The 144,179-nt window shown below is 39.8% G+C and overlaps 2 protein-coding genes across 8 annotated transcripts; both read left to right on the top strand.

Moving 5' to 3' along the window:
- The first annotated feature begins 79,372 nt into the window (after nt 1–79,372).
- ZNF286A (zinc finger protein 286A) lies at nt 79,373–114,764 on the top strand. 7 transcript variants are annotated; one of them, XR_014792952.1, is made up of 7 exons: nt 79,376–79,520; nt 79,783–80,061; nt 80,963–81,051; nt 86,007–86,121; nt 88,217–88,309; nt 110,991–111,103; nt 114,689–114,764. XR_014792952.1 is itself a non-coding variant. In XM_084861539.1 (6 exons), exons 2-6 carry the CDS (start codon nt 80,022–80,024, stop codon nt 93,262–93,264), a joined length of 1,569 nt encoding a protein of 522 aa, XP_084717665.1. In that variant the 5' UTR covers nt 79,373–79,520; nt 79,783–80,021; the 3' UTR covers nt 93,265–96,094. The 7 variants fall into 7 exon arrangements, 6 of the variants coding, with proteins under 6 accessions (XP_084717665.1, XP_084717668.1, XP_084717670.1 ...); XM_084861539.1 differs by lacking the exons at nt 110,991–111,103; nt 114,689–114,764 and adding an exon at nt 92,033–96,094 and having other exon boundaries at nt 79,373–79,520; XM_084861542.1 differs by lacking the exons at nt 110,991–111,103; nt 114,689–114,764 and adding an exon at nt 100,085–100,646 and having other exon boundaries at nt 79,374–79,520.
- A 1,936-nt stretch (nt 114,765–116,700) lies between these two features.
- On the top strand, nt 116,701–137,445 carry LOC311610385 (uncharacterized protein). Its single transcript, XM_084861582.1, has 3 exons — nt 116,701–116,765; nt 128,365–128,491; nt 132,909–137,445. The coding sequence occupies exon 3, from the start codon at nt 133,575–133,577 to the stop codon at nt 134,565–134,567; it is 993 nt and encodes a 330-aa protein (XP_084717708.1). The 5' UTR covers nt 116,701–116,765; nt 128,365–128,491; nt 132,909–133,574; the 3' UTR covers nt 134,568–137,445.
- Nucleotides 137,446–144,179: the final 6,734 nt, after the last annotated feature.

The raw sequence follows: 144,179 nt of genomic DNA, 5'->3' as shown, positions 1-144,179 counted from the left end.
AGATGAGAATTCGTTTAGAACAGCTGAAGGAGATTCTCCAAGTCAGTTCTTAGTGTAGAAAAGCTAGCTAAGATCCGGAAAATCCTTAATTCGAGTTAAGATCAAATGAAAGACTCTATGAATCCTATATTCTTTACTTAAAGGAGACTAGAGTGGTAAATGTGTGTTATACAAGGCAGAATACGATTTAAATAGAGAAAGAAACATGTTTGGCAGCTTTAGAAAGCCTTACACTTCACTGAAATATAGTACTACACTCTATAACACAGTTGAGAGTCAATGTTCCCGTGATGCCTCAGTTCATAACAGTGTGTAGGAAGTTGTTTGATAAAGTGGGCAAAACTTATACTGGGAAAGGAAGGCAGAATGTTGGAAAATACATGAAAACATGACTAAGGCAGAGAAAATTACTGTAAACAGATGAGAACTCGTTTAGAACAGCTGAAGGCAATTCTCCAAGTCAGTTCTTATTGTAGAAAAGGTACCTAAGATCCGGGAAATCCTTAATTCGAGTTAAGATCACATGAAACACTGTATGAATCCTATATTTTTACTTAAAGCAGACTACAGTGGTAAATGTGTTATACAAGGCAGAATACCATTGAAATAGAGAAAGAAACACGTTCTGCAGCTTTGGAAAGCCTTACACTTCACTGAAATGGAGTACTACACTCTATAACACAGTTGAGAGACAATGTTCCCGAGCTGCCTCAGTTCATAACAGTGTGTAGGAAGTTGTTTGATAAAGTGGGCAAAGTTTATACTTGTACCAGAAGGCAGAATAGAGGAAACTACATGAAAACATGGATAATTCAGAGAAAATGACTGTAAACAGATGAGAACTCGTTCAGAACAGCTGAAAGAGATTCTCCAAGTCAGTTCTTAGTGTAAAAAAGGTAGCTAAGATCTGGGAAATCCTTAATTCGAGTTAAGATCACATGAAACACTGTATGAATCCTATATTCTTTACTTAAAGGGGACTAGAGTGGTAAATGTGTGTTATACAAGGCAGAATACCATTGAAATAGAGAAAGAAACACGTTCGGCAGCTTTGGAAAGCCTTACACTTCACTGAAATGTAGTACTACACTCTATAATAGGGGTGTCGTACTCAATCAGAGAAGGGGCCAAAATCTAAAATCCAGCCTAAATCACGGGCCGAATGGTTTACTGAACAGTCATAAACTGATAATGTCATAAACTGACAGCAGAGTGCAGTGATGACAGCGCGGTGCGGGCCACATTGCAAGGCCTGGCGGGCCTTGTGTTTGACACATGTGCTCTCTAACATAGTTGAGAGACAATGTTCCCCAGCTGCCTCTGTTCATAACAGTGTGTAGGAAGTTGTTTGTATATGTGGGCAAAGCTTATACATGGACTAGAAGGCAGAATGTAGGAAACTGCATGAAAACATGAATAATTCAGAGAAAATGACTGTAAACAGATGAGAACTCGTTTGGAACACCTGAAGGAGATTCTCCAAGTCAGTTCTTAGTGTAGAAAAGCTAGCTAAGATCCGGGATATCCTTAATTCTAGTTAAGATAACATGAAAAACTGTATGAATCCTATATTCTTTACCTAAAGGACACTAGAGTGGTAAATGTTTGTTATACAAGGAAGAATACCATTGAAATAGAGAAAGAAACACGTTCAGCAGCTTTGGAAAGCCTTACACTTCACTGAAATGTAGTACTACACTCCATAACACAGTTGAGAGACCATGTTCCCGAGCTGCCTCAGTTCATAACAGTGTGTAGGAAGTTGTTTGATAAAGTGGGCAAAGCTTATGCTTGGCCCAGAAGGCAGAATATAGGAAACTACATGAAAACATGAACAGTTCAGAGAAAATGACTGTAAACCTATGAGAACTCGTTTAGAACAGCTGAAGGAGATTGTCCAAGTCAGTTCTTAGTGTAGAAAAGGTAGCTAAGATCCGGGAAATCCTTAATTCGAGTTAAGATCACATGAAACACTGTATGAATCCTATATTCTTAACTAAAAGGAGACTAGAGTGGTAAATGTGTGTCACACAAGGCAGAATACCATTGAAATAAAGAAAGAAACACGTTCGGCAGCTTTGGAAACATTACACTTCACTGAAATGTAGTACTACACTCTATAACACAGTTGAGAGACAATGTTCCCGAGCTGCCTCTGTTCATTACAGTGTGTAGGAAGTTGTTTGATAGAGTGGGCAAAGATTATACTTGTACCAGAAGGCAGAATATAGGAAACTACATGAAAGCATGTATAATTCAGAGAAAATGACTGTAAAAAGATGAGATCTCGTTTAGAGCAGCTGAGAGAGATTCTCCCAGTCAGTTCTTAGTGTAGAAAAGGTAGCTACAATAAGATCCGGGAAATCCTAAATTCGAGTTAAGATCCCATGAAACACTGTATGAATCCTATATTGTTTACTTAAAGGAGATTAGCGTGGTAAATGTCTGTTATACAAGGCAGAATACCATTGAAATAGAGAAAGAATCACGTTCGGCAGTTTTGGAAAGCCTTACACTTCACTGAAATGTAGTACTGCACTCTGCATTATAGTTGAGAGACAATGTTCCCGAGCTGCCTCTGTTCATAACAGTGTGTAGGAAGTTGTTTGATAAAGTGGGCAAAGCATATACTTGGCCCAGAAGGCAGAATATAGGAAACTGCATGAAAACATGAACAGTTCAGAGAAAATGACTTTAAACCTATGAGAACTCCTTTAGAAAAGCTGAAGGAGATTCTCCAAGTCAGTTCTTAGTGTAGAAAAGGTAGCTAAATCCGGGAAATCCTTAATTCGAGTTAAGATCACATGAAAGACTGTATGAATTCTATATTCTTTACTTAAAGGAGACTAGAGTGGTTAATGTGTGTTATACAAGGCAGAATACCATTGAAATAGAGAAAGAAACACGTTTGGCAGCTTTGGAAAGCCTTACACTTCACTGAAATGTAGTACTACACTCTATCACACAGTTGAGAGATAATATTCACGTGATGCCTCAGTTCATAACAGTTTGTAGGAAGTTGTTTGAAAAAGTGGGCAAAGCTTATCCTGGGAAAGGAAGACACAATGTAGGAAACTACATGAAAACCTGACTAATGCAGAGAAAATTACTGTAAACAGATGAGAATTCGTTTAGAACAGCTGAAGGAGATTCTCCAAGTCAGTTCTTAGTGTAGAAAAGCTAGCTAAGATCCGGAAAATCCTTAATTCGAGTTAAGATCAAATGAAAGACTCTATGAATCCTATATTCTTTACTTAAAGGAGACTAGAGTGGTAAATGTGTGTTATACAAGGCAGAATACGATTTAAATAGAGAAAGAAACATGTTTCGCAGTTTTAGAAAGCCTTACACTTCACTGAAATGTAGTACTACACTCTATAACACAGTTGAGAGACAATGTTCTCTAGCTCCCTCAGTTTATAACAGTGTGTAGGAAGTTGTTTGATAAAGTTGGCAAAGCTTATACTTGGGCCAGAAGGTAGAATATAGGAAACTACATGAAAACATGAATAATTCAGAGAAAATGACTGTAAACAGATGAGAACTCGTTCAGAACAGCTGAAAGAGATTCTCAAAGTAAGTTCTTAGTGTAAAAAAGGTAGCTAAGATCTGGGAAATCCTTAATTCGAGTTAAGATCACATGAAACACTGTATGAATCCTATATTCTTTACTTAAAGGGGACTAGAGTGGTAAATGTGTGTTATACAAGGCAGAATACCATTGAAATAGAGAAAGAAACACGTTTGGCAGCTTTGAAAAGCCTTACACTTCACTGAAATGGAGTACTACACTCTATAACACAGTTGAGAGAACTTGTTCCCGAGCTGCCTCTGTTCATAACAGTGTGTCGGAAGTTGTTTGATAAAGTGGGCAAAACTTATACTGGGAAAGGAAGGCAGAATGTAGGAAACTACATGAAAACATGACTAATGCTGAGAAAATTACTGTAAACAGATAAGAACTCGTTTAGAACAGCTGAAGGAGATTCTCCAATTCAGTTCTTAGTGTAGAAAAGGTAGCTAAGATCCAGGAAATCCTTACTTCGATTTAAGATCACATGAAACACTGTATGAATCCTATATTCTTTACTTAAAGGAGACTAGAGTGGTAAATGTGTGTTCTACAAAGCAGAATACCATTGTAATAGACAAAGAAACAGGTTTGGCAGCTTTGGAAAGCCTTACACGTCACTGAAATATAGTACTACACTCTATATCATAGTTGGGAGACAATGTTCCCGTGCTGCCACTGTTCATAACAGTGTGTAGGAAGTTGTTTGTATATGTGGGCAAAGCTTATACATGGACCAGAAGGCAGAATGCAGGAAACTACATGAAAACATGAATAATTCGGAGAAAATGACAGTAAACAGATGAGAACTCGTTCAGAACAGCTGAAGGAGGTTCTCCAAGTCAGTTCTTAGTGTAGAAAAGCTAGCTAAGATCCGGGATATCCTTTATTCGAGTTAAGATAACATGAAAAACTGTATGAATCCTATATTCTTTACCTAAAAGACACTACAGTGGTAAATGTTTGTTATACAAGGAAGAATACCATTGAAATAGAGAAAGAAATACGTTTTGCAGCTTTGGAAAGCCTTACACTTCACTGAAATGTAGTACTACACTGTATAACACAGTTGAGAGACAATGTTCCCGAGCTGCCTCAGTTCATAAAAGTATGTAGGAACTTGTTTGATAAAGTGGGCAAAGCTTATACTGGGACCAGAAGGCAGAATGTAGGAAACTACGTGAAAACATGAATAATTCAGAGAAAATGACTGTAAACAGATGAGAACTCGTTTAGAACAGCTGAAAGAAATTCTCCAAGTCAGTTCTTAGTGTAGAAAAGGTAGCTAAGATCCGGGAAATCCTTAATTTGAGTTAAGATCACATGAAAGTCTGTATGAATCCTACATTCTTTACTTAAAGGAGACTAGAGTGGTAAATGTGTGTTATACAAGGCAGAATACCATTGAAATAGAGAAAGAAACATGTTTGGCCGCTTTGGAAAGCCTTACACTTCACTGAAATGTAGTACTACACTCTATAACACAGTTGAGAGACAATGTTCCCTAGCTGCCTCAGTTCATAACAGTGTGTCGGAAGTTGTTTGATAAAGTGGGCAAAATTTATACTGGGAAAGGAAGGCAGAATGTAGGAAACTACATGAAAACATGACTAATGCTGAGAAAATTACTGTAAACAGATGAGAACTCGTTCAGAACAGCTGAAGGAGGTTCTCCAAGTCAGTTCTTAGTGTAAAAAAGCTAGCTAAGATCCGGGATATCCTTTATTCGAGTTAAGATAACATGAAAAACTGTATGAATCCTATATTCTTTACCTAAAGGACACTACAGTGGTAAATGTTTGTTATACAAGGAAGAATACCATTGAAATAGAGAAAGAAACACGTTCGGCAGCTTTGGAAAGCCTTACACTTCACTGAAATGTAGTACTACACTCCATAACACAGTTGAGAGACAATGTTCCCGAGCTGCCTCAGTTCATAACAGTGTGTAGGAAGTTGTTGGATAAAGTGGGCAAAGCATATACTTGGCCCAGAAGGCAGAATATAGGAAACTGCATGAAAACATGAACAGTTCAGAGAAAAGGACTTTAAACCTATGACAACTCGTTTAGAAAAGCGGAAGGAGATTCTCCAAGTCAGTTCTTAGTGTAGAAAAGGTAGCTAAATCCGGAAAATCCTTAATTCGAGTTAAGATCACATGAAAGACTGTATGAATTCTATATTCTTTACTTAAAGGAGACTAGAGTGGTTAATGTGTGTTATACAAGGCAGAATACCATTGAAATAGAGAAAGAAACACGTTTTGCAGCTTTGGAAAGCCTTACACTTCACTGAAATGTAGTACTACACTGTATAACACAGTTGAGAGACAATGTTCCCGAGCTGCCTCAGTTCATAAAAGTATGTAGGAACTTGTTTGATAAAGTGGGCAAAGCTTATACTGGGACCAGAAGGCAGAATGTAGGAAACTACGTGAAAACATGAATAATTCAGAGAAAATGACTGTAAACAGATGAGAACTCGTTTAGAACAGCTGAAAGAGATTCTCCAAGTCAGTTCTTAGTGTAGAAAAGGTAGCTAAGATCCGGGAAATCCTTAATTCGAGTTAAGATCACATGAAACTCTGTATGAATCCTACATTCTTTACTTAAAGGAGACTAGAGTGGTAAATGTGTGTTATACAAGGCAGAATACCATTGAAATAGAGAAAGAAACATGTTTGGCAGCTTTGGAAAGCCTTACACTTCACTGAAATGTAGTACTACACTCTATAACACAGTTGAGAGACAATGTTCCCGTGATGCCTCAGTTCATAACGGTGTGTAGGAAGTTGTTTGATAAAGTGGGCAAAGCTTATACTGGGAAAGGAAGACAGAATGTTGGAAAATACATGAAAATATGACTAATGCAGAGAAAATTACTGTAAACAGATGAGAATTCGTTTAGAACAGCTGAAGGAGATTCTCCAAGTCAGTTCTTAGTGTAAAAAGGTAGCTAAGATCTGGGAAATCCTTAATTCGAGTTAAGATCACATGAAACACTGTATGAATCCTATATTCTTTACTTAAAGGGGACTAGAGTGGTAAATGTGTGTTATACAAGGCAGAATACCATTGAAATAGAGAAAGAAACACGTTTGGCAGCTTTGGAAAGCCTTACACTTCACTGAAATGGAGTACTACACTCTATAACACAGTTGAGAGACATTGTTCCCGAGCTGCCTCTGTTCATAACAGTGTGTCGGAAGTTGTTTGATAAAGTGGGCAAAACTTATACTGGGAAAGGAAGGCAGAATGTAGGAAACTACATGAAAACATGACTAATGCTGAGAAAATTACTGTAAACAGATGAGAACTCATTTAGAACAGCTGAAGGAGATTCTCCAATTCAGTTCTTAGTGTAGAAAAGGTAGCTAAGATCCGGGAAATCCTTAATTCGATTTAAGATCACATGAAACACTGTATGAATCCTATATTCTTTACTTAAAGGAGACTAGAGTGGTAAATGTGTGTTCTACAAAGCAGAATACCATTGTAATAGAGAAAGAAACAGGTTTGGCGGCTTTGGAAAGCCTTACACTTCACTGAAATATAGTACTACACTCTATATCATAGTTGGGAGACAATGTTCCCGTGCTGCCACTGTTCATAACAGTGTGTAGGAAGTTGTTTGTATATGTGGGCAAAGCTTATACATGGACCAGAAGGCAGAATGCAGTAAACTACATGAAAACATGAATAATTCGGAGAAAATGACAGTAAACAGATGAGAACTGGTTCAGAACAGCTGAAGGAGGTTCACCAAGTCAGTTCTTAGTGTAGAAAAGCTAGCTAAGATCCGGGATATCCTTTATTCGAGTTAAGATAACATGAAAAACTGTATGAATCCTATATTCTTTACCTAAAGGACACTACAGTGGTAAATGTTTGTTATACAATTAAGAATACCATTGAAATAGAGAAAGAAACACGTTCTGCAGCTTTGGAAAGCCTTACACTTCACTGAAAGGTAGTACTACACTCCATAACACAGTTGGGAGACAATGTTCCCGAGCTGCCTCAGTTCATAACAGTGTGTAGAAAGTTGTTTGATAAAGTGGGCAAAGCATATACTTGGCCCAGAAGGCAGAATATAGGAAACTGCATGAAAACATGAACAGTTCAGAGAAAATGACTTTAAACCTATGAGAACTCGTTTAGAAAAGCTGAAGGAGATTCTCCAAGTCAGTTCTTATTGTAGAAAATGTAGCTAAATCCGGGAAATCCTTAATTCGAGTTAAGATCACATGAAAGACTGTATGAATTCTATATTCTTTATTTAAAGGAGACTAGAGAGGTTACTGTGTGTTATACAAGGCAGAATACCATTTAAATAGAGAAAGAAACATGTTTGGCAGCTTTAGAAAGCCTTACACTTCACTGAAATATAGTACTACACTCTATAACACAGTTGAGAGTCAATGTTCCCGTGATGCCTCAGTTCATAACAGTGTGTAGGAAGTTGTTTGATAAAGTGGGCAAAGCTTATACTGGGAAAGGAAGGCAGAATGTTGGAAAATACATGAAAACATGACTAATGCAGAGAAAATTACTGTAAACAGATGAGAACTCGTTTAGAACAGCTGAAGGCAATTCTCCAAGTCAGTTCTTATTGTAGAAAAGGTACCTAAGATCCGGGAAATCCTTAATTCGAGTTAAGATCACATGAAACACTGTATGAATCCTATATTTTTACTTAAAGGAGACTACAGTGGTAAATGTGTTATACAAGGCAGAATACCATTGAAATAGAGAAAGAAACACGTTCTGCAGCTTTGGAAAGCCTTACACTTGACTGAAATGGAGTACTACACTCTATAACACAGTTGAGAGACAATGTTCCCGAGCTGCCTCAGTTCATAACAGTGTGTAGAAAGTTGTTTGATAAAGTGGGCAAAGTTTATACTTGTACTAGAAGGCAGAATAGAGGAAACTACATGAAAACATGGTAATTCAGAGAAAATGACTGTAAACAGATGAGAACTCGTTCAGAACAGCTGAAAGAGATTCTCCAAGTAAGTTCTTAGTGTAAAAAAGGTAGCTAAGATCTGGGAAATCCTTAATTCGAGTTAAGATCACATGAAACACTGTATGAATCCTATATTCTTTACTTAAAGGGGACTAGAGTGGTAAATGTGTGTTATACAAGGCAGAATACCATTGAAATAGAGAAAGAAACACGTTTGGCAGCTTTGAAAAGCCTTACACTTCACTGAAATGGAGTACTACACTCTATAACACAGTTGAGAGAACTTGTTCCCGAGCTGCCTCTGTTCATAACAGTGTGTCGGAAGTTGTTTGATAAAGTGGGCAAAACTTATACTGGGAAAGGAAGGCAGAATGTAGGAAACTACATGAAAACATGACTAATGCTGAGAAAATTACTGTAAACAGATAAGAACTCGTTTAGAACAGCTGAAGGAGATTCTCCAATTCAGTTCTTAGTGTAGAAAAGGTAGCTAAGATCCAGGAAATCCTTACTTCGATTTAAGATCACATGAAACACTGTATGAATCCTATATTCTTTACTTAAAGGAGACTAGAGTGGTAAATGTGTGTTCTACAAAGCAGAATACCATTGTAATAGACAAAGAAACAGGTTTGGCAGCTTTGGAAAGCCTTACACGTCACTGAAATATAGTACTACACTCTATATCATAGTTGGGAGACAATGTTCCCGTGCTGCCACTGTTCATAACAGTGTGTAGGAAGTTGTTTGTATATGTGGGCAAAGCTTATACATGGACCAGAAGGCAGAATGCAGGAAACTACATGAAAACATGAATAATTCGGAGAAAATGACAGTAAACAGATGAGAACTCGTTCAGAACAGCTGAAGGAGGTTCTCCAAGTCAGTTCTTAGTGTAGAAAAGCTAGCTAAGATCCGGGATATCCTTTATTCGAGTTAAGATAACATGAAAAACTGTATGAATCCTATATTCTTTACCTAAAGGACACTACAGTGGTAAATGTTTGTTATACAAGGAAGAATACCATTGAAATAGAGAAAGAAACACGTTCGGCAGCTTTGGAAAGCCTTACACTTCACTGAAAGGTAGTACTACACTCCATAACACAGTTGAGAGACAATGTTCCCGAGCTGCCTCAGTTCATAACAGTGTGTAGGAAGTTGTTTGATAAAGTGGGCAAAGCATATACTTGGCCCAGAAGGCAGAATATAGGAAACTGCATGAAAACATGAACAGTTCAGAGAAAATGACTTTAAACCTATGAGAACTCGTTTAGAAAAGCTGAAGGAGATTCTCCAAGTCAGTTCTTAGTGTAGAAAAGGTAGGTAAATCCGGGAAATCCTTAATTCGAGTTAAGATCACATGAAAGACTGTATGAATTCTATATTCTTTACTTAAAGGAGACTAGAGTGGTTAATGTGTGTTATACAAGGCAGAATACCATTGAAATAGAGAAAGAAACACGTTTTGCAGCTTTGGAAAGCCTTACACTTCACTGAAATGTAGTACTACACTGTATAACACAGTTGAGAGACAATGTTCCCGAGCTGCCTCAGTTCATAAAAGTATGTAGGAACTTGTTTGATAAAGTGGGCAAAGCTTATACTGGGACCAGAAGGCAGAATGTAGGAAACTACGTGAAAACATGAATAATTCAGAGAAAATGACTGTAAACAGATGAGAACTCGTTTAGAACAGCTGAAAGAGATTCTCCAAGTCAGTTCTTAGTGTAGAAAAGGTAGCTAAGATCCGGGAAATCCTTAATTCGAGTTAAGATCACATGAAAGACTGTATGAATCCTACATTCTTTACTTAAAGGAGACTAGAGTGGTAAATGTGTGTTATACAAGGCAGAATACCATTGAAATAGAGAAAGAAACATGTTTGGCAGCTTTGGAAAGCCTTACACTTCACTGAAATGTAGTACTACACTCTATAACACAGTTGAAAGACAATGTTCCCGAGATGCCTCAGTTCATAACAGTGTGTAGGAAGTTGTTTGATAAAGTGGGCAAAGCTTATACTGGGAAAGGAAGACAGAATGTTGGAAAATACATGAAAATATGACTAATGCAGAGAAAATTACTGTAAACAGATGAGAATTCGTTTAGAACAGCTGAGGGAGATTCTCCAAGTCAGTTCTTAGTGTAGAAAAGCTAGCTAAGATCCGGGAAATCCTTGATTCGAGTTAAGATCAAATGAAAGACTGTATGAATCCTATATTCTTTACTTAAAGGAGACTAGAGTGGTAAATGTGTGTTATACAAGGCAGAATACGATTTAAATAGAGAAAGAAACATGTTTCGCAGTTTTAGAAAGCCTTACACTTCACTGAAATGTAGTACTACACTCTATAACACAGTTGAGAGACAATGTTCTCTAGCTCCCTCAGTTTATAACAGTGTGTAGGAAGTTGTTTGATAAAGTTGGCAAAGCTTATACTTGGGCCAGAAGGTAGAATATAGGAAACTACATGAAAACATGAATAATTCAGAGAAAATGACTGTAAACAGATGAGAACTCGTTCAGAACAGCTGAAAGAGATTCTCAAAGTAAGTTCTTAGTGTAAAAAAGGTAGCTAAGATCTGGGAAATCCTTAATTCGAGTTAAGATCACATGAAACACTGTATGAATCCTATATTCTTTACTTAAAGGGGACTAGAGTGGTAAATGTGTGTTATACAAGGCAGAATACCATTGAAATAGAGAAAGAAACACGTTTGGCAGCTTTGAAAAGCCTTACACTTCACTGAAATGGAGTACTACACTCTATAACACAGTTGAGAGAACTTGTTCCCGAGCTGCCTCTGTTCATAACAGTGTGTCGGAAGTTGTTTGATAAAGTGGGCAAAACTTATACTGGGAAAGGAAGGCAGAATGTAGGAAACTACATGAAAACATGACTAATGCTGAGAAAATTACTGTAAACAGATAAGAACTCGTTTAGAACAGCTGAAGGAGATTCTCCAATTCAGTTCTTAGTGTAGAAAAGGTAGCTAAGATCCAGGAAATCCTTACTTCGATTTAAGATCACATGAAACACTGTATGAATCCTATATTCTTTACTTAAAGGAGACTAGAGTGGTAAATGTGTGTTCTACAAAGCAGAATACCATTGTAATAGACAAAGAAACAGGTTTGGCAGCTTTGGAAAGCCTTACACGTCACTGAAATATAGTACTACACTCTATATCATAGTTGGGAGACAATGTTCCCGTGCTGCCACTGTTCATAACAGTGTGTAGGAAGTTGTTTGTATATGTGGGCAAAGCTTATACATGGACCAGAAGGCAGAATGCAGGAAACTACATGAAAACATGAATAATTCGGAGAAAATGACAGTAAACAGATGAGAACTCGTTCAGAACAGCTGAAGGAGGTTCTCCAAGTCACTTCTTAGTGTAGAAAAGCTAGCTAAGATCCGGGATATCCTTTATTCGAGTTAAGATAACATGAAAAACTGTATGAATCCTATATTCTTTACCTAAAGGACACTACAGTGGTAAATGTTTGTTATACAAGGAAGAATACCATTGAAATAGAGAAAGAAACACGTTCTGCAGCTTTGGAAAGCCTTACACTTCACTGAAAGGTAGTACTACACTCCATAACACAGTTGGGAGACAATGTTCCCGAGCTGCCTCAGTTCATAACAGTGTGTAGAAAGTTGTTTGATAAAGTGGGCAAAGCATATACTTGGCCCAGAAGGCAGAATATAGGAAACTGCATGAAAACATGAACAGTTCAGAGAAAATGACTTTAAACCTATGAGAACTCCTTTAGAAAAGCTGAAGGAGATTCTCCAAGTCAGTTCTTAGTGTAGAAAAGGTAGCTAAATCCGGGAAATCCTTAATTCGAGTTAAGATCACATGAAAGACTGTAGGAATTCTATATTCTTTATTTAAAGGAGACTAGAGAGGTTACTGTGTGTTATACAAGGCAGAATACCATTTAAATAGAGAAAGAAACATGTTTGGCAGCTTTAGAAAGCCTTACACTTCACTGAAATATAGTACTACACTCTATAACACAGTTGAGAGTCAATGTTCCCGTGATGCCTCAGTTCATAACAGTGTGTAGGAAGTTGTTTGATAAAGTGGGCAAAGCTTATACTGGGAAAGGAAAGCAGAATGTTGGAAAATAAATGAAAACATGACTAATGCAGAGAAAATTACTGTAAACAGATGAGAACTCGTTTAGAACAGCTGAAGGCAATTCTCCAAGTCAGTTCTTATTGTAGAAAAGGTACCTAAGATCCGGGAAATCCTTAATTCGAGTTAAGATCACATGAAACACTGTATGAATCCTATATTTTTACTTAAAGGAGACTACAGTGGTAAATGTGTTATACAAGGCAGAATACCATTGAAATAGAGAAAGAAACACGTTCTGCAGCTTTGGAAAGCCTTACACTTGACTGAAATGGAGTACTACACTCTATAACACAGTTGAGAGACAATGTTCCCGAGCTGCCTCAGTTCATAACAGTGTGTAGAAAGTTGTTTGATAAAGTGGGCAAAGTTTATACTTGTACCAGAAGGCAGAATAGAGGAAACTACATGAAAACATGGATAATTCAGAGAAAATGACTGTAAACAGATGAGAACTCGTTTAGAACAGCTGAAAGAGATTCTCCAAGTAAGTTCTTAGTGTAAAAAAGGTAGCTAAGATCTGGGAAATCCTTAATTCGAGTTAAGATCACATGAAACACTGTATGAATCCTATATTCTTTACTTAAAGGGGACTAGAGTGGTAAATGTGTGTTATACAAGGCAGAATACCATTGAAATAGAGAAAGAAACACGTTTGGCAGCTTTGAAAAGCCTTACACTTCACTGAAATGGAGTACTACACTCTATAACACAGTTGAGAGAACTTGTTCCCGAGCTGCCTCTGTTCATAACAGTGTGTCGGAAGTTGTTTGATAAAGTGGGCAAAGATTATACTTGTACCAGAAGGCAGAATATAGGAAACTACATGAAAGCATGTATAATTCAGAGAAAATGACTGTAAAAAGATGAGATCTCGTTTAGAGCAGCTGAGAGAGATTCTCCCAGTCAGTTCTTAGTGTAGAAAAGGTAGCTACAATAAGATCCGGGAAATCCTAAATTCGAGTTAAGATCCCATGAAACACTGTATGAATCCTATATTGTTTACTTAAAGGAGATTAGCGTGGTAAATGTCTGTTATACAAGGCAGAATACCATTGAAATAGAGAAAGAATCACGTTCGGCAGCTTTGGAAAGCCTTACACTTCACTGAAATGTAGTACTGCACTCTGCAGCATAGTTGAGAGACAATGTTCCCGAGCTGCCTCTGTTCATAACAGTGTGTAGGAAGTTGTTTGATAAAGTGGGCAAAGCATATACTTGGCCCAGAAGGCAGAATATAGGAAACTGCATGAAAACATGAACAGTTCAGAGAAAATGACTTTAAACCTATGAGAACTCCTTTAGAAAAGCTGAAGGAGATTCTCCAAGTCAGTTCTTAGTGTAGAAAAGGTAGCTAAATCCGGGAAATCCTTAATTCGAGTTAAGATCACATGAAAGACTGTATGAATTCTATATTCTTTACTTAAAGGAGACTAGAGTGGTTAATGTGTGTTATACAAGGCAGAATACCATTGAAATAGAGAAAGAAACACGTTTGGCAGCTTTGGAAAGCCTTACACTTCACTGAAATGTAGTACTACACTCTATCACACAGTTGAGAGATAATATTCACGTGATGCCTCAGTTCATAACAGTTTGTAGGAAGTTGTTTGAAAAAGTGGGCAAAGCTTATCCTGGGAAAGGAAGACAGAATGTAGGAAACTACATGAAAACCTGACTAATGCAGAGAAAATTACTGTAAACAGATGAGAATTCGTTTAGAACAGCTGAAGGAGATTCTCCAAGTCAGTTCTTAGTGTAGAAAAGCTAGCTAAGATCCGGAAAATCCTTAATTCGAGTTAAGATCAAATGAAAGACTCTATGAATCCTATATTCTTTACTTAAAGGAGACTAGAGTGGTAAATGTGTGTTATACAAGGCAGAATACGATTTAAATAGAGAAAGAAACATGTTTGGCAGCTTTAGAAAGCCTTACACTTCACTGAAATATAGTACTACACTCTATAACACAGTTGAGAGTCAATGTTCCCGTGATGCCTCAGTTCATAACAGTGTGTAGGAAGTTGTTTGATAAAGTGGGCAAAACTTATACTGGGAAAGGAAGGCAGAATGTTGGAAAATACATGAAAACATGACTAAGGCAGAGAAAATTACTGTAAACAGATGAGAACTCGTTTAGAACAGCTGAAGGCAATTCTCCAAGTCAGTTCTTATTGTAGAAAAGGTACCTAAGATCCGGGAAATCCTTAATTCGAGTTAAGATCACATGAAACACTGTATGAATCCTATATTTTTACTTAAAGCAGACTACAGTGGTAAATGTGTTATACAAGGCAGAATACCATTGAAATAGAGAAAGAAACACGTTCTGCAGCTTTGGAAAGCCTTACACTTCACTGAAATGGAGTACTACACTCTATAACACAGTTGAGAGACAATGTTCCCGAGCTGCCTCAGTTCATAACAGTGTGTAGGAAGTTGTTTGATAAAGTGGGCAAAGTTTATACTTGTACCAGAAGGCAGAATAGAGGAAACTACATGAAAACATGGATAATTCAGAGAAAATGACTGTAAACAGATGAGAACTCGTTCAGAACAGCTGAAAGAGATTCTCCAAGTCAGTTCTTAGTGTAAAAAAGGTAGCTAAGATCTGGGAAATCCTTAATTCGAGTTAAGATCACATGAAACACTGTATGAATCCTATATTCTTTACTTAAAGGGGACTAGAGTGGTAAATGTGTGTTATACAAGGCAGAATACCATTGAAATAGAGAAAGAAACACGTTCGGCAGCTTTGGAAAGCCTTACACTTCACTGAAATGTAGTACTACACTCTATAATAGGGGTGTCGTACTCAATCAGAGAAGGGGCCAAAATCTAAAATCCAGCCTAAATCACGGGCCGAATGGTTTACTGAACAGTCATAAACTGATAATGTCATAAACTGACAGCAGAGTGCAGTGATGACAGCGCGGTGCGGGCCACATTGCAAGGCCTGGCGGGCCTTGTGTTTGACACATGTGCTCTGTAACATAGTTGAGAGACAATGTTCCCCAGCTGCCTCTGTTCATAACAGTGTGTAGGAAGTTGTTTGTATATGTGGGCAAAGCTTATACATGGACTAGAAGGCAGAATGTAGGAAACTGCATGAAAACATGAATAATTCAGAGAAAATGACTGTAAACAGATGAGAACTCGTTTGGAACACCTGAAGGAGATTCTCCAAGTCAGTTCTTAGTGTAGAAAAGCTAGCTAAGATCCGGGATATCCTTAATTCTAGTTAAGATAACATGAAAAACTGTATGAATCCTATATTCTTTACCTAAAGGACACTAGAGTGGTAAATGTTTGTTATACAAGGAAGAATACCATTGAAATAGAGAAAGAAACACGTTCAGCAGCTTTGGAAAGCCTTACACTTCACTGAAATGTAGTACTACACTCCATAACACAGTTGAGAGACCATGTTCCCGAGCTGCCTCAGTTCATAACAGTGTGTAGGAAGTTGTTTGATAAAGTGGGCAAAGCTTATGCTTGGCCCAGAAGGCAGAATATAGGAAACTACATGAAAACATGAACAGTTCAGAGAAAATGACTGTAAACCTATGAGAACTCGTTTAGAACAGCTGAAGGAGATTGTCCAAGTCAGTTCTTAGTGTAGAAAAGGTAGCTAAGATCCGGGAAATCCTTAATTCGAGTTAAGATCACATGAAACACTGTATGAATCCTATATTCTTAACTAAAAGGAGACTAGAGTGGTAAATGTGTGTCACACAAGGCAGAATACCATTGAAATAAAGAAAGAAACACGTTCGGCAGCTTTGGAAACATTACACTTCACTGAAATGTAGTACTACACTCTATAACACAGTTGAGAGACAATGTTCCCGAGCTGCCTCTGTTCATTACAGTGTGTAGGAAGTTGTTTGATAGAGTGGGCAAAGATTATACTTGTACCAGAAGGCAGAATATAGGAAACTACATGAAAGCATGTATAATTCAGAGAAAATGACTGTAAAAAGATGAGATCTCGTTTAGAGCAGCTGAGAGAGATTCTCCCAGTCAGTTCTTAGTGTAGAAAAGGTAGCTACAATAAGATCCGGGAAATCCTAAATTCGAGTTAAGATCCCATGAAACACTGTATGAATCCTATATTGTTTACTTAAAGGAGATTAGCGTGGTAAATGTCTGTTATACAAGGCAGAATACCATTGAAATAGAGAAAGAATCACGTTCGGCAGTTTTGGAAAGCCTTACACTTCACTGAAATGTAGTACTGCACTCTGCATTATAGTTGAGAGACAATGTTCCCGAGCTGCCTCTGTTCATAACAGTGTGTAGGAAGTTGTTTGATAAAGTGGGCAAAGCATATACTTGGCCCAGAAGGCAGAATATAGGAAACTGCATGAAAACATGAACAGTTCAGAGAAAATGACTTTAAACCTATGAGAACTCCTTTAGAAAAGCTGAAGGAGATTCTCCAAGTCAGTTCTTAGTGTAGAAAAGGTAGCTAAATCCGGGAAATCCTTAATTCGAGTTAAGATCACATGAAAGACTGTATGAATTCTATATTCTTTACTTAAAGGAGACTAGAGTGGTTAATGTGTGTTATACAAGGCAGAATACCATTGAAATAGAGAAAGAAACACGTTTGGCAGCTTTGGAAAGCCTTACACTTCACTGAAATGTAGTACTACACTCTATCACACAGTTGAGAGATAATATTCACGTGATGCCTCAGTTCATAACAGTTTGTAGGAAGTTGTTTGAAAAAGTGGGCAAAGCTTATCCTGGGAAAGGAAGACACAATGTAGGAAACTACATGAAAACCTGACTAATGCAGAGAAAATTACTGTAAACAGATGAGAATTCGTTTAGAACAGCTGAAGGAGATTCTCCAAGTCAGTTCTTAGTGTAGAAAAGCTAGCTAAGATCCGGAAAATCCTTAATTCGAGTTAAGATCAAATGAAAGACTCTATGAATCCTATATTCTTTACTTAAAGGAGACTAGAGTGGTAAATGTGTGTTATACAAGGCAGAATACGATTTAAATAGAGAAAGAAACATGTTTGGCAGCTTTAGAAAGCCTTACACTTCACTGAAATATAGTACTACACTCTATAACACAGTTGAGAGTCAATGTTCCCGTGATGCCTCAGTTCATAACAGTGTGTAGGAAGTTGTTTGATAAAGTGGGCAAAGCTTATACTGGGAAAGGAAGGCAGAATGTTGGAAAATACATGAAAACATGACTAATGCAGAGAAAATTACTGTAAACAGATGAGAACTCGTTTAGAACAGCTGAAGGCAATTCTCCAAGTCAGTTCTTAGTGTACAAAAGGTAGCTAAGATCCGGGAAATCCTTAATTCGAGTTAAGACCCCAAGAAACACTGTATGAATCCTATATTCTTTACTTAAAGGACACTAGACTGGTAAATGTGTGTTATACAAGGCAGAATACAATTGAAATAGAGAAAGAAACACATTCGGCTGCTTTGGAAAGCCTTACATTTCACTGAAATGTAGTACTACACTCTATAACACCGTTGAGAGACAATGTTCCCAAGCTGCCTCAGTTCATAACAGTGTGTAGGAAGTTGTTTGATAAAGTGAGCAAAGCTTGTACTTGGACCAGAAGGCAGAATGTAGGAAACTACATGAAAACATGACTAATGCAGAGAAAATTACTGTAAACAGATGAGAACTCGTTTAGAACAGTTGAAGGCAATTCTCCAAGTCAGTTCTTAGTGTAGAAAAGGTAGTTAAGATCCAGGAAATCCTTAATTCGTGTTAAGATCACATGAAACAATGTATGAATCCTATAATCTTTACTTAAAGGAGACTAGAGTGGTAAATGTGTGTTATAAAAGGCAGAATACCATTGAAATAGAGAATTAAACACATTCGGCTGCTTTGGAAAGCCTTACACATCACTGAAATTTAGTGCTACACTCTATAACACAGTTGAGAGACAATGTTCCCTAGCTGCCTCAGTTCATAACAGTGTGTAGTAAGTTGTTTGATAAAGTGGGCAAAGCTTATACTTGGCCCAGAAGGCAGAATATAGGAAACTACATGAAAACATGAATAGTTCAGAGAAAATGACTGTAAACAGATGAGAACTCGTTTAGAACAGCTGAAGGAGATTCTCCAAGTCAGTTCTTAGTGTAGAAAAGGTAGCTAAGATCCGGGAAATCCTTAATTTGAGTTAAGATCCCATGAAACACTGTATGAATCCTATATTCTTTACTAAAAGGAGACTAGAGTGGTAAATGTGTGTTATACAAGGCAGAATACTATTGAAATAGAGAAAGAAACAAGTTCGGCAGCTTTGGAAACCCTTATACTTCACTGATATGTAGTACTACACTCTATAACACAGGTGAGAGACAATGTTCCCGAGCTGCCTCTGTTCATAACAGTGTGTAGGAAGTTGTTTGTTAAAGTGGGCAAAGATTATACTTGTACCAGAAGGCAGAATGTAGGAAACAACTTGAAAACATGGACAATTCTGAGAAAATGCCTGTAAACAGATGAGAACTCGTTTAGAACCTCCGAAAGAGCTTCTCCAAGTCAGTTCTTAGTGTAGAAAAGGTAGCCAAGATCCGGGAAATCCTTAATTCGAGTTAAGATCACATGAAACACTGTATGAATCCTATATTCTTAACTAAAAGGAGACTATAGTGGTAAATGTGTGTCATACAAGGCAGAATACCATTGAAATAAAGAAAGAAACACGTTCGGCAGCTTTGGAAACATTACACTTCACTGAAATGTAGTACTACACTCTATAACACAGTTGAGAGACAATGTTCCCGAGCTGCCTCTGTTCATTACAGTGTGTAGGAAGTTGTTTGATAGAGTGGGCAAAGATTATACTTGTACCAGAAGGCAGAATATACGAAACTACATGAAAGCATGTATAATTCAGAGAAAATGACTGTAAAAAGATGAGATCTCGTTTAGAGCAGCTGAGAGAGATTCTCCCAGTCAGTTCTTAGTGTAGAAAAGGTAGCTACAATAAGATCCGGGAAATCCTAAATTCGAGTTAAGATCCCATGAAACACTGTATGAATCCTATATTGTTTACTTAAAGGAGATTAGCGTGGTAAATGTCTGTTATACAAGGCAGAATACCATTGAAATAGAGAAAGAATCACGTTCGGCAGCTTTGGAAAGCCTTACACTTCACTGAAATGTAGTACTGCACTCTGCAGCATAGTTGAGAGACAATGTTCCCAAGCTGCCTCTGTTCATAAAAGTGTGTGGGAAGTTGTTTGATAAAGTGGGCAAAGCTTATACATGGACAAGAAGGCAAAATATAGGAAACTACATGAAAACATGAATAATTCAGAGAAAATTACTCTTAAGTGATGAGAACTCATTTAGAACAGCTTAAAGAGGTTGGCCAAGTCAGTTCTTAGTGTAGAAAAGGTAGCTAAGATCCGAGAAATCCTTAATTCGAGTTAAGATCACATGAAACACTGTATATATAATATATTGTTTACTTAAAGGAGACTATACTGGTAAATGTGTGTTATACAAGGCAGAATACCATGACAATAGAGAAAGAAACACGTTCAGCAGCTTTGGAAAGCCTTACACTTCATTGAAATGTAGTACTACACTCTATAACACAGTTGAGAGACAATGTTCCCGAGCTGCCTCTGTTCATAACAGTGTGTAGGAAGTTGTTTGATAAAGTGAGCAAAGATTATACTTGTACCAGAAGGCAGTATATAGGAAACTACATGAAAATATGCATAAATCAGAGAAAATGACTGTAAACAGATAAAATCTCGTTTAGAACAGCTGAGAGAGATTCTCCAAGTCAGTTCTTAGTGTAAAAAAGATAGCTACAATAAGATCCGGGAAATCCTTAATTCGAGTTAAGATCACAGGAAACACTGTAAATATCCAACATTGTTTACTTGAAGGAGACTAGAGTGGTAAATGTGTGTTATACAAGGCAGAATACCATTGAAATAGAGAAAGAAACACGTTCGGCAGCTTTGGAAAGCCTTACATTTCACTGAAATGTAGTACTACACTCTATAACACAGTTGAGAGACAATGTTCCCGAGCTGCCTCTGTTCATTACAGTGTGTAGGAAGTTATTTGATAAAGTGGGCAAAGGTTATACTAGCACCAGAAGGCAGAATATAGGAAACTACATGAAAACATGAATAATTCAGAGAAAATGACTGTAAACAGCTGAGAACTCGTTTAGAACAGCTGAAAGAGATTCTCCAAGTCAGTTCTTAGGGTAGAACTGGTAGGTAAGATCCGGGAAATCCTTAATTCAAGTTAAGATCACATGAAACACTGTATGAATCCTATATTCTTTACTTAAAGGAGACTAGAGTGGTAAATGTGTGTCATACAAGGCAGAATACCATTGAAATAGAGAAAGAAACACGTTCGGCAGCTTTGGAAAGCCTTACATTTCACTGAAATGTAGTACTACACTCTATAACACAGTTGAGAGACAATGTTCCCGAGCTGCCTCTGTTCATTACAGTGTGTAGGAAGTTATTTGATAAAGTGGGCAAAGGTTATACTAGCACCAGAAGGCAGAATATAGGAAACTACATGAAAACATGAATAATTCAGAGAAAATGACTGTAAACAGCTGAGAACTCGTTTAGAACAGCTGAAAGAGATTCTCCAAGTCAGTTCTTAGGGTAGAACTGGTAGGTAAGATCCGGGAAATCCTTAATTCAAGTTAAGATCACATGAAACACTGTATGAATCCTATATTCTTTACTTAAAGGAGACTAGAGTGGTAAATGTGTGTTGTACAAGGCAGAATACCATTGAAATAGAGAAAGAAACACATTCGGCTGCTTTGGAAACCCTTACACTTCACTGAAATGTAGTACTACACTCCATAACGTGGTTGAGAGACAATGTTCCCCGGCTGCCTCTGTACATAACAGTGTGTAGGAAGTTGTTTGATAAAGTGGGCAAAGATTATACTTGTACCAGAAGGCAGAATGTAGGAAACAACTTGAAAACATGGACAATTCAGAGAAAATGACTGTAAACAGATGAGAACTCGTTCAGAACCTCTGAAAGAGATTCTCCAAGTCAGTTCTTAGTGTAGAAAAGGTAGCTAAGATCCGGGAAATCCTTAATTCGAGTTAAGATCACATGAAACACTGTATGAATCCTCTATTCTTAACTAAAAGGAGACTAGAGTGGTAAATGTGTGTCATACAAGGCAGAATACCATTGAAATAAAGAAAGAAACACTTTCGGCAGCTTTGAAAAGCCATACATTTCACTGAAATGTAGTACTACACACTATAACATAGTTGAGAGACAATGTTCCCGAGCTGCGTCTCTTCATAACAGTGTGTAGGAAGTTGTTTGATAAAGTGGGCAAAGATTATACTTGTACACAGAAGGCAGAATATAGGAAACTACATGAAAACATGGATAATTCAGAGAAAATGACTGTAAACAGATGAGAACTCATTTAGAACCGCTGAAAGATATTCTCCAAGTCAGTTCTTAGTGTAGAAAAGGTAGCTAAAATCCGGGAAATCCTTAATTCGAGTTAAGATCACATGAAGGACTGTATGGATACTATATTGTTTACTTAAAGGAAACTAGACTGGTCAATGTTTGTCATACAAGGCAGTATACATTGAAATAGAGAAAGAAACAGGTTTGTCAGCTTTGGAAAGCCTTACACTTCACAGAAATGTAGTACTACACTCTATAACACAGTTGAGAGACAATGTTCCCGAGCTGCCTCTGTTCATTACACTGTGTAGGAAATTGTTTGATAGAGTGGTCAAAGATTATACTTGTACCAGAAGGCAGAATATAGGAAACTACATGAAAGCATGTATAATTCAGAGAAAATGACTGTAAAAATATGAGATCTCGTTTCAACAGCTGAGAGAGATTCTCCAAGTCAGTTCTTAGTGTAGAAAAGGTAGGTACAATAAGATCCGGGAAATCCTAAATTCGAGTTAAGATCACAGGAAACACTGTATGAATCCTATATTGTTTACTTAAAGGAGAGTAGAGTGGTAAATGTGTGTTATACAAGGCAGAATACCATGAAAATAGAGAAAGAAACACGTTCGGCAGCTTTGGAAAGCCTTACACTTCACTGAAATGTAGTACTACACTCTGCAGCATAGTTGAGAGACAATGTTCCCGAGCTGCCTCTGTTCATAACAGTGTGTAGGAAGTTGTTTGATTAAGTGGGCAAAGCTTATACAAGGACAAGAAGGCAGAATATAGGAAACTACATGAAAACATGGATAATTCAGAGAAAATGACTGTAAACAGATGAGAACTCATTTAGAACCGCTGAAAGATATTCTCCAAGTCAGTTCTTAGTGTAGAAAAGGTAGCTAAGATCCGGGAAATCCTTAATTCGAGTTAAGATCACATGAAGGACTGTATGGATACTATATTGTTCACTTAAAGAAAACTAGACTGGTCAATGTTTGTCATACAAGGCAGTATACATTGAAATAGAGAAAGAAACAGGTTTGTCAGCTTTGGAAAGCCTTACACTTCACAGAAATGTAGTACTACACTCTATAACATAGTAGAGAGACAATGTTCCCGAGCTGCCTCTGTTCATAACAGTGAGTGGAAAGTTGTTTGTATATGTGGGCAAAGCTTGTACATGGACAAGAAGGTAGAATATAGGAAACTACATGAAAACATGAATAATTCAGAGAAAATGACTATAAACAGATGAGAACTCATTTAGAACAGCTTAAAGAGATTCTCCAAGTCAGTTCTTACTGAAGAAAAGGTAGCTACAATAAGATCTGGGAAATCCTAAATTCAAGTTAAGATCACATGAAACACTATATGAATCCTATATTCTTTACTTAAAGGAGACTTGAGTGGTAAATTTGTGTCATACAAGGCACAATACCTTTGAAATAGACAAAGAAACACGTTCGGCAGCTATGGAAATCCTTATACTTCACTGAAATGTAGTACTACACTCTATAACACAGTTGAGAGACAATATTCCCAAGCTGCCTCTGTTCATAACAGTGTGTAGGAAGTTGTTTGATAAAGTGAGCAAAGATTATACTTGTACCGGAAGGCAGAATATAGGAAACTACATGAAAATATGCATAATTCAGAGAAAATAAATGTGAACAGATAAAATCTCGTTTAGAACAGCTGAGAGAGATTCTCCAAGTCAGTTCTTAGTGTAAAAAAGGTAGCTACAATAAGATCAGGGAAATCCTTAATTCGAGTTAAGATCACAGGAAACACTGTAAATATCCAATATTGTTTACTTAAAGGAGACTAGAGTTGTAAATGTGTGTTATACAAGGCAGAATACCATTGAAATTGAGAAAGAAACACGTTCGGCAGCTTTGGAAAGCCTTACATTTCACTGAAATGTAGTACTACACTCTATAACACAGTTGAGAGACAATGTTCCCGAGCTGCCTCTGTTCATTACAGTGTGTAGGAAGTTATTTGATAAAGTGGGCAAAGGTTATACTAGCACCAGAAGGCAGAATATAGGAAACTACATGAAAACATAAATAATTCAGAGACAATGACTGTAAACAGCTGAGAACTCATTTAGAACAGCTGAAAGAGATTCTCCAAGTCAGTTCTTAGGGTAGAACTGGTAGGTAAGATCCGGAAAATCCTTAATTCGAGTTAAGATCACATGAAACACTGTATGAATCCTATATTCTTTACTTAAAGGAGACTAGAGTGGTAAATGTGTGTTATACAAGGCAGAAAATCATTGAAATAGAGAAAGAAACACATTCGGCTGCTTTGGAAACCCTTACACTTCACTGAAATGTAGTACTACACTCTATAATGTGGTTGAGAGACAATGTTCCCCGGCTGCCTCTGTACATAACGGTGTGTAGGAAGTTGTTTGATAAAGTGGGCAAAGATTATACTTCTACCAGAAGGCAGAATATTGAAGACTACCTGAAAGCATGTATAATTCAGAGAAAATGACTGTAAAGAGATGAGAACTCGTTTAGAACAGCAGAAAGAGATTCTCCAAGTCAGTTCTTAGTGTAGAAAAGGTAGCTACAATAAGATCCGGAAAATCCTAAATTCGAGTTAAGATCACATGAAACACTGTATGAATCCTATATTCTTTCCTTAAAGGAGACTAGAGTGGTAAATGTGTGTTATACAAGGCAGAAAATCATTGAAATAGAGAAAGAAACACGTTCGGAAGCTTTAGAAACATTACAATTCACTGAAATGTAGTACTACACTCTATAACATAGTTGAGAGACATTGTTCCCGAGCTGCCTCTGTTCATAACAGTGTGTAGGAAGTTATTTGTTTATGTGGGCAAAGCTTATACATGGACAAGAAGGCAGAATATAGGAAACTACATGAAAACATGAATAATTCAGAGAAAATTACTCTAAAGTGATGAGAACTCATTTAGAACATCTGAAAGAGGTTCGCCAAGTCAGTTCTTAGTGCAGAAAAGGTAGCTAAGATCCGAGAAATCCTTAATTCATGTTAAGATCACATGAAACACTGTATGAATCCTATGTTCTTTACTTAAAGGAGACTAGAGTGGTAAATGTGTGATATACAAGGCAGAATACCATGGAAATAGAGAAAGAAACACGTTTGGCAGCTTTGGAAAGCCTTACACTTCACTGAAATGTAGTACTACACTCTATAACACAGTTGAGAGACAATGTTCCCTAGCTGCCTCAGTTCATAACAGTGTGTAGGAAGTTGTTTGATAAAGTGGGCAAAGATTATACTTGTACCAGAAGGCAGAATATAGGAAACTATATGAAAACATGGATAATTCAGAGAAAATGACTGTAAACAGATGAGATCTCGTTTAGAACAGCTGAGAGAGATTCTCCAAGTCAGTTATTAGTGTAGAAATGGTAGCTAAGATCCGAGAAATCCTTAATTCGAGTTAAGATCACATGAAACACTGTATGAATCTTATGTTCTTTACTTAAAGGAGACTAGAGTGGTAAATGTGTGTTATACAAGGCAGAATTCCATTGAAATAGAGAAAGAAACACTTTCGGCAGCTTTGAAAAGCCATACATTTCACTGAAATGTAGTACTACACACTATAACTTAGTTGAGAGACAATGTTCCCGAGCTGCGTCTCTTCATAACAGTGTGTAGAAAGTTGTTTGTATATGTGGGCAAAGCTTATACATGGACAAGAAGGCAGAATATAGACAACTACATGAAAACATGAATAATTCAGAGAAAATGACTGTAAACAGATGAGTACTCGTTTAGAACAGCTGAAATAGATTCTCCAAGTCAGTTCTTAGTGTAGAAAAGGTAGCTAAGATAAGGGAAATCGTTAATTCGAGTTAAGATCACATGAAGGACTGTATGGATACTATATTGTTTACTTAAAGGAAACTAGACTGGTCAATGTTTGTCATACAAGGCAGTATACATTGAAATAGAGAAAGAAACAGGTTTGTCAGCTTTGGAAAGCCTTACACTTCACAGAAATGTAGTACTACACTCTATAACATAGTAGAGAGACAATGTTCCCGAGCTGCCTCTGTTCATAACAGTGAGTGGAAAGTTGTTTGTATATGTGGGCAAAGCTTGTACATGGACAAGAAGGTAGAATATAGGAAACTACATGAAAACATGAATAATTCAGAGAAAATGACTATAAACAGATGAGAACTCGTTTAGAACAGCTGAAAGAGATTCTCCAAGTCAGTTCTTACTAAAGAAAAGGTAGGTACAATAAGATCTGGGAAATCCTAAATTCAAGTTAAGATCACATGAAACACTATATGAATCCTATATTCTTTACTTAAAGGAGACTAGAGCGGTAAATGTGTGTCATACAAGGCAGAATACCATTGAAATAGAGAAAGAAACACGTTCGGCAGCTATGGAAAGCCTTACATTTCACTGAAATGTAGTACTACACTCTATAACACATGAGAGACAATGTTCCCGAGCTGCCTCTGTTAATTACAGTGTGTAGGAAGTTGTTTGATAATGTGGGCAAAGATAATATTTGTACCAGAAGGCAGAATATAGGAAACTACATGAAAGCATGTATAATTCAGAGAAAATGACTGTAAACAGACGAGGTCTAATTTAGAACAGCTGAAAGAGATTCTCCAAGTCAGTTCTTAGTGTAGAAAAGGTAGCTACAATAAGATCCGGGAAATCCTAAATTCGAGTTAAGATCACATGAAAAACTGAATGAATCCTATATTCTTTACTTAAAGGAGACTTGAGTGGTAAATGTGTGTTATACAAGGCAGAATACCATGAAAATAGAGAAAGAAACACGTTCGGCAGCTTTGGAAAGCCTTACACTTCACTGAAATGTAGTACTACACTCTATAACACAGTTGAGAGGCAATGTTCCCGAGCTGCCTCTGTTCATAACAGTGTGGAGGAAGTCGTTTGATAAAGTGGGCAAAGATAATACTTGTACCAGAAGGCAGAATATAGGAAACTACATGAAAACATGGATAATTCAGAGAAAATGACTGTAAACAGATGAGACCTCCTTTGGAACAGCTGAAAGAGATTCTCCAAGTCAGTTCTTAGTGTAGAAAAGATAGCTAAGATCCGAGAAATCCTTAATTCGAGTTAAGATCACATGAAAAACTGTATGAATTCTATATTGTTTACTTAAAGGAGACTAGAGTGGTCAATGTTTGTCATACAAGGCAGTATACCATTGAAATAGAGAAAGAAACACGTTTGGCAGCTTTGGAAAGCCTTACACTTCACTGAAATGTAGTCCTACACTCTATAACATAGTTGAGAGACAATGTTCCCGAGCTGCCTCTGTTCATAACAGTGTGTAGAAACTTGTTTGTATATGTGGGCAAAGCTTATACATGGACAAGAAGGCAGAATATAGGAAACTACATAAAAACATGAATAATTCAGAGAAAATGACTGTAAACAGATGAGAACTCATTTAGAACCGCTGAAATAGATTCTCCAAGTCAGTTCTTAGTGCAGAAAAGGTAGCTAAGATCCGAGAAATCCTTAATTCATGTTAAGATCACATGAAACACTGTATGAATCCTATGTTCTTTACTTAAAGGAGACTAGAGTGGTAAATGTGTGATATACAAGGCAGAATACCATGGAAATAGAGAAAGAAACACGTTTGGCAGCTTTGGAAAGCCTTACACTTCACTGAAATGTAGTACTACACTCTATAACACAGTTGAGAGACAATGTTCCCTAGCTGCCTCAGTTCATAACAGTGTGTAGGAAGTTGTTTGATAAAGTGGGCAAAGATTATACTTGTACCAGAAGGCAGAATATAGGAAACTATATGAAAACATGGATAATTCAGAGAAAATGACTGTAAACAGATGAGATCTCGTTTAGAACAGCTGAGAGAGATTCTCCAAGTCAGTTATTAGTGTAGAAATGGTAGCTAAGATCCGAGAAATCCTTAATTCGAGTTAAGATCACATGAAACACTGTATGAATCTTATGTTCTTTACTTAAAGGAGACTAGAGTGGTAAATGTGTGTTATACAAGGCAGAATTCCATTGAAATAGAGAAAGAAACACTTTCGGCAGCTTTGAAAAGCCATACATTTCACTGAAATGTAGTACTACACACTATAACTTAGTTGAGAGACAATGTTCCCGAGCTGCGTCTCTTCATAACAGTGTGTAGAAAGTTGTTTGTATATGTGGGCAAAGCTTATACATGGACAAGAAGGCAGAATATAGGAAACTACATGAAAACATGAATAATTCAGAGAAAATGACTGTAAACAGATGAGTACTCGTTTAGAACAGCTGAAATAGATTCTCCAAGTCAGTTCTTAGTGTAGAAAAGGTAGCTAAGATAAGGGAAATCGTTAATTCGAGTTAAGATCACATGAAGGACTGTATGGATACTATATTGTTTACTTAAAGGAAACTAGACTGGTCAATGTTTGTCATACAAGGCAGTATACATTGAAATAGAGAAAGAAACAGGTTTGTCAGCTTTGGAAAGCCTTACACTTCACAGAAATGTAGTACTACACTCTATAACATAGTAGAGAGACAATGTTCCCGAGCTGCCTCTGTTCATAACAGTGAGTGGAAAGTTGTTTGTATATGTGGGCAAAGCTTGTACATGGACAAGAAGGTAGAATATAGGAAACTACATGAAAACATGAATAATTCAGAGAAAATGACTATAAACAGATGAGAACTCGTTTAGAACAGCTGAAAGAGATTCTCCAAGTCAGTTCTTACTAAAGAAAAGGTAGGTACAATAAGATCTGGGAAATCCTAAATTCAAGTTAAGATCACATGAAACACTATATGAATCCTATATTCTTTACTTAAAGGAGACTAGAGCGGTAAATGTGTGTCATACAAGGCAGAATACCATTGAAATAGAGAAAGAAACACGTTCGGCAGCTATGGAAAGCCTTACATTTCACTGAAATGTAGTACTACACTCTATAACACATGAGAGACAATGTTCCCGAGCTGCCTCTGTTAATTACAGTGTGTAGGAAGTTGTTTGATAATGTGGGCAAAGATAATATTTGTACCAGAAGGCAGAATATAGGAAACTACATGAAAGCATGTATAATTCAGAGAAAATGACTGTAAACAGACGAGGTCTAATTTAGAACAGCTGAAAGAGATTCTCCAAGTCAGTTCTTAGTGTAGAAAAGGTAGCTACAATAAGATCCGGGAAATCCTAAATTCGAGTTGAGATCACATGAAAAACTGAATGAATCCTATATTCTTTACTTAAAGGAGACTTGAGTGGTAAATGTGTGTTATACAAGGCAGAATACCATGAAAATAGAGAAAGAAACACGTTCGGCAGCTTTGGAAAGCCTTACACTTCACTGAAATGTAGTACTACACTCTATAACACAGTTGAGAGGCAATGTTCCCGAGCTACCTCTGTTCATAACAGTGTGGAGGAAGTCGTTTGATAAAGTGGGCAAAGATAATACTTGTACCAGAAGGCAGAATATAGGAAACTACATGAAAACATGGATAATTCAGAGAAAATGACTGTAAACAGATGAGAACTCCTTTGGAACAGCTGAAAGAGATTCTCCAAGTCAGTTCTTAGTGTAGAAAAGATAGCTAAGATCCGAGAAATCCTTAATTCGAGTTAAGATCACATGAAAAACTGTATGAATTCTATATTGTTTACTTAAAGGAGACTAGAGTGGTCAATGTTTGTCATACAAGGCAGTATACCATTGAAATAGAGAAAGAAACACGTTTGGCAGCTTTGGAAAGCCTTACACTTCACTGAAATGTAGTCCTACACTCTATAACATAGTTGAGAGACAATGTTCCCGAGCTGCCTCTGTTCATAACAGTGTGTAGAAACTTGTTTGTATATGTGGGCAAAGCTTATACATGGACAAGAAGGCAGAATATAGGAAACTACATAAAAACATGAATAATTCAGAGAAAATGACTGTAAACAGATGAGAACTCATTTAGAACCGCTGAAATAGATTCTCCAAGTCAGTTCTTAGTGTAGAAAAGGTAGCTAAGATCCGGAAAATCCTTCATTTGAGTTAAGATCACATGAAACACTGTATGAATCCTATATTCTTTACTTAAAGGAGACTAGACTGGTAAATGTGTGTTATACAAGGCAGAATACAATTGAAATAGACAAAGAAACACGTTCGGCAGCTATGGAAAGCCTTACACTTCACTGAAATGTAGTACTACACTCTATAACACAGTTGAGAGACAATGTTCCCGAGCTGCCTCTCTTCATAAAAGTGTGTAGGAAGTTGTTTGATAAAGTGGGCAAAGATTATACTTGTACCAGAAAGCAGAATATAGGAAACTACATGAAAGAATGTATAATTCAGAGAAAATGACTGTAAAAAGATGAGATCTCGTTTAGAACAGCTGAGAATGATTCTCCAAGTCAGTTCTTAGTGTACAAAAGGTAGCTACAATAACATCCGGGAAATCCTAAATTCGAGTTAAGATCACATGAAACACTGTATGAATCCTATATTCTTTACTTAAAGGAGACTAGAGTGGTAAATGTGTGTTATACAAGGCAGAATTCCATTGAAATAGAGAAAGAAACACGTTCGGCAGCTTTGGAAAGCCTTACACTTCACTGAAATGTAGTACTACACTCTATAACACAGTTGAGAGACAATGTTGCCGAGCTGCCTCTGTTCATAACAGTGTGTAGGAAGTTGTTTGATAAAGTGGGCAAAGCTTATACATGGACAAGAAGGCAGAATATAGGAAACTACATGAAAACATGAATAATTCAGAGAAAATTACTCTAAAGTGATGAGAACTAATTTAGAACAGCTGAAAGAGGTTCACCAAGTCAGTTCTTAGTGCAGAAAAGGTAGCTAAGATCCGGGAAATCCTTACCTCGAGTTAAGATCACATGAAACACTGTATGAATCCTATATTCTTTACTTAAAGGAGACTAGAGTGGTAAATGTGTGTCATACAAGGCAGAATACCATTGAAATAGAGAAAGAAACACGTTCGGCAGCTTTGGAAAGCCTTACATTTCACTGAAATGTAGTACTACACTCTATAACACAGTTGAGAGACATTGTTCCCGAGCTGCCTCTGTTCATTACAGTGTGTAGGAAGTTGTTTCATAATGTGGGCAAAGATAATACTTGTACCAGAAGGCAGAATATAGGAAACTACATGAAAGCATGTATAATTCAGAGAAAATGACTGTAAAAAGATGAGATCTCGTTTAGAACAGCTGAGAGAGATTCTCCAAGTCAGTTCTTAGTGTACAAAAGGTAGCTACAATAACATCCGGGAAATCCTAAATTCCAGTTAAGATCACATGAAACACTGTATGAATCCTATATTCTTTACTTAAAGGAGACTAGAGTGGTAAATGTGTGTTATACAAGGCAGAATTCCATTGAAATAGAGAAAGAAACACATTCGGCAGCTTTGGAAAGTCTTACACTTCACTGAAATGTAGTACTACACTCTGCAGCATAGTTGAGAGACAATGTTCCCGAGCTGCCTCTGTTCATAACAGTGTGTAGGAAGTTGTTTGATAAAGTGGGCAAAGATTATACTTGTACCAGAAGGCAGAATATAGGAAACTACATGAAAACATGGATAATTCAGAGAAAATGACTGTAAACAGATGAGAACTCCTTTGGAACAGCTGAAAGAGATTCTCCAAGTCAGTTCTTAGTGTAGAAAAGATAGCTAAGATCCGAGAAATCCTTAATTCGAGTTAAGATCACATGAAAGACTGTATGAATTCTATATTGTTTACTTAAAGGAGACTAGAGTGGTCAATGTTTGTCATAAAAGGCAGTATACCATTGAAATAGAGAAAGAAACACGTTTGGCAGCTTTGGAAAGCCTTACACTTCACTGAAATGTAGTCCTACACTCTATAACATAGTTGAGAGACAATGTTCCCGAGCTGCCTCTGTTCATAACAGTGTGTAGAAACTTGTTTGTATATGTGGGCAAAGCTTATACATGGACAAGAAGGCAGAATACAGGAAACTACATGAAAACATGAATAATTCAGAGAAAATGGCTGTAAACAGATGAGAACTCATTTAGAACCGCTGAAATAGATTCTCCAAGTCAGCTCTTAGTGTAGAAAAGGTAGCTAAGATCCGGAAAATCCTTCATTTGAGTTAAGATCACATGAAACACTGTATGAATCCTATATTCTTTACTTAAAGGAGACTAGAGTGGTAAATGTGTGTTATACAAGGCAGAATACAATTGAAATAGACAAAGAAACACGTTCGGCAGCTATGGAAAGCCTTATACTTCACTGAAATGTAGTACTACACTCTATAACACAGTTGAGAGACAATGTTCCCGAGCTGACTCTGTTCATAAAAGTGTGTAGGAACTTGTTTGATAAAGTGGGCAAAGATTATACTTGTACCAGAAAGCAGAATATAGGAAACTACATGAAAGAATGTATAATTCAGAGAAAACGACTGTAAAAAGATGAGATCTCGATTAGAACAGCTGAGACAGATTCTCCAAGTCAGTTCTTAGTGTACAAAAGGTAGCTACAATAACATCCGGGAAATCCTAAATTCGAGTAAAGATCACATGAAACACTGTATGAATCCTATATTGTTTACTTAAAGGAGACTAGAGTGGTAAATGTGTGTTATACAAGGCAGAATTCCATTGAAATAGAGAAAGAAACACGTTCGGCAGCTTTGGAAAGCCTTACACTTCACTGAAATGTAGTACTACACTCTATAACACAGTTCAGAGACAATGTTGCCGAGCTGCCTCTGTTCATAACAGTTTGTAGGAAGTTGTTTGATAAAGTGGGCAAAGCTTATACATGGACAAGAAGGCAGAATATAGGAAACTACATGAAAACATGAATAATTCAGAGAAAATTACTCTAAAGTGATGAGAACTAATTTAGAACAGCTGAAAGAGGTTCACCAAGTCAGATCTTAGTGCAGAAAAGGTAGCTAAGATCCGGGAAATCCTTACCTCGAGTTAAGATCACATGAAACACTGTATGAATCCTATATTCTTTACTTAAAGGAGACTAGAGTGGTAAATGTGTGTCATACAAGGCAGAATACCATTGAAATAGAGAAAGAAACACGTTCGGCAGCTTTGGAAAGCCTTACATTTCACTGAAATGTAGTACTACACTCTATAACACAGTTGAGAGACAATGTTCCCGAGCTGCCTCTGTTCATTACAGTGTGTAGGAAGTTGTTTGATAATGTGGGCAAAGATAATACTTGTACCAGAAGGCAGAATATAGGAAACTACATGAAAGCATGTATAATTCAGAGAAAATGACTGTAAACAGACGAGGTCTAATTTAGAACAGCTGAAAGAGATTCTCCAAGTCAGTTCTTAGTGTAGAAAAGGTAGCTACAATAAGATTCGGGAAATCCTAAATTTGAGTTAAGATCACATGAAAAACTGTATGAATCCTATATTCTTTACTTAAAGAAGACTAGAGTGGTAATTGTGTGTTATACAAGGCAGAATACCATTGAAATAGAGAAAGAAACACGTTCAGCAGCTTTGGAAAGTCTTACACTTCACTGAAATGTAGTACTACACTCTGCAGCATAGTTGAGAGACAATGTTCCCGAGCTGCCTCTGTTCATAACAGTGTGTAGGAAGTTGTTTGATAAAGTGGGCAAAGCTTATACATGGACAAGAAGGCAGAATATAGGAAACTACATTAAAACATGGATAATTCAGAGAAAATCACTCTAAAGAGATGAGAACTCATTTAGAACAGCTGAAAGTCGTTCGCCAAGTCAGTTCTTACTGTAGAAAAGTTAGATAAGAACCGAGAAATCCTTAATTCGAATTAAGATCACATGAAACACTGTATATATCCTATATTGTTTATTTAAAGGAGACTAGAGTGGTAAATGTGTGTTATACAAGGAAGAATAACATAAAAATAGAGAAAGAAACACGTTCGGCAGCTTTGGAAAGCCTTACACTTCACTGAAATGTAGTACTACACTCTATAACACAGTTGAGAGGCAATGTTCCCGAGCTGCCTCTGTTCATAACAGTGTGTAGAAAGTTGTTTGATAAAGTGGGCAAAGATAATACTTGTACCAGAAGGCAGAATATAGGAAACTACATGAAAACATGAATAATTCAGAGAAAATTACTCTAAAGTGATGAGAACTCATTTAGAACAGCTGAAAGAGGTTCACCAAGTCAGTTCTTAGTGCAGAAAAGGTAGCTAAGATCTGAGAAATCCTTAATTCATGTTAAAATCACATGAAAAACTGTATGAATCATATATTCTTTACTTAAAGGAGACTAGAGTGGTAAATGTGTGTCATACAAGGCAGAATACCATTGAAATAGAGAAAGAAACACGTTCGGCAGCTTTGGAAAGCCTTACACTTCACTGAAATGTAGTACTACACTCTATAACACAGTTGAGAGACAATGTTCCCGAGCTGCCTCTGTTCATAACAGTGTGTAGGAAGTTGTTTGATAAAGTGGGCAAAGCTTATACATGGACAAGAAGGCAGAATATAGGAAACTACATGAAAACATGGATAATTCAGAGAAAATGACTGTAAACAGATGAGAACTCCTTCAGAAGAGCAGAAAGAGATCCTCCAAGTCAGTTCTTAGTGTAGAAAAGGTAGCTAAGATCCGGGTAATCCTTAATTCGAGTTAAGATCACATGAAACACTGTATGAATCCTATATTCTTTACTTAAAGGAGACTAAAGCGGTAAATGTGTGTCATACAAGGCAGAATACCATTGAAATAGAGAAAGAAACACGTTCGGCAGCTATGGAAAGCCTTACATTTCACTGAAATGTAGTACTACACTCTATAACACATGAGAGACAATGTTCCCGAGCTGCCTCTGTTAATTACAGTGTGTAGGAAGTTGTTTGATAATGTGGGCAAAGATAATACTTGTACCAGAAGGCAGAATATAGGAAACTACATGAAAGCATGTATAATTCAGAGAAAATGACTGTAAACAGATGAGGTCTAATTTAGAACAGCTGAAAGAGATTCTCCAAGTCAGTTCTTAGTGTAGAAAAGGTAGCTACAATAAGATCCGGGAAATCCTAAATTCGAGTTAAGATCACATGAAAAACTGTATGAATCCTATATTCTTTACTTAAAGGAGACTTGAGTGGTAAATGTGTGTTATACAAGGCAGAATACCATGAAAATAGAGAAAGAAACACGTTCGGCAGCTTTGGAAAGCCTTACACTTCACTGAAATGTAGTACTACACTCTATAACACAGTTGAGAGGCAATGTTCCCGAGCTGCCTCTGTTCATAACAGTGTGGAGGAAGTCGTTTGATAAAGTGTGCAAAGATAATACTTGTACCAGAAGGCAGAATATAGGAAACTACATAAAAACATGAATAATTCAGAGAAAATGACTGTAAACAGATGAGAACTCATTTAGAACCGCTGAAGTAGATTCTCCAAGTCAGTTCTTAGTGTAGAAAAGGTAGCTAAGATCCGGAAAATCCTTCATTTGAGTTAAGATCACATGAAACACTGTATGAATCCTATATTCTTTACTTAAAAAAGACTAGAGTGGTAAATGTGTTTTATACAAGGCAGAATACAATTGAAATAGAAAAAGAAACACGTTCGACAGCTATGGAAAGCCTTATACTTCACTGAAATATAGTACTACACTCTATAACCCAGTTGAGAGGCAATGTTCCCGAGCTGCCTCTGTTCATAACAGTGTGGAGGAAGTTGTTTGATAAAGTGGGCAAAGATAATACTTGTACCAGAAGGCAGAATATAGAAAACTACATGAAAACATGGATAATTCAGAGAAAATGACTGTAAATAGATGAGAACTCCTATGGAACAGCTGAAAGAGATTCTCCAAGTCAGTTCTTAGTGTAGAAAAGATAGCTAAGATCCGAGAAATCCTTAATTCGAGTTAAGATCACATGAAAGACTGTATGAATTCTATATTGTTTACTTAAAGGAGACTAGAGTGGTCAATGTTTGTCATACAAGGCAGTATACCATTGAAATAGAAAAAGAAACACGTTTGGCAGCTTTGGAAAGCCTTACACTTCACTGAAATGTAGTCCTACACTCTATAACATAGTTGAGAGACAATGTTCCCTAGCTGCCTCTGTTCATAACAGTGTGTAGAAACTTGTTTGTATATGTGGGCAAAGCTTATACATGGACAAGAAGGCAGAATATAGGAAACTACATGAAAACATGAATAATTCAGAGAAAATGACTGTAAACAGATGAGAACTCATTTAGAACCGCTGAAAAAGATTCTCCAAGTCAGTTCTTAGTGTAGAAAAGGTAGCTAAGATCCAGAAAATCCTTCATTTGAGTTAAGATCACATGAAAAACTGTATGAATCCTATATTCTTTACTTAAAGGAGACTTGAGTGGTAAATGTGTGTTATACAAGGCAGAATACCATGAAAATAGAGAAAGAAACACGTTCGGCAGCTTTGGAAAGCCTTACACTTCACTGAAATGTAGTACTACACTCTATAACACAGTTGAGAGGCAATGTTCCCGAGCTGCCTCTGTTCATAACAGTGTGGAGGAAGTTGTTTGATAAAGTGGGCAAAGATAATACTTGTACCAGAAGGCAGAATATAGGAAACTACATGAAAACATGGATAATTCAGAGAAAATGACTGTAAACAGATGAGAACTCCTTTGGAACAGCTGAAAGAGATTCTCCAAGTCAGTTCTTAGTGTAGAAAAGATAGCTAAGATCCGAGAAATCCTTAATTCGAGTTAAGATCACATGAAAGACTGTATGAATTCTATATTGTTTACTTAAAGGAGACTAGAGTGGTCAATGTTTGTCATACAAGGCAGTATACCATTGAAATAGAGAAAGAAACACGTTTGGCAGCTTTGGAAAGCCTTACACTTCACTGAAATGTAGTCCTACACTCTATAACATAGTTGAGAGACAATGTTCCCGAGCTGCCTCTGTTCATAACAGTGTGTAGAAACTTGTTTGTATATGTGGGCAAAGCTTATACATGGACAAGAAGGCAGAATATAGGAAACTACATAAAAACATGAATAATTCAGAGAAAATGACTGTAAACAGATGAGAATTCATTTAGAACCGCTGAAATAGATTCTCCAAGTCAGTTCTTAGTGTAGAAAAGGTAGCTAAGATCCGGAAAATCCTTCATTTGAGTTAAGATCACATGAAACACTGTATGAATCCTATATTCTTTACTTAAAAAACACTAGAGTGGTAAATGTGTGTTATACAGGGCAGAATACAATTGAATTAGACAAAGAAACACGTTCGGCAGCTATGGAAAGCCTTATACTTCACTGAAATATAGTACTACACTCTATAACACAGTTGAGAGGCAATGGTCCCGAGCTGCCTCTGTTCATAACAGTGTGGAGGAAGTTGTTTGATAAAGTGGGCAAAGATAATACTTGTACCAGAAGGCAGAATATAGAAACCTACATGAAAACATGGATAATTCAGAGAAAATGACTGTAAACAGATGAGAACTCCTATGGAACAGCTGAAAGAGATTCTCCAAGTCAGTTCTTAGTGTGGAAAAGATAGTTAAGATCCGAGAAATCCTTAATTCGAGTTAAGATCACATGAAAGACTGTATGAATTCTATATTCTTTACTTAAAAAAGACTAGAGTGGTAAATGTGTGTTATACAAGGCAGAATACAATTGAAATAGAGTAAGAAACACGTTCGGCAGCTTTGGAAAAACTTACACTTCACTGAAATGTAGTACTACACTCTATAACACAGTTGAGAGGCAATGTTCCCGAGCTGCCTCTGTTCATAACAGTGTGTAGAAAGTTGTTTGATAAAGTGGGCAAAGATAATACTTGTACCAGAAGGCAGAATATAGGAAACTACATGAAAACATGAATAATTCAGAGAAAATTACTCTAAAGTGATGAGAACTCATTTAGAACAGCTGAAAGAGGTTCACCAAGTCAGTTCTTAGTGCAGAAAAGGTAGCTAAGATCTGAGAAATCCTTAATTCATGTTAAGATCACATGAAACACTGTATATATCCTTTATTGCTTACTTAAAGGAGACTAGAGTGGTAAATGTGTGTTATACAAGGCAGAATACCATGAAAATAGAGAAATAAACACGTTCGGCAGCTTTGGAAAGCGTTACACTTCACTGAAATGTAGAACTACACTCTATAACACAGTTGAGAGACAATGTTCCCGAGCTGCCTCTGTTCATAACAGTCTGTAGGAAGTTTTTTGATAAAGTGGGCAAAGATTATACTTGTACCAGAAGGAAGAATATAGGAAACTACATGAAAACATGGATAATTCAGAGAAAATGACTGTAAACAGATGAGAACTCCTTTAGAAGAGCTGAAAGAAATCCTCCAACTCAGATCTTAGTGTAGAAAAGGTAGCTAAGATCCGGGAAATCCTTACTTCGAGTTAAGATCACATGAAACACTGTATGAATCATATATTCTTTACTTAAAGGAGACTAGAGTGGTAAATGTGTGTCATACAAGGCAGAATACCATTGAAATAGAGAAAGAAACACGTTCGGCAGCTTTGGAAAGCCTTACACTTCACTGAAATGTAGTACTACACTCTATAACACAGTTGACAGACAATGTTCCCGAGCTGCCTCTGTTCATATCAGTGTGTAGGAAGTTGTTTGATAAAGTGGGCAAAGCTTATACATGGACAAGAAGGCAGAATATAGGAAACTAGATGAAAACATGGATAATTCAGAGAAAATGACTGTAAACAGATGAGAACTCCTTTAGAAGAGCAGAAAGAGATCCTCCAAGTCAGTTCTTAGTGTAGAAAAGGTAGCTAAGATCCGGGTAATCCTTACTTCGAGTTAAGATCACATGAAACACTGTATGAATCCTATATTCTTTACTTAAAGGAGACTAGAGCGGTAAATGTGTGTCATACAAGGCAGAATACCATTGAAATAGAGAAAGAAACACGTTCGGCAGCTTTGGAAAGCCTTACATTTCACTGAAATGTAGTACTACACTCTATAACACATGAGAGACAATGTTCCCGAGCTGCCTCTGTTAATTACAGTGTGTAGGAAGTTGTTTGATAATGTGGGCAAAGATAATACTTGTACCAGAAGGCAGAATATAGGAAACTACATGAAAGCATGTATAATTCAGAGAAAATGACTGTAAACAGACGAGGTCTAATTTAGAACAGCTGAAAGAGATTCTCCAAGTCAGTTCTTAGTGTAGAAAAGGTAGCTACAATAAGATCCGGGAAATCCTAAATTCGAGTTAAGATCACATGAAAAACTGTATGAATCCTATATTCTTTACTTAAAGGAGACTTGAGTGGTAAATGTGTGTTATACAAGGCAGAATACCATTGAAATAGAGAAAGAAACACGTTTGGCAGCTTTGGAAAGTCTTACACTTCACTGAAATGTAGTACTACACTCTGCAGCATAGTTGAGAGACAATGTTCCCGAGCTGCCTCTGTTCATAACGGTGTGTAGGAAGTTGTTTGATAAAGTGGGCAAAGCTTATACATGGATAAGAAGGCAGAATATAGGACACTACATTAAAACATGAATAATTCAGAGAAAATGACTCTAAAGAGATGAGAACTCATTTAGAACAGCTGAAAGAGGTTCGCCAAGTCAGTTATTACTGTAGAAAAGTTTGATAAGATCCAAGAAATCCTTAATTCGAGTTAAGATCACATGAAACACGGTATATATCCTATATTGTTTATTAAAAGGAGACTAGAGTGGTAAATGTGTGTTATACAAGGCAGAATACCATGAAAATAGAGAAAGAAACACGTTCGGCAGCTTTGGAAAGCCTTACACTTCACTGAAATGTAGTACTACACTCTATAACACAGTTGAGAGACAATGTTCCCAAGCTGTCTCAGTTCATGACAGTGTGTAGGAAGTTGTTTGATAAAGTGGGCAAAGCTTATAATTGCACCAGAAGGCAGAATATAGGAAACTTCATGAAAATATGGATAATTCAGAGAAAATGACTGTAAACAGAAGAGAACTCCTTTAGAACAGCTGAAAGAGATTCTCCAAGTCAGTTCTCATTGTAGAAAAGGTAGCTAAGATAAGGGAAATCCTTAATTCGAGTTAAGATCACATGAAACACTGTATGAATCCTATATTCTTTACTTAAAGGACTCTAGAGTGGTAAATGTGTGTTATACAAGTCAGAATACCATTGAAATAGAGAAAGAAACATGTTCGGCAGCTTTGGAAAGCCTTAAACTTCACTGAAATGTTGTACTACACTCTATAACACATTTGAGAGACAATGTTCCCAAGCTGCCTCAGTTCATAACAGTGTGTAAGAAGTTGTTTGATAAAGTGGGCAAAGATTATACTTGTACCAGAAGGCAGAATATAGGAAACTACATGAAAACATGGATAATTCAGAGAAAATGACTGTAAACAGATGAGAACTCCTTTGGAACAGCTGAAAGAGATTCTCCAAGTCAGTTCTTAGTGTAGAAAAGATAGCTAAGATCCGAGAAATCCTTAATTCGAGTTAAGATCACATGAAAGACTGTATGAATTCTATATTGTTTACTTAAAGGAGACTAGAGTGGTCAATGTTTGTCATACAAGGCAGTATACCATTGAAATAGAGAAAGAAACACGTTTGGCAGCTTTGGAAAGCCTTACACTTCACTGAAATGTAGTCCTACACTCTATAACATAGTTGAGAGACAATGTTCCCGAGCTGCCTCTGTTCATAACAGTGTGTAGAAACTTGTTTGTATATGTGGGCAAAGCTTATACATGGACAAGAAGGCAGAATATAGGAAACTACATGAAAACATGAATAATTCAGAGAAAATGACTGTAAACAGATGAGAACTCATTTAGAACCGTTGAAATAGATTCTCCAAGTCAGTTCTTAGTGTAGAAAAGGTAGCTAAGATCCGGAAAATCCTTCATTTGAGTTAAGATCACATGAAACACTGTATGAATCCTATATTCTTTACTTAAAAAAGACTAGAGTGGTAAATGTGTGTTATACAAGGCAGAATACAATTGAAATAGACAAAGAAACACGTTCGGCAGCTATGGAAAGCCTTATACTTCACTAAAATATAGTACTACACTCTATAACACAGTTGAGAGACAATGTTCCCGAGCTGCCTCTCTTCATAAAAGTGTGTAGGATGTTGTTTGATAAAGTGGGCAAAGATTATACTTGTACCAGAAAGCAGAATATAGGAAACTACATGAAAGAATGTATAATTCAGAGAAAATGACTGTAAAAAGATGAGATCTCATTTAGAACAGCTGAGAGAGATTCTCCAAGTCAGTTCTTAGTGTACAAATGGTAGCTACAATAACATCCGGGAAATCCTAAATTCGAGTTAAGATCACATGAAACACTGTATGAATCCTATATTCTTTACTTAAAGGAGACTTGAGTGGTAAATGTCTGTTATACAAGGCAGAATACCATGAAAATAGAGAAAGAAACACGTTCGGCAGCTTTGGAAAGCCTTACACTTCACTGAAATGTAGTACTACACTCTATAACACAGTTGAGAGACAATGTTCCCGAGCTGCCTCTGTTCATAACAGTGTGTAGAAACTTGTTTGTATATGTGGGCAAAGCTTATACATGGACAAGAAGGCAGAATATAGGAAACTACATAAAAACATTAATAATTCAGAGAAAATGACTGTAAACAGATGAGAACTCATTTAGAAACGCTGAAATAGATTCTCCAAGTCAGTTCTTAGTGTAGAAAAGGTAGCTAAGATCCAGAAAATCCTTCATTTGAGTTAAGATCACATGAAACACTGTATGAATCCTATATTCTTTACTTAAAAAAGACTAGAGTGGTAAATGTGTGTTATACAAGGCAGAATACAATTGAAATAGAGAAAGAAACACGTTTGGCAGCTTTGGAAAAACTTACACTTCACTGAAATGTAATACTACACTCTATAACACAGTTGAGAGGCAATGTTCCCGAGCTGCCTCTGTTCATAACTGTGTGTAGAAACTTGTTTGTGTATGTGGGCAAAGCTTATACATGGACAAGAAGGCAGAATATAGGAAACTACATAAAAACATGAATAATTCAGAGAAAATGACTGTAAACAGATGAGAACTCATTTAGAACCGCTGAAATAGATTCTCCAAGTCAGTTCTTAGTGTAGAAAAGGTAGCTAAGATCCAGAAAATCCTTCATTTGAGTTAAGATCACATGAAACACTGTATGAATCCTATATTCTTTACTTAAAAAAGACTAGAGTGTTAAATGTGTGTTATACAAGGCAGAATACAATTGAAATAGAGAAAGAAACACGTTCGGCAGCTTTGGAAAAACTTACACTTCACTGAAATGTAATACTACACTCTATAACACAGTTGAGAGGCAATGTTCCCGAGCTGCCTCTGTTCATAACAGTGTGTAGAAAGTTGTTTGATAAAGTGGGCAAAGATAATACTTGTACCAGAAGGCAGAATATAGGAAACTACATGAAAACATGAATAATTCAGAGAAAATTACTCTAAAGTGATGAGAACTCATTTAGAACAGCTGAAAGAGGTTCACCAAGTCAGTTCTTAGTGCAGAAAAGGTAGCTAAGATCTGAGAAATCCTTAATTCATGTTAAGATCACATGAAACACTGTATATATCCTTTATTGCTTACTTAAAGGAGACTAGAGTGGTAAATGTGTGTTATACAAGGCAGAATACCATGAAAATAGAGAAATAAACACGTTCGGCAGCTTTGGAAAGCGTTACACTTCACTGAAATGTAGAACTACACTCTATAACACAGTTGAGAGACAATGTTCCCGAGCTGCCTCTGTTCATAACAGTCTGTAGGAAGTTTTTTGATAAAGTGGGCAAAGATTATACTTGTACCAGAAGGCAGAATATAGGAAACTACATGAAAACATGGATAATTCAGAGAAAATGACTGTAAACAGATGAGAACTCCTTTAGAAGAGCTGAAAGAAATCCTCCAACTCAGATCTTAGTGTAGAAAAGGTAGCTAAGATCCGGGAAATCCTTACTTCGAGTTAAGATCACATGAAACACTGTATGAATCATATATTCTTTACTTAAAGGAGACTAGAGTGGTAAATGTGTGTCATACAAGGCAGAATACCATTGAAATAGAGAAAGAAACACGTTCGGCAGCTTTGGAAAGCCTTACACTTCACTGAAATGTAGTACTACACTCTATAACACAGTTGACAGACAATGTTCCCGAGCTGCCTCTGTTCATAACAGTGTGTAGGAAGTTGTTTGATAAAGTGGGCAAAGCTTATACATGGACAAGAAGGCAGAATATAGGAAACTACATGAAAACATGGATAATTCAGAGAAAATGACTGTAAACAGATGAGAACTCCTTTAGAAGAGCAGAAAGAGATCCTCCAAGTCAGTTCTTAGTGTAGAAAAGGTAGCTAAGATCCGGGTAATCCTTACTTCGAGTTAAGATCACATGAAACACTGTATGAATCCTATATTCTTTACTTAAAGGAGACTAGAGCGGTAAATGTGTGTCATACAAGGCAGAATACCATTGAAATAGAGAAAGAAACACGTTCGGCAGCTTTGGAAAGCCTTACATTTCACTGAAATGTAGTACTACACTCTATAACACATGAGAGACAATGTTCCCGAGCTGCCTCTGTTAATTACAGTGTGTAGGAAGTTGTTTGATAATGTGGGCAAAGATAATACTTGTACCAGAAGGCAGAATATAGGAAACTACATGAAAGCATGTATAATTCAGAGAAAATGACTGTAAACAGACGAGGTCTAATTTAGAACAGCTGAAAGAGATTCTCCAAGTCAGTTCTTAGTGTAGAAAAGGTAGCTACAATAAGATCCGGGAAATCCTAAATTCGAGTTAAGATCACATGAAAAACTGTATGAATCCTATATTCTTTACTTAAAGGAGACTTGAGTGGTAAATGTGTGTTATACAAGGCAGAATACCATTGAAATAGAGAAAGAAACACGTTTGGCAGCTTTGGAAAGTCTTACACTTCACTGAAATGTAGTACTACACTCTGCAGCATAGTTGAGAGACAATGTTCCCGAGCTGCCTCTGTTAATTACAGTGTGTAGGAAGTTGTTTGATAAAGTGGGCAAAGCTTATACATGGACAAGAAGGCAGAATATAGGACACTAATTAAAACATGAATAATTCAGAGAAAATGACTCTAAAGAGATGAGAACTCATTTAGAACAGCTGAAAGAGGTTCGCCAAGTCAGTTATTACTATAGAAAAGTTAGATAAGATCCGAGAAATCCTTAATTCGAGTTAAGATCACATGAAACACTGTATATATCCTATATTGTTTATTTAAAAGAGACTAGAGTGGTAAATGTGTGTTATACAAGGCAGAATACCATGAAAATAGAGAAAGAAACACGTTCGGCAGCTTTGGAAAGCCTTACACTTCACTGAAATGTAGTCCTACACTCTATAACATAGTTGAGAGACAATGTTCCCGAGCTGCCTCTGTTCATAACAGTGTGGAGGAAGTTGTTTGATAAAGTGGACAAAGATAATACTTGTACCAGAAGGCAGAATATAGGAAACTACATGAAAACATGGATAATTCAGAGAAAATGACTGTAAACAGATGAGAACTCCTTTGGAACAGCTGAAAGAGATTCTCCAAGTCAGTTCTTAGTGTAGAAAAGATAGCTAAGATCCGAGAAATCCTTAATTCGAGTTAAGATCACATGAAAGACTGTATGAATTCTATATTGTTTACTTAAAGGAGACTAGAGTGGTCAATGTTTGTCATACAAGGCAGTATACCATTGAAATAGAGAAAGAAACACGTTTGGCAGCTTTGGAAAGCCTTACACTTCACTGAAATGTAGTCCTACACTCTATAACATAGTTGAAAGACAATGTTCCCGAGCTGCCTCTGTTCATAACAGTGTGTAGAAACTTGTTTGTATATGTGGGCAAAGCTTATATATGGACAAGAAGGCAGAATATAGGAAACTACATGAAAACATGGATAATTCAGAGAAAATGACTGTAAACAGATGAGAACTCATTTAGAACCGCTGAAATAGATTCTCCAAGTCAGTTCTTAGTGTAGAAAAGGTAGCTAAGATCCGGAAAATCCTTCATTTGAGTTAAGATCACATGAAACACTGTATGAATCCTATATTCTTTACTTAAAAAAGACTAGAGTGGTAAATGTGTGTTATACAAGGCAGAATACAATTGAAATAGACAAAGAAACACGTTCGGCAGCTATGGAAAGCCTTATACTTCACTGAAATATAGTACTACACTCTATAACACCGTTGAGAGACAATGTTCCCGAGCTGCCTCTCTTCATAAAAGTGTGTAGGATGTTGTTTGATAAAGTGGGCAAAGATTATACTTGTACCAGAAAGCAGAATATAGGAAACTACATGAAAGAATGTATAATTCAGAGAAAATGACTGTAAAAAGATGAGATCTCGTTTAGAACAGCTGAGAGAGATTCTCCAAGTCAGTTCTTAGTGTACAAAAGGTAGCTACAATAACATCCGGGAAATCCTAAATTCGAGTTAAGATCACATGAAACACTGTATGAATCCTATATTCTTTACTTAAAGGAGACTAGAGTGGTAAATGTGTGTTATACAAGGCAGAATTCCATTGAAATAGAGAAAGAAACACGTTCGGCAGCTTTGGAAAGCCTTACACTTCACTGAAATGTAGTACTACACTCTGCAGCATAGTTGAGAGACAATGTTCCCGAGCTGCCTCTGTTCATAACAGTGTGTAGGAAGTTGTTTGATAAAGTGGGCAAAGCTTATACATGGACAAGAAGGCAGAATATAGGAAACTACATTAAAACATGAATAATTCAGAGAAAATGACTCTAAAGAGATGAGAACTCATTTAGAACAGCTGAAAGAGGTTCGCCAAGTCAGTTCTTACTGTAGAAAAGTTATATAAGATCCGAGAAATCCTTAATTCGAATTACGATCACATGAAACACTGTATATATACTATATTGTTTATTTAAAGGAGACTAGAGTGGTAAATGTGTGTTATACAAGGCAGAATACCATGAAAATAGAGAAAGAAACACGTTCGGCAGCTTTGGAAAAACTTACACTTCACTGAAATGTAGTACTACACTCTATAACACAGTTGAGAGGCAATGTTCCCAAGCTGCCTCTGTTCATAACAGTGTGTAGAAAGTTGTTTGATAAAGTGGGCAAAGATAATACTTGTACCAGAAGGCAGAATATAGGAAACTACATGAAAACATGAATAATTCAGAGAAAATTACTCTAAAGTGATGCGAACTCATTTAGAACAGCTGAAAGAGGTTCACCAAGTCAGTTCTTAGTGCAGAAAAGGTAGCTAAGATCCGGAAAATTCTTAATTCGAGTTAAGGTCACATGAAACACTGTATGAATCCTATATTCTTTACTTAAAGGAGACTAGAGTGGTAAATGTGTGTCATACAAGGCAGTATACCATTGAAATAGAGAAAGAAACATGTTCGGCACCTTTGGAAAGCCTTACACTTCACTGAAATGTAGTACTACACTCTATAACATAGTTTTGAGACAACGTTCCCTAGCTGCCTCAGTTCATAACAGACTTTATGAAGTTCTTTGATAAAGTGGGCAAAGCTTATACTTGGAACAGAAGGCAGAATAGAGGAAACTACATGAAAACATGGATAATTTAGAGAAAATGACTGTAAACAGATGAGAACTCGTTTACAACAGCTGAAAGACATTCTCCAAGTCAGTTCTTAGTGTAGAAAAGGTAGCTAAGATCAGGGAAATCCTTAATTCGAGTTAAGATTACATGAAACACAGTATGAATCCTATAGTCTTTACTTAAAAGAGACTAGAGTGGTAAATGTGTGTCATACAAGGTAGTATACCATTGAAATAGAAAAAGAAACACGATTGGCAGTTTTGGAAAGCCTTACACTTCACTGAAATGTAGTACTACATGCTGTAACATAGTTGAGAGACAATTTTCCCGAGCTGCCTCAACACATAACAGTGTGTAGGAAGTTGTTTGTATATGTAGGCAAAGCTTATACTTGGACAAGTAGGCAGAATGTAGGAAACTAAATGAAAACATTAATAATTCAGAGAAAATGACTGTAAACAGATGAGAACTCATTTAGAACAGCTGAAAGAGAGTCTCCAAGCCAGTTCTTAGTGTAGAAAAGGTAGCTAAGATCCGGGAAATCCTTAATTGGAGCTAAGATCACATGAAAGACTGTATGAATCCTATATTGTTTACTTAAAGGAGCCTAGAGAGGTAATTGTGTGTCATACAAGGCAGAATACCATTGAAATAGAGAAAGAAACACATTCCGCAACTTTGGAAAGCCTTACACTTAACTGCAATGTAGTACTACACTCCATAACATAGTTGAGAGACAATGTTCCTGAGCTGCTTCTGTTCATAACAGTGTGTAGGAAGTTTTTGTACATGTGGGCAAAGCTTATACTTGTACCAGAAGGCAGAATATAGGAAACTACATGAAACCATGAATAATTCAGAGAAAACTACTCTAAAGAGATGAGAACTCATTTAGAAGAGCAGAAAGCTTTTCGCCATGTCAGTTCTTAGTGTAGAAAAGGTAGCTAAGATCCGAGAAATCCTTTATTCGTGGTAACGTCTCATGAAATACTGTATATATCCTTTATTGTTTACTTAAAGGAGACTAGAGTGGTAAATGTGTGTTATACAAGGCAGAATACCATGAAAATAGAGAAATAAAAACGTTCGGCAGCTTTGGAAAGCCTTACACTTCACTGAAATGTAGTACTACACTCTATTACACAGTTGAGAGAAAATGTTCCCGAGCTGCCTCTGTTCATAACAGTCTGTAGGAAGTTGTTTGATAAAGTGGGCAAAGATTATACTTGTACCAGAAGGCAGAATATAGGAAACTACATGAAAACATGGATAATTCAGAGAAAATGACTGTAAACAGATGAGAACTCCTTTAGAACAGCTGAAAGAGATCCTCCAAGTCAGTTCTTAGTGTAGAAAAGGTAGCTAAGATCCGGGAAATCCTTACTTCGAGTTAAGATCACATGAAACACTGTATGAATCCTATATTCTTTACTTAAAGGAGACTAGAGTGGTAAATTTGTGTCATACAAGGCAGAATACCATTGAAATAGAGAAAGAAACACGTTGGGCAGCTTTGGAAAGCCTTACATTTCACTGAAATGTAGTACTACACTCTATAACACAGTTGAGAGACAATGTTCCCGAGCTGCCTCTGTTCATAACAGTGTGTAGGAAGTTGTTTGATAAAGTGGGCAAAGCTTATACATGGACAAGAAGGCAGAATATAGGAAACTACATTAAAACATGAATAATTCAGAGTAAATGACTCTAAAGAGATGAGAACTCATTTAGAACAGCTGAAAGAGATCCTCCAAGTCAGTTCTTACTGTAGAAAAGTTAGATAAGATCCGAGAAATCCATAATTCGAGTTAAGATCGCATGAAACACTGTATATATCCTATATTGTTTATTTAAAGGAGACTAGAGTGGTAAATGTGTGTTATACACGGCAGAATACCATGAAAATAGAGAAAGAAACACGTTCGGCAGCTTTGGAAAGCCTTACACTTCACTGAAATGTAGTACTACACTCTATAACACAGTTGAGAGGCAATGTTCCCGAGCTGCCTCAGTTAATAACAGTGTGTAGGAAGTTGTTTGATAAAGTGGGCAGAGCTTATACTTGGACCAGAAGGCAGAATATAGGAAACTACATGAAAACATGGATAATTCAGAGAAAATGACTGTAAACAGATGAGAACTCCTTTGGAAAAGCTGAAAGAGATTCTCCAAGTCAGTTCTTAGTGTAGAAAAGATAGCTAAGATCCGGGAAATCCTTAATTCGAGTTAAGATCACATGAAACACTGTATGAATTCTATATTGTTTACTAAAAGGAGACTAGAGTGGTCAATGTTTGTCATACAAGGCAGTATACCATTGAAATAGAGAAAGAAACACGTTTGGCAGCTTTGGAAAGCCTTACACTTCACTGAAATGTAGTACTACACTCTATAACATAGTTGAGAGACAATGTTCCCGAGCTGCCTCTGTTCAAAACAGTGTGTAGAAAGTTCTTTGTATATGTGGACAAAGCTATACATAAAAGAAGGCAGAATATAGGAAACTACATGAAACCATGAATAATTCAGAGAAAACTATTCTAAAGAGATGAGAACTCATTTAGAAGAGTAGAAAGATTTTCGCCATGTCAGTTCTTATTGTAGAAAAAGTAGCAAATATCCGAGAAATCCTTTATTCGTGGTAACATCTCATGAAATACTGAATATATCCTATATTGTTTACTTAAAGGAGACTAGAGTGGTAAATGTGTGTTATACAAGGCAGAATACCATGAAAATAGAGAAAGACACACGTTCGGCAGCTTTGGAAAGCCTTACACTACACTGAAATATACTACTACACTCTATAACACAGTTGAGAGACAATGTTCCCGAGCTGCCTCTGTTCATAACAGTCTGTAGGAAGTTTTTTGATAAAGTGGGCAAAGATTATACTTGTACCAGAAGGCAGAATATAGGAAACTACATGAAAGCATGTATAATTCAGAGAAAATGACTGTAAACAGATGACATCTCATTTAGAACAGCTGAGAGAGATTCTCCAAGTCAGTTCTTAGTGTAGAAAAGGTAGCTACAATAAGATCCGGAAAATCCTAAATTCGAGTTAAGATCACATGAAACACTGTATGAATCCTATATTCTTTACTTAAAGGAGACTAGAGTGGTAAACGTGTGTCATACAAGGCAGTATACTATTGAAATAGAAAAAGAAACACGTTTGGCAGTTTTGGAAAGCCTCACACTTCACTGAAATTTAGTACTACACACTGTAACACAGTTGAGAGACAATGTTCCCGAGCTGCCTCAACTCATAACAGTGTGTAGGAAGTTGTTTGTATATGTAGGCAGAATGTAGGAAACTACATGAAAACATTAATAATTCAGAGAAAATGACTGTAAACTGATGAGAACTCATTTAGAACAGCTGAAAGAGAGTCTCCAAGTCAGTTCTTAGTGTAGAAAAGGTAGCTAAGATCCGGGAAATCCTTAATTGGAGTTAATATCACATGAAAGACTGTATGAATCCTATATTGTTTACTTAAAGGAGCCTAGAGTGGTAAATGTGTGTCATACGGGGCAGAATACCATTGAAATAGAGAAAGAAACACGTTCGGCAGCTTTTGAAAGCCTAACACTTCACTGCTATGTAGTACTAAGCTATATAACATAGTTGAGAGACAATGTTCCCGAGCTGCTTCTGTTCATAACAGTGTGTACGAAGTTGTTTGATTCTGTGGGCAAAGCTTATACATGGACAATAAGGCAGAATATAGAAAACTACATGAAAACATGAATAATTCAGAGAGAATGACGATAAACAGATGAGAACTCATTTACAACAGCTGAAAGAGATTCTCCAAGTCAATTCTTCGTGTAGAAAAAGTAGATAAGATCCGGGAAATCCATTATTCACGTTAACATCACATGAAACACTGTATGAATCCTACATTGTTTACTTAAAGGAGCCTAGAGTGGTAAATGTGTGTCATACAAGGCAGAATACCATTGAAATAGAGAAAGAAACACTTTCGGCAGCTTTTGAAAGCCTAACCCTTCACTGCTATGTAGTACTAAGCTATATAACATAGTTGAGAGACAATTTTCCCGAGCTGCTTTTGTTCATAACAGTGTGTAGGAAGTTGTTTGATAATGTGGGCAAAGCTTTTACTTGGACAAGAGGGCAGAATGTAGGAAACTACAGGAAAACATGAATAATTCAAAGAAAATGACTGTATACTGATGGGAACTCATTTAGAACAGCTTAAAGAGATTCTCCAAGTCAGATCTTCATGTAGAAAAGGTACCTAAGATCCCTGAAATCCTTAATTCGAGGTAAGAACACATGAAACACTGTATGAATCCTATGTTGTTTACTTAAAGGAGCATAGAGTGGTAAATGTGTGTCATACAAGGAAGAATACCATTGAAATAGAGAAAGAAACACGTTCGGCAGCTTTTGAAAGCCTACCACTTCACTGCTATGTAGTACTAAGCTATATAACATAGTTGAGAGACAATTTTCCCGAGCTGCTTCTGTTCATAACAGTGTGTAGGAAGTTGTTTGATAATGTGGGCAAAGCTTATACTTGGACAAGAGGGCAGAATGTAGGAAACTACAGGAAAACATGAATAATTCAGAGAAAATGACTGTATACTGATGAGAACTCGTTTAGAACAGCTGAAAGAGATACTCCAAGTCAGTTCTTAGTGTAGAAAAGGTAGCTAAGATCCGGGAAATCCTTTATTCAAGTTAAGATCACATGAAACACTGTATGAATTCTACATTGTTTACTTAAAGGAGCCTAGAGTGGTAAATGTGTGTCATACAAGGCAGAATACCATTGAAATAGAGAAAGAAACACGTTCGGAATCTTTGAAAAGCCTTACACTTCACTGCTATATAGTACTACACTCTATAACATAGTTGAGAGACACTGTTCCCAAGCTGCTTCTATTCATAAGCGTGTGTAGGAAGTTGTTTGTATATGTGGGCAAAGCTTATAATTGGACAAGAAGGCAGAATATAGGAAACTACATGAAAACATCAATAATTCAGAGAAAATGACTGTAAACAGATGAGAACTCGTTTAGAACAGCTGAAAGAAAATCTCCAAGTAAGTTCTAAGTTTAGAAAAGGTAGCTAAGATCCGGGAAATCCTTAATTCGAGTTAAGATCACATGAAACACTGTATGAATCCTATATTGTTTACTTAAAGCAGCCTTGAGTGGTAAATGTGTTTCATATAAGGCAGAATACCATTGAAATACAGAAAGAAACAGGTTCGGCAGCTTTTGAAAGCCTAACACTTCACTGCTATGTAGTACTAAGCTCTATAACATAGTTGAGAGACAATGTTCCCGAGCTGCTTCTGTTCATAACAGTGTGTAGGAAGTTGTTTGATAATGTGGGCAAATCTTATACTTGGACAAGAAGGCAGAATATAGAAAACTACATGAAAACATGAATAATTCAGAAAAAATGACTGTAAACAGATGAGAACTCATTTAGAACAGCTGAAAGAGATTCTCCAAGTCAGTTCTTAGTGTAGAAAAGGTAGCTAAGAACTGGGAAATCCTACATGCCAATTCTTTATGTTGAGCACATTTTTACTTAATTTTATCCTTGCAAATCATTTTGTGCATGAAAGGAGTAAGCCTTAGAGAACTCAGCTAACATGACTGGAGCTTCAATGCAAGTTGCAGTGCCATTCTTCTCACTAAATTGTTGTTGTTAATTCTCACCCAGGGAAAGTTTCCATTGATTTTTAGAGGTAATGGAAAGGACGGGGAGAGACAGAGAAAGAGAAACATCCATGTGAGAGAGAGACATCAACTGGTTGTCTACTGCACTTGCCCAGACCAGGGCCAAGGAGCTAGCCTGCAACCAAAGTATATACCTTTACTGGAATCAAACCCAAGACCCTTCAGTTCACTGGCTTCCAGCTATTTCTGGCTAAGAGCTCTGTCTCTTTCTCTAACTCTGGCTGCTCTAATTTAATTGAGGACATCCAGAAATTTTTCTGGTCACTAGTATAAAGAACCTTATGAAGTCATGGAAGTCTCATGTCCACATACAACCACTGAAAAAGCAGCAGATCCAAAATGTGACAAGCCAGTTAGATATGATGACATCTCCACTCTGGGAGCCTGAACCACACTCCCAGAACCACCTGGATGTGGAAATGGACATGTGTTAGAAAGGGAGAAATAGATGTCATGTCCACCAAAGCCATTGTCAAATAAAAAGTTGACTTTTGGTTTCCACTCTGACATATAAAGAGCTTGGAAGTCCTTATTTTCATTCTTTAAATAAATAAATAAATAAATAAATAAATAAATAATAAAGTGAGCAATCCAAAATCAGGAACTCTTTTTAAATCCATCAGATCGTTGAAATCACATGACTATGAAATTAATCTTTGCTGCTGCAAACCACTGACATTTAGGGCTCTGTTACCATAATACAACCTAGCCAATCTTCCAGATAAGATGGAAAACATCTTTTCCCCTCAAATTGAGACACAAAATCAAAAAGCGTAAGGGTAGACAGATTTGACCACATCAAAATGTAATGCATCTATTTCACAAAACACACATCAAATGGAGACAATTGGAAAGCTAGAGAAACCATTTGCAAGTTACATGGCAAAAATCTGATATCCATAACAATTGAGATTTCCTAACAAACCAACAGAAAATAGGGCAAACAGCCCTCCAACTGAAATTCCAAAACAAGAAAAAAACCAAAAAGTATGTGAAAAGATATCCAACTGCAATTTACAGAATGAAAAATTCAAATGAAAATATTGCTCTCTCATGTCCTGGACAGGGGGCCTCATCAGTTGCTTGGAGAGTCATGCCCTGCACCAAAAGGTGGCAGGTTTGGTTCCTTGTCAGGACACATACCTAGGTTGAAAATGTTCCGAACTAGAGAGTGTTTGTGATGTTATGTAACAGTTGTGAAAAATGATGAATGTACTTGACATTGGAATTTACATTTTAAAGGATCATAGAATTATAATTTACATAAATTAAATTTATTTTTAATATAGTCATTACATTTTATTTTAAATACATTTTATTTTACTCAATGGTTTAAGAAAAATACACTAAAATCTAAGTATGTGTAAGATAAACACAGACATTTTTTATTGCTGCTATCAGGGAGGGGAGGCCCTCTCTGTCATGGCAGCAGACACACGCTAAGGCTTAGGACCTGGGACTTGCACAGGCTTCACAGGACTGAGGTGAGTGGCTCACAAGCTGCAAGTGGCTCCACAACTGGAAGTTCAGTGACAGCTGTGCCTGGAGCCTGCTCTGGCTCTGGAGAGAGCACTAGAGTGGCATTTCCTCTTTAGATGTTTCTTTTTTTTTTAATATATTTTATTGATTTTGTACAGAGAGGAAGGGAGAGAGATAGAGAGTTAGAAACATCGATGAGAGAGAGTCATCGATCAGCTGCCTCTTGCACACCCCCTACTGGGAATATGCCCTCAACCAAGGTACATGCCCTTGACCGGATTCGAACCCAGGACCCTTCAGTCCCCAAGCCGACGCTCTATCCATTGAGCCAAACCGGTCCCGGCCTCTTTAGATGTTTCTTGATCTTGCTCTGGAGCTGCTTCTGGAGATCCAGAAAGAGAACATGTTACCACAATAATTGCCTTTGAGAGGGCAGGGCGAGGAGAGGATGAGCTCCCAACTCCACCCCGCAGGGCGGAGTTATCCCTAGCCCTCACCCAACCAATCAGGGTTAGCCGAGGCAGTGACATCACCACTGACCGGAGTAAAACCCCTGGACTAGGAGAAATTCGCTCTCTTCCGCCATGCTGCCGGCATGAGTGGGGGAGCCCATGCTAGCATGGTAAAGGCTCTTTTGTTTATTGCATCGGACTCAGCTCCCTGGTGGTCCTTGGGGATCATGAAGTCTGGGCATAACATATGGGGGCTCGTCTGGGATCCCCAGCCAGGACAATGAGGGACCCCGATCCAGAGAGCCTGACTGGCCGCAGTAGGTGTGCGCGCGCTCTGGAGGGATGTAAAACCCCTCATGGAATTGGTGCCCAAAGACGCCTGATAGACGCACCATGAAGGCCACGGGCAGGAGGATCAGAAGACGTTCTGACCTTCCTGGAGGGCCCTAGAGGGACCCTCGTGAGGAGAGGAATGAATCCTCTCCAGGACGAGGTGAGCGGTGTGAGCTGTTACCTCACCTGCGGAAAGTGAGACTTTCCCAGGTCTGAGTTTGGTATCTGCGGGCGAAATGGCGCTCGAGAATGGAGCCGGCAAAGTGTGGCCGGCGTAGCAGTGCTGGGCCCCCTGGCGGCGTTGGGTCGGAGGAGGTGCTCCTGTGAGGCTCAGTCTGCGCGTTGGAGCGCGGCTGGGCAGTGGTGGCCTTGCTAGGGGTGCAGGCACTTGGGTTAATTTGCTGGCTGCCTGGAGAAGGGGAAGTGGAGCCAGGAAGCCGCTGGGGTGGCCTGCGCTTTCTCCTTGGGGGCTGCCTGAGTAGCATGGCTGGGGCTGCGGCTGAAGCAGCCTCACTCAGGGGGCCTGGGCCCGAGGGGCCTGGGCCGGCGTGGAGGCATCTGGTGCAGCGACATCCGATAACGGAGAAGAGCTCAAGGGCAAATCTCTGTGCTCAGTAAAGAAAAAAGGCCGGTTCAAAACAAGTGCGCATAGTTTTGGGCTGTGCTTAAAATTTTTCTGTGTACAGAATGAGCTTTAAAAATGGTGAAGATAACCGAGAGATAAATTAAAACTAATTTCCCAAGTCATTATAAGCAGCTTTTGAAATTCCCCGCCATGAGGCGGAAACTAAATGATAACGGTAACAAATTTACGTGAATGGCCATGAATGGCCCGGAGTCTTCAGCTAAAGAATGTGTTCATTTGCATTTGAATGCTACTACAGTGATCTGCAGGGAGTGGCAGGTGATTCGGTGGTGAAGCAGCCTAGATGGCCTTGCTTACAATGGTTAGTCTTCCTTGTCATTGGTATCAGCTAAGCAGAGTCATATAGCTACTTAAGTATGAATTGTGATTGACCTATAATTTTCTGACATTGTCTTAAATCCTAATAAACTGCCTCTGGTGTGGAGAGGTCTAGGTAAGGCCGGAGAGCGCAAGACTATTAGCTCTCCTGCAAAGAAATTATTCAGTGCTTTGTTTGAACTTCAGGAAAACATTTTAAAATCTGGAAAAAAAATGTATTGCTGAAACTTTACCCTAAGTAAGCAGGATGTATTAAAAATATAATATTATTAATCTAAGAAATGCCGAATTTATTTGACTTGCCAGCTTTAAAAGTTCAAAGTATAAATTGAATTAGAAAAAATTAATTGCAGTAACTAGATGCCTAGAATATGACAGGCTAAACTATATTATATGTTAAGAATAAGCAATAATGATCAAAGATCTCAAGGGTTGATTTATTCTCATTTGTCAAGTAAAAAAATATATAATGCTTACACTTAAAAAATTATTTTAAGTCAGTGATGCAGTATTTTTTTAAGTCAGTTTTTCTAAAGTAATGTTTAATGTAACATATGAAACTTTTATATTTGATTTATTTTGTTTTGCTTTTCTCATATGCCATTGTTGTTGAATTTGGGCTTGTACCTGCATGTTGTATTTTGTTTAAACTTTGAGAATCATTTTTGGTTTCAGTCATGTGTATCTACTTTATAGATTTAAGTAGACTTCATCACGAAGGTTTATAATTTATTTAAAATTATGTTAAAACAATGTGAAAACAATTATTTATATGATTTAACCCCCCACAACTACTTGGACAATTTTCACCGATGTTCTGCCGGGGGGAGTAGAGGGGGCTTAGAAATGCAGATAAATCTGTATCTATAGGGAAAATATGGCATTTTAAATTTCAAGTGGCTGGAGGCCTGGGAACAGTACTGGACCTGCTCCCTCCTCCCTTGCCTTTTCTTTAAAATTTGAGGCATAATTATATAGAAAAAAAAATTAGAAATTAATTTGAAATTAAAAGGCCAACAACTAATAGGAAGGAATTAGTATATTTATTGTAGAAAGCAGGGAGCATCCTTGGACATCGAAGAAGGACTGTGGACCTCAGAAGGAACATATACTGAAGGAACGCAGCCGCTGAACTGGACAATGGGCCTTTGAGGAGCTAAAGAAGGCTCTCATCTCAGCAGCTGCCCTAGCCTCGCTAGACATCGCGAAGCCCTTCCACCTCTACGTGAGTGAGGTAAGAGGCATTGCCAAAGGGGTTCTCACTCAGACTCTAGGTCCCTGGAAGAGACCTGTTGCCTATCTGTCTAAGAGACTGGACCCTGTGGCAGCAGGGTGGCCAGCGTGCTTCCAGGCAGTGGCCACCACAGCATTGCTGGTGAAGGAGGCATATAAGCGGACTCTGGACCAGGAGCTAACCTGGATGGGTCAGGCTTTTCTCCTGGACCAGCCCTGTGTCCGGATTCATAAGACTCTGGCCATCAACCCTGCCAGCCTGCTTCCAAATGATGATGATGGAACCCATTTATGACTGCACAGAGGTAACAAATGACAAGGTACTGTTCACAGATGGAAGCAATTACGTTCAGGATGGGACCTGATATGCAGAGGCAGTGGTAGTCACCTTGAACCACACCATTTGGGCACAGTTCCAAAACTTTTGGCCTTAATCCAGGCCCCTTGATGGAGACACTGTGCCATCCACAGAGGAAAGAGAGTTACCAACTGCAGCCAGAAGGAATTGGCTGAACAGAAGCAAGCCACTGACCAGATGGTTAATGGACCCTCCAGATGACAAGACTGTTGGTCCCAGAGGCTCTAGGTCAGAGTTGCCCGGTGACACCAGGTTAAGTGTCACCAAGACTTCTGAACTTCTGTGAGACAGAGTTGCTAGAAGTACTGTCTGCGCACAGATAAATGCTAAGCAAGGTAAGGGGATCCCCCCTAGGAATTGGGGTCTGAGGGAACCTCCCCAGGAGAGCATTGATAGGTGGATTTCAGAGATTAAACCACCAGCATTAAGGTCTAGTTTTTATAGACACTTCAAATTAGGTTAAGGTATATCCCACTATCAAATAACAGCCCCACCTTGGTAGCTAAGGTATTTCAAAGTATAGCTCTAGCCTTAGGACAGGTAAATGAAACTCTGAAAAAGGGGTTTAACTAAATGTGTCTTAGAATCAGTGAAAATTGGACCAACCCCCTGTCCTTTGCCCTCTTGAGGGCCAGGTGTACCCCTTACTGTGACAAGTTTCCCCTTTTTTGGGAGGGGATCATGTATGGTAACCATTTCCTTGCTCAAGTCCTTACAGGCTCTGCAGTTTGCTTGTTCCAGATGCACTGCCAGTGCCCACCGCAGACCCTGTAGCCCCAGAACTCAATGTGGGTATAGAAATTCGCTGCCCAAGGACTCAAAGGGATGCTGCACTGTTATCCTGAGCACGCCCACTGCTGTTAAAATAGATGGCACCCAAACCTGACTACATGACTCCCAGCTCCTGCATGGCCTGGATTCTGGCAACTACAGGCCAGGAGGAGAACTGATGCCTGCAGAAGGGGAACTAGACTTCAGTGAGGACAATACTGATGGAAACTGTGGTACTAAAGGTCTTGGTAACTGTATTTGTTGTTTATGCTGAAAGGAAGTAGGCTGAGTCAATGATTTGACTCAGGCACATTAGACAAGGGGGGAATGAGAGGGCAGGGTGGGGCGAGGATGAGCTCCCAACTCTGCCCCCCAGGGCTGAGTTATCCCTAGCCCTCACCCAACCAATCAGGGTTAGCCGAGGCAGTGACATCATCACTGACCGGAGTAAAACCCCTGGAATGGGAGAAATTCGCTCTCTTCCGCCACGCTGCCGGCATGAGTGGGGGATCCCATGCTAGCATGGTAAAGGCTCTTTTGTTTATTGCATCGGACTCGGCTCCCTGGTGGTCCTTGAGGATCACGAAGTCTGGGCGTAACACCTTCTGTGTGCCTTCCAAGGAAGGGAACCTCCCATCTCCATCACTGAAGTTCCAGTTCAAGCCCCCAACCCAGGAGTCCTCCACACTGCAGACCATGGGCACTGACCTGAGCAGCTCTGTGTTCCTGACTAACCCCAGCCTCTGGGAGCTCTTCTTTGTGCTCCTGCCTAACCCCAGCCACCCACTCCTCCTCCTCCTCCTCCTTCTCCTCCTCTTTCTCCTCCTTCTCCTTGAGTGTCTGCCTCCATGGGCTTAGGTGCTCCAGCTGTGAATGGAGACATTGAGCCTGGTTTGGCAGGTCTGGGACTGGAAAGGTGGCTCTACGGAGGCCAAAGGCATCATCAGGCTTAGAAATTCTGGAGATCCTGGTCAAGCCAGATGCCCAGGATGTAGGAGATGGGCAGCAGAGTCTGGGGCCTGGCCTTTCCTTCCACACAGCCCTCCCAGAGCAGCACTCATAGAGCCCAAGGTCCTATGCCTGCTGCTCCTGCCCATCCAGAAGCCAGACCTACTCCTTGTCCACCTTCAACCTAGAAGTCCGGGCTGAGACGCGCCTGTGTAGAGGGCCAAATGGGAAGACACCTGGACATTCTATAGATTGTTGTTGACTGGGCTCGGGATATTGGCAGAATCATGTCAGTTGCACTCCCACCCTGGGAGTGCAGAGATGTTCTTAGTTCCTAACTACCATAATGTGTTTGTTTCCCAAGGCATTTAAAGCAGCACTGGAGATTCCTGCCCAAAGGCAAGTAAACACCAGAAAGGAGATAGCAAGTTTACTATGAATGACTGAGAGTTTGTCTCTTGACTCCTCACTCCCCCACAGGAAAATTGTGACCATTTGGAAAATCAAAGGCTGGGCCAGGCCTACTTGCTGGAAATTTAAAAGAATTTGGAAGTTACTAAATCAAATGATAAAAACTTAAATCTAAATTTATTGAATTGTTATAATACTGAAATGTTGATCTAAGTATACTTAGTATGAGTCTAGGGGATAGAAGTATATTAATTAAATATGCCTTATATTTTATTTGAAATGTATCTTTAAAAATGTAAAAGTATTATTGATTTTAGAAATGCTAAGTATTGATTTGCTACCTGAAAATTTTAAAGTTCTGAAAGTTTAAAGTGTCTTTTTTTTTGCCATGATGCTTGAAACAAATCAGTTTCACTAAAAGAGATGTTGACAGGAAGCCAGGAAAGCTGGTCAGCAACCTTAATTCCTCTAACCACTCTCCTAGTAAGTCAGCGAATGTGGTAATTTGCATTGAATGGCTACAAATTTCTTCCAGACTCCTGTGGCAAAAAACTGTTTTTTGGAAGTTGCCTTAATTATATAAATAAAAAGGTAAAGTTTAAAAATTGCCTCATAAAAAAAAATCTAGAAGACAGAATTGAAGCTCTTAATTAATTATGTCTTGTGTTTTCTTAGAAATGTAAAGTGTTATTAATCTAGGACATGCAAAATATATTTGACTTGCCAGCTTTAAAAGTTCAAAGTGCAAATTAAATGGGGAGAAGTTATATAGTTAAAATGTATTTTCTCTTATATAATTAGGAATTCAAAATATGTTACTTGTTTGGTCTGATTTAAAAGAAGGAGGATTATTTCATTGATCCAAATTAAATGTAATTGATATTCTCTAAGATAATTCAGGTATATAATATTTAAATCATATATGTAAATATATTGTATATTATATATTTGATCTTTCCAAGAGTATTTCAAGGTTTTTTAAGAATGACTTTTGGCCGAAACCGGTTTGGCTCAATGGATAGAGCGTCGGCTTGGGGACTGAAGGGTCCCGGGTTCGATTCCGGTCAAGGGCATGTACCTTGGTTGCGGGCACATCCCCGGTAGGGGGTGTGCAAGAGGCAGCTGATCGATGACTCTCTCTCATCGATGTTTCTAACTCTCTATCTCTCTCCCTTCCTCTCTGTACAAAATCAATAAAATATATGTAAAAAAAAAAAAAAAAAAAGAATGACTTTTGCATGTTTCACAGGCCCTGAAATGTTCAAAAGTCTGTTCTCTCTTAAAAGAAATATTTTTTTAATTAAGCAGATTGATACTTGAAATCACATGGAAAGCTTCATCAAATAAAAATTATATACTATATATTAAATGTTATGAAAGTTTTCACCTGTAAGAAAAGCAAAAACAATATATTTCTTAAACATAGCCAAAATTTTCAATAGCAGTAGGATTTCAAAAAAGACAAAAAGGCCTCATGCAGCCTGCATTTTTGAGTTGGCTGTAGGTGGACATTGTTTATGCTTTTGGATCAGACCAATAAAGTATCAAACCTATAAGTTTTACTGAATAAGTTTCTTTGCCTTTATTTTAAAATAAGATACCTACTTAAGTTACCTTATAAATTAGGTTTTACAATATAATCAATGTCATATAAATTAAGTTACATGAGAAGCCAATGTTTTTATAAGTAATTGAATCCTAACTTTATGTAGCCGCCTGCATTTTTAATTAAGCCAGAGGCAGGGAAACATTTGTGGCTTGTGAATTCAGAAGTAAATTTGCTTTATTTTAAAATGAAGATACCTACTTTAATTACTAAATAAATTAGATTATTAAATTATAATCAAGGTTTTCAGCTAAATGAAAAGCCAATAATTTTATAAACAATTCTAATAAAGACCAGAAACAGCTTGTGATTGCTTTATCAAATATATACATATATTTCAAATTTTATGAAGGTTTTGGCCTCTTTATAAGGGCAAAACGAAGTAACTAAATATTTCTTCCAGTTTGAAATTGAATTATCATGGATTAAAGCAAAGAATATCCTTACATGATATTATTCTACAATGTCATTATAATTTTGGTATTTCATAACAGCATATACCAAACACACTTACAAACTAATTTTTTGAATGTTTGGCAGCCATTTAAAAAGCACATGAAAGGATTTAATCCCTTCCACTGTGTGGAAGGCCCCTTGGGAAGGCACTTAAGCATTCTATATTGGCCCTTCTTGCTCTTTTTGCCAAAAGGGACCCTCTTGTCACAATCCAATTGCCCACAGCTGTTGCTTGAATTTTCAGTTCATACGGAGGTTGAAGCCTCGTGGTGGCTGGTACCATGAATCTGTCTCTCACACAATGGGTTCCCCAAGATATCAATGCCAGGGCCCTGCCAGCAGGCGAGGGGATCCCAACGCAGGTACTGGGCATGGAGGCCATAGGGGCATAGGCTACCAAGGAGACAGAACTGAACCTACATCACCCTGCTTGGCCCTGGAGGATGGCTGGTTAGCCAATGACGGGTAAGATTCCTCAGGGAGGGACAACCTAAGACAGACACAGCCGCAGGGGGCCAAAAGGAGAGAACTTAGAGGTCAACAGAGGTGTGGCACCAATCCTCACCCCCCAAAACGTTGCAGGGGCTTAAACATTCGCCAATTCTGAGGAAGGTCTCCTGCCCCATGGCTGCTTCGAGCTTCCCATACCCAGCTCAGATCGGGACCCAGGCAACAGAGAAGTGGCTGATGGCAGCTGCCCTATATCTAAATCTAGCCTAAATCCAGGAATACTTAGAGCTTTCTCAATGATGCATATAATCCTTTTCATTAATATTTTCAGGGTAAACTAAGATTGTTGTTAAAGTATTAAATTTGACAGTAAAATAGTCAAGTTTTCAGACTAATTTAAATTGGCTAATTGAAATAAATATTTAAGAAAATTTCATTGTGCAAAAGTTGTTTCTAAAGTGTTAACTAAAATTTCTATTGGTAGTTCATTTCATGGTAAAATTGCTTAACATGCAATTAAACCTAAAAAGCAGTCATATTTTGTGCAAAATAAAAAGGTAAAATTATCAAAACTGTGTTATAAAAATTTCCCAAAAGCATCCTAATAATTAAATAAATCAAAAAAGGGTAGATAGTGGGAAAATATTATGTAAGGAAACATATTCAGAAAATTTTTTCTTTAAAAAACTAACAGCAGTAAAAAACAACACATGATGTTAGAATAAGGCAAAGGAAAATTGTTTGGGCAAAAAATAAAAAGGATCCCAACTCTAATTTATAGAAAAGTTTTCTTTATTAACCTTTGGTGGAGAATATGTTTATATTTCCAGAAAAAAACTCCAAGACTGTATGGATTCCTGCAACAATGGATTCCAGAGAGGACCTGATAGGGCTGTTCCAGCCATAGAATAAGTAGGAGCTCATAAGAACAGAGGAGAAATAATCCAGAAATAAAGATAGTGAAGATGCCTTGCCATGATAGCAGTCAGCACCTGTGCATTGCTGCAGGTTGCCCAGGATCAAGGGCAGGAAGGCCTGAGATTTGCCCGTTGACAGCAAAGCAGAAGGAGAAGAAAACTGAAAGCTACACAAGGGACTGTGGTGCCAACATAGAATCATTTGAAGAAGTTAAAGACTGAAGTGGAAGCTACTTCTTCAACCATGTACCTGCTCATGCTAGCATGAGTAGCTTCCAGTCTTCTGCAAAGTCTTGCATAGTCAAGTCCAAGGACTCTGAGAAAATATACACCACCAGCAAAAGAGACTTTCTTTCATTTGGTAGCTAAAAATGTTAATATGTCCATAGTTCTGATTTATCATATTGTTGTTTTTGCATTGGCATTATTTTGTTATTATTTAATAGCCAGAGCTTTTGCTCTTGACATTCAAGTTTTGAAAATGACAACATGTATGTAGTTTAGTTTTGCATTAGCATTATTTGCAATTGTTTTAATTTAAAGTTTTATTCTTAATGTTTAAATTTAAAAAAAGAAAGGGTGAGATGTAAAGGGCCAAATGGGAAGACACCTGGGAGTGCGGAGATGTTCTTAGTTCCTAACTAATGTGTTTGTTCAGGAGGAAGGAGTGGGTGGAACCTGGGCTCTCCCAGGCTCCTTGTTTTCCTGTGAAACCCCTTGTTGGGTTGGAGTATAAATAGATGTACTGTGTGGCTCAGGAGAGAGTCAGTCTGTCTCTCCAGCAGAGGAGGTCAGCGACCCTCCCAGCTCCCAGCTTGAAATCTATTTCTATGTCTTCTCTTTTTATTTCTAATATTTCTCAATCCCTGGGCACCTCCACTTAGAACCGGTTCGTTCATCTCTCTTTCCATGCGGGACGTGGAAAAGGGAGATCCCTGCAGCTTCAGGCCCCCGCACGCCTGGTCACCCAGGAGGGGCTAGCATAAAGCCCTCCTACTGACAGCTCTGGATCAATGAGGGAACCAGCTGACCCTTCTTCAGGAGAACCTGACAAGCTCTCTGTGTCCCTGTTCCCTCCTATAACTCCCCCCGCCCCAAATATCAACTCCATGAGGACAGGAAAGACTGGTGTCCACCCTGTGCATGTCACTCATTGGCACACAATAGGTCCTCCAGAAATATCTGACCAATGAGCGAACAAATGAACTCCATCTCCATTGCTGGCTTCCCAGGGCCTTCCTATCACTCAGACTTTGGCTCCTGCACCTACATGCTGCTAATTCACTAGCTGTCCTATGGGGTGCTCAGCCTCCCACTGAAGCTCAGCTCCCACCGGGTGTGGTACACCCGCCAAGCTGCCATTGAGGAGGTTCTATCAGACTAGTGAGCAAGGTCCTAGGATAGGGGTGCAGGCAGGGCTAGGATTAGGAATGGAAGGGTATGAATTTTCTGAGGGTCTGACTCTCTTCACTGACCTCGCCACTTGCCACACTACCCAAATCCACATGCACAGCTCTCTGACTCCCGTCCTTTTTGCTAGGGGAAACCCTCAGACATGTGTCCTCTTGCAGAAACCCATTGTCTGTGGGATCCAGGGGTTTGCCAGCTCCTTGAACTCACAGTCCCCATACTCCGCTCACAGCTCCAATCCAAATCCAACTCACATTTTCTGTTGATCCAGAGGTCCTCCTTCCTCTTCAAAATAAGGGAGGATGCACCATAGGTAGAGACCAGGAAGATGTCACATTGACTGTCCTGTGGACACTATGAGCCTGTGCAGCCTAGTGTGTCTGAATTTCTCTCAACTACAAGGAAGCTCTGCAGTGCAGGCTGGGGGTCTGCTCTGTGCACTGGATTATGGTCAGTGCCTAGAGACGTGTCTGTATCTGGCAGGGCTTCTGATACATTTGCTGAAGGAATGAGTCCAAACCAGCCCTGTCTCAGATACTTGGGTGACCCTGGGACTCCACTGCTCACCGCTAGGCTTTCTGCTCTGGCTTCACCCAGGACAGGGACCCCTAATGGGATCTCTGATCTCATTATGAAATGGAAAGATAGCTTAGCCCAAGGCCCTGAGAAGGATCACAAATTTGGCAGAGGCTTCCTCAAAAGGAAGAGAAAATGACCAATTGGCTCAACCACAGGCACTCTGGCCCACCTCTTTACTGTCCAGGAACCCAGAGAGCACTTTCCCAGGAGGACCCCACTGAGTCTCTATAATAACCCAATTGGGCCTCCATTTCCCCATATTCAGAGGAACAAACACTCAGAGAGATGCAGCGACCTGAAAACTCACAGCCAACAGGTGGCTTGGAGGGCAGAGAGAGGGGCTCACCTGGTAAATAGTTGGTCCCACACTGGTTGGGTGGTGGCAAATGCTCTATTATAACACAGAAAGGTGGGGACGAAAGTGGAGTCCCTGCCCAGGAAGTTGGACACCTGGTATTTGGCCAGTTTGTCCAGTCAATGTGCCTGGCTGGTTGGTACAATACTGGTCTTTTTCTTTTCTGTTTTGCCTTTTGAGGATGGAATTTATTGGACACCATGAAAGGGTGGTGCTGAAACCACGGCTGGTTGGCAGCTGGGACCCAGGGCTGGGCTGACTGGTATCCATGCTCTGTGAGGAAGCCCCCAATGGGAGGCCAGCCCTTGGCCTCTGCCACCCAGCACTGAGTCGGGTACACACTGAAGCTGACTCCCCAGGGAAGCAGAGTCCTGATGGTGAGAACCTTTCTCAGTGGGGGTTGTAGGGGTCCTGAGGCAACACCTTCAATAATGGTGCCTCTCAACACTGTCTGCCTGACCTCCCACTCACCAGAGCATTCTGGGTAATAAGCAGAGCAGTTGGGGGGCTCCCTCTTAGGTACACCACGTTATTTTCCAGGTTGTGAGCACATTCACACTGAAAACTTTATGCTTTGTGTTTCCAGGGTCTGTCTCTTTACTACACTGAAATGTGAGCAGAGAAGCAGCTGATCCTTCTGGGCTTGGCCAGGGCAGGGGGAAGGGCAGGGGAGGTGCAGGAGATGGGCAGGGATGGGCTGGGCTAGAAAGTGGGATTGGAGCATCCAAGATGCAGATGGGGAAGCGCTTGACATGGCAGCTTCATGTTGTTCTACTCCACGCCGTCAACGAGGACCTGCAGTATGTTCTGCAGATTCTTGGCGGCTCTGAAGATTGGGTGGCTGATGCCCTCCAGGCACTGACTTTGGTACTTCATGGGAAAACACATCACCTTGTTGTTCTTCTCCTCGGTGACCACTGTAATGGACACGGTGGGGTGGCTGCAGCCTCACCCCTGCCTGGCAGCCCGCTGACCCAGAGGCTGGAATGTGCACTTGAGGTTGTGACTGGCGGTAGCCTGGTCTTTGTTCTCAGAGTCTCTCTTTCTGTCTGTGGCCTGGGTTGTCCTCCAGGAATCCTCCTACAGCCCCGTGACTCAAGACCAATGCCCTGGCTGGAGGAGGACATGGCTCCACTCACAGACAGGGAGGAGAATAGGGGTGGTGAGGTCTCCTTGTTTGCTGCACACCTGTATGGCTGGGTGGATGACAGCACACTAGAGCCATGGGAGCCACATGATCTGTCTCCTGATGTGACCCAGAATGGTCCCACTATTCCAATTTCTACCAACACCACAAAGGAAATGATGTTCAAGGACTTCTCAATGGGGTTTTTCCATTTGTAGGTGAGTATGGACTCCATGATGGGTAGTTGGTGGACACAATTGGCCCTGGCGATGTACTATGTGATTCTCAAAAGGATATCTAGTGGGTCCTGCACAGTCCTCTGGACCTCCTTGTGGAACAGGCCCTGCCTGGCCAGGTCCTGGAACAAGTTGTTGTAGCGGACTTCCATGGAGCCCAGGTACCTGGCCATGGAATGGGAACCCAGCAGGGTGACCAGGAAGTGCATGTAGCCCAGCCAGGGGGCAGGTTGTAGGACTGCTAGCAGCTCCAGGAAGACCTGTAGCACAACTCTGAAGTAGTGCTGTGCCTCTGCCACCAGGAACTTCACAGGCTTCCGGCCAGATGCTGAGCCTCCATAACACCATCTCTGTATCCTCCAGATGATGGTCCTGAAGGCCACCTGTACCTCAGCTTTGGAGCAGGTGTTGCAGCATGTATTGCTGCAGGACTCAGATGGGAACTGCCCCTGCCGGTCACAGATGTTGAGGAGGAGGATGTTCTCAGCTGGTTGTCAGAGATGAGGATGCAGTTCAGCTGGTTGTACACTGTCATCCTGGGAATCTGCAGCTGGCTCGGCGGGTCTGGACAGTGTTTGTTGTCCAGGCTATTGACCTGCTTGTGTGGCTCTGCCACCTGTAGCGCCTTTAGGGATGTGCTCCAGCCCCAGCAGCTCACCTGCTGCCTATGGGATTGGGGTAGGGGATGAAGAGAGACTCGGTCTTTGTGATGTGCCTGCTGGTTTCTAGCAGCTCATCTCCATCACATGGGTTGGATTTGGAGGCTCCTTCTGGCTCCGGGAACTATGGATGTTCTAGATCTCCCTCTGAGAGCTGGAGTTGGACAGGTATTCCAAGAATGGCCTGAGATGGGGGTTTGGGATACTGAGGAGAACATCATAGACCACCGTCACTGGGGTTCTCCAGTGAGTCATACAGCAGATCCAGGTCCTCCTCCACCTCGGTGTTGTGCTCCAAAGACTCTTGCTCTAGGTTCAGTTCTTTCTCCCACATTTGCATCTTGCGCAGCCATGCTCCAACTTTCTTGATGGCATCTTGTTTCCTGGTCATTAATGGCATTCTTACTTCTCCTTGGAGCTGCTTTTTTGACTCCTCAAAGTAGGAGTCTTCCTCCTCTTCATTCTGCTCATGCCTGGGATCATGGCTGACCTGCTGCTCAGAGTAATGAACTCTGCACTTGGCCTTGGGGCCGACTTGCCACATGCTGTCCTCAGAGTAGATGGGCTGGCTGGACAAGTAGGAGATGCTGATCTCAGCCACGTGGTCAGATGACTCCATGATGGTGCTGTGGAGGCTCAGCATCTGGCCTCCCTGGAGGGGTTGCAGCATCAACTCAGCCATGTCGATCGTACCCATGGCAAGAGTCTTATATCTCAGAGTGGTCTGATTTTTAAGGCGCTTCTTCTGCTGAAGCATAATCTGTAACTTGTTGCCTTCTCTCTTTAAAAAGTGGGGATACTGCAGGGAGAAGGTCAGCGCCAGGTCGATCTTCAGTTGACCACTGGGGGGCAGCACAATTTCGTCAGACCTCAAGACGTTCTTGGAGCCCTGCATCTTCACACTTATCACCACAGTACTGAGCTCCTTCTCCAGCTCCTGGTGGATCAGCAGCTTGGTTAAGGTGAGGCTGCACTGCCTGGGCACGCAGGTGGGGCTGGAGCAGTCCACCTCCCAGGTAGCAAAGATGTTCATCGGCACCTGTGTGTTGAGTGCAGCAGGCATGCTGTCCAGGTCTGTAGCTGCAGGCCCCGTAGAGGTCTTATTTCCACCCTGTGTTGGGACAGAGGGACACTTGCCATCAGAGGCAGCTCATAAACTGCCAGGAGGGTTGGGGCTTCAGCTCAGACAAAACCCCAAGCACTCAGTGATTGGTAGCAAGAGATGGGGCAGAAGTGATCGTGGAAACCACATGATAACCTGGCAGACTTGCAAACTCAGAGACCTAAAGTGACCACAAAGGATGGTCTGAAATTAAAGTTTTTTAAAACTAAAAGCAGCGTATGGTGGGTATCATATCCTAGGCTGTCATCTTCCCTGACAAAGGTCAATCTTTACCTTAACTGAGCCTCTCTATTCTCTTTTTTAATCTACAGCAACATACACTGAGTGGCCAGATTATTATGATCTATGAACACATAATAATCTGGCCACTCAGTGTATATCCTATATAATAAAAGGCTAATATGAAAATTGTCTCCTCGACCAGGAGTTTCACCAGGAGGCAGGCCAGCCAATCGCCCTTGTCCCCTCCTTCTGGGCAGGCTGGCCGGACCCTCCCATTCATGAATTCATGTACCGGGCCGCATATATATATATATATATATATATATATATATATATATATATACTGATTGGCTAGATTATGTGTTCAGAGATCATAATAATCTGGCCACTCAGTGTATTTTTGTAAGGTCAAAGTAATTTTCCTTCTTTCAGAACCCTCAAAGCACAGGCATCACTCTGCAAAGATCACAAATCCGCTCATTACTATTGAGTTCATCGTGGACTGTTAACTATCCTGTACACACTTATGTAAAAGAAGTATGTGTCTCATTTTACCTTTTCTTCAATCCCAGAGATTCCCTGCTTTGATTTCTCCTGCCTCCCTAATCTATCACAAATGGATTTCATGGAACCCACAGAAGTCTCCTCTTTTGATTGTAATGTATAAAATAAGGTGCAAAGCTGCCATTTTCTGAAGCATTATTATCTCATTCAGTTGAGATTTTGCTTCACTGCAATTGTCTAGATTTTGACTCTAAGAAACTCAGAGAAATTCTTCACAGGTTTTCATGTTTTCTACATTGACAAGAGAAAAGGTTCTCAGCGGGCAAGGTAGACTTGGAGGTGAGTTATGATAAGACACATTAGTATCTTAATCATTTTCTTAGCAGAGGATGGACGACAGCACATCCTTGTGTTAACCCTGGGATTTCTTACAGAACACCTCATTCCAAGATGAGCATACAGAGGCTTTTCCTGGAGAGGGAGGGTCTGCATATTAGGACAAATGGGATGTTTAGGACAGCACCACTGACATAGCAGAAAGGGATCACTTCAAGTCCCACCGCAGTGAAGAGATGGACTGCCAGCTCTGATAACAGGTACCCCTTGTTGTGTAGCCCAGGGAGGCCCCAGCTCCTGACCTGGAGGGGCCACAGAGATGTGTTCCTCTGGGCAGCAAATGGCAAAGCAACAGACTTGGTATCTTGAGCCCCGTGTCCTTTTGGGAAAAGCATCTCTACTAATCACAACGATATATAAGGATGGGAGAAGGTGTGCAAGGATTGTCAGGCCAACATGGGCACTTGGACACAGATATTAAAAGGGAAAGTCTGTACAGAAATGCAAAAATACTCTTGACTGAGCAAGAAGAGAAATGGTACAAAGTCTCTCCTCTGATGTTCCTAAAACTTTGTGGGCAGTGACTTTGCATCCGACCTGAAAGGGGCTGGACTCTGAGAGTGATTTGCGGGGAGAATATGGGCCCCAGATTCCTTTGGTAATTGGATGCTAGGAGGGATCTCTGGGGAGTAGCTATGCAGCCTCAAGAACCAGGGGCGTCCCCTTTGACTGCATGGGGTTCTGGAGTCTGGGTCAACTCAGCACCTACACTCACTCTGAAGCCATGCTGCATACTTGTGGATGGATGAGATACCTGTGCCTCCTGCAGGGGCGTGGAGGTGAGGACCCCATCTGTCAGCTCCGGTCTGTTCTCCTGTGCGGAGCTCTGTAAAGACAGTTCCCAGTCACCAGGGGGAAGCCTCAGAGCCCTGTCTTGCTGGTTCTGCTCTAATCTCCACTGGGGAGAAAAAGTCATGACAGCCTGAGGGCCTAAGATTCCTGTTGGCATAGATAAGGGACTCCTAGGGTGCACATCTCCAACTGCCTGCCCTGTCCTGGGGTGTGATCATAACAAGACCTCTGAGTTATCCACTGCCTCGAAAGCAGTTTCTGCCCCAGGGTTCTCCTCTTCCCACACATGAAGGGGCGGGGATGTAGGCTGCACAGGGATGACCCACAGAGGTGGCTGGACAGACCTCCATGGGTCTATCCCAGGCTGCCTTGTGTTACCTTAGGCCATATTTTTTTAAATGGCCAGATACGTGGGGCACGAGAATTGAACCAACGTCTGCGCCATCTGGAAAAGCCCTCACTGTGGTGTCTCCGGAAGCAAGAGCACCAATCACTGGGAAGACAGCAAGAGAACGTCTTGCACTGGCAAATGCCTCCTGGCAAGTGAGCTGGCAGTTGGGCTGTTGCCAGATGTGGGTGCCTGGTTACAGGGGTTCCAAATTCTATTGGTAAGTGACCTCAGTTCCTGGGATTGTCTTCTCTGAGTCCTCTCATCTAATGACAACCATGCAAAAAGTCCTGTGGGCTTCTGACTGAGGACCCCTCTTCTCCATGAAACACCATATCTGTACCAGTGACACCAACACTCCTCTCTCTCAGCACCCTAGAAGTTCTGGGTGCAGCCAGGGCCCCAGAGTTGAGGAAACAAACCTAGGTTCACACTCATCCTCTCATTCTTACCTCTTTTTGAACCTAGATATGTCATTATGCATGTCTCTCCTGCCTGCACAATGGGTTATGCAGCAGGTGCTTCTTAGGGATGTCCAGGCTCATAGGGAGTAGTAGCTGTAAAGTAGGAGGAGGACTGTCACAAGACAATAATTTCTCCAATCTCTTTTTCCTTCATGTTGTCACCTCCTCTGTGTCTGCTTTTCTTCTAATACCACCCAAGGTCACTATATCGTGTGTGTGTGTGTGTGTGTGTGTGTGTGTGTGTGTGTGTGTACATATGCCTTCCAGGGGTCTTATCCAGCATCTAGAAGGGTTATAAGAGTTCAGGAATCTGGAAAAGATTCACATGTAAATTATTAAAGAGTTCAGAGATGAAACATAAATTTTGGAAGGCATTTTGAGGAGCCAGAGGAGACTTAGCTAAAGAAACCAAGGCCTCCTGTCTCTCTGGACCCTTTGCTTTTTATTAATACAAATTATCCTAAAACAAGGTAGATATACATATCAAAGGCAAGGTTTACTATACAGAATCCATTGTCAGATTGGAGCAACTGCCTAAGGCTGTTCAGGTGTTTGGCCAGCAGGAGGCAATAACATGTAGATTGAAATGCTCTCAGCTCTCTAGCAGCAAGCAAACATTTATGCATCCTTTTCAGATTTGGGGAAATGTCCTTAGCCATTTTCAATACACAATAGTATGTATTTTCCAGCCCTTGCTAAAGGCTCAAGGTCCACCAATCTTTTGATGAACTTCTTGCATTTATGACCTGCTGGCATTAGCTTCTGGCACATACCAGTGCTCCCTTTCTGGATCCCATAAGAAAAAGGCCACAAAATAGGGAGGAACAGAGAGCAGCTTCCTAATATGTCAGGATTTCTAATTTCCAGACCAACTCTGTGGGAGAGGTGGGAGCCTTGGCCTGGAAGGCTGGATGTTTCTGAAATCTGAACTCTGTATGTCATGTACATTGGGCAGTATCTGCCTCTCTGTGGGCCTAGTTACCCAAATATCCAATGAGGGTGTGATTCAGAACTGCGTAAGGTCAGCATAAAGAGGGCCTGACTCCTTCCACCCTGGTTGGGTTGTGGACAGAAATACACCTGCATGGTTCTAGATCTGAGTTCCTTTTCAGACAAATACTGACCTAATGCCTATCTAAGTTGCCAAACACTCACCATTTCCCATATACCATCTGCATGTCTGTACAGGATTCCACCAGCACAGCCTTTTCCAGAGTCCCTGAGAAAACCTGGATACCCCTAAGACTTTGGGAACAAACAGCTGGGTTTATCTCAGGCTCTGCATTCTGACTGTCTGTGATTCTGGGCAAGGCATGTACCTCTAAGGTCACCAGTTCTCTCCTCAGTGACTCCCATAGTCTTCACCTTTCTTGTGTGAAGAGGCAAGGGGATCCAAGATGACTTTCATATCTATACTAATAAAAAGGGTAATATGCTAATTAGACTGGATGGACCAGACATCCTTCCAGACAAAGCCACAGTGGTGGGGGCTGAGACAGAGGCAGTTAGGGGCAATCAGGCCAGCAGGGGAGAGCAGTTAGGGGCAATCAGACAGGCAAGCAGAGGTAATTAGGGGCAATCAGGCAGACAGGCAGAGGCAGTTAGGGGTGATCAGGCAGGCAGGGGAGCATTAGAAGCATCAGGCAGGCAGAGTGGTTAGGGGAGATCAGGCAGGCAGGCAGAAGAGTTAGGGGTGATCAGGCAGCAGGAAGAGTGGTTAGGGGAGATTAGGTAAGTAGGCAAGTAAGCAGTTAGGATCCAGCAGTTCCAGATTGTGAGAGGGATGTCCAGCATTGGAAAGGGTGCAGGCCGGGCTGAGGAACACCCTCCAACCCAGTGCACTAATTTTGTGCACCGGGCCTCTAGTTTGGTTATAAAAGTCAGTGCCTGGCCCAGCCAGAGTGGCTCAGTTGGTTGAGTGTCATCCTGGGCACCAAAAGGTTGCTGGTTTGATTCCATCGCAGGGCACATACCTGGGCTATGGGTTTGATCCCTGGTTTGGATGGGTACAAGAGGGAACTAATCAATGCTGCTCTCTTGCATTGATGTTTCTCTCTCTGTCTCTTTTCCTTCCTCTCTCTATAAAATAAATTTTTTTAAAAAATTTTAAATGTCAGTGTCTATGCATTTGTTCAAGCCTCTATGCTATGAATTGCTATCTGGAGAGACCCACGTGGCCTAGAAATGAAAGAAACCAACAGCTAGAGAGGAAGTCAGGTCTTCCATACAAACTGAATCCCAAAAACCCTCAGAGGGAGCTCAGACCCTCATTGACACAGATCCTGCTTGACTTGAGACCACAATAATCCCAGTTGAGCCAACCAGGATTCCTCATCACAGACATATGAGCTAATAAGTGTGTGTTGGTTAAGTCTCCAGTGAAGGGTAACACTGACACACAGCAGATCACTAGTATAGTCATCCCACAACAGGCCCTAGCCCGGCCCTCCATTCCTCCCTTATCTCCTCCCAGTTCCTCCAGTCAATACATCGATCTTTCTAACCTCCTCTCTATCCAGACACATTCTGCCTCCAAGTGCCTGCACAGTTGTGCCTTATGCCAGGCTAAATACAGCTGAGTTTGTGCAGGGCTGACTCCTTCTGGTCCTGCTGCTGTGAAGACAAATGCCACCTCAGTGCAGCCTTTCAGCCCCTCTCCCAGGAGCCTCCAGCCCTCCTCGAAGCACCTGCTCCCTTTGCACACAGCCCCTGCTCTATCCTTTCACATGTTTTTGTTTCCGTGGTTGTGTCCACCTTCCCTGCAGCCTGTGAGCTCCTAGAGGCAGGGCCCCAATGGATTTTCCACATGGACCCAGTTTGAGTGCTCAGTGCACAGGTGCTGAGTGAACAGATACACAGATCCATCCACCACAGATCATCTCAGTTCTTAAAGCCAAATTGACTTTGTCATTTTAAATGGACTAGATGGGAAACCATATAAGTTCATCCTATAGTTTAACCCTCGCATGGATGGATTAACTTATGCTGAATTATGGAAAAATCTCCCAAAATTCCCATTGCATACAACTGCAGGCAGGTGTTCAGATTGAAGAGACGAATCCTTCCGTGGTCACTCAAGAACCCAGAGTTCTTCCCTCAAGGGCCTTCTTCATTTGTAGGGCGTCACCCCCATGTGCTTCCATCACCTCAGGGGACAGGTCACAGAGAAATGCATGCTCGGAGACTGTATCCTCCAGGTTTGCCATAGCGCACCTCAGTGCCTGTCCTCTTCCGCTGGCAACAGCAGCTCATAAAGCAGCAAAGGGGTCTGGGAAGTGCCATCCTGCTGTGCACCCCAAGTCAGGTGAGTGGATTTTGATGGACAATTGAAGTTCTCTGATACCATGAGGAACTCATTTAGAATTGTGGTGCAGTTCACGTCTTTACTGAGTGTACGCCAAGCGCTGTGGTTAGAGCTGGACAGAGATATGATTGAGCAGCATCTTGGACAGGAACCAGCTTGAGATCTAAAGGAGATAGGACATGACATGAGGTGCCAGAATTTTAAGGGAAAAGAATGCAGTGAGCATGCTCTGGAGGGATAGTGAATGATTGTACATTTGGAGCTACCTGGAGCTCATAGCAGTCGAACTGGACTTCAGAAGGAGACAGATGTGGTTGGCCAAGAGGTGGGCAGCACAATGTATATTAAGAAGTACTATGCAGCTGTGCAATTATATGTTCAAAATTATTAAAGAGCGGGGATAATATTCATGTTAAATGAACTGTGAGTGGGAATATAGGGTGGCCCCATGTTAGGAATAACTGTGTTAACATGTAGATGAAAGATACAAATAGCTTGTGGGTAGTGTTTCAATCATCTAAACTGTTTATTGTTTAATCAGAAAGATTCTATCAACATGCCTTAGTTTTATGTACTATTTTTTCAACTGGACATATGGGAGGGTGATGTAGACCCATTATCCTCACACTTCCCTGCCACTCCTCTCAAGTTCAGGGGCTTTTCTGGCCTGGAACCCAGGGCCTGACTCAGGAGCTCAATACAGGTTCCCTGAAATACCAGACTTGGGAAAAAGCCTGTGTCTTCCTAGTGTGAAATGACAGGACAATGATTCTACTAGAAGGCACTCCAAAATATTGACTCTTACGGACTTTATTGTGGTCTAGAGGCAAGCCCAGGCAAAGGTTTAGTTTGGTGTTAACTTCCAATGCTGGGAGAATCAAGAGTCCAACAACATGTGTGCCATGTATCACTCGTCCACTGGAAGGAAGTCATTGCAGCTCATGACAATGACCTTGACCCACTTTCAAATTTGACAAGTTCATCTTCTCCAGAAGGTGCTTCATGAACTTGGAGGGTTTCTTTAAGAAATATTCATTTGATTTCTTCTTCAATTTAATTTGGAAGCTAATATAAATCCCCTCCAAGGCTTCCGTGTCCAGCACAGAGAGATGAAACTGGTTCTGAGTAGAGGTAACCGGGATTGAGAAATAAAAGAAAGAAAGAGAGAAGACACAGAGATAGATTTAAAGCTGGGTCCTGGGTGGGCCGCTGCCCTCTTCTGCTGAAGAGACAGTCGACCCAGAACCGAGGCAGCACATTTATTTATATTACAAAATACAAGGGGTTTTCACCGAAAAACTTAGCATCAAAGGAGCTTGGGTGGGCCCAGGTCCTATTTATTCCCTCATTCCCGGCACCTGGACAAAGGTAAGAAGTCAGTACTGATAACACTCTCTGCCTTTTTGGGGAGGGTGTTATCAGTACAGAAGTGGCTCTGCCAGTCACCTCAGACTCAGCTGCCAATAATTTAAAGAATGCCCATGTGCCTTCCCAGGGGCCCTGTACAGTCCACTACTTCTGCTTTATCTGTTATAGATGGTTCAGTTCATTGTTTTCATCTTAGATCAATAGAATTCTTCATATATATTCTTTTTTCCTTGTGAGCCCATATTTCCCAGGCCCAGGTTATAATCTGGTAATGTAGGGAGGGAGAAGCAAAAAATTGGATGTGTTTCCTATCCCTTTTTCAACTCACCAGGAAGGGCATAAGCTGTAGATGAATCTTGAATATTTGGGAGAGGAGGAGAGACTGAGAAGGATTTTAGTTGTTCTCAAAGAAGAGAATCTATAATGTTAAAATTTGGCATGACCACTCCTCACCCTCTTTCTACCAGGTGATTTTATCCCTCAGGGAACATTTCTTTTTTTGCAGTGATCATCAGACTCACTGTGTGTGCATATGTGTGTGAATGAGAGTGCGAGAAAGGAGAATGGAACCCGTTGAAATGGATCTACTTTTATTTATTAGTATCACCTTCTATCCCAGCCCAGCCCTAGGTAAGGTGACCAAATTTTAACATTGGTAAAGCAGGACACCATTGACGCGAGGGGGAGAGGGGAGGGTATTGATTAAAAATTTGGTCTATATGGAGCAACAAAAATTTTCATAGAACGCAAAAATAGTATTGTAATATATTTTTTTTAATTTCAACATAAGTACAATTTACAATTTACAAATATAATAAATAAATATTATGTATAGTATTATTTTATTCTTTGGCATATTTCTCATTCGAGTGAATTCTAAAAACTGATCAACAATGCAAACTTTGATAAGCAGTTCTTGATAATCAGTTCTCAACAATTATTTATTATTATTAAAGTTTAACATTATAAAATTAACAAAAATAATATAAAACTCCTATCCTGGCTAAATACGCCAAAAACTGTATATTCTCTTCCTGTTCTCCCACCATTCCCTAGCTTGTCATGCATTCTTTCCAAAAATCGGGACTTTTTTAAAACACCGTGGGATGGGACACAGGACAAATTGTTAAAAATCAGGACTGTCCCACCAAAAGCAGGACGTCTGGTCACCTTACCCTAAGGCTACACTGCAATGATGCAAGCAAGAATGGGAACATTTACCCAGAGCAATGTGGGGGTGAACAAAAAGGAGCACAACAAACTCTAAAAATCACTCCCACACCTTACAGAACCTTCCATAGTCTCTTTGTGACATCTAAGGGTCTTCCATTGTTGCTGTCATTTTCTTATAATCTACACACACACACACACACACACACACACACACATCCTAGGACCAACTGTAGCCATTGTCTTTCAGAGTTTCCAATTAATTTCCAATAGTTTCTCATCCAACAACCTCCCCCTTCCAGAGTATTCCTAGGGGAAAGGAGTTTTCCATCTAAGTTAGGATACTGTATTAATTATATTTTCCTACATAACAATATTACTATATACTTAGTAGGAAAAAAAAAAGCACACATTTATTATCTCACTACCTGTGGGTGAAAATCTGCGCACTACTTAACTAGATCCTCCGCAGCTGCCTATCAAGGTGTCAACCAGGAGTGAGTTTTCATGTGAAAACTCTACTAGGAGTGATCCACTTCCAAGCCCTTGTGGGTTGCTGACAGGGTTCCAGGGGTCTTCAAACTACGGCCCGCGGGCCACATGCAGCCCCCAGGGGAGTCTGATCCTGCCCGCCAGGTTTTTTGGGCAGTGAGCGCAGCCAAGGTGTTACAGTAGGGATTAGTAGTTCATATAGTCCGGCCCTCCAGCTCTCTGAGGGACCGTGATCTGGCCCCCACTTTAAAAAGTTTGAGGACCCCTGGTTTAGACTCTTGCTGGTTGTTGGCTGAAGGCCACCTGCAGTTCCTTGTCATGTGTGCCCCAACATCATCACCTCCTTCGTCAAAACCAGTAAGAAGTCTCCTAGCAAGAGAAGTATTAGAATATGTCACCTTTGCCCTAGCATCCTGTGGACTGAAGTGTCCCGGGTTGGATTCCAGTCAAGGGCTCCAACCCCACTAGGGAGCGTGAAGGAGGCTATGACCCTCTCTCATTATTGATGTTTCTATCCTCTATCCCTCTCCCTTTCCTTTCTGAAGTCAATATGTGTGTGTGTGTGTGTGTGTGTGTGTGTGTGTGTGTGTGTGTGTTTTATTTTGTTTTAAGAAAAGAATATGTCACCTTTGCTGTGCTCTACTGTTAAAAGTGAGTCACAGATCCTATCCACACTGCGGGGGTTAGAGGGGTGGGTTAAAGGGTGTGAATAGCAGGAGGCACAATGGAAGCTGAACAATGGTGCCATCCAGTGGAAACTAAAAATCATTGTTCCCCAAAGTTCGTGAAAGCCACGGATGTTTTAAGCAGTAAAGTGACGTTATATTCTTGCTTTTGAATGCTCAATCACTGGCCAGGAAGTGTGGAGAACAGACTGGTGGAAAAGAAAAGCTGAGTTAGAGAAATCAGTTAGGAGGCTGGCCATAAATAACCCTAGTGAAATGGTGGTGGCCAAAACGAAGGTAATGCCAGTGGGAACAGAGAAAGATGGTCACAAATCGGAGCATTATTTAAGATATAAGAAAGAGGACTTGGTGGTAACTGTAGTGGGAGAAGAGTTAAGGATATTCTCATTCTTGCTTTTGTGAATGGGTTTGTGAAGAGGAGGGCGACTTAAACATTTTGAGTTTGAGATGGGTAGGTTAGGATGAGACTAACCATGCTTGAGAGAACCATCTATTTTGATACATTTAATGTCACGCTTGCTTAAATAAGATGTCGCTCAGATTGGTTGACACTGTTTGAATATTTTCAACTTCCCTCTCACACATGTGAATTTTCAGTATTTTGTCCATGGATGCAGGAACAAACATGGATGTGCCTATACACCCCACTGTTCCTACAAATACACTTTCCATGCTATTTGAAGGAAAAGGAGTTTGCTGAGGTAAAATATATGGAAAAGGCATAGACTGCTCGCATATATCTTACGTTAGACCAGGGGTCCTCAAACTTTTTAAAGTGGGGGCCAGATCACGGTCCCTCAGAGAGCTGGAGGGCCGGACTATATGAACTACTAATTCCTACTGTAACACCTTGGCTGCTCTCACTGCCCAAAAAACCTGGCGGGCAGGATCAGACTCCCCTGGGGGCTGCATGTGGCCCACGGGCCGTACTTTGAAGACCCCTGCGTTAGACTAACGAAGGTTGAACTCCTCGGCAGCCCTAAGCACTGGACTGTGGTCCCTTCAGCGCCGCCCGCCGCACACCCGTCCCTGACATCAGCGCTCTCCGGTGCGATGGACCTTACGTTGGAGTTGCAGCCCTTACTCTCGCGAGAAGGAAAAATCTGGCTTCTTCGCAATTCCCCTTCCTCTCTCCTGTTCGCGCCCCTCCCACCCCCACAGCGCCACTTGGACTCCCACCTGCGGAGAACGGAGTCTGGCCGTGCCCCGGGGGCTTCTGGGAATCGTAGTTCTTGGCTGGAGAGGCTCGCCAGCCTCGCCCCCATTGCCTCCTCACGCATGCGCGACTGCGAGGGGGCCCCAGAAGTTGGAAGCCTTTGTCCAGCCCGGATGGGAGGTGAGTTGGGTTATGAGGCCGCTTTTCCGCGCTCGGCTTCGGTGGCGGCCCCCTGGGCCTCAGTCTGTGCCGAGCCGGGGCTGGAGCGCGCATTTGTGAAAATGCCTCGAGGGCGAACCATGAGCCCATCCCCTCCCGCGGCTGCCGCCTCCCGGGGAGCCGGGTGCGAGCGGGCGCGACGGGCGGGGCGCCGCGGGCCGGCGCGGGCTTCAGGGGAGCCCGAACCTGGCGCCATCTCCTCCAAGCTGCTCGGTCCCCGCAGGTACCGTGCCAGGCGGCAGGAACCGGCATCTGAGGGTCGGCCTCAGGGACCTGGCCCCGGGATCCGGGTGCCAGCATCCCGGGACCGAGGAAGAAGCGGGACTGGACCGGGTCGCAGCCTGTCAGCAGCGCCCCGCCGGCCGGCCGGGAGAGGACGGCTTCTCGCTGTGACGTGCCGAGGGGTCTAAATTGAGGAGCCGGGAGACCGGGATCAGGATCTTCAGAACCAGAGGATCGGTGATGATGGAGAAAGATTTGGCCGAAATGCCCGAGAAAAGAGGTGAGAGTTGCTGGGCTGCTGTTCTGCGTTGTGGAAGGTGCAGGTCCTCCTGAAAAGAAGCCCGCTGCCCGGGGAGGTGGCCCGGCAGGCAGCTCTGCCAGGCGTCTCCTTTGTCTCCTGGAGGGAGAATGGAGGGCTTGGTGTGGGAGCACCCCCTCTCCGCCTCAGCTGGTGCACAGTGGCTCCTTGAAAGCCACCTCAAAATGTTAGCTGAGGCAAGAGCAAAGCCTCAGTTACTTTTTCTCACCCGTTCTTTTTACCAGATTGTCGGTGAGTCAGGATTTAGCTTTTTTGGCAGGCAAAAAAAAAAAACCTTCCCGCATCTGTCATTTCACGTTGCACAATAATCTTATTTCAGTCGCACAAATATTGTAGTTTTGCTTAGTAGAAAACAGGCACAGAAGTCAGTAGTTGACTAGCCCAGCCTTTCTTGAAGTTTGTCCGTGACCTCATGTCAGAATTTTGGAAATGTTTTCTGCTAACCCATGGCCTGCTTATTAGGTTTCTAGAGTGCACCTCAGACTCAACTAGTAGCAATTATTAGGACGTGGAATCCAGTGATCTACATTTCAGCAAGCTTGCATTGTAAGCTACATTTCAGTAAGGGTGATTTTTGAGAACTGAGCCTACTTTTCTTACATTAAATTAACGTACATTAAGCTTGGAAATACTGACTTACTCCGATTTCTAGGTTAGAGAATGCCACCTACCAGAAGGTGTTAGGTCCAGGTAGCAACATCCCTGGACTTCTCCAATGACCCTGTGATCAGGAGTTGACTGGGCTGCCTTCAGGTGCAGTACTTTCCAGAGCATCATTCGCAGGGGGAGGGATTTTTTTGTCTTGTAAATCTGAATCACAATATAGAGTTAGATCCCACAATTACTGCTTTTTTGCCCTTAGCTGCATCTTCCCAGGATTCTTTCTTTCCCCAAGAGAAGAGCACAGAAAAGGGAGAAGTGACAGCTCTCCGCCTCACAGCCAGATCCCAGGTGAGTGTGCGTCTTTACTGATTGTTGAAATTCCACCTTATTCCTCAGAGCACAGGCACACACCCTTCTTTTTGATGTCAAGTTTCTTTGTCCACTAGAGCCCATCTGGAGAGCTGAGTTCTATTCTAAGACTACTCTGGTGGCTAATGGACTCAGTAGAAAGTGTTTTCTACTAACCCATGGCATCTTCTCCACCTAGTACTTACTGTCAGTCCAGAGGCAGGTAAGGAGTGTAATTACCCTTCTTTGCCTATTATGCTAATTGCTGAGCTTGGTTACTTAGGAAACTGTTTTAATAGAAAATATGGGGTATATCTTAATCTTCAGTTGATTATTCAAGATTCTTTTGTATTTTAGTTGTAATTCCAGTTTGGGCCTAGGAGCATGTCTGTGTAGCATCCACTTACTCTGCCACTATTTTTAATCTTTGGGGCATATCTTAAATTTATGTTTCTGCAGGGAATCAACGTACACATGACTGTTACGTAAGATATTAAGAAAGCACCTTTCTTTAGTGCTGAAGTGAGTTATGACAATAGTAAGTGCTCAGAAGTTCAGAAGAGCCCTGGAAAAGTGCTAATATCCAGCCCTCCAAGATGATGAATGCACAAGTTTAGAAGTGAAACAATTTTCCAATCTGTCTTAACAAGGGCAAATATTAAGAATTTTTTAATTTAAGTAGTGATTGGCCTAGCTCAGTGGTCTGCAAATTGTGGCTCACGAGCCACATGCGGCTCTTTGGCCCCTTGAGTTTTTATTTTTCAGCAAAGGCCCCCCCTTAGGAATAACCTAATTAAGTTAATAACAATGTACCTGCCTATATAGTTTGTTTAAAAAATTTGGCTCTCAAAAGAAATTTCAATTATACTGTAGATATTTGGCTCTGTTGACTAATGAGTTTGCCGACCATTGGCCTAGCTTGTTTGGCTCAATGGATAGTGTTGACCTATAGACTGAAAGCTCCCGGGTTCAATTTTGGTCAAGGTTGTGGGCTCAATCCCAGTAGAGGGTACAAGAGGCAGCCGATTAGTGATTCTCTCTCATCACTGATGTTTCTTCTCTGTCTATCCCTCTCCCTTCCTCTCTGAAATAAAGAAAAAAAGAAATAGAATTTAAGTGGTGGTTGTACTATATGGGTGATTCGTGTATGGGTCTTTCAACTTTTTGTGTGCTTAAAATTTCATTAAAAGAAGTTGGGTAAGAGAAAAGAGCTCTCCATGATATGTGTGGCATGCCACAACCCAAGATTTCTGAAGTCGCCTTTTTCTTTGCTACTGTGATCCCAAGTATAAAAAGTCCATTTTGCACATTAGTACTGTTTGTAAAAATGACTTCTTGGGGTCCTTATATACAGTACTTGCCTGTCTTAATTGGTTTCTCAACTGCCTTACAATTAGTATTGAAGACTATTAGACAAGAAGCTTTAAGTTGCAGCTGATAAAAGCTCAACTCAACTGGTGTAAGGGAAAGGTATTTATTGGCTATCATAACTGAAAATCCAGGTCTAATTAGAAATAGAGCTCAAGTAATAACATTAGAACCTATTTCCTCCATTTCACTGACTTCTTTTCTCTCTATGGGTTTTCCTCTCAAGCAAGTTTTCTTCCTAGCACTAGCCCCTATCAAATCTATGCTCATATCTCTTATCTTCCCACGCTGAAGACCCAAGACAAAAGGGCAGCTTGCCTCCTGGTCATTCCAGCAGAAGTCCAGGGTTAACTCTTCAAGGGGTATTAGGCCCGTTCTTGGACCAATTTGGGCAGATCTATGGAATATACCTGCACACACAGAAACACACATACCACCCAGGAGTCAGAGATGCAATTAATGCTACCTGAACTTCAAAGGCCAGCATAGTGGCCAAGGAAAATAAGTACCAGTGACAGAGGAACACATTGATGTTAGATTCAAGACTGTTAGAGTTTCGGATAGATTAAACCTTTTATGGAAAATTTTTAAAACTTGTCCTTTTTGCATTGTATTAGATGTGGTGTGATGCTAATATTATAACTATCTTAGAATTTGCCTGGACTGTGTTTTGTATTTGTGTATTCAAATTTTTTTTAAAGTATTAATTCTTGGATGGTTGTAACCAGGTAGACAGCACAGACATATATAAATGTAAAAGTGATATTACTTCCTCCTCAAATTCAGTCCCCTTTTTCTCCCTACTAAGGGTAACAATTTGATTTATATCTCTCCATATGATTTTGTTGAACTTGCACTACTAAATTCAGACACGTAATATTTCCTTTGGTTTCTCCCACTGCCAGTCCCCAACTTTGGGGTGTTTTTATGAGTGTTATTGTATAAACAAGATTTGGCTTTTTTTTTTTTAAGGGAAATTAATTCACCCGGCCAGTGTGGCTCAGTTGAGTGTTATCTCATGCACCAGGAGGTCACTGGTCACGACACATGCCTGAGTTGGGGGCTTGATCCCCGGTAGAAAATGAACAGGAGGCAGCAATCCATGTATCCATCTGTCTCTCCCTCTCCCTTCCCTCTGAAATCAATAGAAAAAACATTTACTTTTTTTAAAGAGGAATTAACTCATTCGCATTAATATGATTGTATATGTTTCAATTTTTTCTAGCCATGTGGTTTTTATAGTTCTATTTACTATGCTTTCCTTGTTTCTTTCATGTGTTTTTCTGCCTTTTGTGCATTGGTTTGCACTTGTGTCCTGATTTTTTTCTTCTAATTGTCTGGAAGTAATTCTCATTGAGTGTCAGTTTAGCTATGGATATGCAGGCTGTAAAATCTGTCATTTTTCCTCAAAATGTCTTGTCTACTTAGTGATTTACTCCACCCCACCCCCACCCCACCCCCCCCCGCCACCAAGGATGATTGTTGTATGTTTTTAAGCCTCAGAATATTTTCGTCTTTGGAAACTATTTTGAAATAATTTAAGACTTAAAGAAATGTAAATGGTAGAAAGATTTCTTACATACTAGGGTTAGGGTTAGGATTTACCCTCCATTCATCTTCTCCAAAAGTTAACACTTTACTTCACTTTATTCTTATTTTCCAAATACGGGAAACTAGCATTGATACAGTACTACAACCTACTGATCTTACTTAGACCTCCCAGCTAACCTATTTTTCTTGTCTCTCCCCCCTCCCCCCTTTAATTTTTGCTTTCATCCTATAATTCTTTTGATTTCTCTTAGTTCTTTCTCTGACTTGACCTGTATGCTTTTGTTCATTTACTTACATTATTTTTTAATGACATGGAAGTGTTTAAAGCTATGAAATTACCTCTGAGTACAGTTTTAGTGCTTTGTCTTTGGTTTTGCTTTATATATATATTTTTTTTTCTTTTTTTTTAATATATTTTATTGATTTTTCACAGAGAGGAAGGGAGAGGGATAGATAGCTAGAAACATCGATGAGAGAGAATCATCGACCAGCTGCCTCCTGCACACCCCCTACTGGGGATGTGTCCGCAAACAATGTACATGCCCTTGACCAGAATCGAACCCGGGACCTTTCAGTCCGCAGACCGACGCTCTGTCCACTGAGCCAAACCGGTTTCGGCTGGTTTTGCATTTTATTATTTTGACATTTTGATTTTTTTTTTCTTTTCTTTTTTTTTTAAATATATTTTATTGATTTCTTATAGAGAGGAAGAGAGAGGGACAGAGAGTTAGAAACATCGATGAGAGAGTCATTGACCAGCTGCCTCTTGCACACCTCTTCTGGGATGTGCCCGCAACCAAGGTACATGCCCTTAACCGCAATCGAACCCGGGACCTTTCAGTCCGCAGGCTGACGCTCTCTCCACTGAGCCAAACCGGTTTCGGCTCTCATGTTTTTTTTCAATTATCAGTTATTGCTCTGTTCTATTTATGTTTTGGAATTTATTTAAATTTACTTTGTTACTTTTGCAAATGCTTCATGAATGTTTAGGTGTTTTCTAACCAGTTATAGCATTTGATATATATTTACCTCAATAACCTTGGAATATTATTCCCATTCTCTATGGTTTTATTTTAAAAGGCATGTAATGCCTTGGCTGGTATGGCTCCTTTGGTTGGAGTGTAGTCCCATGCACTAGCGGTCACTGGTTCAATTCATGGTCAGGGTACATACGTAGGTTACAGTCAGGGCACACATAGGAAGCAAGGGATCAATGTGTCTGTAGCACATCAGTTCTCTCTCTCTCTCTCTCTCTCTCTCCCTCCCTCCCTCCCTCCCTCCCTCTCCCTCTCACGCGTGCTCTTGCTCTTTCTCTCCCTTCTTCCCTCTCTAAAAAATAAAAATAAACTTCATATTCTTTAACTAAATTAAAAGGCATATAATACATATATGTGTTTCCCTCCTTACAGTTTTTTGTGTGTGTTTTTTGTCTTATAGAAACTTATTCTATGGTATTTACACATAAACATCAGTTCTGTCTGTACCCTTACTCAGTCTATTGCCATCATTTTTCATTTAACACTTTTTGCTTTAAATTAATTCCATGCTTAATTGGATTTGGTGCTCACTGCCAGTCTTTTCATTCCATGACTTCTCCATTCACAAGGTCTGTATTTCAACTCATCTTCTGATTGGCTAGACTGATTCTTCAAGTTTTGATTGAGGACTCATAAGAAGAGTTACGCAGACAGGCTTCTTTTCCTCCTCTGCCTAAACAAACTACATTGTCAACTTCTTGGTTCATGTTTTATTTTTAACTCTTTATTCCCCCAGAAAAATGATAGTCTCTCAGTGGAGAAACCATGGTTGTATTTCTTTTAGTTCTCATATTGAACCTAGCAGAGCATGCATGGCACAGAACTGATACTAGGGACTTTACATACGGTATTCAGAACCTGAATACTGTTAGAACACTTGTCATATCACTGTCACTTTAGAATATTCAGTCCCTCTGCTCCAGGGCCATGGGCAACTGCGGTGTGACAGGGATGCTGTCGAGTGAAAGATGGTGAACAAAAGTATGTTTTGTGTCTTAGGCATCCGTGACATTCAAGGACGTGGCCATGGACTTTACCCCTGAGGAGTGGGGGAAGTTGGATCCTGCCCAAAGGGACGTGATGCTGGAGAACTATAGGAACCTGGTCTCGCTTTGTAAGGACGGTTCTCACTGTGACTGCAGTCTGCTTACGGGACATCATTCTTTATTGAAAGTGAAATAGCTTACACAGCCTTTGCTTTTCCGTTCAGGAGTCATAAGGTGTAACTCCTGTTGGATTCAGAAACAATCACTTCCTGTACTAGGATCTTGGTGAACTGCTTGTTTTGCATTAGAATTTATTGGATTCAAGTAACACAAACCTAATTCACACTAGCTTAGGGAGCAGGGAGTCTTTTTTCCCCATTGATTAAAAAAAAAAAAAAATTATTGTAAGTTAAGTAAATTAATCTAATTTATTAAAGAGATAACATTTTCCTGGGTATCTTCTGGAATTGAGTAATGGTTGATCCTGCCTGATTTATTTTTTTCAGATGGTTCTGTTTTATTTTTCCCCTTACCCCTCAGATACAGGGCTTACCCCTAGAGAGGGCAAATTACTTTTTAAGGTATTTCTCTTCTTTGAAGTTTGTGGCCTTACGAATTTTCAACTAAAAGTCCACATTAACAGCTTGTCAATACTGATATGGAATAAAGTACAGCCTCACTTTCTAGAAATCTGTCGTTTCTAATGTCTCTCCTCAGCATGTTATCCTCTCAGCTGTGTGGTCTCCTTAAAGTTGTACTTTTTATATGTACAGCTCAGGGCTCAAAAAGATTGGATGGTATTTGTATATAAATTTTGATGCTCCTTTATAGTTACTTTCTCTATTGATTGTTTCTTAAATAACAGTCCTTTGATAGAACTATTTGTAAACTGTACTTTCTAAGCAGCTGTAAGACTTCTGCTTTTTACTTGTACTTTATTGCCCCACACCATGATTTGGAAATATCATCAAGGTGAATATGAATACTACATCATATGTTTGCTTCTGTACTGAAGCCCAGATGTTATTGCTCATCTTTGTCTTCAAAATGTGGCTTTTGAAGTTAAATTGGGGTATTCACCTGTCTTTCTATGTAAGAGTTAAGTCTGTTACCATATTGATGGAAGATGGGGAAAATGGGGTATTTTTATCTGACTAGGGTTGCTCTTACCAAGCATTGTGAACCTGGATTAAGTGTGGACTTCGTAAATATTTCTGTTTTCCTTCAGCCGTAATGCTGGGCCTCATATGTATCCTTACTTTCCTCCAGGGGCAAATACTTGTCCCAGCTGCACTGGGTTTCCGCCACTTTCCTCCGGTAGCAGTGTTGGAGCCCATCCCCTGACAGTGCAGGCTTATGTTACTGAAGAGAGGTGGCTTTAGGTAGAGTGTAGGGATTGGATTCCTTTCCCCATGTGGGAAAAATCGTGATCTTTTCAGGGAATCAAATATATAACCAGGAATTTCTTTTTTCTTTTTTAAATCGTGGCTTGGCTTTGCCCTGCTGACTTTATTCTTAGGATCTCTCCACGTGGCAATGACGGCCTTTAATAGCTCTAGGATTATATTATTCTTCCAATTAGAGAACTAAGGGGGAAAAGGTAGTGCTTCTATCCTAGGAGTTTCAGCAAATAAAGTCACATGTTGGTTAATGAAACAACTACTAGAGCCAGGGAAATGGGCTACTCTGGGCAGTTTGGAGCCTGTATGCATGTGTGTGTACACACACGTGCACAAGTACATATATGTGTTTATATGGATATGGGATGTGGGAAGTATTATGTTAGCCCCTCCCTAACCTCATGCAGTAAATTCTCTAAGAAAGTGGGTTCTGGTAGCTAAACAAAGAAGAAAGGAAAAACAGAAGACAAATTCTAGTTACCAAGGTCACAACGTGTGTGCTGCCGCTGAGGCCCTGTTTTCTCAGCTAAGGATTGATCTGCGGCGTCTCTCTGGAACTTCCTCGGGAAAGAAGGAAAAATTCTCTTCTTTTGTGACAGGAGAAACACTTGTGTTTTCAAGTGCATATAAACTCCTTACCAGGCCCAGATTCCTGCAGATATTTTAAGCTTCATGTGGAGGTCCATCTTCCCTCGCTCCAGATCTTCCTGTAATTCCCATCCTCTTTGTAGATCAGGGGTTTACCACTGTGCTCTAGGATAGATGTCTGTGCCCATCGCAAATAGCTACAAGTAAGTCCCATTTCTTTCTTTCTTTTGAGCAGGGCTTCCAGTTTCCAAGCCTGATAACTACAATTTGGAGAACGGAACAGAAACATTGATGTTTGAGAGAAAAGTCCCCAGAAGCAGCTATTCAGGTGAGTCAAATAGATGGGAGTCTTCAGAAATAAAACCCCCTCAGGACACTGAAGAATTGGCACTTTTTGGTGCTTAAGACTATATTAGCAGTGCCTATATGCTTTACCCATTATAATAAAAGCATAATATGCAAATTGACAGAAGGCAGAATGACCAGTCAGCAGGGGGTGGGCCAATGAGCAGGCGGCACCAGGCCAGCCAAAGCACATGCCAGTGGGCAGAAGGAGGAGACTGAGGGGCAGAAGGCAGCAGCAGTGTGATGGGGAAGGCAGGGGGCACCAGATGGCGCTGTCCCCTGATCAGCCGCCTCATTACCTCCTACAGAGGGAGGCCAGCAGCAACAAGACATTGAAGGCATCCAAGATTTTAGTTGTTATCTTAAGAACAATGGGAAGCCATTGAAATATTTTAAGCAAAAAGGTGCTACCATTAGATTTGTATTCCAACCTTATCTTACACCTATTCGCCCTCTGTTTTTGTACTCAGTTTAAAAACATTTAGGCATCATAGGACTTAATTTAACTCCAAAAATTATTGAGGACCCTAAAGACCTTATGTTTATGTAAGTTACATCTACCAATACTTACTGAATTAGAAATTAAAACTGATAAAGATTTTAAACTATGAGATCATTTAAAATGCTAATTATAAACCCATCACATGCTAATACAAATAAAATCTATAATAATAAAAAAGTAATATGTTAATTGATTTCAGAAAGGAAGGAAGAGGGAGATAGAAACATCAGTGATGAGAGAGAATCATCAATCAGCTTCCCCTTGCATGCCCCCTCCTGGGGATTGAGCCCACAATCCAGGCATGTGCCCTGACTGGAATTGAACCCAGGACCTATAAGTCCACAGGTCCACTGAGCCAAACCAGCTAGACTCTAGCTGCTAGAGGCTACTCAGACTTTTTTTTTTTTTTTTTTTTTTTTTTTTTTTTTTTTTTTTGCAGTTTTACCGTTTATTTTATACATGGGATGTCCCCCCCACCCCCCAATGTATACAAAATTTTAATGATTATGAAGTCAGTGTTTATTAACATGACTGTTCTGATCTAGGCATTGCTGATAACTCAAAGCAATGAATGGAAAACATCATGAATCATTTTTTTTTTTTTTTTTAATTTGTTGATTGATTAAATTATCACATATTTGTCCTCAACCCCCCATTCCATCTCCCCCCACTCATACCCCCAACCCCCTATTGTCCTCAACCACTGGTTAGGCTCATATATATGCACTTAAGTCCTTTGGTTGATCTCTTCCTTTTATCCTCACCCTCCTTTTGAGGTCCTACAGTCTGACCCATGGCTCCTTATCTCTGGGTCTGTTCTTGTTCATCAGTCTATGTTGTTCACCATTTCCCCTAAATGAGTGAGATCATGTCCCACTGGAAATATAGGAATCAAAAGTGAGACAAGCAATAATGGTTATGCTGAAAGGCAAATGAATCAGTCTGTAGTGAGTTTCTTTCTGGGCCAACAGTTCTTTTGAGATCCAATTTCCTTATGTGTACATGTCAGCAATGATATTTCAGTTACTCAGATATTTTTAAGTGAAACTGGTTTGTTTGTTTTTTAACCAAGAGTGCATAATGGGAAGAATACAATAACTATCAGTAAGTTTGGAGCCATTGTCCGATTCATGCTAAGTCATGGGCAGTTTTACCACCATTTCTTTTGCAACATCAGTGCAAATATCATGGCACTGAAAAAGGTAACATGTATTATTTTGAAAATAGTTTTGAACTTACATACTTTCAGGGGTCCATGGACCACACTTTGAGACCTCTACTTCTACCTACCTATACTAACCTTATATCAATTTACATTTTATATGTAGTACTTATGCTGTGTCACAGTTTTAAATGCTTTATAAATATTTTAATTTAATGCTTAAGAAAGATTAACTAGGTATTATTATTGCCCTATATTACATATAATTGCAGAAAAGAGGTTAAATAATCTCACACTGCTAATAAGGGCAGAGCTGGAGTTAAATTTGTGCATTCTGACTCCAGAGTCCATGCTCTCATCCACTGTGCTTTTCTTGAATGTTTCTCTCACCTCAGGGCTTTTGCACATGTTGTTCCCTCTACTTGAAGCACTCAGTTCAGTGCTTTTATATCTTACCTGAAACACTCACCTGAATCCCAACCCCACTTCCATTTTAACTGTGTTTTACTTCCTCAGGGAATTCTCCCTTTATCTCCCTAGATTCCCTTTCTTATAATCTTTCACAGCATTACAATAACTTGCCTGTTATTATTTAATACTTTCCATAGGTATAATTTTATATGTATTTGTGAAATGTTAGACTAAATTATCTCTATCTGTCCTTGGTTTTGGAAAATATAGCCAAATATGTGTGCATGAATTTGTGCATGGGTGGGGTCTGGCCAGGGGGAGGGGACATAGGTGGTTGGCCAGCCTGCCTGCTGGTTGAACTCCTAGTCGAGGGGACAGTTTACATATTAGCCTTTTGTTATATAGGATATACACTGAGTGGCCAGATTATTATGCTTTCAGAGATCATAATCTTGTCATTCAATGTGTGTGTGTGTGTGTGTGTGTGTGTGTGTGTGTATGTGTGTATAAAAAGATAAGCGACTGGCTACCAAGTGGGAGATGCTCAACACAGGAGCTGCCGAGCAACAGCAACTTTGCAGAGTGCTCTCTCACGCTCTGGGACCCCTCGGGGGTTGTCAGACTGCCAGTTTCGGCCTGATCTTCACAGGCTTGGCTGAGGGACCCCACTTGCCAGAGGGACCCCGCTCAATTCCACAGATGCCCTTCGAGCTCCAGCGCTGCCTTAGGTGCAGCCAGCCAGTGAGGAACCATGGAAGGTTGGCTCCAGGGCGTGTTCGGCCTGTCTTGCCCAGTCCACTGGCCATCTTCTAATTAATTTCCTTTCAATGTGCACCAGGCCTCTAGTGTTTATATATTTATATCTCCCCTTCTTTATATACAGAAAAAGTAGCAGACTATGTACACTAATTTGCAGTTTGCTACTTTTGTGTAGAGAAAGGAGGAGTGTGTAATATATAGACATTTGTATTCTGAAGATCACTATAGCAATATATAGAGATCTTTTTTAGTTTTTTAAAAGTTGCATAGTACTCCATTGTTTATTTAATCAGTTCTCTATACTGGATATAAGATATGTTATTACCAAGTTTTTGCTACCTATATTAGTGTGGTAATGAATATTCTTGTTTCATGTATAATTTTATATATTTGCCATTATATTTTTGGGAGTTCAAATGAGATTTTTTATCATGTATGTGTTATAAAAGCATTGTTAGGGAATATTAAACTGGAAATTGAAAGCATATTTGGATATAAGTAGGATTAGATAACTAAAGATTTATAAGTTGTAACTGCCCTCAACACTAAGATGATAACTGCCTGGATTTTTATTACTGCGGTAGTATTTTGTATGCACATTTCCTGCTGAACCAGAGATAGATTGCTTCATCTGCATCCCTCCTTTATTTCTAGTCATCTTTCCCCATTGACTCTCCTGGATATGGTCTGTTCATTTTCTCTGCATATACTCTTCATCTCCCTCCATTTGCCTCTTTTTGCAAATTATCTCATGAGTTCCATTTATTCATTGAAGCCATGCTTTTTGCCTTCATTAACTCTTACCTATTACAGAACTGCCTTTTCATTGAGCATAGAAAATGAAGGCGATTTGCATTTTCAATTTTTTTCAGACTCAGAGAGTAGACCTGAGAGCAAAGATTCAACTTCAGTGCAAGATTTTTCCAAAGAAGAATCGTTCCAGGTTGCAATAATGGACAGACCCACAGAAAATTGTGTCTATGATACCAACTTGAAAACAACTTTTGAATGTGAAAATTTGTTAGAGAATCAGCAAGGAAATCAGGGGAGACATTTGAGAGAAATGTTCACCTACATTAATTCGCTCCCTGAAGAAAGAGCTCATGAGCATGATGTATATTGGAAAAACTTTAGTCAGAAGTCTGTCCTTCTCACTCAACACAGAGTTCCAAAAGGATCGTATGCCTTCCATAAACTTGAAAAGAGATTGAAACAGAAATCAAACTTAAGGAAAAAACAGAGAACCTATAAAGAGAAAAAACCTCATAAATGTAATGATTGTGGTGAACTATTCACTTACCATTCCGTGCTTATTCGACACCAGAGAGTCCATACTGGAGAAAAACCCTATAGCTGTGATGAATGTGGGAAATCTTTTAGCCACAGAGCTAATTTAACTAAACATCAGAGAACTCATACTAGAATTCTCTTTGAGTGCAGTGAATGCAAGAAAGCCTTTACAGAAAGCTCATCCCTTGCAGTACATCAGAGAATTCACATTGGAGAGAGACCTTATGAATGCAATGAATGTGGGAAAGGATTTAATCGAAGTACACATCTTGTACAGCATCAGTTGATCCATACTGGAGTGAAGCCTTATGAATGTAATGAATGTGATAAAGCTTTCATTCATTCCTCAGCACTCATCAAACATCAAAGAACTCATACTGGAGAGAAACCCTATAAATGTCAGGAATGTGGGAAAGCTTTTAGCCATTGCTCATCCCTGACTAAACATCAGAGAGTTCATACTGGAGAAAAGCCATATGAATGTAGTGAATGTGGAAAAACCTTTAGTCAGAGTACACATCTTGTTCAGCATCAAAGAATTCATACTGGAGAGAAACCCTATGAGTGTAACGAATGTGGGAAAACCTTCAGCCGGAGTTCAAATTTTGCTAAACATCAAAGAATTCATATTGGAAAGAAACCATACAAATGTAATGAATGTGGAAAAGCCTTTATTCATTCATCGGCTCTTATTCAACACCAGAGAACTCATACTGGAGAGAAACCCTATAGATGTAATGAATGTGGGAAAAGCTTTAAGTGCAGTTCATCCCTCATCAGACATCAAAGAATTCATACAGAAGAGCAACCCTGAAAAATTATTAAATGTGAAGAAATGTAAGTTGGTTTTATCACTGATAAATTCAAGATTGTTTAGTGGAAGACACTTAAAATGCTGCTTATAGACCAATTTTGTATACATCTGATTTTACATGCATAGTACATATTTTTCAGCCATAAACAAAATGTTCCTTACACCCATTGATTAATAATTATGAAAGCTACTAGCCAGAGACTTCATATTTTGAGTGTTAATCCCTCCCTAATACCTTTTTATGGATATTCAAGAAATCCTTAGGAATGGGTAGCAATATAATCATTGTAGAATCCAGGTTCTCCCTCTTTGTAAGGAAGTTCTTATTTGTTAGGTTAGGCAGAGGGTTCATGTCCTTATTATCAGGAAGATACAGAATTGTACCTCTTTGAATCCAAAAACAGAGATCCAGATTTATAGGTAGTGTCATTTCCTTTATATTACCTATAAAAAGTAAAGGTTAAGAGTTGAAATATGCTTTGTATTCCTTCCCTATCCCAAAGGCTTCTCTCAAATTTTATGAACGTAAATAGAATTTATTTACAGCTGGTTCTAAGTTAGATTTACATGGATTCTGCTTGTAGACTTAGATAATTGTGGTCTTTCTGCTGTGTAGAACTTTATTTTCTACTTCCTTGGAAGTTGCTTTGAAGTAGAATGAGTCAAAATCTTAACTCTAGTTTTTTAACAAATCTTTCTTTTCTTGTCCTTGGCATTCATTGAATGAATCATTGGTTTTCTATAATTACAGTATTAGGAATATTTTGTTCTTTACATTCTGCTTTCTATAAACTATGCTTTGTCACTTTGAGGAAAAGCCACTGGGATGTTGAGGGTCTGAAAAGTTGATGGGTTCAATGTGTTATGTTTAGGATCCCAATCAAGAAACATAACTAAAGCACCTGTGAGACACAAGGACACCTTCCTTTCAGATATGGAAAATAGCTTACAGACAATGACTCACTTGAGGATAAACAGCTTCCCTCTATGAATAAATTGGCCATTTCTCTGCCCTTCATGTTTACCCAAATGTTTTGTCCCTATTCTCTATATGATGTATCCCAGAATACTAAAGAAAATGGAAATGGCATGAAATCACATGACATATTGATATATTGACATATGTACATGGGTGACCAAAGACCACTAATAGGATAAGGAACACAAAAATGCTCAAATATCTAGCAAAACTATACAAATGGGGGAGGGGGGTTACTATTATATACTGTGTGAAAAGATTTTAAAGTAGAGGGAAATTAGTTATAGATTTCTTCTTCCCTTCTAAATTCTTTTATGAACATTTAGTACCACCAGGCCAGTCCATGTTTTGCCCCCTCCAAATTATCCCTGTGACTTATAATTCCCTTTCTGTAAACTTCTATTATTGAAGAAGAATAGGAGAAGAAAAAAATTTTAAATAGTGGCAGTAGAGAGCATTAAGGATATATTGAACATAAATCCAGCAATGATGGAAATCAAACAATATGAAAGAAATGGGGCTAAAAAATTCTTGTAACAAATTTTTAAAAACACATTGAAAGGGGTTGAGAAGATTGGGAAGGCTCAAGATCTCAGAGGTCAGGGTAGGAGAATGGCTGATGAGCAACAGAGCTCAACCCTTGTTATCACTTTAATATTCAATATTGATCTAAAGCAGGAATTGACAAACTCTGGCCTGCATCCATAGACCGAGTTCATATACTGCTGTTTCTGTGAATGTTTAATTGAATACGACCACACTCATTCATTTACATGTTTTGTTTGGCTATTTTATACTATAATGGCAAAGTTGAGTAGTTGTAGCAGAGAGTATATATCCTGAAAAGCCTAAAATACTTGCTATTTCTCAATATGCCAAATGCTTGAGTGAAAAATGCATCATTTGGGGGCCAAAATTTGACTAACAAAATAACATCAACATAGTATTTTCAAAGCTGGGTTTTAATTCTGCCATCTCTGTTTAGAATTATGTGACCTTGAAAAGGACCTGGAACAATAAATTATATAGTCTCTATCCCTCCCTCCCTCCATAAGTGTATACACACACACACACATTAATGAAGTGATGTCTTAGTTCATTTGAGCTGTACAACAATTATCACAGTTCTGGAAACTAGTAAGTCCACCCTCAAGGCCCTCCCTGGCAGATTCGGTGTCTGATATGAAAGGGCAGGGGGACCTCTGGGGCCTCTTTTATAAGGGTACTGCTGGCCCCATTCATGAGAGTTCTGCCATAATAACCTAATTACCTTTTAAAGGCCCCCATCTACTAATACCATCACTTTGGGATTAGGTTTCAATATGAATTTTTGAGGGGACACAAACATTCAGTCTATAGCAAGTAGCTAAGCATCCATCAGTAGAAATTAAGAATGAGTGTCTCCCACCCCTTCTGTTTGCTGATTAAGAACTGTAAGCATCCTGCTGTCAGCTCATGATAGAGAAGGGACTTCACTTTCTACTCTTGCTTCTATCTGGTACTATACTTACACACTCCCCTTTAGACCTTGAGGGGATCTGCTTTTTTCCCTTCTGGGTACTACTTAACCAGGAGCTATCTGGTAGTTCCAAAGACTCACGTTTATAATCAATGACAGATTAAGTGATGTTAAAGGATTTGCTCTGTTTTACTGAGAACTCTGGCCCTTTGCATTTCAGTATTTGTTCTTTTTATACCTGGTGTTCAATCTGACTGTGTGTGTACCTTGACATGAATCTTGGAAGTTTTGGCAATCTGCTTTTCAAATATTTTTTGTTACCTATAAACTAAATTTGACTGCTCTTAAGGGCCCACTGTCAATAAAGATGTTTATACATTTATTGTCAGAAACTTTTATAAATTGCTTTTAAGTTCTCCTAATTTAATCATATTTTAAGAGATAAAGAAAGGCCAACCATGAAATATACCCATATTATTCAGGAGACCAATTACATTTCTAATTGTTCATCTGGGCTTCACAACCTCTGGAGACATAGATCGGGGAATACCCACCACAGCCCATGTATTTGCCAGAAAGTTAAAGAGTAGAGGAAGGATGTTTTTGTCAAAGAGTCTTCAGGCCGAGTACAGGCACCATTCAGGGGTAATAGGAGGGAAAAGGAGAGAAAACTTAATTTCATATAAAACATACAGTTAAAACTAGGCAAGGTAGGGTAAACTGATTTAGTGTAAATTTTAAATTACATCTGGCTTTTAACAAGGTAGTGTAATGTCCCCCAAACGAATAAAAATGGTGGTATAAGAATACCAAACATTCAAATTGTTGGCAATTAACTAATTCAACTATCTATTAAAATTGTTTTATTTTCTCAGATGAGTTTTCACTTTTTAAAGAAATATTACAATGGGGCTCGAGTTAGAAGCTCTTTGTCCCTCCTTTCTCCCTTTCCTTACCTAATTCTTTTTTACGCCCCAACTAGGCAGTCTTGGGATCCAGAGCCAAATGAACTGTCTCTCACCCTTTGCCTTGTATTAATTGGCAAGGCAAAGGATGTTCTCCTGTGCTAATATGTATAATGTGACATCTATGATTACCTTGTTCCAAATAATGTCCTCAAAAAATTAAAGTTTTTCATTGAATTGTTCTTTATATTTTCCAACATGTGTAATCTCTGTTATTTTTTAACCTTTCACTTAGCACCAGACAGTCTGCCCTGAAATTGAGTTGACTGTACATAAAGTGTTCATACCTCACCCCTTCCAGTTCACCCATAACACATTATCATCATGTCAGAAAAGGAACCAGGCTTCCTCAGAGAAATGGCTGATTCAAAGTCTGAATGAAGGCAGCTGCAATAAGAACCTGAAACATCTTGTTCCACAAAATAAGAAAATGCTAAAAAATGATGACAGTAGGTCACAGAGACAAAGGAGTCAGTTTGAACTAGCCTTCACTAACCAAGTCTGGGATAATTTGAGCACCAAAACAGTTAAGGCAGGAATGAATTATTAAACCAATGGTGGGGAGTAGTGCATGAGTTTACATTGATAATTAGAAGTAAATAAACAAGGGAGATCAAAGGGCCCTTGCTTACAGCAGAATGACAGATGCAAACTGGTTAAAATGATGCTGGAAAATCACTGTTTTGCAGCCATCACAAATATTCTTATAAAAATCATCAATGGATATAAATCTAGGGAATTTTGATGAGGAATGGGATATTTGCATAGTATTGAGGTATCTTCTCCATAGATTGCTTGTTATAATTAGCAATTTCAAGGAAAAAATAATATGTAGTAATTTTTAAATTATTGTATAATAGCCTTGATTAATGTGGCTCAGTTGGTTGGAATATTGTTCTGTACACCATAAAGTACTGTACACCTATATAATAAAACCCTAATATGCAAATCAACCAAACAGCAGAACAATCAGCAGAACCAGTCGCTATGATGCACACTGACCATCATGAGGAGGCAACCAGCGGTGATCAAGGGGCAGGACTGGCCAGTGGGCAGTGCCAGGCTGCCAGCCAAGGTGGGTGCCAGCAGAGGTCCCCTGATAGCTCTGCCCACTGGTTGCCCCACAGATGCCCCTGGTCGCCAGCCAGGCCTAGGGACACTATTCTATATATTGGGAACAGTCTGTTAGATTTAAAAATTAAAACCAGGCAAGGCTACTCTAACACCCAAAACGCAGAATGATGCAGTGATGACATGCATGGACTCTGGGCTTGCACATTTTGTGGTCAGCCCTGATTCTGACACATAACTGTGTGACAAAGCCAATTACTTAACTTCTCTCTGCTTCAGATTTTCCACCCATAAGATGGAGAAAATGGTCCTACTGCCTCAGAAGGTTCATGTTATGTGCTTCTTTATATAATCAGGGCAAAAGAATGTAGCTGCCCATACAGCAGCAAGATGCCTTTCACCTGTATGAAAAGTATGGTCACTGGTGTATGCAGCATCCCGGATTGTGAGAGGGATGTCTGGCTGCATTTAGGCCCAACATCCCCCAAGGGGTTCCAGATTGTGAGAGGATGCAGGCTGGGCTGAGGGAGCGCTCCTCCAAACCTCCCTCATCCTCACCCCCATGCACGAATTTCGTGCATTGGGCCTCTAGTGGTATAATAATATTATAAGGGAAACACCGTGATCAAAATTAATATTATGAACAAGGGGTAGATGGCCATTGTGCGCCTCAGATTTGATCCTTTGAGGACACAACATAATTTATGTGATGTTAGGGAATGCATAACTGGAACTTCATCATGAGGAAACATTCAACAAACCTCAAAATGAGGACTATTAAAAACAAAAGGCCAGTATTCTTTAAAAAGGTTAATGTCATAAAAGACAAAGACAATACCTATTCCACATTAAAAGAGACACGAGAACTATAAAGGAAAATACTATAAAGGTAACTTCATTCAGTTTTTCAAAACTTCAGTACAAGCAGTAGAGTGGACAAATGCATTGATGTTACATTTATTGAAGTTTATAACTGTGCCATAATTATCTAATGTAAAAGGATAATATGCTAATTAACTGGGTCAACCAGCCATCTTCTGGACATCCAACTTCCTTCTGGACAAAGCCATGGTGGTGGGGGCCAAGGCAGAGGCAGTTAGGGGCGAGATCAGGCTGGCAGAGGGTTAGGGGTGATCAGGCCAGCAGAGGAAGGCTGTTGGGGTCAACCAGGCTGGCAGGGGAGGGCAGTTGGGGGCATTAGGCAGGCAGGTAAGTGTTAGGAGCCAGTGGTCCTGGATTGCAAGAGGGATGTCCGAGGGATCCCAGATTGGAGAGGGTGCAGGCCAGGCTGAGGGACACTACTCCCCTCCTCTTCCCCCAACCCCCCACCTCGTGCATGAATTTCATGCATTGGGCCTCTAGTGTAAAATATCCTTATTATTGAGAAATGCACACTGAAGTATTTAGGGGTAAAAAAAAGTATAATGTATGCAATTTTCTCTCAAATTATTGGGGGAAAAATATATGTATAGAGAAGAAATGCTAAAACAATAAAATATTAACTAAGTAAATCTTGCTAAAGAGAACATGGATATCTATTCTAATACATCTTTTCTGTAAGTTTCAGGTTATTTTCAAATATCAGCAAAATTAAGTAAACAGATACATTAACATGACCCAAAATTAGACTTCTTTGATAACATAAAAATAAGAGATAAAAAGTATACAAAATACAAATATGTTGTGAGTCTTTTTTTCTTTCTTAAGACTTATCTAAGTATCCAAATATTATCCATTAAGAAACTTTGTTTTTGTTCCAGCTGGGTAGTTCACCAAGGTTACAGATTTGATCCCCATCAGGGCACTTACTAGAATCAACCAATGAAGACATGGATAAGTGACTCAATCAAATAAAGCTATTTCCCCCTAAAATAAATAACTTTTTTAGTGGAAGAATATATTTTCACATTTAACTGAAAAATAGTCAAGAATTTTATATCAAGAATTTATTGTTTTATGCTCGCCCAGCCTCACCGGGTAGGTGGTGGAGGCTCGTACCCCACCCGGCTGGTTCCTGACCTTTCCACCTTCCCCGAGGGTCCCCTCTGTTCCCATGCATCTCAGCCTCCCCATTCCACATACTACAGACAGTGCAGTGATGTCCATGCCCACATGCTTCTGCTGGTCTCAGTGTTGACACTTAGTGGGGTCAAGTGGCAGCAGATCACTTCCTGTCAGTTCGGCCCTGTTTGGCCTCGTAGTATTTTGCAGAACTTTTGGTTGCTCGTAATGGGGAATGAGGGACTCGGGGGACATAAAGAGTGTCATTGTCTGACGGAAAGTGACTCCTGGGGTGTCACATGGGAGATGCTTCTTCTACCAACCTTTCCTCTGCTGTCCCTCCAGGTTTGCTTGGGTATCCTGGCCTCTGGGCAACCCAGCCCTCATCTATGGAGTCCTGTCCCACCTGTCTCCATCACGGGAAAGTGCCCTGACTGAGAGTGGGTGGGGAAGCTGCTGGTGGATTCGCCCCTCCCAAGCCCCATGAGCCCCTCTGGCTGGGAGTCTGGGGTCATTTTTGATAATACAGGATTTTCAGAGCCAAACTAACATGAGATGTGTACTCCCTAGAGCAGAGAACATCTATGGCTCCAGCTCTCAGTTGCTCTTACCACAGGACATTTGCGCACACTGGTCTTTGAGCCTGACGTATCCTTATTAAGCCCTGGTCTTCTGTCAAATCCCCCAGCATAGCAAACTTTTCTTAGCAAGTTTGACTTCCTCTCAGTCTCTTGCTTCAGTTTCTTTCTTCCCCCAAGCAACCCTCCTCCTGACTCCTCAGCCCTGTGCTCCCTTCCTCTGACCCCTGGCACTGCACTTGTCACAGAGCATGTTGTCTTTACACCCTATCCGAATATAAGTTTACTGGGAGGCCCATAATACAGCAAGTTCAAAACAACTGCTTACAACTGGACAAAAATGTTTTCAGATATGCAGAGATGTAAGGGTGTCAGGGAAAAACTCCATGTCATCCCTACCCCTGACCTCCAAGGCCTGGTTCCCCCACCCCTGGGGTAGAGATAAACAAGAAAAAAAAAAAAAAGATTTCCTTAAATTTCTCAAAATCATTTAGAAAGATTAACTGCACAATAGGAAAATGCAAAATAAAACGTACCAACCTTAAAAACAGTATATAAAATTTTTTAACAAACACATATAACAATGTGTTCAGATCTTTTAATAATTAAAATATCAAAGATAAAATACCACCACCAATGAAGCAGAATGGCTGAAATCAGAAAGTAATCTCACTTTACTTTTAAATAAGTCCCAGTATTTCATAGAGGAAATAACTATGACTGTCATGTTTCTACTGTGGCCATCAAGTCAAGAAGAGAGGTAATTAGAACTCTCTTAAACTGGTGGATGAATTGTATAGTGATCAAATATCTCTGGAAAACTTTTTGGTGACATGTATTTTATTTGAACATATGCAGTCACTTTGACCAAGCTATTTTATTGGTAGGTCCATACTTAACTTAAATATCCATGCATGTGAACCAAAAGAAACCATCGAACTCCCTAGCCAGGGGCGATGCCCAAGCGGCCCGCTGCAGCCCAAGGTTTGAGTGGGTTGGGAGGAGCTGGGCTGTGACATATGCACGAAAGGGTACTCACAGAAGATCTACCTAAAGACCAGACCGCTGCTACCTGGACCACACATGGGAGGAAGGCTGCGCTGTGTTTGACCTACCAGAGTCCCCAAAGCCAGGCCCAGTGGAGGCCCCTTCACACGTGGGCAGATGCTGATCGGACTGGACAGCCGACTGACCAGGAGTGGAGCCCAAGCCTTCCAAGGCCACGTGACTGGGGCAGCACACTGAGCCTGCCCCGTGTGTGCGCGAGCTGTGACAGGACGGTGGCCTGAGCCAGTGTGAGCAGGCCCTGCGGGCGCACCTGCAGCAGCTTCTAAAAGAAAAATTCAGAGGACAGCAAAGCAATTGCAGGTCCAGCTTCTGTTTTGTGCTGGTGAGGTCAGTCAGCAGATCAGCCACAATGTCATGTGGTATATGTGCTCAGACTACAAAATACAATTACCTCATTTTATTATCAGTTTTAGGTCTTAAAGTTAACCCTAGGCCAGCACAGCCAAGGGTTCGGCAAGCCTGAGGGAGGGCGGTGAAGGATTTAGAAAAAACAACAACAAAGAGAATAGACCATAGAGAAAAGATACAGACAGCAAGCTGAACCTTTATTTTATAGTCGGAGATAAACAAGGTCGTGGTCACCATAGTTACAATATTCCTGTGAGTTTCACTTGTTTTGGCAGCACTTGCTGCACCTCCCACAGCTACCTAGGAAGGAACTAGGCGTCCTCATATGGTTAAGCTTAATTATGCTAAGAGGGCTGTGCCCTCTAAGCTGGTACTTGTTTGTGGCTTTGCCAACAGGTCAGTCTGAGGCTTAACCCTATAACCTCTCCCTACAAGGTCCTTGGGAAATTATGTACTGTGTATAAGCTAACTAAAGAGCAGCACAATTGTTGATATCAAAAAGTTTGTCATGAGTACAATTCAATGCAATTAAATCCAAAATGTTAAATTTTTCATAATCTTAAAGATATAGAAGTAATATGATTTACTGATAAGTAAGGCCAGAAGTTTAGATAACCAAGCCCCCACTGAAGAGTAGGAGCTGGTTGCCAGGAGAGCCAACCATGTGATTAGAGGATCAGAACTTTCACTCCAACACTCTGCCCTCTTGAGAGGGGAGAAGGGCTCAAGATTGAATTAGTAACTGATGATCAATGATTTAATTAACCAAAAGGCCAGATGGAATTCACAGAGCTTCCAGATTGGTAAACGTGGAAATTTGAGGAAAGTAATGTGCTTGGAGTGAACATGGAAGCTCCATGCACTTTCCCCACACTTGTCCTAAGCATTTCTTCCATCTGGTTTTCCTCAGTTATATCCTTTTATAATAAAACTAGAGGCTGGTGCACAAAATTCGTGCATGGCAGGGAGGTGTCCCTCAGCCCAGCCTGCACCCTCTCCAATCTGGGACATCCCTCTCACAATCTAGGACTGCCGGCTGACAACCTCTTGCCTGCCTGCCAGCCTTAACACCCCCTAACCACTCTCCTTCCAGCCTGATTGATGCCTAACTGCTCCCCTGCTGACCTGGTAACCCCTAACTTCCCTCCCCTGCTAATCTGATCACCCACAACTACCCCCCCTGCCAGCCATCATGTGGCAGCCATCTCTGACCACGTGGGGTCAGCCATCTTGTGCGAGGGCATGAGGGTCAATTTGCGTATTATCTCTTTATTATATAGTACTAGAAGCCCTATGCACAAAAATTTGTCCAAGAGTAGGCTTTTCTTCCCCCTGCTGCTGGTACCAGCTTCCCTCTGGCACCTGGGACCGGGCTTGCCTTGCAGCCCTGGCTTAATCTGGAAGGATGTTAGGTCTAATTAGCATATTGTGCTGTTATTATTATAGATCACATGTGTCAAACACAAGGCCCGCGGGCCAAATCCAGCCCGCCAGGCCTCGCAATGTGGCCCGCACCGCGCTGTCATCACTGCACTCCGCTGTCAGTTTATGACATTGTCAGTTTATGACTGTTCAGTAAACCATTTGGCCCGCGATTTAGGCTGGATTTTAGATTTTGGCCCCTTCTCTGATTGAGTTCGACACCCCTATTATAGATAGTGATGTAATAAGTTAAATGCCTCTCTGAGTTCTGTGAGCCTTTCTAGCAAATTAACTGAACCTTTCATTTCCTTTTGCTTCCCCCTTAAATAATACCCCATTCTGTCATTCCAACCTACTTTCACTGTAATAGAATCTCAACCACTCAACTGTCACCCCTTAACAGTAGCACTATGGCAACTAACTCTCAGTTTGGAATGCAGAACTGAGAAAAGGAAACTCATACCCTTTAGTCCACCTCTTCTCCCTATACCTTTCAGCTTGTCTCCATGATCATGGATTTTTCTTCCTCTGTGGGGAAAACACATATCTGCCCCACCAACTAGACAGAAACCTAAACTTTCATCTTTGACCGAATGTAGATATAGCCCCCAATAACAATTCTTTACCTGTTCCTGTAACCCATCTGGTACGACACAAAAGGGCAGTCCAGATAATCCTAATAACCCTTGGTATCACAACACGGGTTGGGAAGGGCAAAGGGGACCTAGCCGCTGCTCTATTATATTTTGAAATCCTGTCTCAGGACCTACAAGAAAGCCTAGATGACATTGCCAAAATTTTAGTTCAAGTTCAGGATCAGATAGACTCACTAACAGCTGTCACCCTCCAAAATCAGAGAGGACTAGACTTCCTAGCAGCAAAGAAAGGGGGCCTATGCCTCTTTCTTGAGGAAGAATATTGTTTTTATATCCATCAGCCTGGCCTAGCCAGAGATGCTACCTAAAAACTAACAGGGCTGCAAAGATCAGAGAATGTCAATCAAATTCATGGGACTACTGGCTAAAGAATATAAATTGGTATACCTGGCTACTTCTCTTCTTATGATCATTAACATCCCTATTCCTCATATTTGTTTTTGGCCCGTGTATTCTGTGCCATTTTTCATCTTTCCTTCAAGACCACTTTCAGCCTTCACCAACCACTCTCTCAGGGAAATCATGCTGCTGCAACCCCTTGCTCCATCCAGGAGGAACCTATACAGTGTTCCATTCTACTACAATCAAAGTTCATTCCTTAAGGATCTCGGTGCCTGTCCCCCATCAGCAGGAAGTAACCTTAGTTTCTATTCTATAAAAATTAAAATTAAAATTAAAAAAAGGTGGGGGCTGGAATGTTAGGTTTGATCAAATAATTGAATCAATACCCCTCCCCTGGCAACTGACCTTTAGGCCTCTTCACAACAGACATTCCCTTTCACTTATGCCACTTCCCACTTGCTAAGACCATATTCTACTTGCTAAGACCGTTATCTCTCCCCTCCGGAGTTTCCCAGGATCCAGACCTGCACAGAGAATTCTCTGCCCAGAAAAAGCCTGCCTACAGTCCTTTAAAAACTTCTAACTCACCATCTTTGGGTGCTGAAACCATTTGGGGGCTCAACCCATCTAGTATCCAGATAACTAAATTTTAATCCCTTACCACTTTGGCATCATGCGCTCCTTCTTCAGCAAACTCAGTAATTTGATTATCATTCTTAGACTGGATTTCTTTGTGTTTATTCTGCTTGCCATTTTCTCTACTTATTGAATTTTCAGATTTGTGTCTTTTACCAAAATTGGGGAGACTTTGAGTAGGTATTGTACTGCGGATTTTTATTTAAATCTTATGTTTTACAGACCTTCTCTAATACCACTCTGGTGAGAGAATGAAGTTCACCACCTCATTATTTATTGTTTGGTGGGATTGGAAGTTCAGCCTCTATTGATAGCTCCACAGAGGGGGACTTCTTGTTACTGCTGGGCAGGAGTGGAATTTCAGGCTCCCCCTTAGGCCAGCACCACTGACAACACTTTGTCTGGAGGGGAGAGGCACTCTATTGCTTCCACATGGTTGCCACTGACATTGCATGGGGGAAAGCTTAACAATACAAGGCATAAATGACAGTCCCAGCTCCGCACACAGCCTCTCCTGGCAGCACCCCTGCAGGGACAGAGCTGACACTTCATAGGTAAGGGTGGAAATCTAAGTTCCCCATGCAGCCTTTGCTGATGGGGATGAGGTGGGACTAGTTTTTTCTGTAGTGTTTGACAGGAGTGGAGTGGTGTGTGTGTTTAAGTTTTCAGTCATGCCAGGCTGCTTTTTTATTGGTCCCTTGGCTGGAGAGACCAGGCTTTTCTTGGGGCTTTTTAAAAACCTACACCAATTGACATACTGGGTTGCCAGCTTCTCCAGAACCCAAGCCAGGGAAAAGAAAGCCTAGGCAACTCACCACTGTGTTTTCCCTTGGGTCTTAAGGTTGCTACCTGGACTACCTTCTGTCCAGCTTTCAGAGTCTTCTTATACTTGTTTTATATATGATACTAGAGGTCCAATGCACGAAATTCATGCACTGGGGGAGTGGAGGGTGTCCCTCAGCCCAGTCTGCACACTCCTATCTGGGACCCCTCAGAATCCCTCTCACTATCCTGGACTACTGAATCCTAACAACTTTGCCTGCCAGCCTGATATTCCCCTAACCACTCCCCTGCCAGCCTTATTGACACCTAACTGCTCCTCTGCCAGCCCGATCACCCCCGACTGCCCTCCCCTGCAGGCCTGGTCACCCTCAACTGCCCTCTCCTGCGGGCCATTTGTGACAATGTGGGGGTGGCCATCTTGTAACACAAGGGCATGAGGGTCAATTGGCATATTACCTCTTTGTTATATAGGAGAATTGAAGGGTTTTAGCTGTATTTGGCAAGTATAGGGAGAACTGTGTTTACTCCATCTTATCGCACTATCAGTTCACCTTCATTCATAAAAATATTTTTGATGGTTATACATTTCTGGGCTGATGGGTTTCTTTCTTCGAATATTTTAAAGATGTTGTTCCAATGTCTTCTAGCTTACTTTTTTTCTATGAGAATTATCTTTGTTTCCTAATACTACAGGGTGGACAAAAGTAGGTCTATAATTGTGAGTACATGAATGTTTATTCTTGTATTATTATTTATTATTATATTATTTGTTTGTATTTCAACTATAAACTTACTTTTGCCCACCCTGTACATTATTTTGTTCCTCTGTTTTTAAATTTTTCCTTTATTACTGGTTTGTAGCAGTGTGATTATAAAGTACCTTGATGTGGTTTTCTTCATCAAGGTACCTTATAATCACACTATCTTTTATTTGAATTTCATTGAGCTTCTTGAATCTGTGGATTTATAGTTTTCTTCAAATTTTGAAAATATTTAGCCATTATTTCTTCAAATATTTTTCTACTCCCTCTCTCTCTTTTCCTTCTAGAATTCTAATTTACACATAGTTAGACTGCCTTATATTTTTTCATAACTCACTGCTACTCTGCTCATTCTCCATCTTTTTTCTCCCTATTTCATTTTGGGCAGTTTCTATTTGTATGTCTTTGGCTTCACTATCTCTTCTTTTGCAGTGCGTAACCTGCTCTTAATCCAATCCAGTATATTTTTCATTTTGGATATCATATTTGTTATCTCCAGGAGTTTCATTTCCCCTTGTGTTTCTTTCCCCTGATAGTTCAAATGTCATTGGGTTATGTCATACTTTCCCTAAAGTTATCCATTGGCTCCTTGAGATCTCAAGAGCCATTTTATACTGTGTTCAGTTTCACTGAGTTTTATTTATCCCTGCAAATCCCCATCTGGAGGAGGCTGACCTTGAGTAGGCCTCATACACAAAGCAGCACAGAATCCAAGGCTCACAGAGTAGGAATGGATTAGAGGAAAGAGTCTCATGGTTGAGGGAAGCTGCCATAGAGCCCTTGAGGACTGTTTGTGGAGAATATGGCCTTTGGGCATTAAAGCGATAGAACTTAAGCAAAGGAAAACATGCCTTTAAAAATAATCATGGAGCCCTGGCAGCTGTGGCTCAACTGCTTGGGCGTTGTCCTGTGCACTGAAAGGTTACCTGATTCCTGGTTAGGACACATGCCCAGGTTGCCAGCTTTATCCCCAGTGTGTGTGTGTGAGGGGGAGAGGGTGGATGGATGATTCGATCTCACATTGGTGTTTCACTCTCCTGAAAATCAATGAAAATATTTAAGAAAATAATAATTATTATTCTATAATACATATATAACATATCACCATTAATAACACTGCACATTAAAAATACTATTAATTGTATGGTATAATATATTAATCACATTGTATATTAAAATTATTTGGATAAGTCAAGAGAGAAGCTCCGGTACAAAGACCCAAAAACTGTACTAAAGGCAATACCGACGTTTTCCATCAAGAATGTGAAGGCAAGCCAAGACCGGTTTGGCTCAATGGATAGAGCGTCAGCTTGGGGACTGAAGGGTCCCGGGTTCGATTCTGGTCAAGGGCATGTACCTTGGTTGCGGGCATATCCCCAGTAGGGGGTTGCAAGAGGCAGCTGATCGATGACTCTCTCTCATCGATGTTTCTAACTCTCTCTCTCCCTTCCTCTCTGTACAAAACCAATAAAAATATATTTAAAAAAAAAAAAAAAAAAAAAAAAAAAGAATGTGAAGGCAAGACCAGCAGAGGCGTGGCCACACACCTAAGGGCATCTGGGGCTTTAACTCCGTCACGGGAGGCTGCGGTCCTAGCGGCTCTTTCCTTAGTCACAGAGAAATGTTCTGAGGCAAAGATTGTGTCATTCCTCCTAGTGACGCTATTGTCTTGTGTAGGGCTTCATACACAGTTGTGGCCTTTCAATACAAAAACTTACTGAATTTCCAGGTCACTCAAATTCACGATAAACACAGCCAACTCCCTCATAAATGAGAACAAGGTGAGGCGCTGAGGGCTCTGGGCGCTGTAGTTCCCACGCCGCCGCGCAGGCGCATTGTCGAGCAGGGAGCCGCGTCCACTCGGCGCCCGGGCCGGGCCGCTCCCGCCCTGCGCCGCGGCCGGGCCTTCGCGCGTGCGCAGTGGGGCCGCTAGGTACTCACGCCCCGACGCCGGGTCTGAACGGCAGCACCTCCGGTCGCTGTCGCCGGGCGCGCGGGCGTGGCCGCCCCTGCAGAGCCCAGTACCCGCAGGCCCGCCCTGGGGCGGCTGGGGCTGGGCCTCCTGCGGCCAGGTCCGACTCAGTGTTGGCTCGGCCTCCTGCCCGACGCGATCGGGCCTCGGCGCGCGGGGCTGGGCGGGGCCCTCAGCGCTGGTCCCCGCCGGGGCAGAGCAGGGCAGTCAGGGAAGAGGGTGAGGCTGCGGAGGGACAGACAGTCTCTGACCTGGCTTCTGAACCCGCAGGATGGAGCTGGGTTTCCCGTTGAGCGACCTGACAGGTGGACGATCTCCTGCCCTGGGTAACCCAGCCACCTTTTCCTTGAGTGCTCATTTCACGGCATTTCAAATAACCACCTTTAAATCGCTCCCCTCTCGCTGACCTGACAGTGGCATTTTTTTAGTTGGGAAATGCTTCTCGGGTCCATGGCGCTCAAGTTCTCATTAATTTTAAATAGCTGCACTGGCTTAGGAGCCACAGCAAGTGAAGCTTCTTAAGTCTGATACTTCTGCAGAGCTTGGGAAGACGGCTTGGGACAAGTCACAACAATTAGCTAGGACACTATGACTCTGAGGAAACGTTGGCCTAATTTCTTCTGCACAATGTCAAAGGCAAAAGTAGAATAAACATTATATGGTTAGTCTCATTTGTTAATGTCTGATTCGTTATGCTTAAGTGACTTGCTTATAATCACATTTCCACAGTAGCCAAACCAATATTAGAAGCTGGGGGTGTGCAAGCTACTCTGGAATTTTACTGGACTTTTACACCTGTACCAAAGTCATATATATATTATTTTAAATACCTTTGTTTTTCTGATTATAAAATTGAAGACACGTTTGTTGTAGTTTGGTTGTTAAACATATTAGACTAGCATTATCTACTGACATATTGCCAAGGAGAAATTAGTCTTTACAAATTAAAAAAAAAATGATTCAGGTCATTCTTTAAAAAGTTTTAAAGATGCAGAAAGCGCCAAAACCGGTTTGGCTCGGTGGATAGAGCGTCAGCCTGCAGACTGAAAGGTCCCAGGTTCGATTCCGGTCAAGGGCATATACCTTGATTTCGGCCACATCCCCAGTGGGGGAGGGGGGGTGTGTGTGTGCAAGAGGCAGCTGATCGATGTTTCTCTCTCATTGATGTTTCTAGCTCTCTATCCCTCGCTCTTCCTCTCTGTAAAATATCAATAAAATATATATACTTTTTTAAAAGATGCAGAAAGCCATTGCTGTAGTTCCTTAGAATTGAAAATATCTTAAACCACATAAGCAGTGTTTTGGAAAAAATAGTTTTCCCTTGTTATTTTTTAGCCTTTTTTTTTCCCAACCATATAAAACTGGGCTTCTTAACTTGAGGGTCAGTGGATAGGTTTGAAAGGGTCGGAAATAATATGTGCATTATTCTGTGGACAAGGTCAGATTCTCAGATGGATCCCCCCAAAGTTAAGATCTACTGGTATTGATATGTAGCCATTGTTAATATTTGTTATAACAGATTCAGTTATTATTTTATTTTATTTAAATATATTTTATTGATTTTTTACAGAGGAGAAGAGAGCTAGAAACGTCGATGAGAGAGAAACATCGACCAACTGCCTCTTGTACACCCCCTACTGGAGATGTGCCTGCAACCAAGGTACATGCCCTTGACCGGAATCGAACCCGGGACCTTTCAGTCCGCAGACCGACGCTCTACCACTGAGCCAAACCGGTCTCGGCCTCAAGGATAAATTCAATCTTAGTTCAAAAATAATTTGTGAACTATGAGTCAACCAGAATATTCTTAAGACAAAGTGTAACAGTCCATCAATAAGAGAAGCATTTAAGATGCTAAGGAACTTACCATCTTGGTTGTTTCCTAAATTTTCCAGATCTTTAATGTCTCTTCCAGAATATAGTTTTCAGCACCTTGTCCCTTGACTCTGCTGTTTCATAGTAATTAACTTAACACTTGGATAACCGACAGCTGCATAGTACTTTCTGGCTTCATCTCTGGTCTCTAGTCACACTAAATACGGTAAGTCCTTGAAAACACCAGTGATTTAATTAACACCAGTAAGTACTGAACACTTTTTTGTGCTTGGTCCTGTCCTACCATGGTGTTTGATTCATTTGTGCCTTTGTTATTGGCAATCTTTCTACCTTGAATTGTTTTCCATTCCTTCTTCATTGGTGTAACCACTACTCATTCCTTAAGACTCATCTCAGGCCTCATCTAGCCCATGGAGCCTTCCCTGAGCCAAAGCCTTGACTCCCCTAAGATATTACACATAACTCTGTAATAGAACTTATTTTATATTAGCACATGTAAACATTGTATGCTTATTATCCAAATCCCCACTAGACTATGAGCTCCTTAAAGTAGTCAGAAACAATCTGAAGAGAACTCGCTCTTATTTCCATGATCAAATGTATCAACTTACCCATGTGTGCACCTAAATTCTCTACTTCCTAAGTACAATGGATGGACTGACATTAATTCATCTAAAGTCACTCTATCTACTGGGTACCTCTCTCTCTCTCTCTCTCTCTCTCTCTCTCTCTCTCTCTCTCTCTCTCTCTCTCTTTAATATATTTTATTGATTTTTTACAGAGAGGAAGGAAGAGAGATAGAGAGCTAGAATCAGTTATTCTTTTAAATTGTGTTTAAACTTGGCACAGGTTCTGCTGCTGGGCTGTGAGATGAAGAGTGGTTCAAAAAACCAAGCATGAAGAGTCTCTGCTGAGGGAGCGAAGGCAGGACCCAGCAGTGCCTGGACTCGAGAAACCTTTTGGTAAAACATTTCAATTGGATTTTCAAGTTTGTGAAGAAGGGTTTTTAATTTGGGTTTCAGAAGTTATCTTTAGAACAGTGTTTAGCAACGTACTGGTTGACAATGTAAATTCCTGTTCCTCAGGCCTAGAGTAGAGGTCCTGCTTTAGATCTGGGATGGGGCCAAATAATTTCCTTTTTAATGAACATGCCTCGTGAGCTTTTTCAGTCCTCAGATTCAAGAACCTTATAATTATATGTGGGAATTTTCTGGGAGAAGAGTTATAATTTTCATGAGATCTGCCAAAGGCATCATGACCTGAACAAAGGTAGAGAAACACTGGTATAGAGGTAACCTGAGGCTTCAATATAGGAATCCTCTCAGATGATTCTTTAATTCAAGTCTTACCTCCACATTACACTGTGTTTTTCTCCCTCGGCTTCTTATTGTTTCTCTTCCACCAAAATCTTTTCATTGTATCTAGTGAATCCCCCTAGTGTCATGGAATAAACTCTACATTCTTAAGATATTCACATTTTTTTTTATTTATCTAAACCCTTCTCTCTCTCTCTCTCTCTCTCTCTCTCTCTCTCTCTCTCTCTCTCTCTCTCTCTCTCTCCCCCTTCCTCCCTCCCTCCCTCCATCCCTCCCTCCCTCCCTCCCTCCCTCCTCCCTCCTGCTTACTACCTAATACTTTTAATTTTTTATTTCATAGTCATTCACTCTGTTGGCTAGGAATTTAGTTTTGCACCTTTAACAGAGCTGTCCAAGTGGTTTGGACAAGAAAGACAGTTTCTTTTTCATGTAAAAGTCTGAGTTGGTAGGTGGCTGGCAGTGATGAGGGTGGGTCAGGGAGGCAGCTCTGGTCCATGAGCTCATCTAGAAACCAGGTTTGATCCATCTTTTTGCTCCACCACTTCTAGGGTGTTGTCCTCCCTATGGTGGAAGCTGGAACACTCTCCTACTGCGAATTTCAGGCCATTGGGAGGGAAGACAGAGAACTGGAGGGCAAGCAGCTCCCTTTTAAAGGTGTGACCTGGAAATTGCATGGCATCTCTTTTATTCTGATCCCATTTGCTGAAATATAGTGGCATGGCAAACCTGCCTGCAAGGCCAGGGAATGTCTCTAGCCAGGTGACCTTGTGGCCCGCTGAGACTTTAAGCCTCGGTCAAGTAGAAAGGGAGACTGGGTGTTGGAAGGCAATGAGCAGTCTCTGCTATGTTGGCCGACTTAAGTATTCTGCTGTTTGAGTCCATTTTAGAAAATTTTTAACAAAAATTGTTCTTTGTGATTTTTTTTTTTCTCATACTGTTTTATGACATTTTATCTTGTTTCTGTTTGGTTTATTGGTATTTTTTTTCTTTTTGACTTGTCTGTGGCTTGTATATTTCAATATTTAGAGAATCAGCTCCTGCCTTTGACAGCTATTTTTGTTTGATTATTTTCTTATTCATTGGTTTATTTCTTTATTGTTTCTTCTTTATGGCTTGTTAATTATTTCTCTTCAGTTGAATGTTTAATATTTTCATTATTTCTAAAATTTTTTACTGAAAGTATTTAGGGATATAAATTTATTCTCTTTAAAGCTTTGGCCAAGACCAGTTTGGCTCAGTGAATAGAGTGTCGGCTTGGGGACTGAAGGGACCCGGGTTGGATTCCGGTCAAGGGCATGTACCTTGGTTGCAGGCATATCCCCAGTAGGGGGTGTGCAAGAGGCAGCTGATCGATGACTCTCCGTCATCGATGTTTCTAGCTCTCTCCCTTCCTCTCTGTACAAAATCAATAAAATATATTATAAAAAAAAAAAAGCTTTGGCAGCAACCCATGCATTTTAAATCTATAATATTCTTATTTTCTAACTCAAAGTTCTCTCTCTGACTTACTAGCTATTTAGGAGGGTTTATTTTAATTTCCAGGTGTTATGGGGTTTTCCCTTCTCCCTTCAAACTTCCATTTATATTTGTAATTCTACCATATCATGGTTAGAAAATGTAGTGTATTCCATTTCTTCTTTATTTATATTTTCCTTGGTCAGTAACATTAATTTCAGCAAATGCTGCATGAATGCTTGAAAATAACTTTTGAGTGCATGTTTCAATATACTCTATATCTCTAATGTTCTTTGAATTTATAATAGCCTTGCTTTATTTATTATAATTCTTGTTTTTCAGAAGATAGTCATATCATTTCAGATTAGATTAAAATTTGCTATGTTTATTGAGCAAAAGCTCAGTACTGAATCTTAGGGAAGCCAGGTGTCCATTCAGGGCAGGAACAGATTTGACAGGTTAAGCAGACAGTCTCTAACAGAGGGGCCAGGCAACTGCTGCTAACAAGCTGAGTTCCTCTTTAGTTCCGCATAGTTGCTTACTGATTCGGTCTTTAGAAAGAATCCTCAGACCTTCTGGTCAGGATGTCTGCTTTTCCTGTTGATTTACAAACAATTGTTTTTTAAGACATTGTTGCTGTGGCCCAGTCCAAAGGTTATTTTACGTAGTTCAAATATTCCTAAGGTTCAAGGAACAAGAGGTATCAGGTAGCCCTAGCTGGTTTGGCTCAGTGGATAGAGCATCAGCTTGTAGACTGAAAGGTCCCAGGTTCAATTCTGGTCAAGGGCACATGCCTGAGTTGTAGGCTTGATCCCAATGGTGCAGGAAATGATCCCATCTCTCTCATCATTGATGTTTCTATCTCTCTTTCCCTCTCCCTTCTTCTCTGAAATCAATAAAGATATTTTTTTAAAGAATCATTATAAAAAAGAAAAAGAGGTAGCAGGTAGTTGCTCTGTCTCCATTTTCACATCACAACAAGCTGATTTAGTGGGAAAGGTGTGATGTGAGATGCCATGTCCCACGTGGCTTGGGTTCAAGACCTGGAGAAGGGTCGCAGGCAAATGACAAGACTAGATAAGAAATAAGAATTTGGAAATCATGGGGGGCCAGGCAGAGAGTCCAACTCTAGGGAAGGACTTGGCTGGTGCTCAGGCCCTGCCAACCTTCTATTCAATTTTAGATACACATATTGCCCTTAGACAGGCAATTCTGGTAACAGTCAGACTATCTTAAAGGTCAGTAAATATTTACTCTGAGACTATTTGGTCAGGAAATTGCTTGAGTCACCATTGTCTCAACTAAACAATCGGTGCATAGCTTTGGCCCTTGCCAGAGCTCAAGGTTCACCAGCATTCTAGGCTCCTTGTTTATACTTTTCTGAAAGTGAAGACAATGGGTAGCTTCCAACATTGTGGATGTTGGAATTAGACTGATTTGGAGTCCTGGATGGCTTAGGATAAGTAAATTAATTTTTCTAATCCTTAGTTTTCTCATTTATACATATAATTCCCATTGGGTTGATGTGAAGATCAAATGAGAAGTATTTTAAAAGCTTCTTGCACAATGTTTGGCCTCCTATGTGTGACTACATTTAATAGTAATAAAAATCTCAAGATCTCCAGGAGAAAAAAAATCTGATCTTGGGGGTTAATACTGTGTTCTTCATGGAAGTCATACTTACTTGCATGTCAGGACTCCAACAAGGTAGGTCTGAGATTGCCAAGGCAGGACTGTTTTTCATGGCTTATTTCTCTTTCTCAGACATGTCTGTAGGACTCTACTCCTCCTAAGGAGGGGAACAAAAAGGCAGAGATCATGGCTGCTGTGATTTCTTCAGCTGGATCTCTGATAAGTTTGGGTTTCCTTTGTTTCTGATCTGCTGTCTGGGTTTGAGGGCGTCTTTTCCTGAAGTCTTGTGACTTCTCTACCTTGCCCACATTTTTCCTGGTAACTGAATCCAATTGTTTGATTTGTGAGTAAAGGCTGCAATCTATAGGAAGATTCAACACACATACTGAAGCAAATTTCAAGATCTTTTAAAAAATATTAGGGCTATCTTTAGATATGATGGGCAGTCTGAGAATTTACTTACGATGTTAAATGTGTATTGTTTCCAGGAGATTTCACTGATTTATGGGGTAGCCAAATGGGATATTTTTCTATTGGAAAATTTCACTTAGAAAATTTTGGGGGAAAATAAATGTACACACACACACACACACACACACACACACACACACACTCAGTCTCTTAATTCATAGGGAGCATTCCCCTTGTGCCCACTCTCAGTGATTTCCTCTTTTTTACTCATTAAGAACTGATGAAGCATAATAGATGACATGGAGAAAAGAAGAAGTTTAAGACACAGTACATAGCTATAGGCAGCTTACAATTTCATTGAGATGAGGCACAAAAGAAATAGTTACCTAATTTATTTTGGTAAGTAATAGCTGCTTAGCAATATGATAAAGATGATGAGTTCTATGTAAGGAAAGAAATGGGAATTTAGTATGCGCTAAATTGGTCATGGAAAGCTCATGGGGATAGATTCAATCTGGTATTCAATTATAAATAGGAGTTTAAGTTATTAAAGTATTTGTGAAGGTACTTCAAGTGAGAAAGGAGTTAGGGCAAGACTCAGGCAGAGAAACAGTGGGTGAGCTGGTGGTTCAAGATGGAAAATTGAAAAATAGTGGAAATGAGATATTTAAGCTGAATTTTTTAATGTTTCTCTGAAGACATTGAAGTGTGTGTGTGCGCGTGCGCATGCGCATGCACAGGTGTTTGAGATGGGTATTAATGTGATAAAAGCTGTGTTTTAGCAGTGACTTTTGAAATATACAGATTCAGAAGAAAGGTACTGCCTACAAATAGAATTTGTTATGGTATGATCCATAATAACCTGTAGTAGTGATCTTTTATTCTTCATAGTCATATATATAACATGTAACTAGTCCTTAAAACATACCCTTGAAAAGATTAATAAAAGCAAAAATATTAGACTTAATTAGTAGACCCAAAGTATCTGTCTACTAGTAGTATTGGCCTGATCAAACCCATCCCTCATTATCAGAGGTTGAAGTTCATATCATTGTACCAACTTGGGAGGGGAGAGTTAAGATAACGTTTTTCTCAATGAAATTTAAGTAAATACCTTTACTCATATATTTTTAAATGACTCAAAATCTAAAATTGATAAGCGCTACAAGAATGTATAGTAAAATTTAATTTCATCTATAAAATCAGGCCCTTGTAGAGAGACAGTTTCTAAGGTTTGGAAGAAAACAATGTTATAAGAGGTCCCTGAAAATATTTCCTTAGTACCAAGACGTGCTGCCCTCCCCAACACTGTAATGATCCAACTGTAGAAAACAGATGATGTTGATAGATTTTGAATATTATTCTTGAGCAAGATGGATGCTTTCTGAGGAATAGAGTCCATCCCCTTATAAAAAAGGAGAATTATGTAGTATCTAAAGGCCTCTTATTGTAAGTTTATTTTTGTCTTGATAGGTTCTTTGTTAAAAGCCTATAGTGTGTGTGTGTGTGTGTGTATGTGTGTGTGTGTGTGTGTGTGTGTGTGTGTTAATATAGTTTCAAACAAGGTGAAAGGAGATTATGACTGGATGTTACTTTGGGACCTTGATATCAGCCAGCCCTAAATAAAACAGTAAAAGAGGTCATCCCATATATACTACATCCACAGTGGACTGTGGGTGCTTTTTGAGGCTCTGTAGGAGGTTAGAGGCAGCCTATTATTGAGTGTTCTTATCCTGTATCCCTTAAGAGTCCTGAAGTTTCCCAGCCAGGTGAAGATCATCTTCAGGCAGAAGAACCAGAATTGGTAAAGGTATGTAAGGGAAATAAATAGAATGCTCTTTTACTGCCCCCAACTTATAATGTTCGCAGTCCATTGCACGTTCACAATTAATACCATCCTAAGTGATAGCTATTTTGTAATCCCAGGGCTAGTAGCATTAATTTGACAAGTTTCATTTCTCTCAGTACTGGCAGCCATAATTGGCAGATAGTCACATCATAATTGCTAATGAAGTATCCTGTATCACATGGTCTGATTCTTGCTTCACATTGCAAGACCCAATACATTAAAAATATCAAGAATACATCAACATCAGTTCCTATTCATCCTTAAGATGAGTTTAATTTGTTTAGATTGCGAAAGGGTGCAGGCCAGGCTGAGAGACCCCACTAATGCATAAATCCATGCACCAGCCCTCTACTAGTATTTTATTTTATTTATTTTTTTCTTTTTCTTTTTTTAGTTTTTCTTTTTTCTTTTTTCTTTTTTTCTTTCTTTTTTATTTTTTTACAAACCCTTGTGTTGAGGCCTGACTTTCAATAGATCGCAGCGAGGGAGCTGCTCTGCTACGTACAAAACCCCGACCCAGAAGCAGGTCGTCTACGAATGGTTTAGCGCCAGGTTCCCCACGAACGTGTGTTGCGTGAAGGGCGTGGGGGCACATCCCGTTTCCCAGGACGAAGGGTTCTCTGCACAGGACCCAGGTCCTGACACGCAGCGGAGCACGCCACACCGCCATGGTGAGGCGGGTGGACGCCACGGCCTGCCAGCAGGGACTGCGAGGGACCGGCTATCCGAGGCCAACCGAGGCTCCGCGGTGCTGCCGTATCGTTCCGCCTGGGCGGGATTCTGACTTAGAGGCTTCAGTCATAATCCCACAGATGGTCGAGTAGTATTTTAAAATTAAAACATACATGTGATTGGCGCCAGCAAGAGCTTTACATGTATCATACATACATGAATCAATGTTTATTTTTAAATTGCCAGTGAGTGTCGTGTACCAGCTGGTCGGTTGGATGGTCGAGCAGTCAATGAATAAATCACGATGTGGTCCATGTTGAATGTCAACAAAAACAACCAAATTCACAATTGACAATGACAGATTGAACACATGTGTGCAATTGGCACCAGCAAGCGTTTTATATGTATCATGCATGTGTGGGTCAATGTTTATTTTTAAATTGCTAGTGCAGGTCATATGTACCAGCCAGATCGTCAGTGCTTAGCCTTTTATATATAGAGATGTTTTTGAAAATTATACTTTGAAAGTTTCAAAAAATTTTATTCCAAATATGGTTTGTGTAAATATGAGTTTTCCTTTTTGTTTTTATGAGAAAATACATCCTGAGGTTCAGTCTTTACATTAATTTTTTGAAACATTTACTGGACCAATGCTTCTTAAAGTGTTCTTTAACATATGTCTCTTTAGACTTTAATATAAGTTATGTGTTAGTTCAGACTTTGAATTATGAACCTTAGGAAAATACCATAATTTCCTATATGGTTTCTTTTTGTTCTCCTGACAGAGTGAGTCCTTGGCAGAAGATTAATTCTCTCTGGCTCTTCCTTAATTTCTGCATTCTGTTTATAAGCACTGAAGTTAGCTTTAATTATAATTTGAGTAGAACCAATTATTTAATAATTTTTAATATTTCTATTTCTGCCCCCCCCCCAAAAAAAAAAAACAGATGGAATTGTGTTGAATCTGTTCATCAGTTTTGGGACTATTGCTATCTTAACAATATTAAGTTTTCCAATAGTATATGGGATGTATTCTTATTTTGTGTGTGGGGAGAGAGGGTTCTTTTAGTGAAGTTTTGTATTTTTCAGTATACAAGTCTTGCATATCTTTTGTTAATTTATTCCTGGGGTGGTTTTTTGTTTGTTTTTTTTTGGTGGAGGTTGGGTGTTAGTTGCTACTTTGAGTAGATTTTTTTTCTACATTTCTTTATTGAATGCTCATTGCTAGTGTGTAAAAATAATTGACTTAAGTATATTGATCTTGTATCCTGATCCTTGCTGAACTAGTTTTAGTTCTTACAGGTTTTTGTGTATGTGTATGTGTGGGTTTTCCATATGCAAGAAAATGTCATCTCTAAATAGAGATGATATCATTTGCAAATAGAAATGTGTTCCTTTCCAATCTAGATACCTTTTATTTCTCTTTCTTGTCTAATTTCCCTTACTAAAACTTACAGTACAACGTTGCAGTGAGAAAAGAGGACATCTTTGTTTTTATGGTCTCAGGAGTAATGTATATGACTGTTCACTAAAGTTTGATGTTAGATTTGGGTTTTCATAGATAGTCTTAATCATATTGACAAAGTTTGCTTCTATTTCTGGTTTATTCAATTTTGTCAAATTCTTTTTCTGAGTCTGTTAAGATGATTGTGTGATTTCTGTTCTTTATTCTATTAATATGGTGTATTACTTTGATTGATTTTCAGATAGTAGATCAACTTTGTATTCCTGGACAAATCCAATTTGGCCGTGGTATTTATGATTGCTTATTTGTTTCTGGATTCAGTTTGCTAGAGCTTTGTTGAGAATTCTGTGTATCCTATCTAATAAAGAGGGAATATGCTAATCGACTGCCCCACCCTCAAATATGGTGGCACCCACAGCCAATAAGGAGGGAATATACTAATTGACTGCCATGCCCTCAAAGATGGTGGGGCCCACAGCCAGAAGATGGCGGCGCCCACTCCCCTCAGCCCCTGGGGCAGCAGGCGGGCCCAATAGCTCTGCATGCGTACCTATGGAGTCCCCCAGTCCTCTCAGCCCTTCAGGGCCAGCCCGACTGCAGGCAAGCCTCAGATGGCAGCTCCCCAGCCTCCCAGGGCTGCCCAAGGCTCAGGTACCCAGGGCCAGCCAAGGCTTGCGCTGCCGGCAGTGGCAGCAGAAGCAGAAGTGTGATGGGGCGTTGCCTTCCTCTGATCATCGGGTTGCCTCCTGCCCCTAAGGGCTCCCAGACTATGAATGGGGGCAGGCGAGGCTGAGGGACCCGTCCTCCAATGCATGAATTTTCATGCACCAGGCCTCTAGTATGTTCATAAGAGATATTGGTCTGTGGTGTTCTGTAATGTCTTTTTCTACTTTGGTAATACTGGCACCATAGAATGAGTTGGGAATTATTTCCTTTTATTTTTTGAAAGAGTTAGTGAAGGATTTTTGTTAATTCTTCTGAAAATGTTTGGTAGATCTCACCAGTGAAGCCATTTGAACCTGGACTTTTATTTATAGGGAGTTAATTTATATATCTATTTAGATTTTCTTTGCCTTGAGTCAGTTTTGGTAGTTTGCATCTTACTAGGAATCTGTCTATTTTTTTCATCTACGTTATCTAATTTGTTGGCATATAGTTGTTCTGACTTCAGTCATTTGAGTCTTATTTTCTTTCTTAGTCAATCCAAGTGTTTGTCATTTTGTAATCTTTTCAAATAACCAAACTTTGCATTTGTTGATTTTCTCTTTTGTCTTTCTATTCTCTATTTTGTTTATCTTCATTCTAATTTTTTTGTTGTTGAAATTGGATTCCTGAAACTCATTCATAAGGGCTGGATCAGACGACAGGAACACGGCAGGCAGGTAGTTCAGTGCAGAGGCAGGCAGTTCAGTTCAGGTTTCTCCCTGAAGTGCAGTTTGTGTGAAATGCCCCTGTGTAGAAAGAATGTTAGCTTTTTTGTGACTTTTACCCCTCTTAGCCACCAGGAGCCCCTCTTGGTCAGTATCTTCTTTCCACAAAATTTATTGGAACTTGTTTTGTGTCCTACCATATTGTCACTCCTGGAGAATATTCATGTACACTTGCAAAAAATATATGTTCTGCTGTTGTTGAGTGTCTTGGTGTTGTATGGATGTCTAGCTTGTTCATAGTATTTTATTCAAGTTATCTCTTTCCTTGCTGATCCTATGCATTGTTGTTCTATTCATTATTGAAAATGGTCCGGGACCAGTTTGGCTCAGTGGATAGAGCGTCGGCCTGGGGACTGGAAGGTCCCGGGTTCGATTCCGGTCAAGGGCATGTACCTTGGTTGCGGGCGCATCCCCAGTAGGGGGTGTGCAGGAGGCAGCTGATTGATGATTCTCTCTCATCGATGTTTCTAACTCTCTATCCCTCTCTCTTCCTCTCTGTGAAAAATCAATAAAATATATTTAAAAAAAGAAAGAAAGAAAGAAAATGGGACATTAAACTCTTTAACTATAATTGTCTTTGTCTTTTCAATTCCATAAATTTTGCTTCCTGCATTTTTAGGTTTTTTTGTTGTATGAAAATATGTTTAAACTTGTCTTATTGATACAGTAAACAGTTTATCATTGGAGATATCTCTTTGTTTCTAGTAAAAATGTTTGTCTTTTGTCTGATATTAATATTGCCACTATCTTTTGTGTACTGTTATGTAGTATATTTATCTCATCCTTTTACAGTAAACCTATTTTTGTTCTTAAATTTAAAGTGTCTTCTGTAGATAGCATATATTTGTATAATTTTAACAAAAGTTTCTTCTGCCAATCTCTCCACTTGATTTAATTTTTCCATCTATTTACTTTTAATTTAATAACTGATAAGGTAGAATCTATATCTTCCATTTTATTATTTGTTTGTTTATGTCTTGTGTCTTTTTTATTTGTTTTTTCCTCCTCTACTGGTTTGTGTGTGTGTGTGTGTGTGTGTGTGTGTGTGTTTGTTAGATATTTTCTAGTACCCCATTTGATAAACCCTTCATTTCTTTCATAATATTCTTTTTAGCTACCTTAGTTATTTTCTTAGGATTATAGTTAACATCTTGACATAAAACAATGTATTTTAGATTAATGCTAATTTAGTTTTAATAGTATACAAATCTTTATTCCAATTTAGCTTTGTTCCCTTCTCCCTCCTCTGTTATTATTGTCATACAAATTACATCTTTATACATTAGAATTTCATCAACCCAATTTTATAATTATTACTTTATGTAGTTGTCTTTTAAATAAAAAAGAAAAAGTTACAAACAAATATATATTTAACTGAAACCGGTTTGGCTCAGTGGATAGAGCGTCAGCCTGGGGACTGGAAGGTCCTGGTTCGATTCCGGTCAAGGGTATGTATCTTGGTTGCGGGCACATCCCCGGTAGGGGGTGTGCAAGAGGCAGCTGGTCAATGTTTCTCTCTCATCGACGTTTCTAGCTCTCTATCCCCCTCTCTTCCTCTCTGTGAAAAATCAATAAAATATATTTAAAATATATTTTTTTAAATATATTTTATATATTTTTTTTATTTCTTTAGTTATCTTTACTGGTATTTTTTCTTCATATAGGTTTGTGTTACTATCTAGTGTCCTTTCATTTCACTTGAGGGATACCCTTTAATATTTATTGTAGGCCCCAGATCTGGTAGCAGTGAATTCTCTCAGTTTTTGTTTATAATTTTTAAGGATATTTTGCTGCATATAGAATTCTTTGTTGATATTTTTTTCTTTCAGCATTCTGGATGTTATATCACTGCCTCATAGCATCAATGATGTCTGATGAGAAATTAGCTGACAGTCTATTGAGGATCCCTTGTACATTGAGTCCCTTCTCTCTTGCTGCTTTGAAGATTCTCTCTTTGTCTTTTACCATTTGATTGTGATATATCTAGGCATGGATCTCTTTGATTTTGTCCTAGTTGGTGTTTATTGAGATTCTTGTATATGAAGGTTAGTTAATATTTTTCATCAAATTAAGGAAGTTTTGTGCCATTATGTCTTTAAGTTTTCTTTCTGCCCATTTCTTTCTTTCCTCTCCTTGGACTCCCAATATTGGTATTCTTGTTGACCTACAGAATCTCTGTTTATTTTTTTTCATTCTTTTTTACTTCTGGTGCACAGTCAGGATAATCTCAATTGATCTTTCTTCAAGGTCACCAATTATTTTTTCTGCCTGATTATCTTCATCTGTTCAGGCTTCCGTAGCAAGACACAGCAGATTGGATGGCTTATAAACAACAAAAGAAATTTTTGAAGTTTAAAAAAAAAACACTTTTATTTAGAAAGACTGAAATGGTTGTGTGTTAATTTGAACAGCTATTTTATATAAGAAATGACATGAAACTTTCCTTTTTGATATCTCCCAAGAGTTGGATTCCATTATGCATGCTTTGTTCTTTCATTAGGCCTAAAAAAATACACAGTGTTTTTTTCAAGTGATTCCTTCTCCCTTTCTATGTTTAAAAATTCGTATGATCCCTTAGACTAGGGGTGTCGAACTCAATCAGAGAAGGGGCCAAAATCTAAATCGCTGGCCGAATGGTTTACTGAACAGTCATAAACTGACAATGTCATAAACTGACAGCGGAGTGCAGTGATGACAGCGCGGTGCGGGCCCGCAGGCCTTGTGTTTGACACATGTGCCTTAGACAGTTCCTTCTACAACAAACTTTCTGCTTCTTCCCCAGCCAGCCCTGTGGGCTCCCCTTTACAGGCTCTGGGACTAGGACAAGAGGCAAGACACGTGCCTGTTTCCTAAATGGGATGAAATTTATTTCTCACCGTTCTGGAGACTAGACGTTCAAAATCAGGGTGCCAGCATGGCCAGATGAGGGCTCTCATCTAAAGTCACAGACTTTTCATCATTCCTTACATGGTAGATGGACCTAGGGGTCTCTCTGGAGTCTCTTTTTTTGTAAGACCCTAATCTCATTCATGAGAGTCTTACCTTCATGACTTAATCACTTCCCAAAGGCACCATCTCTTAAGACCATTACATTTGGGCAATAGGATTTCACCGTATCAATTTGGGAGACACAAATATTCAGACCATTGTGCTATTCAAATTTGCTGTTTCCTTTCACTGAAACTTTCTAGTGAATATTTCATTTCATTTGTGTTATTGTATCAACTCTATAATTTCTATTTAATGAGATATCATCATTTCTTTTAATTTTTAGACCTGGTTTTCTTTACATTTTTCAATATATTTGTAACAGTTTTTATTTATTGAGTATAACTTCTTGCCTTCCTCAACAATTTCCATTGTTGGTGTGTTTGTTTGTTTGTTTGTTTGTTTATCTTGCTTTTACTATTTTGGCCCATGCCTTTCCTTTTCTTTGTGTGTCTTGTAATTTTTGTTGAAAATATAGTATTTTAAATAATACAATGTGGCCACTCTGGAAATCAGATTCTCCCCTCACCAAGATTTGTTGTTGCAATTTGTTGTAGTTACTGCTGCTGCTATTTTGTTTATTTAGTGACTCTTCTGGACTAATTCAGTAAAGATTGTATTCTATATCATGTATGGCCACTGAAATCTCTGATTAACATAGTAATTAGTTAATGATTGGACATAGATTTCCTTAAATCATAAGCCACTAAGTCTTCCAGCATTTACCAAAGGGCTTTTGTTTGTGTTTGACATATCTTCTACTCTTAAACAGGCAGTTTACAACTTTGACTTACCCTTTACTTCTTGCTTGTAGAGAACTTCAAAGTAAACCAGAGGTGAGACCTAAAGGCCTTCTTGGATTTTTCCTGGGGATTAGCTCTTAATTGCAAAAGAAAACAGCTAACATGTTTCCCCGAAAATAAGACATCCTTCGAAAATAAGACCTAGTGCATGGAAAGATAAGATATCCCCTGAAAATAAGACCTAGCACAACTTTGGGAGAAAAAATTATAAGACACTGTCTTATTTTGGGGAAAACGGTAGTAAATTTATTGTAATTTTAAAAAAATTATTGTAATTTTTGTGTGAAATGATTAGCAATAAAGTTTATGAACTGTAGTCTCCCACGTTAGCCATATTTTATCAATAGCAAAATTAGATAAAACATGCTTTGCAAAGTTTGAGATGCAAATAAAAGATTTAAATAGTTTAATAGGCATATGTATCTGACAGAAAACACCCCTGAGATAATGTGTTTCTTCTGATATAGAGCACACCTTAGCCAAATACTATATAATTTGAGACCTTTGCCTCATTAGTCAGTTAATAAGGGATCTTAATTTACTAGATCATTGAGTACAGTGATTAACAAGTCATGAGCCAAACTGCCTGGTTTGAACCTAGACTTTGTCTCCTTGTGAACTTGGGCGACGCACTTACCCTCTCCATGCCTCAATTTCCTTATCTGTAGACTAGAGGTCTGATGCATGAAATTTGTGCAAGAATAGGCCTTCTTCTCCTGGCTGGCAGCACCAGCTTCCCTCTGGCATCCTGGACCCAGGCTTTCCTCACAGCCCCAGCTTCATCTGGAAGGTAGTCCAAAAGGATGTTGGTCTAATTAGCATATTACACTTTGGTTATTATAGATGATAATACTTTCCCTATTGAGGATTCAGTCATTACATAAAAAGTCTTTAGATCAGGACCTGACAAATAATATGCACTATACTTATACAGAAGTAGAGAGTGTAGTTTGATGAATCTTGATGAATCTATTGCCATCTTCAACAATTATCAATTCATGGAAAATCTTATTTTTTGCCTATAACCCTAATTATTTTGAAGCACATATAATATAATATAATCTATAACAGATTCTTTTTTAATGTTAAGTATACAATTGACTCTTTAACAATTCAGGGGTTAGGGGCATCAATATCCCTGCTGTGAAACATCTGCATATAACTTTTGACTCTCAAAAAATTTAACTACTGTTGACCAGAAGTATTACTGATAACACAGTCAATTAACACGTTATATATTAGACATATTATACATTGTATTCTTACAATAAAGTAAGCTAGATAAAAGAAAATGTTATTAAGAAAATTATAAGGGGAAGAACCCAAGATGGCGGCATAGGTAAATATCTAAACTGCTGCCTTGCACAACAATTTCAAAACTACAACTAAAAGACAAAACATCTATCACCCAGAACCACAGGAAAGCTGGCTGAGTGAAAGTTCTACAACTAGAAGGAAAGATAAAAGAATATTCAGTGCACAAACTCTAAAAAGCAGAGGTACAGAGGTGCATGCGATCTGGGCTGGCAGCGGGCGTTGCTTTCTTCAATCCCAAGGGAGACAAGCTCCCAATTTCTCTGAAATCCATTTGCTGGGGAGATGCGTGGGACCCAAACTCCTATGGGGAGAAGCCTGACTGTCTGCCATCAGGTCAGAAAGTGAGGGTGGCTTGTTTGCAGAGCTGCTCGCAAGAATAATTGTTTGCTGTGCTGGGGACGCAGTCGGAGGCTTGGAGGCGCAGGGACAGCTGGCTGGCTGGGAGCTAACGCTGTTTGCCACACCCTAGCCTGAGATTGCTTTTTCAGTCTCTCTGTAGTTCACTATTGGTGTATAGAAATGCCATAGATTTCTTAGTGTTAATTTTGTATCCTGCTACATTGCTGAATTCATTTACTAAGTCTAATAATTTTTTATGGAGTCCTTAGGGTTTCCTATGTACAGTATCATGTCATCTGTGAATAAGGACAGCTTTACTTCTTTTCCAATTTGGAAGCCTTTTATTTCTTCTTCTTGTTTAATCGCAGTGGCTAGTACTTCCAATACTATGTAGAACAGGAGTGGTGAGTGAGGATCCCTGTCTTGTTCCTGTTCTTAGAGGAAATGGTTTTAATTTTTGCCCATTGAGTATGATGTTGGCTATGGGTTTATCATATATGGTTTTTATTACGTTGAGGTCTAATCCTTCTATTCCCACCTTGTTGAGGATTTTTATCAAGAAAGGGTGTTGGATTTTGTCAAATACTTTTTCCACATCAATTGATATGACTATGTGATTTTTATCTCTCAATTTGTTTATGTGATGTATCACATTTATTGATTTGCAGATATTGTACCATCCTTGCATTCCTGGGATAAACCCTACTTGGTCATGGTGTATGATCTTTCTTATGTACTGCTGGATCCAATTTGCTAGAATTTTGTTGAGGATTTTGGCATCTATGTTCATGAGGGATATTGGCCTGTAATTCTCTTTCATTGTGCTGTCTTTATCTGATTCTGGCTTCATACAATAGAAGGATTTTGGAAGTGTTCCTTCCTCTAGAATTTTTTGGAATAGTCTGAGAAGGTATGTTTTAGTTCTTCCTTGAATATTTGGTAAAATTCCCCAATGAAGCCGTTTGTTCCTGAGCTTTTGTTTGGTGGAAGCTTTTTTATGACTGTTTCATAGTATTTTTTAACAATCCTTTCTATTTCTCTGGGGTCTGTTGTTATTTCTCTTCTTTCATTTCTGATTTTGTTTGAGTCCTCTTTCTGCTTCTTGGTTAGCCTTGCTAGAGGCTCATCAATCTTGTTTATCCTTTCAAAGAACTAGCTCTTGCTTTCATTGATTTTTTGTTTTTGTTTTTGGTTTTTTTGTTTGTTTGTTTGTTTTTGTCCCTATGTCATTTATTTCTGCTCTAATCTTTTTTATATCCATCCTTCTGCTTACAGTAGGCTTTTCTTGTTGCTCTTTCTAATTATTTAAGTTGTAAAGTTAGATGATTTACTACCATTTTTTCTCAGTTTTTTGTTTTTTGGGTTTTTTTTTTTTTTTTTTTGCGGGGGGGGGTGGGTAGGCCTGTAGAGCTATAAACTTCCCTCTCAGGACTGCTTTCATAGATTTTTGAATTGTTGTGTTTTTATTGTCATTAGTTTCCAGGTTGTTTTTAATTTCTTCTTTGATCTCTTTGGTAGCCCAATCATTGTTTAATAACAAGTGTTTGGATTTTTTAGATTGTTTTTATTGTAGCTTATTTTTAATATTATGCCATTGTGGTCTGAGAAGATGCTTGATATGATTTCAGTCTTCTTGAATTTGGGGAGACTTTGCTTGTGACCTAATATGTGGTCTAATTTTGCAAATGTCCCATGTGCACCTCCCAGACCACCTGTTCTACATGTATATCCATGGCTTTGGGATGAAATGTTCTGAAGATGTCAATTTTGTTTATTTTTAGAGCAAATAGGCTTATAGATTATTTTGAATTTAAGTATTTCTTTTATAATACTATATTCACATAGTTCAAAAGTAAATCTTCAAAACAAGAAATATTCAGTGGACTCTGGCTTTTATTACAGTTTCCTGCTCTCTATTTTCTTTTAGTAGCTAAGATTAAATTTTTTATGGTAGATTCTTTTATTTTTACACAGTTGCACATATATTTCATATTCTGACCAAAGAAATTCCACAAAGTTCTGTGATTTTTTTTTATTTTTCAAAGAGAGAGCTTATAATCTTTTTCTCTCATCTGAATGACAAAATTTATCTTTTGATAAGCCATATTTTATAGATTGGAACTGAAAAAGCGTTTATATTATACATAAGCCAGAGTTTTTAAAAAGAAAGGATGCTTTGGGTGAAAACTAGTAGCTGTTATCAAATATTATAAAAACTTTATAGGGAAGGGGGAAAGCATGTAGTGTGACTCCAGATAATATAGTCGGACCAATTTTTTTTTGAAGTTATAGAAAGCCAGATTTGAATTAATCTGAAAAATAAATCCTGCTAGTAGATAAAACTAAAAATAGAATGGGCTTCTTCTTAAGGCTTTAAGTTCTTGTCACTGGGAAGATTCATACATTCTTTAACGGTTGAATTTATTAACTTCTATAGTCATTTGGTGATTCTGATTTCTGAAGTTCTCCCTCACTTGTGTATGAATTATTCTACCTAATAGGTCTTATTAAATAGTCTCTGGGTGATCATGCTGTTTTTATTTTAGGAATCAGTGACATTTAAAGATGTGGCTATAGACTTCACATTGGAAGAGTGGAGGTTGATGGACCCTACACAGAGGGGCCTGCACAGGGATGTGATGCTAGAGAATTATAGGAATCTTGTCTCCCTGGGTAAGTATATGCATCTACCCATTTGACCAGGTTTGCTGAATTTTGGCATAAAAATCTCATAATCTTAGGAGCATATTGTTGAGAGTTGGCTATTCCTTACTCTTAACTAAATTGTCTACCCATTATAGAGTAAGAAATATATATTTCATTGGAATCTTATAGATTGTTGACAATTCCTCAGATTTAGAACTAAAGTTTTTTCTAGTCACTCTCATAAGTATCTTTTTGTTCCTTTTCTTTCTAAGTAGATTATTCTCATGATCTGTTATCCCAACAAACTTGGGGCCATAGTGTTGAACTTCAAAATACCTTTGTAATTCTCTGTGACACCCATTATACAGTAGAACGTTCTACTGGTGGGAATGGTCCACTTCAGTGCTGTTCTGTATGCCAAGCACTAGCCATTTGAGCACTTCAAATATGGCTAGTCTAATTGAAGAACTAAGTTTTAAATTCTATGTAATTTGCCAAAATCGGTTTGGCTCAGTGGATAGAGCGTCAGCCTGTGGACTGAAGGGTCTCAGGTTCAGTTCCGGTCAAGGGCATGTACCTTGGTTGCGGGCACATCCCCAGTGGGGGGTGTGCAAGAGGCAGCTGATTGATGATTCTCTGTCATCGATGTTTCTGTCTATCCCTCTCTCTTCCTCTCTGTAAAAAATCAATAAAATATATTTTAAAAATTATGTAATTTTAACTAATTCAAATTTAAATAGCTACATGAAACTATTGACAATTGTTATTGGACAGCATATCTCTAGAACTTCTACAATAGCCACTCTACACAGGAGATTAAGAGCTGAGACTGAATTTGACGATAGTTCTCATAGGCACAATCAAATCCTATTCTTTTTTTTTTTTTTTTTTTTTTTGAACAGGGCTTACAGTTTCCAAACCAGATATGATATCTCATTTGGAAGATAAAAAAGTACCATGGGTGGTAGTGAGAGAAATTTCAAGAGTCCCCTATCCATGTGAGTTCATAAGAACCAGGAAGATGGGATTTATTCCATGGATGAGTCAGAATATCTGAAATATTTTAGAGAGTATCTTTTCTCAAAGCTATCTCAGAGGAAAAGATTTTTTCTCTTCCTCTGTCCATATACCTTTCTTCCTCTCCCTCAATTTCCTTCTCTTTTTCCCCTCTCCCCCTCTCTTAGTCCTCTACTTTTAGTTCCTGTCTATCCTATTTTGCTTTCTTGGATTAATGATTTTTTTAATTAAACCTTTATTGTTGAAACTATTACATATGTTCCCTTTACCCCCCCATTGACCCCTTCTAGCCCACCCTCTGCCCCAGGCCTTCACCACACTATTGTCTAGGTCCATGGGTTATGCATATATGCATAGAAATTCTTTGGTTGATCTTTTCCCACCCAGCCACCCACCACTATCTTCCCTCTGAGATTCCACAGTCTGTTTCATACTTCTGTGTCTCTGAATCTATTTTGTTCATCAGTTCATTAGATGCCACAAATGAGTGAGATCATGTGATACTTTTATTTCTCTGACTGGCTTATTTCACTTAGCAAAATACTCTCCAGGTCCCCCCATGCTGTCTCAAAGGGTAAGAGATCCTTCTTTTTTTACTGCTGCATAGTTGTCTATGGTATAAATGTACCATAGCTTTTTTATCCACTCGACTACTAATTGGCACTTGGGCTGTTTCCAGATCTTAGCTATTGTAAATTGTGCTGCTATGAACATAGGGATGCATACATTCTTGGATTTTAATTACTGTTCCTTTATTCCTTCTTTATTCTAACATACATAAAATATTCCTTTCAGTTCTATTGTTTCCAATTAAATTTATAATTTTTTCTTTGTTTAATCATTATCTGATATGGTTTTCATTTATTGATTTTTCTGAAAGTGCTTTCTTGAGAATCAACACTGATTTATTTTAAGCTAAATATACTTGGTCTTTATTTTACTTTCTTCATCTTTAAGCCTGCAGAAACATTAGGGGTTCTTTTTTTTTTAATATATTTTATTAATTTTTTTACAGAGAGGAAGGGAGAGAGATAGAGAGCTAGAAACGTCGATGAGAGAGAAACATCGACCAGCTGCCTCTTGCACACCCCCCACCGGGGATGTGCCCGCAACCAATGTACATGCCCTTGACCGGAATCGAACCTGGGACCTTTCAGTCCGCAGACTGACGCTCTACCGCTGAGCCAAACCGGTTTCGGCCATTAGGGGTTCTTAATTGAGAATACAAATAATCTTGGATATCATGGACAATCTCTCAGATTTGGATTTTCAAATAATTAAGAACACAAACAAAAAAATCAGTTGAGAATCAAAATATTTATATAATCAGTGTTTATTAAACATCTGTATACTGCAAACTGGGTTAGTGTTTCATGAAAAGACTGTGTATGCAAAGCAGCCCCCAAATTCCAAAGGATTTGAGAGGCCAAAGAACAAAGCAGACAAGTCTGGCTTGTCAATTTAAAGAGTGTTAATAGGGAGCTTACAGAAACACAGTCCTAGGTGGGTTCTGGACAACATAGATCCTTGCCCCATTCACCCCCCAGACCACCTGTTCTATAACTTCCTAAGAAATGTACCCATTACTATAAAAGGAATACAAGGTGATATAGGACAACAAAAGGACTTGATAATGGAGGCTCTAGCCCCAGGACAAGCTTAACATTAAGGGCACCTTTCATAGGATGAAGGACTAGTGGTGGAGGAAGGATTAATGGTAATTAACAATTAACCTGGAGTCTCTATACACATTCATGGTTTTCCCAAGGGGAAAAGGGATGGGGTTAAGGGCTCAGAAAGATCAGTTTTAAGATGGAGTCAACTATACATGCACAGTTAAGTACTAGTCTACAGCAGTAAGATGGACCAGGTCCCTGCCCTCATGAAGATTACTTTTTAAGAAATAATAAGTAAGTGAACAAAAACAAGCTAAATAGTGATAGTAAGAACTTTTAGTTGTGAGATAAACTGGGGGGTATGAAAGAATAACCGGGGTGGGAAATGTGATTGCCATCTTCAGATAGTATGATCAAGGAAGGCTTCTGAGGGTAACATTCAAGTGGAAACTTGAAGGATGAGAAAAAGCCAGCCATAGGAAGAGGAAAAGAGGAACCTTCCAGGCAAATAACCTGATACAGAAAAGAATGTAATGTGTTCTAGAAACCAACAGAAGCTGCTGTGATGAAGCATAAGTGTGTGGGAGACTGGGATAGAATAAGATTAGAGACACAGGAGACTGTCTATTTAGGGTTTTGTAGATGATGTTAAAGAGTATGGATTTTAATCAAAGTGAGTGTGAAAGCATTGAAAGATTTTAATCAATGATAACCCTGTTCATGGAAATTGAATTTAAGAGCATAAGAGATTGTTAAAATTATTCTACGCAAGAGATCATTGATTAAGTATGATAGTAGTGAAGATGGAAAGAAATAAGTATGTTCTATTTCATTTAAGTATTCATTTTATTATGATGCCATCCATACTTGCTTATGTGTTACTTATGTTGTTTTATATATTAGTTATTCTTTTTAAAAAGAGTGAATGAAAAGTAGATATTGGATATATCCCATGGGAGCTAAAGCTACTAAAGTATCTAAAAAGATAAAAGAGGATGGAAAGGGGGAGAATCTAGAATGGAATAAAAGGAAGGCCACCTCCCCTGTTGTATCACTAGAAAAGATGGAGAAGATATAGGTCAACTGGTAGTGGGAAGATGGAGGTATTTTATTTTAATAGCACCTGTATTTTAAATAAAATGTAAAGCTAGACCATCAATTTATTGTGACAACAATAAAGAGTTGAGAGAGGGGTGAAGTTATATATTTTATGGTACATAGAATTCACCAGGAAAGCCATGTTGACCTGAAGTTTTTATTGTGCAAGGATTTTAATTACAGCTTCTATTTCTATTGTAATTATAGAACTTTTCCTATTTCTTTTTGTTTCAATAAATTAAGTTTATCTAGGGATTGCTCTATCTAATCTAACAACATTTAAATTTTATGGCATACTGTCCCCTGCTGATCTTTTAAATGTCTATGTGGGTCTCTCCCTCTCCCTTTCCCTCTTCTTCTCTTCAATTCTCTATAAATCAATGAAAAGAGCTTCCTACAGAGAGGATTTTTTAAAAGAGAAATTGAAGTTGACTCTAAAGAGAATGAGAAGAGAAATATTTGAGAGACTTAGATTCTAGGAGCATTACCATAAATTACTTTTTTGGATAGATAAAAACTTCTTGAATTTACTATTTTGGTTCATTTCCCAACCAGCCTCCCTTAACTTTAACTCCTTCTTCCTAGAAAACAAGGTGAATTTGCAAGCAGTTAAAAACAACATATTCATTGTCAGCCCAAGTTTTCCTCTTATTCAGTTCAGTGATAACATAGAAAATGGATTCATTTGATTTTTCTTTTCCCCCTCACCCCAGAGTTGGAGACCAAACCAGCAACCAAGAATGCTATACTAACAGAGGATATCTTTGAGGATTTGTCACAGGAGACCATAGTAGAGAAACTTGAAGAGAATGGCCTATGGGACTCCAGAATGGGAGGATTATGGAAATGGAATGACAGAATTTTGAGACTGCAAAATAGTCAGGAGAGTCAGAGCCAAAGAATAGTTACACAGAAGAAAGTTCACACTTGCCAAAAAGGCATTAAATTTGGGTCTATTTTTTGTCCATAACCAGGAGTTATCACAGAAGAGTTCCACAGCAAATGCCAAAATAATGAGGAAAATTTCACAGAGAATTTAGATTTGAATACAGATACCCATTTGGGGAAGAAATATTGCAAGAATACAGAAGGCAGCAATGCTATAAGGTCTACTTCAGAACTTAATTTAGGGGGGGGGGGGAAGCAATAATAAAGAAAAACCCTATAAATGTAGTACATGTGAAAAGGCCTTTTGTTATAGGTCATTACTCATTCAACATCAGAGAACTCACACTAAAGAAAAATCTTATGAATGTAATGAATGTGGGAAAATGTTTAGTCAGCCTTCATATCTTAGTCAACATAAAAAAATTCACACTGGATAAAAACCCTATAAGTGTAACAAATGTGGAAAGGCCTTTACTGCTTCTTCATCACTGATGGTACATCAGAGAATTTATACTAAGGAGAAACCTTATCAGTGTAATATCTGTGGAAAATCTTTTAACCAGTGTGCACGCCTTAATCAGCACCAGAGAATTCAAACTGGAGAGAAGCTCTATAAATGTAGTGAATGTGGAAAGGCTTTTAGTGATAAATCAAAACTTGCACGACATCAAGAAACTCACAATGGAGAGAAATCCTACAAATGTAATGATTGTGGGAAAGCCTTCAGAAATAAGTCATATCTTAATGTATATCTGAAGACCCATACTGAAGAGAAACCGTATAAATGTAATGAGTGTGGGAAATCCTTTAAGAATACCACAATTTTTAATGTTCATCAGAGAGTTCATACTGGAGAGAAGCCCTTTAGATGTAATGAATGTGGAAAAGCCTATAGAAGTAATTCAAGCCTTATTGTACATATAAGAACTCATACTGGGGGAAAACCCTATGAATGTAATGAATGTGGGAAAGCATTCAATCGTATAGCAAATTTCACAGAACATCAGAGAATTCATACGGGAGAAAAACCTTATAAATGTAATGAATGTGGGAAAGCATTCATTAATTATTCATGCCTTACAGTACACCACAGAATGCATACAGGAGAGAAACCTTATAAAAGTGAATGTGGAAAGACCTTCATGCGTTCCTCATCTCTAATTATACATCAACAAATTCACACTGAAGAGAAACCTTATCTATGTGATGAATGTGGGGAATCTTTCAGAATAAAATCACACTTAACTGTACATCAGAGGGTTCATACTGGAGAGAAACCATATAAATGTACTGACTGTGAAAGGGCATTCACTAAAATGGTAAATCTTAAGGAGCATCAGAAAATTCATACTGGAGTGAAACCCTATAAATGCTGTGATTGTGGAAAATTCTTCAGGACTAAGTCATACCTTATTGTACATCAAAGGACCCATACTGGAGAAAAACCATATAAATGTAATGAATGTGAGAAAGCATTTTACTAATACATCACAGCTTACTGTGCACCAAAGAAGGCATACTGGAGAAAAACCCTATAAATGTAATGAATGTGGGAAGGTTTTCACAAGTAACTCAGGATTTAATACCCATCAGAGAACACATACCGGAGAGAAACCATTTAAATGTAATGACTGTGGGAAAGCATTTAGCCAGATGATATATGTCACAGAACATCAGAAAATCCATAGTGGAGAGAAACCCTATAAATGTAATGTGTGTGGAAAAGCCTTCAGGAGAGGTTCATACCTTACAGTACATTGGAGAACACATACTGGAGAAAAGCCCTATACATGTAAAGAATGTGGAAAAGGTTGTATTACCCTCTCACAACTAACTCTACATCAGCGAATTCATACTGGGGAGAAGCCCTATAAACGTGAAGAATGTGGAAAAGCCTTCAGCACAAACTCAGACTTTACTGCACACCTGAGGATGCATACTGGAGAAAACCCCTATAAATGTAATGACTGTGGAAAGAGTAGCTCAAGCCTTATTGTACATCAAAGAGTACATCAGAGAGAAACTCAGTTAATATAAAGAATAATAAGTTATCCAATTGTCTATAAGAAAAGTCATAATCTGTATATATAATGAATGTGGGAAGACTTTTAGGAATCAATTTGCCAGAAAAAAAAAAAAAAACAGAAAAAGATAATCTATAAACATATGAATGAGGAAAACAATCACATTAAATCTTGTAAGTTATAAGAAAATTCACAATGGTGTGCAATAATGGACAAATAAAAACCTTCATCCAGATTTGATACTTTATTCATATAACAGGTTATCTTTAATGAATTGCCTATATACTTTTGCCTGTTTTTTCTATTGGTTTGTCTGGCTAATAAATCTGGAAGTGCTCTTATATATTTTAGATATTCATCCTTTGTCATCTGTGTTGCAGTTGTTTTTCTTAATCTAGCATTTGTCTTTATATTTTTATATAATAGAAGTCCCATATTTTTATTTTTATAGTAAAATATATATTTTTTATTTTTCCTTTTTTTCTTGATGTACTATTTTAGTTAAAGGGTCTCCTTAATTCCTAGGTTATACATAGTATCCTAAATTTGTTTCTAAGATTCTGATAACTTTATTTTTTACATTGAAGTCTTTAACCCTTCTTGGCTGGCAGGCTGTTGATAGAAGATAAACTGAAAATGGCCATTAACCTATGAAAATATTATGAACTTAAGTAGTTCAGGGAAATGCAAATTACAACACCCTCTCAGATATCACTTTAACTTCATGGAGTTGGCAAAATTAAAAGATCTTTAGTGAGTGGTGTTCGGGAAACCATGTACTCTTACCAAAAAGTTAAAAATAAAAAGCTTTGACCCAGAAGTCTTTCCCATAGAAATAACAGCATTAATGCATAAAAATACACATAAAGACAAAATGGCTAATAATAGGAGAATGGTTGGATGAATTGCGATATATACTGATGTGTGGAATAGCATGAGAGTAATTTTTTAAATGAGTTATATCTACAATAATTGATTCCAATGTATTTCCATAATCTTTAGTAAGTAACAGATATGTATATGTATATTTTATTTTTGTTAAATAATTACACCCATTTCTATGTGTGTGAGATTAGATAAACATGGAAGCAGGTATGGAAGAATCTACACCAGACAGTTAACATTGGTTAACTTGAAGGGAGGCAGAGAAGAGGAGAAATAGGTGATGAATAAGGGAAAAGACAGTAAAAAGAGAAATGAAAGTACAGCATGTGTGGAACAAAATTCTATGTAAAATTATGTATTTGTGTGAACTTTTGAAAGCCATGAATGAAGGAGTGGTCTCCAAAATTAATGATGGCTTTTTCAGAGTTGGTGGAGTATCAAGTGTTTATTGTTTACCTTTCTGCACTTTCTTTTTTTGTTTGTTTGTTTGTTTTTCTTTCCAGCGAACGTGTAATATTTATATGAACAGGAAAAACCTATTTTTTTGTGAAGCTAATTCATTGGACACCTGCTATATGCTAGGAATCACCCTGGATGCTGGATATACATTGGTGCGGGGAGGTGTGGGATATACATTGGTCATGGATCTAAGAATGTTGGAATTGGTTTTGATGCTGCCTAGATTCCAAAGTTACACAGTACCTCATTCCCCTAACCCTCTGTGTTTCATTTGCAGTAGGTAATAGAAATTTTATATAGATGAAAAACATATCCAAGAATATCTAGACTACTGCCCATCCTGTATAGAAGAAGATTACAAGTCTCAGAAATTCCACTTTCAACATTGTGCCAAAATAAAGGTCATAATGGTAACAAGTTCTGTGTATAGCCTCACAGAATATTGGAGTATATAGCGAGGAAATAGACCAGGACTCCCAAGTCCACATTGAAGGCTAAAAATACTGAGAGTCCTGGGAAACTAAAAGCTGTGAATCTGATACCAGAAGGCTCTAACAGACCATTGGCCTGATACCCAGAGAGAACAAAGCATGATGAGCTATGCTTCAGTGAAGACTGAAGGAAAGAAAGTCAGATGTCCCTCTTACAATGTGTACAATGAACAAGTACATCTATACTAATAAAAGGGTAACATGCTAATTAATCAGGTTGACCAGACATCTTCCAGTCGTCTGGTCCTCCCAGACAAAGCCACAGTGGTGGGGGCCGAAACAGAGGTGATTAGGTGTGATTAGGCCAGCAGGGGAGGACAGTTAGGGGTGATAAGGCCAGCAGGCAGAGGCAATTAGGGGTGATCAGGCTGGCAGGCAGGTGAGCAGTTAGGAGACAGCGGTCCGGGATTGGATTATAAGAGGGTTGTCTGACTACCGGGATCAGGTCTTAACCAGCAGTCAGACATTCCCCAAGGGGTCCTGGATTGGAGAGGGTGCAGGCCAGGCTGAGGTGATCCTTATGTACTGGGCCTCTAATGTTTAATATTGGGAAGGGGATAGTGGATAAATTATATGAGCTATCTCCCATTATAAATAATTTGACATTGCAGTAAAATGACCATTTCTGGTTAAATTTTAATAGTGAAATCTATTAACTATTACTAAGAGACTTACCTTCTTTGGATATAACATACCACTCTCTGATAGGAAAGTCTGAGGATTAAACCTTGACATACTATCCTTAAAACCTCTGCTGTCATTATAAAATAGTCATGAAATGTACGGTACAGCACAGGAAATATGGTCTATATTAAATTGTAATAACTATGGGTGGTGCCAGTTGGACAACTAGATTTATTAATGGAACCACTCTTTTATACTAATAAAAGAGAAAGATGCACATTAACCATACCTCCGTGACACCCACCAGCCAATCAGGAGTGAGTATGCAAATTAACCCAACAAATATGGGTTAATTTGCCTACGCAGGTGCTGAGCGAGTGGCCTGGGTGCTAGGAACATTTTCGGGAACCAGGCCACTCCTAGCCTTTAGACCCGTGCATAGGCCATGAGCGGCCAGGGTCCCAGAACACCCCCAGCCATTCCAGGCCTACGAACACAGGCTCTGAGGGGGAAGATGTTCCTGCCCTTGGCCACTTGTGTGTGCACCAGTGCCAAGCAGCAGCTCAGGTCCATAGCCCTAGCCTGGTGCACACAACACAGGGCTTCTGCCTTGGGGGTGTGCCCACCCCACCCCCGGCCATGGGACATGCTCCTAGCCCAGTGGACTTAACACAGGGGGGTCCTCTGCTCATGAGCTGCAGAGGAAATACCTTTTTAAAAAATATTTTTATTGATTTTTTTAAAGAGAAGAGGGGAGAGAGAATCCAAGATGGCTGCCCAGGTAAACACCTAGCCGCAGCCGCACACAACAATTTCAATAAAATACAACTAAAATATAAAATGGACATTACCCAGAACTACAGGAAAGTTGACTGACTAGAAATTCTACAACGAGAAGCAAGGAGAAAACCAGAAGGAAGCACGGAGGAGCTGTAAAAGCCTAAGGTATGGAGACACACGGCGCGCGCGGAGAAGAGGGAGCCGGAGAGGAAGGAGGCTGAGTGCCTGGCTGGCATTCCCTAGCGGGAAGGAGATAAAAGCTCCTGACTGTGTTGGGCCCCAGTTCCGACTGCGGGGACCCAGGCTCAAACAGAGGGAGCTGGGCTGTAAGGCGGAACCCCAGGGAGTGGCGAAAGGCAGTCCCAGAGGCGCGCACATTGTGCGCAGAGAAGGGACGGTTGGCTGTGCTGCAGAATTGCCCTGGCTGGAAGGAGACAGGGGCTCCAGACTGCTCTGAATGCCACCTCCAATCCCACTACCAACTGAACTGTTTGGGGAGAGCCTAGACTGTTTGGTAGCAGGCGAAAATCGAGGGCACCTTTCTCTCAGAGGCACTTGCAGCAAGTACTGAAGGACCCTGAGAACCAGGAGCCACATAGGCGGGGCTGACGGAAGCCAAGGCCTTAGGCTCCACCCTGAAACTCCGCCCCATCTGTAGCTGCAAAATGCGACAACGAAATAGATCACAAACGAAAGAAATGGAGGACAAAAAGTGACTGGATATAGAGTTCAAGTCTAGTCTTATAAGGTTTTTCAAGAATTTCCTAGAAAAGATCGATAAGACCTATGAGGTTATGAAAAGAGATCAACTAGAATTAATAAGGAGTCAACAAGAAATGATAAGGGATCAACAAGAAATAAAGAATACATTGTCTGAAATAAAAAATATTATACAGAGTCCTAAAAACAGAATGCAAGATCGCAAGAATCAAGGCAAAGATTTGGAACATAAAGAGCCAGAAGATACTCCTCCACAGAAGCTAGAAGGCAAGAGAATCCAGAAAATTGAAGGTAATGTAAGAAACCTCTGGGACTTCAAGCAAACCAACATCAGAATTATGGGGGTCCCAGAAGATGAGAGAGAGCAAGATATTGAAAACATACTGAAAGAAATAGTGACAGAAAACTTCCCCCACCTGGTGAAAGAATTAGACTTACAAGTCCAGGAAGCGCACAGAACTCCAAACAAAAGGAATCCAAAGAGGACCACACCAAGACAAATCATAATTAAAATTCCAAGAGCAAAAGACAAAGAGAGAATATGAAAAGCAGCAAGAGCAAAGAAGCTCTGAAAGGTCTATAAAGGAGCACCTATATGATTGTCAGCTGATTTCTCAACAGAAACCATGCAGGCCAGACAGGAATGGCAAGAAATATTCAAGGTGATGAATAGTAAGAACCTACAGCCAAAAATAATCTATCCAGCAAAGCTATCACTCAGAATCAAAGGTCAGATAAAGAGCTTCACTAATTAAAAAAAAAAAAAAAAAAAAAAAAAAAAAAAAAAAAAGCTAAAGGAGTTCATCAACACCAAACCAGAATTATATGAATTGCTGAAGGGGGTTCTTTCAGAAGAGAAAGTAAATAAAGATAAAAATTATGAACAGCAAATACATAAACTATCAACAAGTGAATCTAAAAACCAAGGAAATTTTAAAAAAAATCTGATGAACAATATTAACTGTTGAATATAATAGAATCAGAGGTATGGAAGGGGAGTGAATTGATGATTCTTGGGGAAAAGGGGAGAGGGGGATGTGGGAAGAGACTGAACATAAACTGTGCACCTATGGATGAAGACAATGGGGAGTGGGGAAAGGGCAGAGAGTGGGGTGGGAACCTGGTGGAGGAGAGCAATGGTGGGGAGGGAAGGAACATTTGTAATAATATGAACAATAAAAATTTATTTAAAAAAAAAAAGAGAGAAAGAAGAGGAGAGAGTGATAGACAGTTGGAAACATCAATGAGAGAAACATTGATCAGCTGCCTCCTGCATACTCCCCACTGGGGTTGTGCCCCAACCAAGGTACATGCCCTTAATAGGAATCAAACCTGGAACCCTTCAGTCTGCAGGCTGATGATCTATCCATTGAGCCAAACCAGTTCAAGCATAAACACCTTTTCTGATTACTCATTGGCTAAACTCCCTGCATGCCACCACTTGCAGTGTTCTTGGTAACTTGGGTAATAAGAATCCAAGAAGGTAATCTAGGGTTTTTCCACTACACTCCTGAAGGGGTAAAAAGACTGCTGCAAGAGAGGTTAAGAAATGTCATATCCTACCCTAGCCAGTTTTGCTCAGTGGATAGAGCTTCAGCCTGCTGACCATAGGGTTCAGGTTTGATTTCTGATCAAGGGCATGTACCTAGGTTACAGGCTCCTCCCTGGCCAGGGCCCAGGTCAGGGTTCATGCTGGAGGCAACCAATCAAAGTGTCCCTCTCACATTGATGTTTCTGTCTCTCCCTCTCTCTTACCTGCTCTCTAAAAATCAATTGAAACATATCCTCAGGTGAGGATAAAAAAATAAATAAATAAAAGAAGAAATGTCACATCCTATGAAAGAGACATCTGAAAATGCCTAAAAAGAGTTGTTATTTTCTCATGATGAAGGGACTGGAGTCTGTGATGAAAACACCTTAGCGCAGGCGTCGGCAACCTTTAAGACATAAAGAGCCACTTGGACCCGTTTCCGACGGAAAAAAAAACACCTGGGAGCCACAAAACCATTGCGACATTTAAAACAAATATAACACTGCATATATTGTTTCTTACCTTAATGCTATATACCGGATCGTGCAGTTAACTGTCAATCTGAAGAAAAAAAAAGGATTTTTTCACTTAACAATGTAAAATATATTTTTGCAAATTAATAGCTAATTAAAATATTTAATTTACCTGGTTAATGGGATTTTTGCTCCTGAACCTCAGTGCACAGTGTCTGCACATCAGGGCTGTAAGACGTTACCTTCATTTTCACACAGGCTTGCAAGTTGTCATCTGTGAGGCATAATCGATGTTTGTTTTTAATATAGTTCACGTTGGAGAAGACCTGCTCGCATACTTATGTGGAGCCGAAGATCGACAGGACTCCAAATGCATACTTTTTCATGTTTATATAAGTGTTGGGGGTGGCATTCCATGTTTCGAACACAAGTTTGTCCTGTTTGGGAAGGATTTCAATATCACTCCATTTATGATTCTGAGCCAGAATGGCCTTCTAACGGGCAACATCCTTAAGAGTAGCAGCCAAGCATTTGAACTTGGACACCCATATATCTTTGTCGGCTATATCGGCCAGTTCCATCTCAAGATCAGGTTGACTTACACCTGCAAATGCAATCATATTCAATAGGGATGGATCGATCTCTAGGGGAGTGACAGGGAAGGATAATGTGTTTTTTTCCTCTCTGAACTCACAGAATCGTTTCCCAAAAGAACTTTGCATTGTGGTGATTGCAGACTTCAAATATTCCAAATTTATCATATCATGACTTTGTTTGAACTCTCTCAAAGAGGGAAAGTGAAACAGTGTACCTCTCTGTAAATCTTTGACAAACACTGTCAACTTGCGCTCGAATGCCAAAACCTCCTCCAGCATGTGCAGGGCTGTGCCTCCTTTCCCCTGAAGGGTTGTATTTAGTGTGTTTAGATGTGCTGTCATGTCTACCATAAAATGTAATTTTTCCAGCCACTCTGGTTGTTCCAGCTCAGGAAAGGTGAACTCTTTGCTGGCCAGGAAAGTTTTTACTTCTTCCAAACATGCGACAAAGCATTTTAGCACCTCGCCTCTGGACAGCCACCGGACCTTGTTGTGGAGCAGGAGGTCAGAATATATGCTTTCCACCTCATCCAATAGCAAACGGAACTGGCAGTGGTTTAAACCCTCTGTCATTATCTTATTAACAATCTGAATGACCACATCCATCACTTTTGTGCATTCCGGGGGAAATGTTTGAGCACACAATGCCTCTTGGTGCAGGATGCAATGAAATGAGAGCAGCGTTCTACCCAGAGCCTTCTGCAGTAGAGCCACAAAGCCCTTCTGTGCTCCTCTCATGCTCGGTGCCCCATCAGTAGCCACTGAGACCAGGGGGTTGGTGTTTATTTTTTCGGCACTTAAATAGTCCAGGGCAGCCTTACAGATATCCTCACCCCTTGTTTGGCTGTAGTCCAGGGAGGAGGCTGCGCTGTAGAGCAAGTCCCCGTGCAGCACCAGGAAGACAAGGGGGGGGGGGGGGGGGGCGGGGGCGGGAGCCACAGGCAGCCCCGCATCCTTGCAGCGCGGCCTCGCAGCCAGGATGTTGTCGATGCTGAACATGCTGGCGGGCATCCCTGAACCCCGCGCGCGGGGCTGGGACCGGGACGGGGGGGAGGGGGGGGGGGGGGGGGGGGGGGCGCTCGGAGGAGGAGAAGCGCCTCAGCGTGGGGGGGGGTCCGGAGCCGGAGCAAACCGAAAGAGAGCGCCGGTGAGCGCGGTTGCTCCCTCCCCACCCCGCCCCTGCGCCCGCCTCAACAAATCACCTTTTTAAAAAAAAAACAATTCATCAGGCCCCCAATATTTTGTAAATTAAATTTAAAAGTGTAAATAATAATTTAATTTTTTTATTTAAAAAAATTTTATATAATAGCCACAAATTTCCTACAGTGTACATCTTACAAAAGGACCTGTCTCCCATGCTTAACCAACAACAAAAATTAGTATTAGAGGTAAGTGATACAGCTCCCCGCCCGCCCCCTGCTGTCGGCCCTGCTGGGAGCCGCAGCAAAGGTTCAAAAGAGCCGCATGCGGCTCCGGAGCCGCAGGTTGCTGACCCCTGCCTTAGCGGCTGAGGTGGCTGACAGTAGATAACTAGCAGCAGCAGGGTGATAGTGCTGGTGCCTTCCCCTGATCAGCTGGTCGCCTCCCACAGAGGTAGGCCAGACTTTGACTTAAGCCATCAGTAGGACATCCTCTGAGGGTTCCCAGTTTGTGAGAGGGGTCAGGCTGGGCTGATGGACCACCATGCACGAATTTCGTGCACCAGGCCATATATATATATATATATATATATATATATATATATATATATATATACACACATACATACACACACACACACACACACACATACCACTGTTCAACCGTTCTGTAGCTGTGACACACATTGACCACCAGGGGGCAGACGCTCAATGTACAGGCATGGAAACATGGAACAGACTCATGAATTTCAGAGGGAAGGAGGGAGGAAGTGGGGGAAAGAGGTTAACCAAAGATATTATATGCATACTAAAGGCCTAGTGTATGGGTTCATACACCAGTGGGGTTCCTGGGCTTTGCCTGTAGAGATCAGGCCAAAACTGGAACAGTGCACAGATTTGTGCATTGGTGGGATCCCTTGATCTGGCCTGCAGAGATTAGGCCAAAACTGGTTGTCCAACATCCCCTGAGGGGTCACAGATTACGAGAGGGTGCATGCCAGGCCAAAGGACCCCACTGATGCACAAACCCATGCACCAGGCCTCTAGTATACAAATCCATGCACCAGGCCAGGCTGAGGGACCCCACCAGTGCATAATCAGGGCCAGGGAGAGACATGGGAGGTTGGCCAGCTGGGGAGGGACAGTAGGAGGGCTCCAGAGAGTATCTGGTGCATCTTACTCAGTCCTGATTGGCCGGGCCCCAGCAGCAAGCTAACCTACTGGTGGGAATGTCTGCCCCCTGGTGTTCAGTGCACATCATAGCAAGCTGTTGAGCAGCCTTAGCATATCATTAGCATATTATGCTTTGATTGGTTGAATGGACAATCGAACACTTCACATATTAGGCTTTTATTATATAAAATCAGGTGATCA

Source organism: Pipistrellus hanaki (assembly GCF_964339955.1).
Source record: "Pipistrellus hanaki genome assembly, chromosome: 16".
In the NCBI taxonomy this organism is placed as follows: domain Eukaryota; kingdom Metazoa; phylum Chordata; class Mammalia; order Chiroptera; family Vespertilionidae; genus Pipistrellus; species Pipistrellus hanaki.
This window is presented reverse-complemented; position numbering and strand designations above follow the sequence as displayed.

Excerpts from the sequence above, each read along its gene's own strand:
- ZNF286A (XM_084861539.1), top strand. The coding sequence starts at position 80,022 with ATGATGGAGAAAGATTTGGCCGAAATGCCCGAGAAAAGAG. Across the intron at positions 81,052-86,006 it reads GCCTCACAGCCAGATCCCAG|GCATCCGTGACATTCAAGGA; the intron begins GTGAGTGTGCGT and ends TTTGTGTCTTAG. Across the intron at positions 86,122-88,216 it reads TAGGAACCTGGTCTCGCTTT|GGCTTCCAGTTTCCAAGCCT; the intron begins GTAAGGACGGTT and ends TCTTTTGAGCAG.
- LOC311610385 (XM_084861582.1), top strand. The coding sequence starts at position 133,575 with ATGGTACATCAGAGAATTTATACTAAGGAGAAACCTTATCAGTGTAAT.